Here is a 144179-nt window from a genome sequence, read left to right on the forward strand (position 1 = left end):
TTTCCTTTGATGGCAGCCTGTACTGGGTCTGATTGACAAAACATGATCGTTATGTTTCCCAAAAATTTCTTATGTGATTAGTGACCTAATAGTGCATGCATTTATTTGTTTAATTATTTACATATTTATTTGTTTATGGACATGTTTTAAAATCCTTCAACTTTATGTCAAACTTTAAATGGAGGAGGAAATTTTTTTTTTTAGTTCTGTGGCCTCAGAAGTTTCAACCTTTAATTTAGTTTTGAGTATGTGCATGCATGTATTTGTTTATGTCAGCTTGGTTATACTAATTTAAAAAAAAATGCTTTATTTCCTTATATTTGTTGGAATTATTAGAACACTAGTATTTAAAAATGGTTTTAAGTCAGTTATTATTTCTATCTTTTGCTGTAGTGTGTTAGAAGGAAATATCAGTTTACATTTTCAAACATTAATTTTGCCATTAATTGTAATAATCCAGTGAGATTATTAATAAGAGATCATTTTTGTCTGACAGCAGCCAGTGCTCCACACAGAGATGTGATCTGATCATCATCAGTCTGTCTGGAATGACATGAAGAAACAGAACAAACTGAGACAGACTCAATCCAGAAGAACTGTGGCAAATAAAATAGCAAAAAATGAACATTAAAGTGTGATGATTAAGTCTCACAACATTCTAGTATGCTTTAGCATTTAACATTTGCAGTAATGTGGCATTTGATAATTAATGTGTGTTGCTAAATTCTATCTGCAGGAGTTAAAATATAGCCAACTTCTGCTCATTTTCATGACATAAAATGTGTCAGGGATCATTGGTTTCCTGCAGCACAATGACATTAGTTTGTAGGGGGGATGTTGTTCCCTGCATCAGCTGCCATCTGGACTCTCTGTTAATGCAACGCGACAACTCAGTATGAATAATATTTCCTCAAATAGAGTAAGAGATGCACATTAAAAAATGGATGTGTTTAAAAAAATCAGGCCAGGACGCACGTAAACAGATACACAAGTACAATAACTTTAACCCAGTTTTATTTTTGGCCTTGTTACTATTTTTGCAGACACAGTGAAGGCAGGAGAAGAAAGGAACATATAGTGTGTCAGATGCTGAACTCAAACTCTTATCCCTCACATTGTCCTAACGGCTGGGTCACAGCTCTGTCAACCTTCTACTATTAAATGAAAATGAACACAATTTATCTTAGACAGGATCCTGAAATGATGATGGTTGAGATTTTGAAGTTTTTTTCTCTCTCTAAATGTAATATATTTCTTAACACATATCAGTATCATTTACATTTATGCATTTTGGAGATGCTTTTATCCAAAAGCATCTTACGTTACAGGAGTGTAAGCAGTTCGTCACAGATCCAACAGTGTTCACAGTATGCCGTGTTTATTAGAAAGATTAGGAGACAAGCTAGAGAAAAGTTTGTGGCATGGTTAAGTGCTGGTTAAGGCAGAAAAGGTGTGCTTTCTTTCTGAAGTTGTGATGGTTACAGCAGTTCGGGTGGCAACACATTCTCACTCCCAACTGATGCTTGCTCAGGACCCTTTGGTGTCACTATTTCACTCACAGTGTTCACAGCATCATTTTTCAACATGCAGGGTCCTCCATTGCTTTAAATAAGAAACCTTTGGCATCAATATGCAGACACGAAAGGCATTGGGAATATTACAGTCATGATTAAATCATTTTAGCAAAATATTGCATTGATTCTTGCACACTTCATGACACGTTCAAATGAAAATGTCCAGTGAGTGGCACTAAAATGCAGTTTCCCAAGTTTTATATGAAGATGATGAACATGAACCTGGAAACGTTTTATTACATTGGTTTTTGTATAGCGGTAGTTCAGAAATGAAATGCCAAGTGAGTGGTGCATTTAAAAATAATGTACCACCTACAGTGAAACCACCTACACAAACCTAACCGTTAGTGTTAGCCAAAGCAAATGTGAGATAAAAACACATTTGCTGAAGCAACCATGCCATTTTACCTTTGCTTCTAAAAGTCTTTGAGCTCTTTTATTGTGACTCATGATTTAGGACAGTGCAGTGCTGTACCAGGTGCGCTACCAAGCAAGTTTACTATGTCAGAAAAGCCATACATATGGAGGTGGTTATGTGATGCAAATATCAAGATGTATTATCTTACAAATCATGAAGAATAAAGAACCTAAATGAGCTAAAAAATATTCACCATTCTTTATGAATTACTATGTACCATGCCAAGAAAAGCCTTTGATTTCTAGAAGCTCAAAAGGACAGTAATTGTGAACTTTGACATAATGACATAATAGATTAAACAATTTAAAGCACACTCCACACACAAGCATGTTTGCACACACACACACACACACACACACACACACACACACACACACACACACACACACACACACACACACACACACACACACACACACACACACACACACACACACACAATGCAGCGCTAGCATGTCCCTATCAGCTCCAGCACAGATGTGTGAATCCACTGCCAGCCTTGGCATTCCAACCGAAGCCACTTGTGAACACCAAAACACGTCTGTTGTCCAAATATGGAAATGTTGAATTGTGTGTTTTGTCAAGGACAAAGGGCAAGTCGACAGAAACCCAGCAATGAACACAAATCAAAAGATACTTGCATGCACAAACAGAAAGTGCACTTAACTTCTGTCGGTTGCCTGTAATATTTCTGTTTTGTTCAGTCGTGATATAAGCAAGCTCCACACAGATATGTTTTAGTCACAAAAGAGAACTACTTTGGCATGCCTGGCACATTAAGGGGTAAAATGCCATGCTCTCCGTATGGGAGGGTGGAGAGGGAAGATTCAGGTTTCTTTCCAGCATTGATCCCTCCTGCATTTGAAAGATCATATTTTCTTTCTTTTTCCAAGTGTGTCTGTCATTTTGTCTCATGCATACTCATGGCGATTAAAATAAATTGTCCCACAATATTTAAAAATGTTGTCTTACAATGGATAATTTTTTTTTTTAATCTGTATTGAAAAATTTACCTTTTATAAATTGTAAAATTTTATATAACTAATATATTAATTATATAATATTATATAAAATATATTAAAATATAATTTAAAATGTGTACAGGTTTAAAATTTGATTATTATTATTATTATTATTATTATTATTATTATTATTATTATTATTATTATTGCAGTAGTGGGACAAGTATTATTAATAATAATTTTTAAAGCATCAAAATATGTATTAATAAACAACAACAACAATTTAATTTACATGTTTTTTTTATTTAAGGTATTAATATTATACATAATATATTATAGGCCTACTATAAAACTGAAAAAAAAATGTTTTATTAGTTTTATTATTTATGTTGTTTAATTTAAACCTCTCACATGTAAAAACAAATTAAATAATTTTATTTTAATATATACCATACTGTAACAGCCTTTTCCCCTGCTTGACCTACTGGAGCACATTATTACATTTTGGTGAAAAAAATATGAGTTTTTTAATGTATATTTGTGCCCAATAAATTGGGTAAATTTACACTGCATTTTGATTTTAACCACACAGTTTACTAAGTTTGTCATATTTATATAACAGTTTAAGCTCACATATTTTCAAACATCTGTCAATTAACATGTGTCAGTACAGATTGAGAGACAGACATCGAGCAATCAGATTTCAATTACATGCCCCGTTATTTGTGCCAACATATTACACAACATATTTTGAATATGAACGGCCAGTGATTCCGCATCTGTTCTAGTTTATAGATGCTGCTCATCCACCATGTCTTTTCAAGCATCTTACTCATGTTGTTTTTGTTTGTTTGTGTGGTGACTGGAAAGCTCTGCCAGTCCATCATGTCAGAGAGGAGATCTGTGGGTTGCCAGATCCTTGTGTTTACTCTTTCAGTGTGTGACAGCACTCAGGCTGGCTCACAGCTGGACCGTGGAGGCCAGACAGATGGAGATCATACATGGCAACCAGAGAGACGCTCAGAGACTGTGCACCGCTGGCTCATGACCACAGCTGAGGGAGAAGAAAACAAGAGACTGAAAGAAAGACTGGCAAACAAAGAGAGAAAGGGACATAGAAATGAAGGCTGGAAAAACACAGAAAAGGGGAAGAGATTCTGAACTAAAATGGGTTTTCTTTGAACTTTTAGAAATGTTTTATTACTTGTAATTATGTCTTTGTTTGAAAGAGAATTTAAATTATGTACACTGGAGGTCAAATGTTTCAAATTAAAATGTGTCATGTTTTTTTGGGGGGAAAAATCTCATGCTTACCAAGACTGCATTTATTTGTAAAAAAAATAACATAAAATAATAATGTTGTGAAATAATATTATTACAGCAGGTTTTCTTTTACTTTTTCTAGGAAATTAATCAATTTATTCAGGAAGGACATTTTACAAGTATCAAAATCCACAGTAAATACATTCAGAATATTACAAATATTTCTTTTTCAGATAAATGTTTTTAAACAACAAAAATAAGAAGCAACATAATTTTCAGCATTGATAAGAAATGTTTCTTGAGCACCAACTCAACATATTAGAATGAAATAAATGAACAGAAATAAAATAGAAAACAGTGATTACTGCATGCACACTGTATACAGTGATGACTGTATTACTGTTTTAGTGTATTTTTTAAAATACTTTATTTATTAGATTTTTTTTCTTAAACATATCAAAACCATACAACACATATTCACTCACATCTAACATATAACTATCCAACATATAATTACAGAACAGTAAAAAAATAAAATAAAAATACATGGAGAAAACAACAGTAGACAATATGTATAAAACAAAAGTGGGGGTATTAGTCCAATAAACACCTCGAGTATGAATTCATTCCTCTTCTTAGCTCAGTTAACTATTAATCTAAATTGCATCGATTCAACCACTTCCTGTAGAATCAATATCACCAAAGTAATTTATAAAAGGTTGCCATATCTCAGAAAACTTTTCCTCTTTATTTTTTAAGGAGAATTTGATTTTCTCTAGCTGCAAATGTTTCATTATATCCCTCATCAGAGTTATATATGTGGGGCAGCTTTCTGTTTCCAGTTTAACAATATTATTTTTCATGCTAGTAGACAAACAAATGAAATCATATTTTGTTCAGCCCTGTTTTTAGCTATCTCAGATTCAACAATACCTAAAACCGCCATCAGGGGATCTAGATCAATAGGCCTTTGGAATATTCTTGACAATGTCAGAAAAATACTTCTCTAGTAGGATGATAATTTTGGGCAGCTCTAAAACATATGGGCCAGTGATGTCGGTGCACGCCCACAATGAGCTTTTGTGTGTAAACGATTTATTACTTTAAACTGTATGAGTCCATGTCTTGCACAAACTGATGAGCCATGAATCTGTTTAAGTGCTGCCTCCCATTGCTCCTCTGTAACTCCCAAGTCTTCCTATTACAGCAAGATTTCTATTTTAATATATTTGAAAATGTAATTTATTTCTGTGATGCAAAGCTGAATTTTCAGCAACTTTAATCCAGGCTTTAGTGTCACATGATCTTTCAAAAATCTTCCTGATATTCTGATTTGCTGCTCAAGAAGTATACATTATTATTATCAATGTTGAACAGTTGAAGAATCCAATTGTAACTGAAGACTGCTTAATATTTTTGTGTAAAGTGGAAGGCTTGTGGCAAGTCGTCACATATATTTTATATGCTGGAATTCTACAATTCCATCTGCTGGCTACATGGCTACAGCATTGATTTAATATATATTTACATTAACATTTAGTCATTTTGCAGACGCTTTTATCCAAAGCGACTTACAACTGGGGAATACATGAAGAGATTCTTCTTAAAGAGGCAAACAGACACAGGAAGTGCTCGTAAAACCAAGTTTTAGGCATTTGTTCAAATAAGTACAAGCTAGAAAGGGAAGGAATAAATTAAGAGAAAGAAAGGCTCAGAACTTCTTTCTGAAAATACATTAAACATGGTAAAAAATAAAACATTAGTATATATTGTGGAAAACACAATTTACTGGATTTAGGTAGTATTTCATTTTTCAGCAAAAAGGATTCATTTTTGGAAGGAGTCAGTGTATACTGACCTTGTTACAAAAGGCCAATGTATGTTAAATAAAACTGTATTTGACCCCCCACCCTCGGTCACAACAGTGAAAATGTTCAGTAGCTTTTTTTAGTGAAGACTTGTCTCTATAACAAAATTGTCTTTCAGACATAACTATGGCCAGAATTTTCACTATATTTAAATATCAACTAATCCTGCTCTCCCTTAAATCTTGTACATTATTATAAATGTCAATATCCCTTTTGAGACTTAATTCCTCTGTCTTTTTTCCTTTCTCGCTCTCTCTTTTTTTTCTTAAGTAGAGGTGTCTAAACTGTAGACCAGTGTCTTCCTTCTGCAGATTCACACATCCCCGATGACAGCAGCGAGGGCTGCCTGTGGCATCAGGATGAGAGATTTGGCATTTCGAATCCTGAGCTGTCATAAATCAGTTTCTCACATGCCAAAAAAAAAAAAAAAATAAAAAAAAATAAAATAACACTCATCACCTCACCTGCCACCTCATAGGCCTTCATATGGCCAAAACTAATTTTGGAAACTGCAGATATTCAAAATGATATTCAGAATAAAATATTCCATAAACTAAAATGTTCCATTGCTCTCAGAGACCCAAAATATTAGATGCAAATGCAATGAATTTATACATTCTCCAAGAAGTCTATATATGTATATATAGTATGCATCAAGTATAGCCTTCAGTGCATCGTTGACTCTTTGCATTGCATTGCTTGATTCAGTATCTAGGCTACTGCAGTATGCTTTATATTGAATGCCAGCAAATGATTTTCTTTGGTTTCCACCTGTGTTCATTTCAAGAGTCTTGTGCATAGTAATGCTTCCTGGTCATTCAGAGAATGAGCCACTTTTACATTTCAAGAGGGCAGCGGCAGTGAACATAGACTCAAGAGAACCCAAGAAAAGAAACGAGAGTGAAAGAGAGGAAGAATAGAGTGTGCACATGTCCCAGAAAATAAAGAGAGGGAGAGAAAGAAAAAGCAAGGGAACGAGAGTAAATTGGTCATCTGAGGAAAGCGAAAAAGAACGAGACGACGTGAGAACGAGAAAGAAATTGATTATCTACTCTCTGTGTGTAACAACACTTGCAGAAGCCCGACTAAATCAAATGCCATCATTTGAGAGCAGAGTAAACTGCTTGGCACTGTACAGAGCGGGGGACACTCGATCTGTCATCCAGCATTCTTTTTCACATTCATCAACCATCTCCATTCTCTGCTTTTCATTTAGAGCAAACAGATGTAGAGGGATCAATACAGCGGCGGAGAGCGGACGGAGGAGCCGCTCCAAATACAGTCGCTGGTGGAGGACACAATGAGCTGAGCAAAGACAGTTAACACACACACACACACACACACACGCACACGCACACGCACACGCACACACACACACACACACACACACACACACACACACACACACACACATACACTAGAATCTAGAATCAGAGCTACAACATCATGAGAAAACGAGTTCCTGGTTATGATGCCTAATTCCATTCAGTGAATTCAATAGTGAGTTAATGAATGTAGGCTTAAATCTGTCTGTCTGTCCATCCGTCATTCTGTATATCATTCATTTTTTGTGTTCTATAACTGAAGAGTTCAAATGCATTTGCTTCTAAGTGCCATCTGAAATTTACATCTACAATGAGCAATTTATTTTTCTTTTTTTCAGGCTCCTATGTCTAGGTTCAGTAATTTTACTCTAATGGCAATGTATAGGTTCTTTTGCAATTAAAGTAAAAACACTAAACATAAATATAGCTCATTTTAGAAGAACATTTCAAACAGCACTAAGAGGCTTTTGCATCTGAACTCTTCAATTCTATCTCTCTTTATATATCACGATGTCTGTCTGTCTTTCATTCACTCTGTGTTCTATCTGTCTGTCTGTATATCTGGCTGTTGTTTTCGTTCATTCGTTCTGTTCCATCATTCTATCTGTCTATTTATATATGGTGCTATCTATCATTCTGTCTGAAATTCTATCATTCATTCTGTGTTCTATAATTCTGTCTATATACAGTATATATCATTCTATCTGTCTGTCCTTCATTCTGTCTGTCTGTAAATTCATTCTATCATTTGTTGTTATTGTTCTATGTAATAATCTTTCATTTTGTCTATCTATATATCCTTCTGACTATCTTTCTCTCTGTCATTCTTTCTCTCATTCATTCTATCACCCATTCTATTGCTTGTTTTTTGTTCTATCGTTTCTGTTTATCATCTGTTTGTCATCAGTCTATGCTTCATTCATTTTTTGTTCTATCATTTGTTCTTTCATTCTATCTGTCATTAATTCTGACTTCTTTTGTTTTATCTATCTATTGTTCATTCTGTCTTTCACTCAGCCTGTCTATCATTCTGTTCTTTCTGTCCATCTGTAGTGTAGAAATGTGCTTTTTCAAAGCTGTTTTTAGCTCAAAACAGCATCTTACAATGTAATTAATTGAATTAAAGCCTGTAGACAGCTCTTATCTATCTATCTAGTGAGCTTGCTGTTGGTTCTTATGTGAGTCAGTGCTTCCATTCATGTGCATGTGTTTCATGTTGCTTCATAATGGATTAAAATATGCAAGGAATTGAAACACTTGTACGACAGGTATCCTCGAAGCACAGGTACCGCAAACGAACCATTTCAAACCATATAAGCGTTAATGGCACAACAGCTGGATCTTTTCAGTATTCCTCTGCACTTTAGATGTAATTGAAAGTAGATGAAGCATTGTTTTAAATGGGTAGTTCTGAGGCTCTCTGGGTTATTTCCCCCATTAATGAATCTGCAGATTATTTTCGGGGCAAATGAACCGAGAACAGCACAAATGTATTTATACATGGTTCGCTAATTAATCTGTTTAAGTTATAATTTCAGCATAATGAAACCAGTATGGGGTTTACCTCCTGCTTCCATTAAACACTTATATAAAAGTGCATAACGGCACTTTATTTTGCTTGCACGTGACTACTTACTAATCACCTTATGTTCAGTAATGAACGTGCCTTGTTCTTGAAAATATAGTTTTTTTTTTCGTTTTGCAAATTAAAAAAGGTGCTGTTAAATTAAACATTCATCAGTGTGTTGCTTTTTTTTTTTTTAAGTGCCAGTACATGAATGGTTTTTCAAAGAACTTTAGAATGTTCTTTGTGATTCTTAAAGTCAACATAAAAATCTAAATTGGCCTTATTCACTTATAAAATCTACAGTTTTATTCTTTAAATACTGCATCTTTCTCAAAAATCCTTCAGAAAATAAAAGTAAAATGGGTTGCAAATGCTGTTAATGTTGAAAAAGCTATTATTAGGCTACTGATAAAACTCGAGTCTTCATCTCATTAACTTAAAAATGCAATAAATTATATATTATGCAATAAAAATGATATATTATATCAAATGGACTGTATATTTCTTTAGGAGTTAAAAACGTATAAAAAAATAATAAAACGAAATTAATGAATAAAATCAGTGTAATCGTAACCTTTTGAGAGGGTAAAGTGGATTGCCTTTTAAGTAGACAGATTTCCTCATGATGGGAAGCACTATATCAGGTTGAATTTTTAGTAAGGTCAAATCGGGCAAATCTGCATGCAAAAAAAGTCATCTTTGACAGGCAGCTTTCACAGCAAGACACCAGCCCACAACGGTGGAGTACTTTTACAGCTAACGACACACACACACACACACACACACACGCACACACACACACACACACACACACACACACACACACACACACACACACACACACACACACACACACACACACACACACACACCACGGTAATCCATAGCACCCCAACCTCTTCCCTTCAAGGGTCACCTGGGTTAGGATGAGTGACAGCTCTCCGGATCACAAGGGCCTACAGTGGAGAGAGTGAATTTAGTGGAAAGATCATCTCCTCCCTCGGGGTGGTCAAGGCCTCACTCTGAGAGAAGACTGATAAGAACACAGAGTGACGAGGGACATATGTCTGAGACAGATAAAAATAAAATAAAAAAACACGCGCATCAGAGAGGAACGCTGGAGGAACTTCAGCACAAAGCAGCTCTGTCCCAGCAGACTGAAGGTTACATGCAACACCCAGCGCAGAGGAGGGATGTGTCGCTAAAACACCATCAGCTGGAGAGCTGGATTTGTCTTTGGTTTTCACACCCTGCCTGTTTTCTCCTACGGTCTTGTGCCTGGGTCATTGTTCTTCTAAATGTTTGACTTTCTGCCGGTCTTGTTTGATATATGTGACCTGCTCAGTCATTTTGTGTTGTTTCCAGAAACACATTTGGAGTTTTATGTGATCAATTTTGTGTTAAAAAAGTCTCAGCTTTCTGCTTATTATATGTCATAAAAACCTATTTTTGAAAGAATGGTCTCAGATTTCAAATGATTTTTGACAGATTTATTATATAAATATTTATTATATTTATATTATTATATTACATTACATTTAGTCATTCAGCAGACACTTTTATCCAAAGCGAGTTACAAATGAGGACAGTGGAAGCAATCTAAATCAACTAAAGAGCAATGATATGCAAGTGCTATAACAAGTCTCAGTTAGCTTAATTTTTGTATTATATAATAAATTAAAAGTAAACAGAATAGAAAAAGAATAGAGAAAGCTAGTGTTAGAGGCATTTTTTGCTTTTTGTTAATTGTATATTAAATAAAAATTAAACAGATAGATTACAAAAAGAATGGAGAAGCTAGTGTTAGTTTTTTTAATGCAAAGTTAATGGAGAGGAAGTCTTAAAGGGGCATTTTTTTAAAGAATAGAATTAGATTAGAGAGTGCCATTAGTCATTGAGGTTTGACTGAACCAAGGGTTTTGATTAATGCCATTCTGAATTTGATCTTTGAAGTGAGAAAAGGAGTTTGTCAGAGCAGAGTTTTTAATTATTTTGAAAAATCCACAGCTAAAATACAGAGTGTAACACTGTAACACTCAAGTTATTTAATGATGCTCGGGGACGTGAAACCGAAAACTTGCAGGCAAGGAGGAAATATGGGGATATGTGTTGTATTTCCAAAGCAGCCACCCAGTAAGCAATTTCTCACAGATTTCCCATCAACACATCATCACCAGCATTTGCTGTAAAGTGGATTCATTGTTTCCTGCAACAGTCCTCAATGCACACCGATTCATTTGATCGCTACGCAGTAATCAGGGGTTATAAAGCGTGACCAACCGATGGAATCGAAAGGCGACGCTTTGGCCTCTGATGTTATGACTGCAGCAATCATGATCTATATGAATCAGTAAGCTAGAAACACATTTCTGCCATAACTCCAGAACAGACTCCGATAAACTCAAATACCAAAACCATTAACAAGACTGAGCGCTGCTGTCTGCTTGAGAGGAAATATGACTGGGGAGGAAAATCAATCGCTTTGTTTGTTCACGCCACGCTGATACAAAAGTGGCTTTACGTATTAAGGGAAATGGTGCAGAGGAAGGGTGCTTCTGTGTTTATGCAGGTTTTGTGATGACTTGGTTTTCATTTCAGTCATAAAAGTGACTGAATGAAACACTACTGAAAGGTTTCTCTCCCAGGTGCAGCTTTATGCATATCAAATGGTAGTGAGGGATTCATAGCTGTGCTGTAGTTGGACAACAGATATTTTATTCACAACCAAATAGCAAAAAAAAAAAAAAAAAAAAGAATCCAAATGTATGAATGTACTAAGTTACTTTTTTTTTTGCTGCAATCAGATCAGCCTTTCTTTCTTATATAATAAATTAAAAAGTGGGTTCCAAATATCTGAGAGCATGCTGACAATATGTGAAGATTTTGAATATATGAATTTATCATGAAATGATTAAAGAAATATTTAATATTCTGCACCATTAATTTTATATACACTATGGTCAAACGTTTCGAATAGTTTTTTTTTTTTTTAATGCTGCTTTGCTGTACAGTTATCATCAGGTATTACTGGCACACAATTCTTTATAATGGTTATTATTATCAATGTTGAACTGTTTTTTGCTACTTAATTTTTTTTTTTTTTTTTTTTGTGGAAATTTGATGCATTTTTGTCACGATTCTTTGAACAGAACATTATTTCTGTAAGACCGTGTGACACTGAAGACTAGAGTAATTATCCTGAAAATTTAACATCTAAATAGAAATCAGTTTTAAATAGTATTTCACAATATTACTTTGTATAGTACAGCTAGTAATATTACTGGCTTTTACTGTAGTTTTGGTAAAATAAATGCAAGCTTGGGCATAAAAGACTTCTTTCAGAAACATCTTAATTATTATTTTTCTTTCATAATCACGAGTGTACATCTGTACTGCTACTTATTTTAATTTTCTCTTTTCTATTTATTTTTCAAACTGATTTAATATAAAAATATGTAATGATTATATGAGACCACACAATCTCATATATACAGTAGATAAAAGCTGTCACATTATTCCCTCAGAATTAGCTACTTAAACCCTGAAAGTAAACCACACTGAGATTATGGGCTGCCTATTAAATGTCTGAATGGTGTTTTTTTTATCAGCAGCAGTCCTGGTTGAGTTGTTGTCTCCTGGAGGATTATACAGGGAGGGGAATATAATTTCATACTGCAGTATTGATTGATTTTTATCTTTGCCAGCTCTGTTTTCAGTGTCCTTCTCCAGAATGTCCTCTAGAGAAAAGAGGAGTGTTGTGGTCTTATTCCTTCTGAAAACCATAAAACGTCATTCATCATAAATCATCCTGGAAATCAAATTATAGGTTGGGTCTGTAAAAATAAAGCATTTTTCAGGATCTAAAATTGCTCTATTGTAAAAGCAGACATTTGGGTGGAACTCATCGTTTTAACCTCCTTGGGTTCCCACGCTTACAATAAATGTGTGATATATTAATAAAAGACAGAAACATTTAATTAAATTGCTGCACAGATACCTCCAAGACTTTTCACTTCAAATGACCAGTTTCCACTGTGCGAAGATGCTCACAATGATAGAACTGTTAATTAAGATGCACAGATAAGTGTGCTGCCCTCACTGTGAAGTTCCAGCACATTGAATTTAGGTTTTAATTCGCTTTCCACAGGTCTTTGCGCATATATTCGGCTTATTCGCCTGCTTTGAAGCGCCAACTGTTTTATTGCATTCATAAATATAAAGCAAATGCCTAGTTGAGGTGTGTTTTGCACTCATTATCGTCCTCATCAGTAATCTCTCAGAGCCAAAACAAGCAGTTAATACCTTTTCAGTTATCTGGCAACCCATAATGCATGTGACAGATTATTGCTTTCCAATTAATTGAAAATCATTGAGAATGTATCATTAAAGAAATAGTTCAGCCAAAATTGAAAATTCAATATTTACCCCTTGTTGTTTTCCTAACTAGTATTAATTTGAGAACCGTTGTAACTGGTTTGTTAGAGAAGTAGCTCACCCAAAAATGTACTTACCCTCAGGCCATCCAAGATGAGTTTACTTCGTCATCGCACGTCCGTCACTTGTTCACCAATGGGTCCTCTGCAGTAAATGGGTGCCGTCAGAATGAGAGTCCAAACAGCTGATAATAAAAACCCACAATGATTCACAAGTAATTCATATGACTCCAGTCCATCAATTAACCTCTTTTGAAGCAAAGAAGCAAATTCTGACGGCACCCATTCACCGCAGAGGGCCCATTGGTGAACAAGTGACGGACGTGCGATGACGAAGTAAACTCATCTTGGATGTAATGCTTAATTTCTGATGAAGAAACAAACTCATCTACACCATGGGATGGCTTGAGTAAAGTTAAATCATGATGATTCATCATGAAGGATATGGAATCGCTTAGTTCGATTTGAGAGCTGAAGCAATTGGTTCATCCAGAAGAGCCAGACAAAATAATTATTTATTTTATTTATTTATTGTACCCCGCTGGTAAACTTGGTGACTTCAGAGATCTCTCACTGCAACATTAGGGTGAATAAATATTAATCAAATTTTCATTTTGGAGTCAATTGTTCTTTTAAATGAAATGATCTCACAAGCAAAACATCAAACTGATTTTTAATTCCCACCCCATTTAGATAGCAAAAACAAAGGCTTTTGTCTGGCTCCTTTATTCTGACTTAAGATTGTGCTTTCCTCTTGCTGTTTGCGTTGAAGGAAAATAAAAAGCCATTTCTGTCTCTCTTTGAAATAATGAAGAGAGGGATAGAAAACACAATGAGTTCTCAGTTTCCGTTTGCTTTTGAATAGGATAAAATTGACGCAGTGACAAAAAAAACAAACAAAAAACAGATTGTTTGCTTTATTTCTGTTGCTTTGAGTCACGTTTTCTCCAAGACAAACAGAAATGCAGTTTTCTTTGTGTAACAAGCACAAGTCGGGTGAGGTTTATCCCCTGGAGACGGCCAAAGTTGTGTACTTGTCACTGAGGCAGCAGGAAGACTGATGGGAAAAGAGTGAAAGAAAGAGAAAGTTGGACTGGGAAGAAATGAGAGAGAGGGAGACACAGAACATAACAGTCAATATTTATTGAGTGAACTGTGCTTGCACCCTATGAGCCCTGTGTCAGATCTGCTGCTTTAATTGGGCAAGGATGGTCACTTACCTGGGTAAGACACATCTCCTCTATTCGATCGCTGTTCACTTTAATGTAAGCAGCCGAGACTCTTTCAGAGTCGTGTTGCCTTTGTGTATGGAAAAATAACTAGTCTCCCGTCCCAGCCCTCGAAATCAATCACACTTTAATTCAGTGAAGCTGCTGTGAATCTACGGCAGGCTGGAGAGTATTTGCTGTTTGTTTGTGAAGGGTTTTGTAGAGCAGGAGGGATAAATGTCATATTGTACTGCTTTAAAATGATACTCTCACTGAAAAAAAAAAGTTTGAAGTGCAAATGTAACGGAGGCCAGCGAGTAGGTGCTGTGCAGGTAAACCTCACTCCCCTGATCTCAAGAGACGCACTAGCGACTGACGCTTGTGGCTGCAGTCATTTAGCCTCCTTGTTAGTGTGTCCGCCTCCCATGCCGGAGACCCGGGTTCGAGGCCCGCTCGGAGCGAGGATGATTTTTGGTGTTTAGGACACGGGTGAGGGGGGTTAGGGTTCGAGCCCCGCTCGGAGCGAAGTGAGGTTTTAGGGGGGTGAGTGTAACTGAGGCCAGCGAGTAAGTGCTGTGCAGGTAAACCTCACTCCCCTGATCTCAAGAGACGCACCAACGACTGACGCTAGTGGCTGCAGTCATTTAGCCTCCTTGTTAGTGCGTCTGTCTCCCATGCCAGAGACCTGGGTTTGGGGCCCACTCGGAGCATGTATGAGGTGTGGCGGTGAGGACCCCGGGAGAGAGGGGTTAGTGCGTCCACCTCCCATGCTGGAGACCCAGGTTTAGGGGGGTGAGTGTAACTGAGGCCAGCGAGTAAGTGCTGTGCAGGTAAACCTCACTCCCCTGATCTCAAGAGACGCACCAACGACTGACGCTTGTGGCTGCAGTCATTTAGACTCCTTGTTAGTGCGTCCACCTCCCATGCCGGAGACCCGGGTTCGAGGCCCACTCGGAGCGAGGACTAGGTGTGGCGGTGAGAACCCGGGTGAGAGGGGTTACATTGGTGCCGTGACCCGGATGGGGGTGAGGTTTAGGGGGGTGAGTGTTACGGAGGCCAGCAAGTAGGTGCTGTGTAGGTAAACCTCACTCCCCTGATCTCAAGAGACGCACTAGCGACAGATGCTAGTGGCTGCAGTCCTTTAGCCTCCTTGTTAGTGCGTCTGCCTCCCATGCCGGAGACCCGGGTTCGAGGCCCACTCGGAGCGAGGACGAGGTGTGGCGGTGAGGACCCGGGAGAGAGGGGTTACACAAAGAATAAGAATCATGGAATGGTTGTGAATGGTATACTCAAAGTTGTCTAAATTAAACTACTGGCAGGAAAGGTTAGGAATGCTTTCACAAAAATGAAAAAAAGAATAAAAATGTGAAGATGCTCTGCAGTCTGATGTGAAATGAAGCTTTGTTGTAGCAGGTGTCACTGAGGCCAAAAAACAAAACACACACACACATACAAAAGGATGAGATACACGCCATTATACTACTTTAATACTGGTAAAGGAATTGTGTGTGGACAGAACAACAGGTGTCCATTTACACAACACTGTAGCAGTGAGTCATGGAATTATGGTTTGTGTGTAGAAATATGACTTATTAAAGATAAAACACATAGCCGTGGCTGGTGGAATTTGTTTAAACGTATGTTCTTCTGAAAGTATTGTTTCTGAAAGCATTCTTTCAGAAAATTGTACTCCGTTACAACACTTATGTTTCAGAATGGCCTTCAGGAAAAGCCTGATTTTTTTTCTTTTTTCTGCAGACATCTAGCAGACATGCTACCCAGCCAAACCTTGACCTCCAACAAGCTCTCTGCTCTTTTCAATGAAAGCATGCACTGTTTTCAGAAGTCTGCAGTCTGCAAGCTTTTTCAGTGTTTTTGAAAGAAGCCTCCGATGTTCACCAAGGCTGCATTTATTTGATCAAATACTTAAAATATTGCAATACTGTAAAAAGAATACTACCATTCAGAATGAATTTTCTGTTTTTGCGTATTTCTAAATGTAATTTATTCCTGTGATGCAAATCTGAATTACTCCAGTCTTCAGTGTCACATGATCCTTCAGGAATGATTCTGATTTGCTGATTTGGTATCAAAGAAACTTTTCCTTTTATTATCAGCAATATGTTTATTTTCAGTATTCTTTTATGAATTGAAAGTGCAAAAGATCAGCATTTATTAGATTTTTTTTTAACAATGTGAGCATCTTTATTTAAATTTGATGCATCCTTGATGAAAAAAAAAAGTATAAATGTATTTTTATGAAGTGCATTTAAACACCATACTGATCTAAAACATTTGAATGAAGTGTATAAACACACAAATGATTAAAAAGTACCATATAAGTACCACAAACATTGTTATTCACTGAGATTTTAGATTTTTTCCTTTAATTTAAAGGGTCAGTGGAGAATCTTTACCCACTAGGTTAAACTTGTTTTCAACACCAAAAAGAAAACAACACAATCAGAACCAAATGCTACTTATACACTTGTACATGTAGATACTCAGATTTCTGTCAAGTTTTATTTTGCTCTGGAAAGACTCCAAACTGAGCTGGGTACTAAATGTATAATTGTAACAATGGCTGTTTTGTCTGGTGTTGTAATACTTCCCAAACAATTTCAAGAAAGGTTCTATTATTTTTGTCCATTTTGTCCCATTTCACAATGCAGTTAAAAATAATCTGTGCTGCTGTCCAAACAGCTCTCTTTCAGAAAAAAACATTTTGGATACAGATGGCAAACAACTAAAACACTGTTGTCTTGGATGGAAGAGCACTGAGATAAATGACGGCCTGTTAAATTTATATTAAAAGTCTTCTGTGTCCTTCTGTAGGAGTGTAAGTGTTTGGTGAGTGACGTGACATTCAGCCAAGTATGGTGACCCATACTCAGAATTAGTGCTCTGCATTTAACCCATCCGAAGTGCACACACACAGAGCAGTGAACACACACACACACTGTGAACACACACCCGGAGCAGTGGGCAGCCATTTTATGCTGCGGCGCCCGGGGAGCAGTTGGGGGTTCGATGCCTTGCTCAAGGGCACCTAAGTCGTGGTATTGAAGGTGGTGAGAGCAACTTGAGGCCACGGTCAGCTTTGTTTCAGTATTAGATACAGCATGGGCACCAGTTCTGACTCAACTATTTTGTTTTGTTGTAATTTGTTCCACTGTTAACCATAATCCTCGTGTGGACAGAGAGTGAGTCTGTGTGAGCTGCTGCTTCTCTGTCAGTGAGTTACTAATCAAAGACTGCTCACATCTCACACACCAGTGCTGTTGAGTAGGATTTATATAATGCTCTAAGATTTATTTATACTTGTATTAATACTATTAATACCTTTTATTTTTATATTTCAGTTTTCTTTTTAATGTTTTTTTTTCTTTATATATATTTATATGGCTTTACTTGATTTTTATTTCAGTTTATTTTAGTAAATTTTGTACTTAAGCCTATTTCATTTAGTTTTTTTTTTTTTTTTTTTTTTTTTTTTTTTTTTTTTTTATAAAAATGTTTTTTTATTTATTTATTTTTTTTGGCTGTCATTGGAGAAAGAAACTTTTTGCATTCAGGTGGTTTAGTTTCAGGACCATGCTAACCAGCCAAACCTTCATCACTTGTATGGACAGGTAACAACAATTCCTTTCTCTTGCTCTTGAGTAATTTATGTAAGACTTTGTTTATGTATAATTTATGTAAGACTTTTTTTGTTTTGTTTTTAAGGATTTGATATTATTTTGTCTGGCATTTTTTGCCACTTTCATTGTTCTCAAATTGCTCTTTTTTTCTCCCTTTTTGTGTTCCCACCTCCACTCAAACATTTGCTTTATTGCTGCACAATACCCCTGTTTTCTGCTCTTTCTTGTAGCCGAGAGAGGTTGACAGACCTAACATTAGTGATTGACAGCAACAGTACAACCTGCACTTATGTTGCTTTGCTGCATTTATGTCCATTGACGTTCTATTCATTTTGCACACATCAACCAAACTCACTTCTAAAATTCAGTTATGACATGGTTTATGATTTATAGTTTCTTCAGTTATAGAATGTAGTTGTCTCTCTTTCATTGCCAGACTGCATATGATCATTAGCATATTTGGCACTCTTAAATGCTGCTGTATGAACGAAACCAAACAGTGTCCTGGACAGAATCAGTGTTTATTCTGTTTTTCTCACGTAAATAAATATAAATGCATATTGTTGTTTAATAGATATCTTTTGTGTCAACAGAGATTTTTTTTGAAGTTTTGTACTTTTTTGTAGATTTATTTTCAATGTACATCATTAAAAAAAAATAAAAAAAAATAAAAATAAATAAATAAAATAAATAAATAAATATCTTATATATATATATATATTATATATATATATATATATATATATTGAACGGTTGTAATTTGGGGTGTATTCATTGAAGAAAAAAAAATTACAAAACTGAATGATACTTTAATGTTAATAACATCCATTCCATATGTATTGCTAAAGTACACAAACATTGATTAGCTGGTAAAGACTGTAATTTGCAATAATCTGTAGATTTCCACTGCTACGCTGCACATTGAGTTTTATATAAAACAATCTGTCCTCTGTGTGAGGACCAGATAATGCTGTTAATTGTCAATTCTAGGAGCAATATGATAGTTTTCCATTTGTCTGTCACTTGGCAAAGCGACTGCGCAAAACAGCTTAGCCACTGCAGTACTTCTGTGATCTATGCATAATACATAAATGCAGCTTGCAGCCTGTAGATAGAGAAAACTGTGACTGAAAGAGGTGCCACACCATCCAATAAACAGCAAACCGGTTAATGCATAAATAAACAGATGGAAGCAACAGTGTTTAGTCACAGAATTTTGCTGAACTCAACCTAATTTGCTGGAAGAAACAAACAAGAATAATACGTAAACAATAGCACACATTGCTACAAGCATAGCGGCAGCCACAATGATGACTTTAAGCACTCTCAAGCGCTCGCTCGGCAAGGGAGTGACTAAGAGACAGAACAACATCCCAAAATAGCACCCTAACCCTGCCATGGAGGAGAAGCTGTCTCTTTAGTTACCATTTACTGCTTCCATTAACCTAACTAGGAATGGCGACTATCATTATTGATAAACATTATGCCCTGGCCTTAGGCTATGTCTCATCAGCTCTGTTTCGAAAGGTCTCCTCTTTCTAGCCTGAGGCGAGATAAGAATGACAGCGAGTTAATGCGAGGGGATGGACGTGTCCCTCGTACCCTTGCCATGTTTGACTGCTCACTTAGATGCCGTTGCAGAGATAATGGTAGCAGAACTACTTCATCTACTCATCAAGGACCTTTCTAAATGTATACACGTATGCAGAACGTCGACGATACCAAAAAGTTGTGGCAGTAATTTCATTCTAAAGGAAATAACCAGCACTGAGCTAGGTTTTGTTATGCTTGTGACAAAAAATATGAAACGGTTGAGTGGTTATAGATCTTGACTTGCTAAGCTAAAGGTTGTAATTTCAGGTCTCAGATGGCGTCATCCATGCGCTAAAACCATTTGTGCCCTTGAACAAGGCACTTAACCTCTAGTTTTTTTCCTAGAGGCTTGTCCCTGTAGTGAAAATGTACTGCAAGATGCTTCAGATGAGAATGCATCTACTAAAGGGCGAATAGTTCACCAAAACATGAAAATGTACTCACCCTCAGGCTATCCGAGATGTAGATGAGTTTGTTTCTTCATCCGATTTGGAGAAATGTAGCATTCCATCGCTTGCTCAGCAATGGATGCTCTGCAGTGAATGGGTGCCGTCAGAATGAGAGTACAAAACAGCTGATAAAAACATCACAATAATCCACAAGACTCCAGTCCATCAGTTAACAGAAGAAACTTTCACTGCCTTGATGTATTTGTTTCACTTCACAAAACCTTAATTGATGGACTGGATTACTTGTGGATTATTGTGATGTTTTTATCAGCTGTTTGGACTCTCATTCTGACGGCACCCATTCACTGCAGAGCATTCTTTGCTAAGCAAGTGATGTACATTTATCCAAATCTGGTGAAAAAGCAAACTCATCTAAATTTTTTTTTTTTTTTTTTTGGTGAACATTTCCTCTAAAATGAATCAGCTGTTATTAAAATGCAAAGTGAAAACTGTAGAGCATTATTTAACTTGAAGTTAACCTTTAAAAACATGAACTGTAGGGTTCATTAAATGCTAATTTGTGATATGCGGGAATCAGCTGCAGCCTGAGTGGAAAGACATGACTTGATCATCAACAAAAAATGACTGGCATTTATATTTCCCAACAAAAACCTAATGATCCTTATCGGAACTTCTTCTTTTTTTGCCTCCCCAGAACTTTAGTTATCATCATATGCTCTATACAGTACAATCCATTAGGAAAACTATTATCTAACATCACAATCAGCACTTAGCTAATTGAATCTTTCACTTTTCTACAGACACAGGCTATACGAATACCAACTGTTTGTAATTGGATAAATGCAAAAACGGCAGCAAATGCTGTTTCTAATGGCAAAACCTAGATGTCTGCAAATATGGCCAGAAGCTGACACTGCCTGCTTGTGCTGAACCGTACTGGGTAAGTTTTGCTTCATTGCCTCCTCTTATGATTTGATAACTTTTTTGGGTGGCTATAATGCTGGCTTTGCACTTAATGAGAGAACTGTGACCCTCTATGGAACTGGACAATTGGGTAAAAGAACTGCTGCAACAAGCATTTATGCAAGGCCACAATTTAAGTAACAGTTGATTCTTGCATTTAGGGAGAAGAAATCAGCAAATTAGTTGAGAATTTTGGTGTTAATTGAATCAAAAGAAATTTACGGTAGATGAGCAATCAGTGTTGTATTGAGTGTTGTATCAACAAATGCAATCTTCATATGAAAACGTGGGGTATATACGGTGCATATATAATGGTGTCTTAAATTCTGAGACCTCTAGATAATATATTAGAATATAGTGAAAATATTAGCCTGACAGTCAGAGTGGAAAGCTGAACTGAAACTATTTATATAGTATTTATGCACTATCATAGTTTTTTTTTTTTTAAAGAAATTCATATTTTTATTCAGAAGGATGCATTAAATTGATTGCAAGCGACAGTACAGATTTCAACTTCACTGTTTTCAACTGTAATATTAAGATATATTTCATGACCAACAAAGCAGCTTAATAAAAGATTTCTAAAGGATTGTGCGACACTGATTGCGAAGCTGAATTTTCAGCATTACTCCAGTTTTCAAAGGAATACATTAATTTTAAAGTGTAATAATATTTCATAATATTGCAGATTTTGTGTGCTTTGATCAAATAAATACAGCATGCAGCTTTAATGAACGTACAGTATAAGAGACTTTCAAAAGCATAAAAACATCTGACCCCAATCTTCTGAATGGGATATTATTTGATATATTTTGCTTTATTGAAAGCATGACGTTAAGATGATGTACAGACTGTTGATTCATGTTATCAGCGTGATTTGCAAGTGATTTGCAATGAAATGAAGAATGTTTGATCTACCACGTCACAAACTGGCTCATCTGAGTAGAGAAAGTATTTACTTCAGAATATAAAATATGTGACCCTGGACCACAAAACCAGTCTTAAGTCGCTGGAGTATAGCAATAGCCAAAAATACATTGTATCTGTCAAAATTATTGATTTTTCTTTTATGCCTAAAATCATTAGGATATTAAGTAAAGGTCATGTTCCATGAAGATATTTTGTAATTTTCCTACTGTAAATATATCAAAACTTAATTTTTGATTAGTAAAATGCATTGCTAAGAACTTCATTTGGACAACTTTAAAGGTGATTTTCTCAATATTTAGATTTTTTTGCTCCCTCAGATTCCAGATTTTCAAATAGTTGTACCTCGGACAAATATTGTCCTCCTAACAAACCATACATCAATGGAAAGCTTATTTATTCAGCTTTCAGTTGATGCATAAATCTCAATTTCGAAAAATGGACCCTTATGACTGGTTTTGTGGTGCAGGGTCACATATTTCCTATTCATTTTATATCATAACATTCATTTGATTTATAAATAAATAAATAAATAAATGCAAAAAATAAAATAAATAAATAAAATCTATTTACTTCCAGATTTGAAAAAAAAAAAAAAATTATCCCTGATAAAATATCCCACTGTGTGTATTTCCAGAATAATGCTCTTCCAGAATAATCCAATCAGAGTTTCAGTGCAAAGTCATCCAGTGGCATTCAGACAGACAAAGATACGGAATGAGCTTCAAGACTGCTGGTTCATTAACTGATTGCCTTTAGCTACAATTTAATTTGTTCACTATGATAGAGATCACTGGTAGGCGGGAGATAAGGGCTATTGATTCCAGATGATTTGTCCTTATAGAGCAGACTGGGGTACGTATGTGTGTGAATCACAGTGAAATGTGCTAATTGAAGAATGCTCAGGACATCGCAGCTGGTTTGGCTATTTTTGCCACTTTGATTTAATTATGTTTGTAATTCGCACCATCAAGTCTGTTTCACGGTAAACTAGTTATGCTATTTTTGAGTATATGATATTTTGCATTTGCATGTTGAAATGTAAATGTGAAGGCAAGAATTAGTGAGATATTTTCTTTCCATTTTATGCACTTGTGCAGAGGGAAGGCACACGACGATGAAGGTAATGCACGTAAGAGTTTAATTAGAATCCAAGCAGATGATAATTCATAGATGCAAAGGGAACACGCAGCAAAACAACTACAATACCGTACAAAGAAACAGTAAACTGACTACAATTTAAATATGAGGGCACATGAGGATAATTGACAAGACACCCCTGTACATAATGATAGCATCAAACACAAGGGAAAACTAGGTCACAGAACACTAGGAATGAAAACACAACAAAAGTCCATTAAACTAAGAAGAATTGAACATAAGTGTGACACCTACAGTACATTTTAAAATTGCCAATACAACTTACTAACAGAAATCAAATGAATATGCCTTTTTACAACATGCAATTAGTAATAAGTAACAAAAGTTATTATTTTTTTTCCCCAGAGATGAAATCACATGATGTCAGTCAATTCTCTCAGTCATCAATATAAAGTTATCAAAATGAATTTGCATTTCGACGGCTTTTCATGCAGGAATGCACTCAAAGGAAATTAAATATAAATCAACATCTTGCCCTGGCAGTTTGTATCTAGAATGATGTTTCATGCTAGTTTATTTCTGTCAGTGATTTATGTAGCCTTTTCCCCCATCCTTATGCTGTGTACGGAGCATCCCATCTCTTGACATGTTGACTACTGGAATTAAACAAAAGCTGACAGGATTGAGCAGTTACCCACAATTCTGTTTCATGTGGTGACAGGAATAGAGCCAGGCTTCTGTGGTAATGGACAGGAAGGAAAAAAAGACGCTATGACAGCCAGAACTCAATGCCTTTTAATACGAGAATGCAAAATATGAGGAGATGTCATGAGTAATTTCATAAAAACAAAACAGCATTTTTTTTTTCAAGATGGCTTACAATGGACAATGACTGGGGCCTCAGTTGTACTTTTCTATTTTTGAAATTACGTTTTATTTTTTAATTTTCACTTTTATTGTAAATATATATATATATATATATTGTCTCTTACAGGGAAGGGGCTCATAAGATGTTAAATGCATGTTTAAAGAGTAGGGAAATAATTATTAAAAAATATATATAAATACATTTTTTTTCATAATTTAGTCAGAAATGAGCTAGTGCAAAGAACAAAAAACTTGCAAAGTGATACACAGACAAAAAAAAAAGTTTTTTATATCTGCACTGTCATGTTAAAGAAAAGCTGTATAAACATAACATATGGGATATTAAGATGAACTAATCTTTGAATTTAGTTCAACTGAAGCGTGCCAAGACTTAATCCTCATTAATATCACTACAGTGCTCCTTTATAATCGAGTGGATGGTGGCATTGCACATGGAGTTTCATGTTAGCTGTTAAAATAAGCAGAACTAATGAATGGCAGCTATCATATCAGCCCATGTCTTCACACTTATTATGTGTGCTTATGATGAAAGCAGAGCTGCTTCACTTATGTGGCAAATATTTCAATTCATCATATTCCTTTTAGCATACTACTTTTTCATTCTTCTATACCTTCTTTAACACCTTCATGTCAGCTATTATCACATTTTGATAATTTTGTCAAATGTGTCAAACTGATACTTTTGTAACACTTTATGTTTGCTGTCATCAAGTCATATCTGTTTTATATATAAAAAACAGATACATTTTAACAGATAAATTCAAAGACAGTAAGACTTCATCCTAACCATTTGCAATTTTATTAAATCTACAGTTTGTATCTCCTATGAAAATAACAACAATTCATCATTTTCCATGAGCCTTCTCACAGCATGCAACCATGTTACTTTTGGATCAAAATGGTAAGTTTAATCCAGATTTTTATACTAAAGTCCCTAAAGTAGTTGCTTTACAATGTAAATTTGATCAAAAGTCTGTATGTTCCCCAGGGTACCACCAGGATTTAAGGGTTAAGTCATGGATGTTTTGTTATTAATGAAGGATATCATAAAATGTTAGTGTTTTATAAGTTGATTATGTCACAGTACCTTTAGCAGTCACATGATTGTATGGTTCTCAGGATCTTAATTATTTAATGGAAATGCCTAGGAGCTTTTAAAAGGCTAAAACAAAGGCGAACACTTTACAAAGGTGTTATTTGTTAACATTAGTTAATGCATTAACTGACATGAACGAACAATGAATAATACATTTATAACACTATTTATTCATTTTTGTTTATGTAAGTTTAAAAGAAAACAGAACACAGTGCATTAACTAATGTAAACAAACACAACTTGTGATTTTAATCATGCATTATGCTGAAACTAACATTAATTAAGACTAATAAATGCGGTAGAAGTATTGTTCATTTGTGGTTCATGGTAACTAATGTAGTTAACTAGTGTCAGCTAATGAACCTTAATGCAAAGTGTTGCCAAACTAAGATTTGGTAATACTTGACCAATACAAAGTTTTAACATTATATCGCTTTAATGACAATTATTGTAAAATGTGAACAATAGTAATTCTAAAGAATGAATGTATGTGCATATTTTTGACTCAGTGATGCCTTTCAAACTGAAAGAATGACTTGCATGAAGAGTGTACATATATACAAAGGCACTAAATGAGGAGGCGTGTTGCTTTTGTTTGTAGTGCTACCTCTGCAGGTGCAGGTGGGGTTTCAGTGACAGGTGGTGTTTGGAAGGGGGAGGGTGGTTTACTGTGGGGCCTCGAGGGCTGATGGGGGAAATGCTTTGCCTCGGAAGTATTGTGCCTGACACATGCTCCGTCTGCTGCCTCTGCGCCGACCCCTGCCTCTTTTGTTATGCTGATTAAGGCAACAGGCACCGTCTTTTGTTCAAGTCAGAGGACGTGAGAGAGAAAGAGAACAAGCACGGAGGGATGGTCACGCTCCCTGTGACCTATACTCTTCTCTTCTTTAACGTCACAAGGCGCGCGCAACAAAAACGAGCCAACATCGGCTGAGTTTCTCACATCGCGACGCGAGCGAGCTGAGGTTGACACAACTCTTCCGTTCACATGCACTGGACTTATGCACGCTCGTTTATGTAATTTCTAACTGAAGGGAGTTCAATGCATATTGCGAAAAAGCGATTCAGCTGGTGGCTCTTAAACTGACTTGAAGGCGGGATGCGCGAAAAGGGACGCAGAAGCAATAAATAGAAGCTGGCCGTCGTCGTCATCATGAAACTGATGGGGGAAACGTAAAAACGGACTCTAAAGAGAACTTAAAACGGACTCTTCACGTAAGACAAGCACAAACACCGGGAAAAGGAGCTTCGCTGCCTCCAACACTCGCTGGTTTCAGAACTTGGACAGCTCCCTCGTTCAGCCGCCTACACAAATCGACCGTGTGAGGATTCATCGAAACTACGGCACAGAACCGACTCGGTATTCACCCCTAAAACATCGCGACGCCATGGCAGGTGCACTTCAGGGAGAGAAGCAGCTTTTTGAGAAGTTCTGGCAGGGCACGTTCAAAGCCGTGGCGATGCCGAGACCCGAGAGCATCATCGTCGCCAGCATCACCGCGCGGAGAGCCGTGACAAAGTGAGTTTTGTAGCCTGGGGCTTCTTATGCCCTTTCTCCGTTTAAATCTTGAGAAGTAAAATAATGTTTAGCAGTCGTTTTGTTTCAGAATGCCATTTCATAGCTTAAAAAGTGCTTCACATTTGAAGAATTAGACTTATTTCTCCTTTTTAGAGTGCCAGATATAAAACACATGGTAACACATTATTTTAAGGTGTCCTTGTTACATGTGCTTGCTATTATAATAACTCTAAATTATGCATAATTACATGCAAGTAACCCTAATCCTAACCCTAAGTAATATTACTCTCATGTATAATTACACTGTACCAAGGACACCTTAAAATAAAACACAATAACACATACACGTTTCTTTAATTGCTGATAATTTATTCCTGACATATACAAATACTCTTTGTATTTGTTTTGTCTACCATGTGTTTTGTATTGGGATCTCAATACACTCTTAAAAATAAAGATGCTTAAAAGGTGCTTCACAGCGATGCCATAGAAGAAAGAACCACAAAGAACCATTCAGTCAACGTTTCTTTAAAGAACCATCACTTTCTTACTTTTTTATAATCTGAAGGACATTCTTTTTCCCACAAAAACAGAAAGGTTCTTCAGATGTTAAAGGTTCTTTATGGAACCATTTAGACAAAAAGGTTATTCTATGGCATCGTCAAGCACCTTTATTTTTAAGAGCTAGCTCTCTCAGATCTTCTCATTTGGTTCATGCAACTTTTTCTCCCATTTTCATATCACACAAACACTGAGTGCGAATTCCTCCTGTGCTCTACATTCATCATTGGCCGTCCTTCACCGGAGGCCAGTCAGTTTCACTTGTGCACACATAAGTGCACAGCAGAGCGAGAGGCTACATAGAGTCCTAATGAATCAAGTCAGAGTAGAGCCCTTCATCATGCCCTTAGGTTAGTACAAGAAGATGATCTCAGCGCCTTCTCCTTCACCCATGAATTAGGAGGCATGGCAACGTGTCGAACAGAGAGAAAAGGCAAAATAGCAATAGAGAAACCAGGTCTTTGCTTCCCTTTACTTCATTTCCTGTTAATCAGGATCTAGCCTTACTCCTCGCTCATTATGCTGGTAAGGAGTGCGTAACTGATTTGTGATTCACTCTTATGCATGTATCTTTCCATGCACTGTGTCCCCATCTTGCAGTCTCGGTGAGACTGGAGTTACGGTGCAGAAGCACAAAGGTTTTATCAGAGTCTATAAGTGCATAACTGCTCGAACAATAGTTGAAATCTAACACAAACCTGCAGCTTTCTGGTTCTCAGTACTCTGTAAATACAGGAAATGTAACATTTGTTGCTTTAAGGAAATGTTGTACCTGACTTGAAAGAGGAAGTGGCTTAAATAATATTATTGACCTTAAGAGTAAAACTAGTTGTTTATAATTTAGGTTTCTTGACAAAAAATTTTTAAACGCTCGCACAAAAATGAAAACTCTGAAATCATTTACTTGCTCTCATGTTGCTCCAAACACAAAAAGAACGTTTTTTTTTTTTTTAAACTGTCTTGTGAAAAGTCAAATGGTCTGCGTAAATTATGACAGGATTTTCATTTTTAGATGAAAGATCCCTTTAGAGTGTACAGTCTCTTTTAAAGATATGCCCCCCCCCCCCCCCCCCCCAAAAAAAAAAAACAAATTGTAAAAATATTTTGAACTCTCAAAAATGGCTTTTTTATGTTGTCGTTGTTATCATCAGAGAGAAAGATCACATTGTTAATTTTGCTTTCAGTAGCCTCTTCTCGCTCTGTCATAGGTCCCTTCCTCTGTTTATCTCACTGTGAATATTTACATATTCATAAGGCTGCTCACCCTTCAGGATGCACCTGACGTTGATGTTGATGTGTACAGGGATGGTAATGACAGCAACATTTACAACCAAACCAATGTCACTGATTTAACCAGTGCCATCTGCAAATTCAGCATTCGGGTTTGTCTTGGTTGTTTTTACCACAGGCACAGAGCAGACAAGGCATTTTAAGATGTTAAAATGGCTGAGAAATAAAATGATTTCTTTCTATTTGCAGTAATAAATCACAGAGCATAAGGCCCATTAGCTTGTAGTATCAGCTGCATGACTGGAGAAACATCATTATTGGTTATATCAGCTGAAAAATGCTGGTCACCTATGCATGCATTTTTTTTCTCTACTTAATCGACCGTATTTCATTTTCTTATTCCTCCTCCTCCTTTCTTGTGGTGTCACTGAGCTTTAAAGAGGCCCACAGTGCGGGGCGATTACAAAGGGTGTTGCTGATCCTCGTCTGTAGACCTAGTGTTTTCTGGCAAGACTAGAGAGATGAGTTCACTCCCGTGCAGCCAGAGGGTCCTGCCCCCGGTCACTGTAGCCCCACAAGCTGTTCTTCTCAGTGGCAAACCTCATTAAAAATGCAGAGGGTTTTAGCTGAACTGAGTCTAAGTGTGTTTGTGTGGGTTAGGAAGCAGATGGCCAGTGGGAGAAAGGGCAAGGGGGAGAACCCCGTCCCCTAGCAGATGCTAGTTTAACTAGGAGAATAAAAAGATTAGGGTAACCAACCTGGGAAATGTAAAAGAAGAGAAATCACTATAGTATGTACTGTATATATATAATTCCATTGCACACACACACACACACACACACACACACACACACACACACACACACACACACACACACACACACACACACGGCAGATTTGCACTGAATGACAACAATGTATGAGCCCAGATTTAATTGTGTAGTGCATTCCCAATTTGTTCAACTTTAGTGTCTGTAATAGATGTTGTTTATAAAAAAAATGCCGCTATAAATAATTTGTTTTATACTTTTATTTTGCAATCCTGTTTTGCTCTGAATACCATATGATTTGTTTTGGACTACGGGAAACTAAAATACATATTTATAGTGTTTAAATAAATGTTTTATTCAGTTTACTGCTGAATATAATAGTAAAATGTGACTTGTACACTTTTTTTTTCTCTCAACAATGCAATTTTGACCCTGTGCGAATAATTGTCTGATAAATATGTTACTTGCTTAGAGGAAAGTGAAAACAAGCATGTCATTTTGCTTTAAAATTGCTTTTAAAATCAACCTGCTATCATTCAAGCTTATTTTCTCGGCCTTTTCTTTTTACAAGTATCTCCTGGGAAGTTTTATTTTTCTTGAAGACAAAAGGTTTGCACATGTTTGCTTTGAGAAGGAATTGGGTTTACAGAGCTGCTTGTTTTCAACGATTGATTGTTCCTCTGCTATTGATTTGACTGGGTGAAACTAAATGAATTGAAGACCGCGGTTACCCTTTCGTTCATTATCATAACCCAATCAAGCTTGTGTAAGATGTTCCACAGCCATTTCCTGGAGCAAAAGCAAAATTCTGATGTATTAAACTACTATTGACCTGTAAATCATTATATAAAATACAGTGTTTATGTAACATCTATAAAGCTTGGTGCAAGCCTCTATTTTTTGTTTTTTAATTGAGTAGTCACCACAAACCCAGGCTACTGCTAGAGTTATAAAATGAATAGAAGGACAATGATTTCAGTGCTCTTCATCGGCGAGGTCTAGTACACACACTCCTTCTTTTGTTTTTGCTCTGAAAGCAGAAGGAAGCGGCATTGTTCAAAGGTTGTGTGTGTCAGGGCCTTATGTAGAACCCAGTCAGAAATCTCAGTTCCGTTTAGTTCCAAATCATTCGATTTAAATCAGTTGAAGCAGTGGTCGCAAATAGAATTGTGACATTGCAAGGAATCTAATTTCGACACTTATTTCATTTTTTGGAAGGCCATTTTGCACATTTTTTCTTGTTCTTCTTCTGTTCTTTTGGGTGGGTGGGGTCTCTGAAGGGACTGTAGCTGGCTCACAGACAGCTGCAGAGCTGTAGAAATGCTGATACGGTTGCCAGGCCTGCAGGGTTCAGCTATAATTCCTTTTAAATGTAGCCACTGCTACATTCCAGCAGAGGTAGGAGAGACACATTTTTATTTAGCCGGAAGTGAGTCCAACATTCAGTGAGTAACAAGATGAAAGGCACAGCTGTGAAACACCAGGGAGATGTTGAAATGCAGTATATGGTCTTGATATGGATGACTTATGTTGGCGATCTGATGCTCGAGTGATTGAATATTTCATATCTTTGTCTTAATCATCAATATATAGTGCATTTAACACCATTCATGCAAAAGTATGAACTGTGTGTGCATGAAAATATGTGCTGCCATCCACTTTAGAAATTTGTGAAAGCTCTCTGGGCTTTTTCAAGGTTATTCTGCGCAGTGCTGAATCTAGTTCAGAACGGTGTATTTCCTTTTGTAGATTTGATTATAATCACAGTGAACTCCACATTAAATCACATTTCTCTGGGAGGAATGTTACACTAAATTTATGCTTCACCCTCATCTAACCTTTCTCTTGTGGAGTCCACAAACCTTTACTATGTTCAGAGGCACTGTAAAACATCACTGAATCACTGAAAAGCTGGTGAGATTAAGGAAAATGAGAACGAGGCAGAACCTGGGGTTATTCTGGAGTAATATTACCAGGATGAATAATCCATAAAGTGTTGGTACAGTACTGCATACATTTAGGGAAGTAATACTGATTCCATTAAATATTAAGAGCCATATTTAATGAGTATAAATCCACTTATGCACTTTTTCCCATGCCTTGATAATTTACGGATTAATACATTTATGTTTGTGATGATTATTGTTTTAACAGTAGCTCTTTTTCAGCAAATTGAGAGGTTCAGGAGAATTTCAGCTGTAATGCATGCAAAACTCTTAATAGACAATAAAATTTATAGGTTTGAGCATGTGCAGAGCATGTGCATTTTCCAGGAGAGGTGCGGTCATATTACAAATTTTTGATAAGGATTGTGAAAATGTTGTCTCATCCTGTTTATATTTTGCCACAGCATTTAGAATGTGTGGGCTTGTTTGCTGGGTTGAACTTTTGAGAGGTTACATCTGCTATTATTTTATTACTTTTCTTGCAATATGTATTGTGCACAGGATTTACAGCAATGCATACCTGAATAAGCAAGTTATATTTGACTTCTTCTATCACAATGTCTGTATGCAAATAGAATCAAAACAGGCTGTTAGGAAGTATCGCAGGGAAGATGTTTTCAAGCATCTTGTCAGCGTGAATGTTTACTAAAGGACACAACTGAACCAGTTTTTTTCCACTGGCTGTGTGTGCACAATGTGTAGGCAGCAGCAAGCTGATTATTTGCTGATTATTGTTGCAGGCCTATTGTCTTCTTTTAGTGAAAAGCCAAACTAACATTAATGTCAAAAAAAAAAAAATTGCATAGCCAAAAGGCATGTTAAACACTTCAAAACTATAGCAAACTATAACAAGTGACTACATATAGTACAAATATATATTGCTTTCACACCCCTAGTGAAAAATAAATATACTTAGATGTATTTGAAATGCATTTATTTCATGCTAAGTATAATACATTTAATTTTTTATATACTTAATAAAATGCCTTGCAGTTTTACTTATAGTATACTAAACTGGTATACTGCAAGTCTGCTAACTAATTTTGTACTTAATGCTCTTTAATTGTGCGGAAGTATTCCTGAAGTCCAATTAAAGACTTGAGGTATTTGTCAGTAAATATGTTCATAAATTTGAACTACACTTAGTATGAAATAAATGTATTTTAAATATAGTACTTTTTACTAGGGAGTAAATATGCAGTCAACAATTTCTGTATATTTTCATGTAGATCACATTTTATGCAGTCATTCTAGGCCTGATATGTGTTTGTCTGTGCAGCTTTGCAGCAGTACTAACAGCTTTGTATGACTCCACATTCAAGACAGGCTGCATGTGTCTTATTTTGAAGCCGGCACCTTCCAGAGAATGCATTTGGCAGCCACATGATGTCATCTAATTTCAGAAAGCAACCATTAGAATGCTGACTCTAATTCCTGTGTGGCGTAAATGACTGTAATTTCTTTCTTACTTGGGAATATAATGGTTACTTTTCTGAAATATGACAGCCTGGATGACGTATATGGCCAACAAATGCAACCTTCAGAGGGTGCAGCCTTCAAAATGAGACACAGTCGCTGTCAGTTTGTGTAGAAGATTACTTCTAATACAGTTTCTATAGAGTATATAAAAGCTAAACTTAGGCTATAAATGATCGCTCGCCTCTAGCTTCACCACCACCATGCTCCCGACAACTTTATTAAACTTATTTCTAACACGTTCAGTCAAAAGGATTTAACCTGTATATGAATTTTAATCCACGCTACATGAACCTTTTCATATAAACTGGAATAAATACAAAACTAGAGCCAAACTAAAACTGAAATGAGACATTAGTAATAAATAGTATAGTGAATAAATGAAATAATCATAGCTAAAGGACATATGAAAGTACGCATTTCTGTACATCTCGAAATAAGGTGCATTAAAAGTCAATAAATCCTTGATTAATATGAATATTTATGAATAATTAAAAACTTGTCTCCACGTACTTTTCGATAAAATTCTAGTGCATTTAATCTATTAAATAACAGCAGAGTGAGTGAGTTTTTGGATATGGTAAGATTAAACTTATTTTAGTGAATAAAGTACCACATTTTAGCTATCATTTTGTTATGGTGGGTACACAAAATGTTATTTTATCCTTTCTTCTAGAAAATCCTCAATCTATATGCTTCGTAACAGCTTCATGTGGCCGTAAACATTTAATATTACCGTGGCTTTAAGCACTATGCATCATTAAAGTTTAACTTTTAATGTGACTAAGCCGGTAAATGTGGTGTTTACATGGAATAATCGTAATATGATTTTACCTTATGATCTGAACCCAGAGCCATATCAGAAGGAAAGCAATAAAACGAGCATCTTCCATCTGAAGACTAGTGTTGCATTTCAGGGCAAAGCAGAAAAAACATCGTCCAACAAAAATATAGAATGTGGGAAACTATTAATTGGTTATTCTGCAATTGTACTATAAATTATAAAACTAATGGAAAATGCTAAAAATTTATAAACTGTTCAGTGTGATGACGTTTAAGGTCCCATTTAGCAACTTGTTAGCAACCGTCTTTTTAAAGAAACATTACTGTTTAAAAAATCACAAGTGGGGTGTCACTTTTTATGTCGTAGAATAAAAGGTGAAAGTATCTTGAGCTTGTGTAAATCACGGACTTATTTTAGGGATTTAACCAAAATCCCATTCAAAAAACCCATTGACTCTGGTACGATGGAACCGGAAGTTGACTCTGGGAAATGGAACCGCCATAGTTCCATTACTCTATTATATCTGTTTATCTCAGAAGAAGAAGTACGAGTAGAATGCTATACCAAGAAGTCTGTATGAACTGATTTGTTGGAAAATATTTCCATAGATGCAGCAATAATACACAATAAGTAACTGGATATATATTTTCCAGTTTGTTTGTTTCTTCATGTAAGTTAGTCAAAATTTGTAAAAAAGCATTTTTATTACTTGAAGTGAAATAAACTTTAACTGAAATAAAATAAAATGTGAAAATAGCTAGTTGCCAAGGCAACATTTCTCATTTTCATTTTAAGTTAAAGAAATAAAAAAATGGCAAAACACAACAAAATAACTAAAAACGAAAATGAATACAGAAAATATAAAAAATATATATAAAAACTTTAATATATCAAATAATTTTCAATAATCAAATATTACACTAGTGTGATTGCATATTACGGGCTCTGAGTATCAGGACTCTCCAAGATGAAGAGGACTGACAGAATTCATACTGTGCTGATATTTAGAAAAGCAGCACTTATGCTTCTGTGATATTGTTTACATGATACATAGTTAAAAAAAAATAGCATTTTTAGTACTACACTGCACGGTATGAAAAATATGTTTGCCAACAATGATGTGGTCTCCAATGTATATTCATATATTCATCACGAGAAAAAAAAAAAAGTTTGGCACATAGCAGTGCCTGTTGATGTTTGCGACGTTCAGAAAGTGGTATTAAGCGTAAATCTACATGACTTTGAGGAATTTGATGATATACTCCAGCTAATTAATATGCCATATGTCCAACTTACATGCTTCTTGTAATTAGTTTGTACCTTATTTACTCGTGCTGCTGCACCGGTGATGCTGAACATCACTCGCTCAATATACACACAATCTTCAGAGACTCAATCAAGCAGGTTGTGTCAAACCCAACATGAGACGAGTAGCAGACACATCTTACTACAAGCTGTGGCTCACGTATATCTATCAGCTTGCCGACTCCTGATGCGCACGTGCTTTAGTGCTATTTTCCTCACCACTGGACTCCTGGAGTGATCAAAGGCCATTATTAAAATGCAAACTTATCAAAGTCAAACCTTCATCGCTTAAATTAAATCATTTCAAGCTTGGCTGGCTCTCCTCTTCTCTGCCTCCCCTTCATTTTTCATTTTCATCCCTTGCCCATCCTCATTTCAGGAAGACGATCTGCCACTCACACAAAATTGCTTCCATTTGCATAACTGATGCTTCATTTGGGCTGGGACTGTTTCCGTGACGATGTCACTGCCTCGCTATTGTGCAATAACGAGCGAATGGAACTCTCCCACCTCTCAATTTAGGGATCAATCTTGCAGTCAAGGACAAGTGTTCCTTAAGTTGACATTTCCTTTCCTTCACCCTCTGGCTGAGCAGATGTTCAGGCTTCAACTGTCTGCAGTGCTCTGATAGTAAGTCACGGAATGATTTATTCAACATCCAGGATGGGCTTTTTAAGATGTTGGCATCCGTATGTTCTCTTTATTGTTTTAGGCTCTTCTTTTAACTGTGTATGTTTCTATTGAGGCCGAACAGTGACGTTTAATGAAGTAGAATTATAACGATGCTTCTCTGTATTGTGTATTACTGGATATTGCATGGGAGGTTCACAGTCATTTACGCAAATCTTCCCTCTGATCGTTTTTATAACAATCGCTATACATTTTAAAGGGAAGAACTCACAAGTGACATCGACCGCCTGAACCCAAAAGATTTAGCGTTTGAGGAGGTGCTTCATAAATGGCGATGGTCTCTTATAATGAGCAATATTGCCACTGACATTTCAGTAGCCGACAGATTCAGCTGAGCAGTTATTACAAAAACCAAAGCTGACAGGTTTGCTGTCGTTCTCTAGATGCTGTGGCGCATTGTGAAGTGCGTTAGAAAGATTTCTTCCTACAGCGAGGATTTTTTTTAAGTGTTCTCCTCTAACTCATTAACCACTCTCTGCTAACCTCCCTGTGCACTCCACAAACTCTGGAAAAAATTATGTTAGTGGAATTCTTTTAATTTCCACAAACAATTTAATTCTTCCCAAGTAGAGATTAAGCTATTAAAAGATTGTATCTTCACAGGTTTTGAAGAAAGTTTTTCAGAGGGTAACTTCAAACATACTGTTATCAGAAAGTAATACTTTCACATATCTCAAATTATTCATGTGCAGAACATGAAAGGCATGTAGATAGGTGAGCAATGAAGTAGTTATTTCAAGTTTTAAATTAAAAAGGCTTTGTAGAATTTAGAAAAACACCTTAATGTGTTTTCATTCTCCAGCTAGGATTTTGTAAAAGAAGTGCACTACAGTGAATCAGTCTTTTATACACATTCTCTGATCAAGGCGTAGTGTGGCGCTCATGTTCCCATCCCCATCATAATGGGACTTTTGAATCAGATGCTATTTAATTATTTAAACGCCCTCAATATACAGTATTGCACTTTTTGCCTTTTAATTCGGTGGCAATGCTTTTCTGATCGCAGTTTACAAAGTAATATGGAAAACAGTGGCTGTGAATTTATTCTTAAGAGACCCGTTCTCTTGATCTACAGTATATGCTAAAAGTTCTTTTGCTTTGATATGAAATTTTCTCTTTGTGTCAAAATCTGTAGGGAAATTGTATGACTAATCAGTTATTATTCTTTCATCCTCTCTCCCTTTCTACTTTAAAGTATCAGGGTCATAAGAAAAAAGGTATATGAGTGGGGCACAAATTTGACTGACACCTCTGAATATAGAAGCTGTCAAGAACAGGGCAAAGTAATGTCACAAACTTGGAGTTGAGTGTAGTTTTTAAGGCCTCTTTTAAGGCATTTTAAACTGATGCTACCTTCAATGTTTTATTGTTAATATGATTTTCTGGACAGGAAGTTAAACATACAGAATGCATTTTGTCTAGATTGTAATTTTTCCATAATTTCTTTCCTGACGTGATAATGACGTTCTCTCCTCTTCTGCTGTGATTTTAATACCTTTTTAAATCTGCCTACACTTGCACAAAAAAACTACATAAAATATGTTAATTTAGGCAATTACTCATTAGCTTCTTAGAATTTGCAATTAAATCCTAATATTAATGCCATCATTTTTCTCATTAGCTTCCACTTAATGTAATGAAAGCATAGAGAAGCATGTGTTGCAATATTTGGTCATTTCTTTGAGCTGCCTGCAAATTGAATGGACAGAGTTTAATTAAGCTCATGCAAGTTTATGATATTTACTTCATTTGATTGCCACACCAGGGGTTTAAGCTTACAAACCGGATAATAACGCCAACAAAATGAATCAATTAGACATTAGTAGATCAACAGAATTATTGCACGACTGAATTGAAAATGCATTCTTTTTGGTGGCAATTCCAGAATGCATTATTAGCAAGTCCCTGTTTGACTTGTGCATAATGAAATTCAATCTCAACAGGCAATGAATGTAGTTTTTGTTTTTCTGTGTAGCATATTATAAATAACCTCTTTTTTTTAGGACATGAGCCATCAAACATACAGAATGTCACTGTGTTTTGTAAATTGTGGGTCCTTGAGGGCACTTCATGTGACGCATTATGGATAACAGAATGATCCACTTGCCCTTGAAAGGGAGCATTCTTGAGGAGACTAAGCGAACCTCCCTTGCATAAAATGGAAATAGCCTCTTTGTGATGGGGTAGTAAATAATATAGAAGGTTAGTGGAAATGATGGGAGCATTTTTATTGGGCATCCACATAATGGCCTTCCTACACCTGCTTGTTAGGAGGGAGTTCACAGTCTCTTTAATGAGGACTCACAGATTACGAACATTTACAGCGGGCAGTTCCCACCAAGTGAAGGATTTTGCTTGCTTTTTTTTTTTTTTAACTCCCCGTCAAAGTTTAGAAGCATGCATTTGCTTTCCCAAATGGAACATTTGTATTCAATTACAATTAAAAAAAATATATATTTTTTGTTCACCAAATCTGCAAAACCATACACTAATTCTTGGCCTTTGACTAAGTTTTCAATTTCATAAAACACTTTTTGCAAAACACAACACACAATTCTCTATTTAGCACACAAAAAATCTAACAGGAAGTATCTTGATTTTCTTTTTCAAACACAACCAATTAAAATGCCACACTAATTCATCAGTGCCTCACACTAAGAGCTAAGAGTTAAGGTTTTAAATAACTGTGTGCATGTGATATATCCAAAAATATAATATTATGGCAAAGGTATTTGAAACACAACACAAATGTTTGCAATATGTGAAATTTTGAATGCAGTGCATTGCAATGCATTTTGCATTTTGTGTGTGCAATTCTTAGATTTGTGTGTAAAGTTCTGAAAATAAAAAAAGAGAAAGTTTTGAAAATGTGTGTAAGCAGTTGAAAAACAAAAGTGTAAATCAATAATTACAAAATTGATAAAAGACTAAAGGACTTGGTTGGTGGTCTGTCTCCGTGTGTACGCTTTCTGTGCATGTCCCAGCAGCCTCCCATCCTTTCAAGCGGAACAGTGTCAGCAGGCAACCATTACACAGGCCACTGTCAGTAGCATCCAACTCCAAAATAGCTCCTCTTGCAGTGTTTGCCCGGTTGGTTTCAGTGTCTGGCAGAGCAGAGAGGGGCTGGGTACTGTAACACAAAGTAGACAGATGAGTCCTGCACAGAGTGGAGCCCTCTCTCCATCTGCCCATGTAACAGAGCACAGGTGGGGAGGACAGATCTGATCCTTTGTGCATCGAATTAATGAGCAGGTCCAAGGAGTGCAAGTGTGTGTGTGTGTGTGTGTGTGTGTGTGTGTGTGTGTTTGGAGCAGACTTATTTTAGTATATAGTTTTTGTTAATATTTTTAGTTAATTTAAATGTTAGAATTTTTTTTTTTTTTTATTAATTTTGCGGTGTGTGCATTTTTTAAAATTTAACTTACAAATTTTTTTATAAATTCAATTAATCATTTCTTTTTATTTTTTCAATGTATAGGTGAATTTTACAGGTCTCATTTGTGGAGCATATAGCTACCAATCAAAAAGCTGTACATAAAATCTCATGAGTTTGAGAGACATTTGTGACCCTGGACCACAAAACCATTCTTAGTGTCATTTTTTTTTTCGAAATTGAGATTTATACATCATCTGAAAGCTGAATAAATAAGCTTTCCATTGATGTATGGTACAACTATTTGAAAATCTGGAATCTGAGGGTGCAACAAATTCTAAATACTGAGAAAATCACCTTTCAATTTGTCAAAATGAATTCTTAGCAATGCATATTACTAATCAACAATTAAGTTTTGATATATTTATGGTAGGAAATTTACAAAATATCTTCATGGAACATGATCTTAACTTAATATCCTAATGATTTTTTGGCATTAAAGAAAAATCGATAATTTTGGCCTATACAATGTAATTTTTTTTTTGGCTATTGCTACAAATATACCCCAGTGACTTAAGACTGGTTTTGTGCTCCAGGGTCACATTTATAGATGATACTGCATCCCTAGGTATTCAGTAATGAGAATACTATGTATTCATTAAACTGGAAAAACACTCTAGGGTGCCCAAATTTCATAGAATATTAACAAAGAGCGCTGATTTACTCTTCAGTCTTAGAGTGGTTTAGGTGAAATTCCTCCAAGAAGGGTAATGAAGCTCTTATGAGGAACTGTAAATTTGCTACAGAAGTTCTGTCTCTCCTCTCCACACAAAAACAATCTATATTTTATTCAGTTTCATTATTTCGTAAAGAGTGCTGTGTGAAGTATGTCGGATGCTCATAAAAAGTGCGCTTTGTGAATTATTCAGTGAGCTGTTTTGCATAGCAAAGGCCGGCAGAGAGGAGGAGGTTGTGGAGTCGGGTGACTCTCGAGTTGAGGAATGACACAGTGTTGCTTCCTCCTCTCAGCTTCTCATCACGTTAATTACCGTATCTGGCTCTCGTCGGGGGCCGCGGTTCCTCTCGAGTCACAGCCGCATGCGGACAATTTGTCAGTGGAAAGAAAAGGATATTTATCTTTGTTTTTCAGTAAGGGATTGATGCGATTAAAGCCGCGAATTATTATGGCATTCAGAAAAGAACTTTTAGGAGAACATTTATCTGTTTTAGTCACATAACATTACCACTCATCTGTCATATTAACGACCATCAGATCATTGGATTTGATCCGTATTGATGCGACTGGAATGAATGAAAAGTGGGACACATGTTTTAAGTCTGAGAGACCCAAGGTTAACTGTGAGGAGTTTTGGGAATGCTATTGTAAATGATACCAATTGAGATTTAGCATAAATTTGAATCACTTTATGTAAATATCACACACCTGTAGCTGTGCAGGATGGACTCTCACTCTCAAGTCGGACACATCTGTCTGTTTTTCTCTTAATTATTCATGCCAACATAATCAGGAGGAGTCTTACATAAACACCATGGTTGCTGTAGGCTTTGCTCTATGTTTATTTCTGCTACTGTACTCCCAGGGCTATAACAAAATGAACCTCCCCACTCACGAATGGTGTATTGTTGATAGCCTGGAATAATTAGGGCCGCTCTGGTGGGGTTTAGTTTAACGACACAGGCTCTATCCTCCACAAATGACACCCTCCTCAGAGAGAGGGACTCAGTCAGGACTGAAATAATCAATGATTTGTGGTTTCCATTTTGAGTCTCAGTGTGAAGCTGCTTAGTCTTGCTCCACTGCACAGTGCGTTAGCTGTTCGGTTCGTCGCTGGTACAGCCATCCTTCCTCTCGGTCTATGAGACACTGCCACACACGCACTTTGCATACTTATAGGTTATCTATACAAGAAGTAAATAGATAACTTTAACAATACAGAAAAAAGTCGTGACATTTGTCAAGTATGGTAACCCATACTTGGAATTGGTGCTCTGCGTTTAACCCATCCATGTGCACACACACAGCATTGAGTAGGGAACACACACACACACGAGCAGTGGGCAGCTATTTGCTCCAGCGCCAGGGGAGCAATTGGGGGTTCAGTGCCTTGCTCAAGGGCACTTCAGTCATGGATATTGAGGGAGAAAGAGCACTGTTCATTCACTCCCCACCCACCTACAACTCCTGCCGGCACTGAGACTCGAACCTGCAACCTTCGGGTTACAAGTCCGACGCTCTAACCATTAGGCCACAGCTGCCCCCAGACTGGTGCACAGTCTGAAGCACAGCAAAACCTCACAGCAAAACTTCTTTAATAATAAGAAAAAAAACTTCATGCGCACGATTTACTAATTCATTCCCTCGATGTACTAAAACGTGCACACGATTACTATTTCGTTCCCTCAATTTGCCAAATCGTGCGCTCAATTTATAAATCGAAGGAACGAAATAGTAAATCGTGTGCATGATTTAGCCTACTATTTTTTTCCTGCATGCCATGTGCGGGGCTCTGTACTTTTATAATTTGGCTATAACGGTTTTGTTTTTGTTGTCTTCATCCCTCATGTGTTCTGTGACCCAGTTTTCCCTCATGTTTGATTGTGTCATTTATTTCAGGTGTGTCTGGTTAATTATCCTCATTTGCTCCTCTATATTAGGCAGAGTTGGAAAGAGTACAAAAATATTCTACTCAAGTAAAAGTACCATTACATGAATGAAATTTTAACTTAAGTACAAGTAAAAGTACCGGTCAAAAAATCTACTCAAGTAAAAAGTAGCTCATTTAAAATTTACTAAGAGTAAAAATTACTTATTTACATTTTAACAGTGGGAGGCAAAAATGGGACAGGGCAGGCCTATTAATCTCAATCAGTTATTTAGAATAATAAGACATTTGGGCTGTTACCAGGCAAATCAGTATCAACAAACTCATCTTTTCAATGCAGAGGAAATGCAGAAGCTTCATCAGAAGTGGCATTTAGATGTATTTACACACTGTTTAGTGCAGGACAAGAATGCATTTAACCTGCAGTTACAAATGCATGAATAATGTTTTTAAATGTGAAATTAAAATGGCCAGTATGTGTCAGCAAGTCCCTGTTAATAAGTGAGTCATTGTGATTGAACCGAATTTTAATAATTCCTGTGTTGGAATTATTTTTTGTTGTAGAAATAGAGCAAAAACAGGCAATATGGTGTCTAAAACGCAAGTCTCTTGCAAGTCACTGACCTGTTGTAAAAAAAAAATAAATATATACTATAAACAATATTTTTTTTATTATCGCCATTTATTTATGAATTTTTGTAGTAAATGATGAATTTTTTTGTGTGATTTTGATTTTGTTTGTGTGATTTTGTTTTTATGTATGTTTTTTTATTATTTTTCTTAATTTTTTTGATCTTCTAAATGCATTTTAGCAGACTGATCACACAGTGAAAGAACGCACTATAAATGCGCGCGCAAATCATTAAAACAACAATTATGATATTATCGCAGACGATATATATCAAGCACACTCCGCACCACTGTCTTTTTGGCTAATTTTGTGCATGAAACCTCTTGTTAAAATGTCAAAGCTTCATTTTAACCACCAGTGCAACGATGCAGTTATTTAGCTTACCTCTACATGCTTGCGAAGGGTTGATTTCTTGTCGAGATTTTATAAGCTGCTAGTTTGGTCTCCCTAGGCAAGCACAGCTTACACTGCATAATAGAGCATAAAATATGGCCAGTGGGTTCACTTCATTTCCTTTCAACTTCAGAAATATGATGGGGTTTCGTTTTCAGCGGGAGTCTGCACCACTAACGCCTGTTTTTTGTCCGTGCTGCATCTTTCTTGTGATTTTAGCACCAGTTTGCCTCTCCTGCCCATTATTTACGACGTAGTTTCCAGGGAGCGAATTTTTTTTTTTTTTTTTTTTTTTAGTAATTAAAAAAAGTAATTAATGTGTTTTAAAATGTAGCCAAGAACAATACTTCAAACAAAATATACTTAAGTAAAAGTAAAATTACAGATTTTAAAAATTACTTTAAAATGTAGAAGTACACAAAAAAAGCTACTCAATTACAGTAACGCGAGTAAATGTATTTCTTTACTTTCCACCTCTGATATTAGGCTATGTCCACACGAAGCCAGAGCTTTCCCTATCCAATCTTTTTTTTCCCCTTGTCTCAAAAAATATTTTCTTCCGTACGAAAGAAACAAAAAGATTTTTTTGTATATATAAGAGAAGAGTGTGTGGCTGTTGTTTTTTTGCAGAGGTGATCTAGATAGAAACGGAGAAGAAGACTTGGACTATGTGCAGAAACCTTGTGAAAAATTTCTGCGTATTTATGGGTATAAGTGTGAGTGTGGTCTGGGTGTTTAGTTGTGTTCTGTTCTCTGTTTGTCGTCTGGTCTATGACATCCCTACGTGTGTCTCCTGCCTGTTCTGTCCTGGATTTACCCTTGTGTGTATTTATTAAAAACTATTTGCATTTATCTTCATTTTCTTTGTGTGTTGATCTCACCGTAGCGTGACAGGTTTATACAGAATTCGACTGGGGAAGGGTTTTTCTTCATTACTACAGTACAGCTAAAGCAGATTGCGCCGGAGTTGAGTTGAGTTTCAGTATATTGGCACAGCACTGGCATCAGCAGAGTAGTTCTTCCAGACAATCCCAAATATAGAAACATCTTCTGTTGAGAAACTCTACAGGTTTTGCCCCTGAACCAACTTTTTAAATGGCCCTTTTGAATAATAGCAAATTATAAATTTCAGTACTCATTTTCTGAATTCGTGATCTGTGTCTGGAATTTCTGCCAGTGCCACATAAGAAGGGAGCTTGCAGGGTCCATTGCTTGTGAATCTATTTTTAGCCATGTGTAATTTAAAGATAATAAGCTCTATTTGCATTTGCCAGCCCTATCAGACAGCACAGACTGTACGGCTTTCTCTGTTTGCCTCCTTACTCACCTCAGCTAACTCACTCACTCAAGTTGGACTCTTCTTTCAGTGATTTTTGAAAATGATTTAATTTAATATTTTTTGTCTTCTTTTAAAGGTGCACTTAGCAATCCTTAATAAAAATTAATAGGATTTAATCCTTAACATATTTAATTAAATAATTAAATTTTTCAGGTTTGTGGCGTTTGAACACCACAAACGTTATTTTCAACTTTTCTAGTACACGAAAACTACCACACTTGAGTTCCTTGAATGTAACACAGTCTCAGTGGAAAAGCAATTAGCTTGAATTTGTATTTGGTCTTTTTGCTCATCTCCTCATCCATCTTGAATCAGCACGCTTGAAATTAATTGGCCTCCTTCGTACAGACTTCCTGCTAAGTTCCTGTCCTTCTCCTTAACGTGGAAAAAAGCTTCCCAAATCAAAAGAAGTACACATTTAGAAGTTTCTCATCTCAAGCCGAGCCATCTGTCTTCCTTTGTGTATAAAATCGAGCCCATGGATTTGGACCAGCCCGCTCATCTTTTCAATCAAATTCTCCGGCCCGCTGCTTCTGAGTGGCAACTGGCCCACATCTAAGCCTTGGTGCTCAATGGAGTTTCTCTGTGGTAAGAAGCTAAATCTGTTGCAGTGAACCATGCCTGATGTGTTAATGGTGGATCCTTTGCTCTCTCTGAAATGCCACACTCCAATCAACAACCCCAGCTGACACTTGTTCTTACGTCCTCCGCGCATCCCTTTCACTGTAATTAGCTACAGTGTGCCCACTGATTGGACCCCTTATTCTCTTTGTCTATTAGCTGTGTACTGAGAGGCGTCTTTTCTTTCCCCGGGAGGCAGACGGGAAGACTGTCACAGAGATTGGGCTTATCACGAAATTCTAAATACAGAAATATTTCGCCTCTATCATTGCACAACAAAGACTGCCTCATTTTCTTGAATTTCATTTAGCAGAGTAATTTGCTGACTAGCTGATGGGCTTTGAGAGTTATTGTGATCTAATATGCATTCTTTGGTTGTTAAAAAATGAAAACATATCTGTTCTTGATGAGGGTGAGATTAGCATTGTTAATTATGACCTTGGAGAGGCATTACATTTCTCTCAGTCAGTGCACTACAGCTCTGCAAGATCAAAGGGGTAAATCTCTTAAATATTCTATTTCTAAATACTACTACTACTACTAATAATAATAATAATAATAATTATGTAAATATGTGTATGTGTCTGTGTGTGTGTATTACTTGATATTTTAGCAGGTTTCATGAGATTCATTCTTAGGCAAAAATATTTAAGAAAAAGAAAAAAAATGAATAAATAGCTTTGCTATTGCTAAGGCAAAAATAAATAAATAAATAAAAATAAACTTTTTTTTTTACTATTGCACAGTAGATTTTTGTTTTGTTTAAATTACAATAGATCAATTTATAATACATCTTTATGTATGTGTGTGTGTGTATATATATATATATATATATATATATATATATATATATTATATATATATATAATATATATATATATATATATATATATATATATATATATATATATATATAGATAAGAAATAAAGGTGATTGTTTTATTTATTTATTTTTTTTTTTAAAATAAAGAAATTGACCTTACATAATATATGTATGTGTACAGGGGTATATTTATGTATATATAAATACACACACATAAATTATATATTTAGAAAAAATTTACATGTATATACATTTATATATTTATATTCTTATATTTTATATTATATATAAATATATTTAATATATAAATATAACATATTCTTCCTAAATATATACATGCATGTGTGTGTATTTATATATACATAATAAATATACACAGTATACACACATATATTATGTAAACAAAACTTTTATTTTGGATGTGATTAATCGTGATTAATCATTTGACAGCCCTAATTTTATTTTGTTGTTGTTGTTGTTTTTGGGGTTTTGGATTAAAATATCATCCAGATGATTTCTCTTTTTTTTTTGTGAGATTCACTCTTAGTCATATTGCCAATAATACTTCAAATCAAACCTTCAACACCACATTGCTTTGCTTAAGGCAATAAGAAAAAAAAATACCTTTGATTAGTGTCTTTATTTTCATCTCAGAGATGAACTCTATGTCCTACAATGCATTCTCCTCTTTCTGTCTCCCAGCAATCATGACAGCTTTTTGATAGAAGTTAATGAAATGAAATAAATTGGCTTGTAATGCATGGGAGTCTGTAAAGGTAATGGAATCCGAAGAGTGTCAGTGGGAATGTGGAAATGTGCTGGAGATTGGAGGAGGTTTGTGTCCCGAGGGCTGTGAAACATGGCAGCAGTGATAAAGAGCAAGAGCCAAAGGTGTCCAGACAGTAAGGTGCTCATTTATATGACCTTCCTCAGACCTTTCATCAATTAAAAATATGAATATATCACTGCTGTAGGTAAAAAAAAAAACTGCAGTATGTTTGACATAAAGGTGAACTCAGTATTGTTTCACTCTCTCTAGGCTTTTCCTAACACCATTTCTATTCTGAGAGTGTTGTAATATTTTCTATTACAGAGATATCAAATGCAGAATGTGTGCCTTCTCAGCTGCCAGGATGAGATCGAGAGGTTGCTCAGAGACATTCATAAATATAACTTATGATAAATACACCTAACTTTAATTGACACAGTAAGAAACTCCTCACAGTTCAAAGAAAACCCCACTGGTAATTATGAGAGAACACTGGCTGTACCCTCTTCTCATAAATATGATCATGCTGACATGACTTGAAGGCAGCATTTTAAAACTAATTGCATGGTGGAGATGTAAATGAGAACAAAAATCACAGGACTCTCATTTCGCCCCGATCATATTTGATGACCTCAGATAAGCCTCTCAGTTAAGGACATATATGGATAAATGAGTCTGAGAATATGAAAAACTATGAAGGCACGCTCCGTATGCACCCGTTAAGTCATTAACATATGCTTCTGCATGTTTTACCCACCATTGCACTGGGTGAAGTTGGAGTGGCAAGCTGTTGATTGCTCATTGTGAACAGTGCTCTTTTCTCACACTGCGTCGCCGCAGAATAATTGTTAGGCTGTTGTATAGAGACTTTGGCCTGTGTGTGTGTGTGTGTGTGTGTGAACATCTAGAGTTAGCCTGGCATTATTTCCACGCCCCGGGGCGAAAGTCTTCCAAAGCGTGAATGTGCGACCGAGAGAGAGAGAGAGAAAGAGAGGGGTAATTTGTTTTGTTTGAGCAGAGGGGACGGTAGGGAGTGAAGAGTGCTTAAATTGATTGATTGGTGGCTCATAGAGTAGTGGACCGGGCCATAATTACTCTTTGTGCCTGGTGTGATAAGGAAATTAATCAAACCATTATGTTGCTCCGTTTTATCATCAGGTAGCAATAATTGAATAAACTAACTTCACTTGTCTTCAGAATGACTTTCCTTGCTACGTGTGCCGGCTGTACTGTATTTTGCACAGAAGGTTAGAAATATTACATTAAATCTGTTTGGTTAGGGAAGGGTTTTCCTGTTGCTTATTATATAAACAAGAAAAATAATCCTGAAATCATTCCTTTTTATCATTCCATCTGCCTACCCTTCTGTTCGCCGTCATACCTGTCTATAACTCTGCATCTGTTCTACAGAAGCATCATGTCAGACTCCACTGTGTGATTAAATACCCTCCGGTTGAAGTAAGAAATCCAGCGAGATGCACAGCGAGGTTGTAACTTTCTGTTGTTATGTCGTTTCGTGAGTACCTCCCGCTGAGCAGAACAAATGTGGGAGAGATGGGAGGGCTGGAATAAGCTGCTAAATCAGTCTGATTGTTCTTAAATCCTTCATGTCCACTTGTATCGCTCAGCGGAGCCTTCATGCAGAGTTGGAAATAGGGCAGCCAATTCTCCATTCGCTTCAGCTGTTTGTGGATTTTCTTCTCGCTGACTGCCCCCCCCCCACTTCCCCCCACTTCCCCCACTTGCCTCACTCGCTTTCCTTTTCCCCTTCACTCTAAAAGTGTCTCTACAAATCAATTACCTTCCCTGGCTCGTTTGGGATTTAGCGAGGACATTGTCTGTGGCAGATAATGAGGTCTGGTGCTGTGATTGTCTTTCTCCCATGATGCCACACAGGTTATTTTCTCAGTGGAGGCAGCGGGCCTCATGTTGCAGAAATTTAAGCTGGTGTTATTGTCTTCCCGTTTTATCAAATAAGAAGCGACAGCTCAGCCTTACACTGAGTAGATGTTAAGTACCCGAGGGTGGGGTTTAAAATTAATCTTTACCTACTTTACGTATTATTCATTCAGTCATTTTTCACCATGTCATGTATCACCGCAACCTCTAGAAGTAATCTATAACGATTTCAGCTAAAATGAATGTTTCATCCTGTTTCATGTATTTCACAATTAGAAGTGTCAGGGGCATCATGCACTCATTATTTTTGAAGGGGCACAAGTGTGTGTGTGTGTGTGGGGGGGGGGTCTCATGCGTGTCATGTGACACACAGCAGCCACAATACCACTGTATACCTGATATAGGCGTATGTCCCTACTGAAAAACCATCACAGAACATTTTAATGGTTTCCAACACAAATAACCATTACAAACCATCAACTTTTAACCATTAAACCCATCAGAGAATGGTTTTCTGTAGTGTGTTTTGAGACGTTGGTTTTAACAAGCCAGCAATAGAAGGCGACCAATTACCAGTAGAGACCAACAGGGTCCATTACAGTTTCCAGTAAGACCAATACAAGTCCCATTATAACCAGTAAAACCATTACAGATTTTATAATGGTGTCTATTGTTTTTTTTTCAACAGTGGTTTTATAAATTTTGTATTTTTTATTCAAAATATACCCAAAATATATCATGAAATATCACGATTCTCAAATATGTGTAAATATTTGCACCTTTATAGATGTGTTAGTTGGTCTATAATAGGCGATGGGCAAAGTAGCCTAATAGTGTAATCTATTAATTTTGCATAAAAATCTGTCTTTTTACTTAAGTACCAGATATGGGTGTCATACCATAAAATATTTTTAATACGGCTGACTTTGTATTTAATGTGAAGTTAATACGAATATTGTAAGTTACTAATTAGCATGTAACACTTTCATTGTCAAAACATTATCAAAGAACATTTTCACTTCAGTCCAGCCACTCAAAAACTCCCATAATAATCTCTAAAGATGTTTACACCGTGAAATGAATATCTTACTTACATTTGTAGCTCTTTACTTTGTTGTTTCTGATGAGAGAATTAGCCAGAAATTCAGCATGCAGTTACGAAGCAGCGTGTTCCAGCGATGACTCATCTGAACGTCTCTGATTGGTCCTTTGCATTCATAAACTCAACAGAATCGTATGTGATTTGTTATAATGTGCAGTGCATTAAAAACGCATGTGTCTCTGGCTCTGTGCCAGCCATTGCATGCAAATTTGAATTTAGCAGCTGGTGATGTTTTTCTTTTTTTATATATAGTTTCACAAGTTCGTGTGCCCATGTAATCTTAGCGTAAGTGGTAAACAGATTTGACTTGCTGTCTGCTATAGAGGAGCTTGTTAAACCTCACATCTTAAAAATGTACAACATACAGTAAAGTGTGCTTAGCTATCTGGTCATTGATCGGATTACATTTCATGCAGAGGATCTTCTAATTTCTGTGAATTTAAAATGATTAATACCAAGTCTTGATTCTGATAGACATGTCCATTTGCCTAAACAAGTTTAATTGCCATGTCTTGCCTAAGCATACCCATCATTAGTATCAATATCACGATGAAAAGAGGTTGCCTTTTACCCCGAATGTTACACAAACAATATAATCACTTTCCATGATAGATGGAGCTCTGGAGTCAGTTAATCTGTATCCACCCTTAATTAACATGCTCAGTCATGTCTCTCTCTCAAAATGATCTGCCGCCCGCCTTTTTCATGATAGCGATTATCAGTTGTTTGGCTGTGGATATGACAGACCTAATAGAACTGGATAGCCTCAGTGAACTGCAGGATGGACCGGGGACTCATATATCAGATGTGTCCGCAGCGGGAGGATGGTGTCTTGTTTTATTATGGTTGTTGTTTTTTTGAAGAAGAGTAGTGGGGGTAGTATTTTGTGAGTTTTTTTGTTGCTAAAACATAGCTCTGATTTTAGAGAGGAGCTCTTTATTTATTTATTTATGTTTTTTTTAATCATTTCTGCAGCAGGGAAACACAAAGCTAAAATAATATTTATGTCAAAATGATCTAAAAACGAAACCTCCATCTGTATACATTTCTATTGCAGTCTCTGACAGGTCTTCTTGTTGAGTGTTAATGGCACTAATTAAGTGTTAAAGCATATAATCATGGGTCATAAGTTAGCTTGCATTCATATTTGGCTGCCATGGTAACTAGCAGCATTTTCAAATAACACTTCTTCCCCGATGAATCAGAGTGTTCTTAGGATTTAAGAGCGATATATTGAAAAGTGAAACAATAAGCAATTCGTTCAGAACTAGAGAGATAATTTGAATTACATTCTTTCACATACATGAACTGTGTGTGCATCCAGGCAAGCTAGATTATGACAAGATGGGTAAGGGCTATGTTTAATAAAATGTGTTTATTATTCTCTGTTTTGCTGTCATCTCAGGATGCTTTTCTAAATTTCATTGCATAAACATTCTAATTGGAGCTATGTACTGAAGGACAGCAGTGTATTTCCTGAGTGGTAATTAAAGATGAAGTTTCTGTCCTGCTGCTGTCACCTGACAGAGTTTCAAAAATAATGACTGTTTTCCCAGCAGCTTTCTATTGGGTGAACGCACAGATCCCGTCCTAATCTCACAACACTGGTTGCTGTATTGGGCCACTCAAACAAAATTAAAACAGTGTAGCTTTCCCAGTAGCTAGCTACTTTTTTTCCAGCAAGTAGTGACGTAGTGGGACCAAAAGCTACATTTCGTTTTGCTTTCTGACGAGTCACGAGCCTGTAATGCATTGAAGCAGCACAGTGTTTTATTCTGACTAGATCACAAACTGAATTTGTTCATTACCTCCATCGGTTGTGATACAGTATCATGCATCTCGCGACTTTACAGTCTGTCACACAACAAGAGATCGTCAGATGATTTTGCAAAGGATGCACAGGAGTGGATATTTCAACTGCACTTTATGCAAAACAAAGATTAAAATGCGGTCTACTGGAGGTGAATAATAGCCTTTTAAAACTGATTAACTTTCCTGCTTTATTGCACTCTATATCAAATGTCTATTTTACAATGATGAACTGTCATTATGTAATCTGTCCCCCCACAGTTTTGTAATGAACACTAATCGAAAATAAAATAAAATTGTGATATAGTAGTATCATTTGGCAAAGGATGGTTGTGTGGGATTGCACACAAAGCGCAGTGTTCACATGCACAGCTGATGATTGACGTCCTGAAGCTGCTCCATACACAGTCAGTAAATACCGCATGTGCTGTGAGTTTAACCTGCTCATTTTACGACTCCTCTGTATCTAGGTTAAGTTGCATACATTTTGTTTTTGCATTGATGTTAAATCAAAGTATTGAGAAAATCGCCTTTAAAGCTGTTCAAATGAAGTTCTTAGCTTTGCATATTACTAATCAAAAATGAAAGTTTGATATATTTACAAAATATCTTCATGGAACATGATTTTACTTAATATTCTAATTATTTATAGCATAAAAGGAGAATCTATAATTTTGACCCATACAATGTATTTTTGGCTTTTGCTACAAATATACCTGTGCTACTTAAGAAGGTTTTGTGGTCGAGGGTCACATATTTTATTATTGTGTGCATTGGCTAGTTTACAAAACAAACGATTGGGAAAAAGTGTCCCAATCAATGAGAATTCACCCTACTCTTGATTGCATTACAATATGTTATTCTAAACCCCAAATATTATACTTATAACTTCATTATATTTCTGCATTAACAATTATTCAGCTATTTGTAATATTAATTGAAAATAATAATAAAAATAATAGGCCTAATAATTATAATAATAATAAAAATAAAAATTAAAAGTAGTTTGAATGTAGCTAGCTACTTTTTGATAGTAACTTGTAGGATAGCTAGCAACTTTTTCAGAAGGGTAGCTTGACTGTAGCTTAACTACTTTAATTTACGAGTAGCTTGTAGCTGGTCAAGCTGCAGTTTCAGAGTAGCTTCCCCAACACTGAGTGTTTATGCTTTTCAGGAAATTTCCCAAAGGGCTGCATTAGAGTCTATTATAGAAACATAAAGACATTTTTGAGTCAGTTTAGAAAATAGTCGGATTAAAGTGTTTACATGCTTGATGTTTCCCATTGATCTGATTATTTCAGGTCAACACTACCTCTTTCAGCTCATTTGGATCATCACTTGGTTCAATTGAGGTTTTTACTTGAAGGCTTTTCAGTCCAATTGATCCAGCAGTCTGATTATAAACTGATTCCTCTAAGTGTAACGTGTGTGTGTGTGTGTGTGTGTGTTTTTGTGACGTATCAGGACACGACTTTGTATAATGTCATGGGTATGACACAGGTATTACAAGGAGAGGGTGACTTATGAGGACATAACCCATGTCCCCATTTTTCAAAACGCTTATAAACCATACAGAATGAGTTTTTTTTTTTTTTTTTGAGAAAGTAAAAATGCACAAAGTTTCCTGTAAGGGGTAGGGTTAGGTGTAGGGTTGGTGTAGGGCGATAGAATATACAGTTTGTACAGTATAAAAACCATTACGCCTATGGGATATCCCCACTTTTCACAAAAACAAACGTGTGTGTGTGTGTGTTTGTGTGTGTGTGAAAGTAGCTGTTGTTAAGTCTGACTGAGGCATTGATTACTATCCTTGTGACTGCTGACTTTGAATCACCAAAGAAGAGTGTGTGTTTGCGTATGTTTTTGACGAAATGGGTTTGTCTCAATGGCTCTGTTTACACCTGATCTTAAGAATAATATGAAGAGTGATCACGTATAAAAAGATAAGTGAACAGTACTTGGTGCTTCATCTCAAAATTGGATGTGGCCAGAGTTTACCTCTGGATGTGGTTTCAATGATCTGGTCACAAAACCCTGTTTCCACCTGTATTTATTGCTGACCACAAAAAAAGAAAACAAACAAAAAAAACCCTCATCTTAACAGCAGGTGGAAACAGACTCTATGTGTTTGTTTGGGTGCCTGTGTGTGTGTGTGTGTGTGTGTGTTCATGTCTTCAAACTTCTGAAGCAGCCCTGTGTTCTGTCATCTTTGCAAAGAAGTGACATTTCTCCTGCCCACCTTTTTGTGTGTTTGTGTGCGTCCTGAGCCATCTGCCTTCTCCTTCTGGATCACGCTCCTTTCTCTTCCTTTCCACCCCCTGCTTTTCTCTCCCATCACACCGGTATCAGTGTCATATGACAGTGGCAGTGAGGAGACCCAAGCTAGGAGCCGTGACTCATTCACAACAACAGAAACACATCAACACAACCTGGAGAGCTGCCATTAGCCTGCCACCGAGACACACATAACAGCACACCATGGACAGGACATGGCCCTACGTTTTCAACACTTTATAGTCCCTGCTTGCCAGTTAATATAGTCTTGTGCCTTACCTGTTTATTAATGAACAATGTTTTTTTATAGGTCCAAAGTTATAGTTGTCATACACATTTTTTTTAATCAAAATTATTTATTATTGGTGATTTCTAAGTTACATTTTTAATACTTAGGGTTAGGGATTCGAGCATTTGGTTAATCTGCAGTTTTAGTGTTAGAAAAATGAAAACTGCTAAAATGGAATAGTTGAAAACAGTGAATTAATAAAAAAAAAAAACGTGATATGATATTTCACATGGCCATCTGTCCTTGAAAGTGCTATGCAGCAGTGAACAGTTTCTGCTTGATGTCCAAAGTGTGCAAAGTTAGTTTAGAAGTCTATACTCTAGTTTTTTTTCTACTTTAGTTCTCTATACTATATTTCTTCTTTTTTGTTTCGACATGTAATTCATCCCACACTGTTTGTGCTACAAAGATGATTGATACCTCAAATTGCCCGGATTGTCAAAGAGTGTTTGAATCAATAATATACAGCAAACGTTATAAATTATCAATATCAGTTAATATATATGCTTGGTGGGCTCTTTTCACTTCAACCAGAAATCAACATTGTAACCTGCACAGCAACACATTTAACATGAAAATGTATGTATGAAAATATATTTCCTCATGATTGCCAATGTTAGTTATTTTTGCAATCAAGCTAAACCAAAGAAGTCTCCATTCCATAACTGCTAACAAACAGAAAGGCTGAAGTGTCTGAACAGTTCTAAAGTAAATGTTCTGCAGCTAATATCTGCAGCTTATTATTTGCTAGAAAGCTTTTCCCTGCTGTGAACTTTGAATAGTTCCATTTAGACCCTTCAAATGGTCTGTACTTTCCAGAGTAATGGATTACAAGCACTCAAGACAGCTTTGAAAGTTAGCAAGCCCAAACCGAAGCAAGTGCGCGTGTGTATGCGCATGTTTGAGACAGATATAAACAGCGCGCCATAAATCTGACTCCCTGTGGAGAAGTTCTTCCATAAATTCTGAAGCCGATCAGAGAAAAGTCATTCAGTGATGGGGAAATCAATTTCATTTAAAGCTCTCATCTCTAGCTGACGGCCAGTAAGAAAGAGTCTGGGTTTAAAGAAGTCTGTGGAAAATGACGAGAAATATTCTATTACAGCGGAAGGATGTATGGAATAGTTACTGCCTCCTGTGCTAGAGTTGGTTGTTGTTGCAGGTTTCTTATTTTTGGTCACCAGGTGCCAGATTCACAAAACATCCTTAAAAATAAAATTAAGAATGTTTTGTTTTCCCATGCATTTTCAATGAATATTCCTTGCTTGTTTCTTAAGATTCCTTTAAAGACAAAACTTTGCTTTTTTTTTTCTCAAGAATTCCATTTAGGAATGTTTTTATCAACATCTTATAAATTATTTTAACATAATGGTTCGCCCCAGAAATGAAAATTTGCTTAAGATTTACTCACGCTCAGTACATCTAAGATGTAGACAAGTTTATTTCTTCATTAGAAAAGATTTGGAGAAATGTAGCTTTGCATCACTTGCTCACCACAATGGACCCTATGCAGTGAATGGGTGCCGTCAGAATGAGAGTCCAAACTAATTCACAAGCAGTCCATGCATCTCTACTCCATCATTTAACATCTTGTCAAGCGAAAAGCTGCATATTCATTCAAAACAAGTCCATCATTAGGGCGTTATATCTATAAACCATTGCTTCTGACCATAATCCATAAAAATGAAAAAATAAATTAAATAAAATATTAATTTGAAATCACCGATTTTTCCTTGAACTTTGATGTTTGGGTCATTCAGCTGCCCTCACACCAACATGTTTTCAGTGTTTCACCGTCTGTAATCCTCTCCGCTATTGTATTTTCCAATCACGTACTGGCGCACTGGAGGGCCGTGTAGGGCTGCGGAGCCGGAAGGTTGACATTAATAATGTGATTGTGCTTTGCCCTCTCTTATCCAGAGGTGGCAGAGGGCAGGCCTCCTCCTGCTGCTGAGAGAGAGACGCAATCAGCATTTAATCTGCAAGACTGATTAACTTCTCATTACAATCAGACACACACACACCATGCAGGCACTCAGACACACACACTCATGTGCGAACGCACAGGGCCGCACGCAACACACACTACTCTCACACTCCAGAGGTGGATCTGTAATTATGCCACGGAGATCAAGTCAGATCTACTTACACAGCTCTTGCAATCAGTTTTATTTATGCATTTATTTTCAAACTATTTTTTAGGAACCTGGCTATTACAGGAAAAGAATGGCTCAAGTGTCATGTCACTGTCTTTGCTGAATCACCCGGGTCTGAGTGCAAGTTTCAATCAGACACACTTCGATTGAGAACAGAGCAGAGCGTTAAACAGAAGTCTTGTACATTTCACAGGTGATCAAAAATATGTACACTTCACATAAAATACCTATTAATACAAACGAGATCTCCCTGAAAATTAACTTTTTAGTAAGTACTATGTCATATAGCTAACACAGACCGAATGACAACCAATTATTAAATTTTACAGCCTGGCTGGGTGCAATCAGCGAATTATTAGACCGCATGAAAAATATATTTTGCAATGACTTCAGTGTGGAATTTTCAGTTTTAATATCAGATCATGAGGGATACACATATCACTCTTTTACTTTCCTGCATGGACAAAAAGACGAGCACAAACCATGTGCCTTACAATCTTGGGATACGCACAAATAATTTCAGAAATGTCAGTTCAACTGAGGCGTGTAAATAAAGGCCTCTCTGTTGACACCTCATTTGAATGCTGAGCAGATGACCTCTGCATTTATGAAGGTCTAGGAGAGAAACATGAAAATGCTAAATGTCTCTCAGCAGAGAACTGCTTCCTCAAACATGAGTGCATTTATCCACATTTTTTCTTGGGCGCGGCCATTTGTGAATTCTATGGGTCTAGCTTCCGGTCTCATCTGCGTTCAGGTATTTTAACTGTGCAAAAATTAGTGTGTCTTACCATATTGTTTTAATGTATTGTCTTGTACTGGTTTGTAGTGCAAACAGTTTTACCGTTTACTGCACGTTGTTGTTCTTACACATCCGTTATTTACCTAAAGCGGTTAATTATCTGGAAGTCTCGCCCTTAGGCTTACTTCCATGTTGAAGAAAAAGGTGGTTAAGCTGAATAACAAAATAATGGGCTTTTTTCTCATGCCTTCAGAACATTGCATTTCAATTTCATTATTGAGCTACATGTAAAGTTATTTAAGATCATTGCATAACTTCCCAAACTTTACAAAAGGGAAACACAAAAAAAACGTCATATGTGACCTTGGACCACAAAACCAGTCACAAAAACTTTATTTTTTTAAAAATTGAGATTTATAAATAATCTGAAAGCTGAATAAATAAACTTTCCATTGATGTATGGTTTGTTAGGATAGAAGGGCAATATTTGGCCGAGATATGACTATTTGAAAATCTGGAATCTGAGGGTGACAAAAAATAAATAAATAAATTGCCTTTAAAGTTGTCCAAATGAAGTTCGGACAACTTTATACTATTTTTAATGTTTTTGAAAGAAGTTTCTTCTGCTCATCAAGCCTGCATTTATTTGATCAAAAATACAGAAAAAAAATGTAATATTGTGATATATTATTACAATTTAAAATAATTGTTTTTACATTTATTATACTTTAAATTATAATTTATTTCTGTGATGCAAAGCTGAATTTTTAGGATCATTATCACATGATCCTTTAGAAATCATTCTAATATGATGATTCATTATCAAAGTTGGAAACAGTTCTGCTGCTTAATATTTTTTCAGAAAATGTGATACTTTTTTTAGGATACTTTGATGAATAAAAAGTAAAAAAAAGAAAAAAAAAGAAAAGAAGCTATGTTTTTAAAATATAAATATTTTGTAATAATATACACTACTGGTCAGTAATTTGGGGTCAGTAATTTTTTTTTTCTTTCTTTTTTTTTAAAATAAAATCAATACTTTTATTCAGCAAGGATGTGTTAAATTGATAAAAAGTGATAGTAAAGAAAATAGATTATTAGAATATATATTATTATTTTTTATTTTGAATAAATGCAGTTCTTTTTAACCTTTTCTTCATCAAATATATTAGACAGCAGAACTGTTTCCAACACTCATAATAAATCAGAATATTAGAATGATTTCTAAATGATCATGTGATAGACTGGATGTTACATGTGACACTGAAGGCTGTAGTAATGATGCTGAAAATTCAGCTTTGCATCACAGGAATAAATTATGTTTTTTTTAAAGTATATTCAAATAGTAAACTATTATTTTAAGTTGTAATAATATTTCACAATATTACTGTTTTTTACTGTATTTTTTGATCAAATAAATGCAGGCTTGATGAGCAGAAGAAACTTCTTTCAAAAACATTAAAAATAGTAATGTTTCCAAACTTTTGACCTGTACTGTGTGTCTGTGTGTGTATGTATATGTATATGTATATGTGTATGTATATGACTTCTTTCAAAAACATATATATATATATATATATATATATATATATATATATATATATGTATATATAATAATTATAATATATATTATATATAATTATATATATATATATATATATATATATATATATATATATATATTTTATGGTATTTTCAAGTTTTGATATATTTATGGAAGGAAATTCACAGAATATCTTCATGGAACATGATCTTTACTTAATATCCTAATGTTTTTTGGCATAAAAGAAAAATGTATAATTTTGACCCATACAATGTATTGTTGTCTATTGCTACAAATATACCTGTGCTACTTATAACTGCTTTTGTGCTCCAGGGACACATATTATTTAACAACCTGTTGATTGTAAAATATTTGATGCTAAAGAATTTTTGTTGTTCTGTTCTTCCAGATTGGAGACAGCAGTTAGCCTTGCACCTAAAGACGATGAGGAGAAAGTCAAAACGAAAGATGCAGTTGCAAAAACTCATGAGAAAAATGGACACGTGAGGCGCAGAGGACGTAAACGCCACAGCCACCGTCGAGCTCGCAGGTCTGTATCTTCTAAAGCTGTGCCTCATACACACATCTTCATCAAAGATGTTTCGGTGCCTAGGAGAAAACGCTTCAATGTAAAGTATGCATTTGCTGTTCTAGAAAAGAACCTATTTGTAGAGTCTCTGAAGGTGAAATAGCTGTTTTCCACTGCGCTTGAAAACAGCATGTGCTGTTGAAAATGTACAATTCAACCACAGAACCTTTGTATAGATAAATCTATTCAAATGTGAATTTTATTTTTACTTTTGACCCCAGAGAAGATCAAACAAATGAAAATATGCAATCCACTTCTAAGCCACATCCTCACTCTTTAAGCATGAATTAGAAACCCCAAACTTTAAAGCGAGGCAGGCACAAACACTCTTATCTCCTCGCCACAGTGTAAACATTCAGGTGTTGCTGGAATTTTTAACACGGGTCTCTTTTATGGGGTCCTCTTACTTCCCATCCACCAAAATTCAAACTCCACCTGGTGAATGAAATTGATTCAGCATTGGATTCTTAACGCTGTAATTCCACTGATACCTTCAAAGTGTTGGCGATAACACAGGGCACAAGCAATGCATCAGTATGTAAAACAGGGAGGACACCAGCTCAAGTGTTATCTTGAACACGCTAATCTCTAGGTGAGTTCATGCTGTGTTTCCTGCCAGAGAACGGCAGATGCAAAGGCATTTTATTTTTATTGAGATGTTATAATCAAGCATACAACAATGCAAAATCAAAGAGCGATTAAGTCAGATCAATCTAAAGCTCAGAAATCCACAAACAGCTTTCTTTCCTTCATCACAACGACTGAAGAATCATAAATTGTGTACATATGCAGTTGTTTTCTTATCCAAATAAAAGAAACATCTCAAATGTGTCAATTTCAGTGTCAGTAAAGTGACATTTAAATAGAAGCCCTCTATCCTTCTGGGAAGACCCTTCTATTTAAAGTATTTTATTAGACCTGACAGTGCTTTGGCATTGCAGGTTTGATATCCTTTCAGAGTGTGTCAGTAGTCAAAAGCTCTCTGTGCCGTCTTATGCTTGCACACCTTTCCTTTCATAACTAGCAACAAGCTTAAGCCTCTCTATTTTGGTTTTGAGAATCATGGTGCAGTTTTTTTTTTTTTTCAAAGCAGAAAGGTACGTACTACAGCAGTGCAGGCAATGTAAACAGCTCTGAAGCCCTCAGTGAAATGTCAGTTATCAATGTTGACAGCCCCTTTTAACTCTCTAACCTTGTCTATTCTCCTGAGTGTGTCGGTGTTCGGTCTAACTCACAAGACGGCCCTCTCCGAGCTGTTCCTTCTGACAGCTGAAGTGATGGTGGCCATTAGGGGTGTGTTCGTTACCTGTGCGCATTCAAGGTCGACTGAAACTGACGGAAAGGCTTTAAAAGCTGGAGAGCGAACCAACAAGCTGAATAAAATGCATAGCATTAAAAGCATATGTCAGTGGATCAAACTGATTGAAACTAGGGCTATCATGATACTAGATTTTCACTACAAGATTAACATGACAAAAAGAATTAACAAAAACGATTTTAGCCCAATATCTATAAAAAAAAAAAAACAATTGGGGAAAAGTAGAAGATCATTCGAATTGATCTTTAACTTAGTTTTGTGTTATTTCTTTTTTGACCAATAAATCAGTCACACAGTGACAAATTTACTTTTTTCAAGAGTTTCTTGCTTGGTGCTGGATTATTTAGGATTATTTACACTGGATTATTTACACTATAATATGTGTAGTATTTACATAGTATCAGTGTTTCATTCTTTGTATTGATAGGTTATTATCAATACTGGTATTTTGAGATCCCCTGATTATATCTGATCTAAAATGCACCGTAAGCTAACTACAGTTCTTAAAAAGAGCATTTTGTCATAACTGTTTTTTTTTTATTTTTTATGATAGTTTATTTATATGTGTATTCTTTTCGTTTTTTATGTTTGTATGTATTTTTTTTTGTATTTGTTGAATTGCAGCTGTTTGCAGAATTATCTTCCTTGCATGGGTTGTGCACCGGTGTTGTGCCCATTTTCAACCCCTTGCCAAATTATTACCCCTTTGCTTGAAATCTGATTGCCCACCCCCTAACATATAATAACAATAAAGTATGCATAATTACATGCAAGTAAACCTAAGACAAAGCCCAGTCCTAACCCTAACCATATAGTAAGCACATGCAAGTAATATTGCTCAGTACATAAATGTATAATTACACTGTAGCAAGGACACCTTAAAATAAAGTGTATCCATATTGCAATAAAATATGAACACAATAAGTACAATGTATTTTTTTATATGTAAAGTGGGACCGAAAACAATGACTAAAAAATGAAAAGTGTATCTCAATGATGTGATCTACTGTGATACTTGTGGTGTAGATTAAGTGACTTCTCTATATTTTGCTTAAAGCTGCACCAACCAAATCTAATTTACTCTGCCAGAAAAAGGGAAGGACCAAAAATAACCGTACAAATCCTGGACTATTGTAGTGCTTATGTGTGTTTGTGAGTGTATGTGTGTGTGTGTGTCTTTGTGTCGATGGTGTAATGTGAGACAAAGTTTCCTAATTAAGCAGAAATGGCACTTGCTTTTATGCTAATCAGCTTCTAATGCGTTTCAGACTTGTTTATGCAACAATAGCTGGATTAACTTTTCCTATATCAGACCAAACCGCCTTTTCCACCCTCGGAGAGCGAGTAAGCGGCCCGATCCCCCGCGAGTGCATCCGCGCAGCCAGCCTGGCTCTCCGTCTGTGTTTTGATCCATCTAAATGGTTTCCTCTCAGTGCTCATATTGAATCACTGACTGGCTGGGCAAAGCCAAAGCTACAACAGTCTGACTGTAATTCATCGACTGTCACAGACAGCACTCCCCTGTGTCTATGAAATATTATTATCCTGCTGCAGCGATGTGCCGCAAGAAGGAAATCTCATTGCTGCTGCCACCGTTCCTTTAACCTGCAGCAGTCATGTGTATTTGTCATGGATATCCTGTATACCTTCTCCCACGCTTTATATTTTCATTTCTGCCTGTCAGATGCATGTCATTGTGATGTTTTGATGTGTATGCGTACAGTATAAAGAGCTATTTAGTGTACACATACCTCCATAGAGGAAAAAGCATTACATTTTCAATGTTCAAACCCTTCTACCTCCACACTGCTAATTCTTACGAGACAAGCTCTTTCGGTCAAGCTTTATATAGTGAGCTGAAATGAGTCTCTTTGATATAAATAGGGTCAGTATCAGAAAATCTGCCTTTGAAAATATTATAGAGGTCAGCTGTTCCGTTCCATGGGCCTTATCAGTGTTTGAATGGTACAGATTGGGGATTTTGAAGCATCTAATGGATTTTTTTTTTTTTTGGAGAGGGGGAGTTTAAAGGATTAAAAGTGATGGAAGGACATTATTTGATGTGGCTAAATAAGATAAGGGCAGCGGGAATAGTGTTTGCTCATTCCAGAATTCCAGACTTTGTATTTGATAAATCCCCTTTGTTATTGGAGTCGGAAATATAACCTTTGCAATTAGCTTGAAAAATGCCTGTAACTCGTTCAGCTCGCCTCTTCCCTTCGGTTTGATTCTGCATTATTAGTGGTTTGGGTAAAGCGTTTCACGCCCACCTTTGATTGAATCTTCTGCCGTTCTTGATGGAATGAGAGTGGTGTGCCATCGCTGCAATCAAAATAATAACAGTTGCGCCCCGTGCTTTAGTAAACATTGAAAACGTGTGATATAAATGTCTGCTGTCTGTGAATAGTCTCTCTGTTGATGATTGCACTTGAATTGCTTTCCCGAGGAATCAACACTCTCAGTAGTAGATGCAGTGTGGCAGCTCTCTGTTAAGCTTCAAATCCTTCCTTGCACTTCCCTCGATGGTATTGCCTTTAAAAGACGCTTTTGAGGTGACACCTCGGTGCTTTTGAAACGGCACACATGTCTCGCTCAATCAGGACACGCCGTCCATTCTCTCTGATCTTCTGCTTTGTTGTTGCCGAAGTGTTGCTGCCAAAAGTAAATTGATTTTAAAAGCTACCTGTCCAAGCATGCAGCTTTCTATTTCTTTCTGTCTTTGATGCGTCCTTCCTATTTAACCTCTATTTTTCCAAGTGTTCTTAAGAATTTAGATGTTTTGGGTGACGGATTGCCAGTATATAGGTTCAATGAAAGAATGTGCCGCTACCTACATTTTTGTAAAACTCCCAAAACTATGCATTTAATTCACTGCAGTTAGGGGCTGAAATGAACACTAGTGGCAATAAAACACTAATTATTGATTAATAAAGATGCATTTTCTTATGACAGTAGAACACTTTTACCATAGTGCATGATTTGTAGACAAATGCATTTTGAGGTTTGCATTTGCTTTAATTAGCATTGGTATTAGGTTAAGCGGATGACTCAATTTATGTAGTACATTATTTTCAAACATTATAGAACACGGGATGTTAGATTTCGGAACAGCCATGAAACAACCAACGTAATAAAATATTGCTAGACTCAAATTAATCAGTTTCGGGTTAAACAGAACACACTTTAAGTGCCACTCATTGGACATTTCACTAGAAGTGTGCAAGAAGCAATGCAATGCCATTTTGCTGAAATGCATCCACAGGCATGTTTGTTTTTATAAGCTTGTTTTGCTAGAACAGTGGATTCAGTACATCCAAAAATATTAGTCCGGTGCCTCTAGAAATAATTATATGTACAGCTGTCTACTTCTTCCATTTCAGAAACTTTCTGTCTTTTTTACGATTAGAAATGAATCAGCGTTTGGTAAACTTAACCCCGAACTTTTCTTACAGTGATTGACTGGTCATTCATCAAGCTCTAACTACTGAATAATTGTCTTTGCATGACCTATAAAATGAAATAAGAGAAACAGATTCTGAAAAATGTGTTCTATCTTGTGTTTGCCTTTCCAGTGTCTCTTTTGATGCTGATCTTTCCCCTCGGCCGGTGCCTAAAGCAAAGAAAAAGAAGAAGAAGTCACAGAGAAAGAGGAGGAGACACAGGTCAGCCAAAAAAAAAAAAAAAAAAAAAAAAAGAAAATAAAAAAGAAATCACGTGACAACTATAATCTTTTATATAGCAGTCAACAAAACTGACAATGTCATACAGTTCAGATAGATAGAACATTTCATGCTGTATTTAATCAATATTCAACAACAGCTTTTAATTTTCACACAGTTCACAAAGTACACGAGTGAACAATAAACTCTATTTGTGTCATAAAGTATCTAGGCACATGATGAATGTAGTGACAATAATTGTTCTCAGCTTGTTACGCTTTAAGGAAAGGCTTTTACATTTCTTTCAATTTTAGACATTCTGTTTTCTTGCTGCCTTTGGGTTTTGTGTGCCAGCAGATTCTCACTCACTGAATCTCATTCACTTCAATCTGCAAAACATACTGTGTGTCTTCAATGCATATGTCTTCAATTCCTTATTATTTACTTCCTTATCACATACTACTGTTACTGTATCATATCATATCATATCATAGTGCATCATACTGTACATTACTGTTAAGAAGTCTAGGTCTATTATTCTCACCAAAGATTATTTAATTGATCAAAAATACAGTGAAAACAGTAATATTGTTAAATAGTCTAGCAATTTGAAATAGCTTTCTATTTTAATGCATTTTAAAATGTAATTTATATTCCTATGGTGGCAAAGTTGAAATTTTGGCAGCCTTTACTCCAGTCTTTATCCACACGATCCTTTAGAAATGTTGATTTACTATATTGCTCAAATATTTTTATACATGTTGAAAATACTTATCCTGCTTAATATTTTGTGTAAAAGTTGTGTACATTGTTTCTATTTGAAAATAATTTACTTGAAAAAAAAAATTGCACACATCTTTTGAATTATATTCTAAATTATTTGAAAGTATATTCAATTATATAAAAGCCTTTGGAACACATTCCAAGATTTTCATACATGGGCTAAATATTCCCTTAAGCGTTCCTATAAAAAACAGAATGCTGTACGTGTTTTTGCTACATGTGACCATATCTGATCTTCCAGATCTCCCTCCTGCAGTCCATCACCTGTGAGGAAGAAGAAGAAAAAGAAGAGCTCAAAGAAAAGGAAGCGACATAGGTAGTGATTGATTTTCACATCAGATCATGTTTAGAGTTTTGCTTTGAGTGCACTTTGCTGGTGTGGTGTGTGTGTGTGTGTGTGTGTGTGTGTGTGTGTGTGTGTGTGTGTGTGTGTGTGTGTGTGTGTGTGTGTGTGTGTGTGTGTGTGTGTGTGTGTGTGTGTGTTGTCACAACTACCTTTAAAGTCAGCTCCTCTCTGCCTCCAGGTCTGTCTCAAGGAAGGGACGACACAGGTACATTTTAAATTTATTTAATGTTTTTAGTGCTCTTTCCTAGAATAAAGGGCACAGTGCTTTTCACAAAGTACAGATAATACCTGATGATTATTGTAAAGTGCCCTTAAGTAGTTTATGGCTCCCCAGAGGAAGATTTTATAGCTCAGAGTTCCTCTTTCATAGCTCAGGAGATTGATGTTATGTATCATTTAAGTATCCACCCTGTCCCAGATGTTTCTCCTAAAAATCTTTAAGAGATAAAAAAGGCACAGTGTACATTCAGAATCCATTTAATCTTATTGTTTTCTAGCAGAAACAGCAAAGAGATCTCATTTGTTCATTTTCTTACCTGTGGGATCTTTAATTTAAAACATAATCAATAGTTTTTCTCCCATTTTACAGCGGCTCGAATCCCAGACGTAAAAGAAAGAAGGATAAAAAGCATAAAAAGAGGTTGGTGAATTTAAAATTAATAATTTAAAATCCATTAGCTCACACTTCAGTTGAAAGTATTCAAGCACTGACAGTTTATTGAGTTATATTCAAGTTCCTCTGTGGTTTATCATTTAGTGTCAAAAGCTTAATGCATTCCGCAGTATAAGGCACCTGCATGACCTCTCATGCACGAGAGTCACATACTCTAGATTAGATTACAGTGTATTGACAGCCGCACTGTAGTGCACCTCAGCTCCTCTCAGAAAGTGCTGTTATTGGCTGCTTTTGTCGTGTGGTCTCTCAAACTGAAGGAGGCCAGTGCAGTCTGAGAGCAAGCAGCCAGAGAGACAGAAACATGAACCAATTTCACGGCGCTAGTCTGCTGCACACTCAGCCAGAGAAGAAGTGCCTTGCTGGGCTTCTGATCCTCGAAACGTTCAGGTTTTGTGAGCGTGTTAAATCAGTGGATCTCAAGTGGTTTTGCTTCACGACCCAGGACTCTAAATTCTTTGTTCTTTGCAACTGAATTGCACATGTACTGCATTTCTGTATTTTCTTGATTTATATGACATTTTATTGTATACTGATGCTGAGGATGATTTAGGAAATAGGCAGGAAATGAGAATCTTTTCTGCACAAATGGATTTATTACATCTGATATTGTTATTTCTGAAGTGGTATATGATATGTTGATAAAGTGCTCAAGAAACATTTGTTTCTTCTATCAGTGTTTCTAAATATTTTTTTGGAAATCTTTTTTTTTTTTTTCAGGATTCTTTGTCAATAGAGCAGAAATGTAACTGTTGTCACTTTTGATGAATTTAATGCATATTTGTGGAACGTCTTTAGAAAAACAAATCATACTGCCCCCAAACTTTAAATGATAGTGTACATTATTCCACAAAAGTGTTTTATTTAATCTTGTAAATATTCATATTCCACCCCAGAAATGACTTTAACTTTCATGGGACAGGAAACAATGTATGTTAATTAATGTTTTTCTTATAAAGTATTCTTATACACTAAGAAATCAGGGCTCGCAAAATTTCTAAATCTCTGGTAGCCCTTCAGCCAGGCACTCTTCAGGTAGCACTCTTCACTCTTCCTTTGGTAGCCAATTTAACTAGCCTGAACATAAATGGCAGACAGGCTTACTGAAAATGTAAATCACTGATCTGTATAATAATCGGAGATGCACATTCATTCTCTGCCAGCAGGTGGCGCTTTTGGAACGACAGAAATATAGTGGTTTCTCGGTAATGGCAGCACACAAAGCAGTTCTGTGCTCATAAATGCTGCTTTATCAGGCATTATAGGAAAGATTAAATAAATGCCGGAAATAAATGCCATCAAAACTCTTCTGAAGACAGTCGGTTCCCTTCAGAGATATATTCATATAAAAACACCCGCGCCGTATTTTGAATTTTTGAAGTTTATTCATCTCCACAATTAAGCTTGCAATTCTTGTCTTTCAGTCCCCAAATGTAAGACCTCTTGAAATTATAATTAAGAAATTTCTTATAACATTTAATGTATCGAAGACTTTTATGGCCTTAATTTAATTCCACTAAATTTAAGACTTTTTAAGGACTCGTGGGAACCCTGTATTTAAGATATAGGGTGGTGATACATTTTGGTAGCCCGACTGGAAGAAGCAATAGCCCTGGACATTGGGCTAGTGATTTTGCAAGCCCTGGGAATATAGTTTTGGTAGCTGTTTCTAGTTGACTTTAATGGAAAACAAGAGATGTCCCAGAAAGTTGTGAAAACTGCCAATTAAGATCCTTATCACTGTCCTCAAAACATAGACTCAGTAATGGTGTTAATTCATGCAGCCTATATAAACATATATTTTAAAAAGAGTACTCTATTAAACACGGTCTGCTCTTTCATAATGTATAGTTTGTTTGGCAGCTGAATTCAATTTTAAACTTTAATTGAAATCACTCAGCAATCTCATGTAATTCTGCACCCAACTACTGAACATGCGACTAAACTGTCTCCATTTCAGACTCAATTAACACTGTTTTACACGTGCCACATAAAATTATAACACTTCAGAGACATTCACACAAAAAGCTCTGACACTTTCTGGGGTGTTGTGTCATGTTTTTTGTTGTCTTATGGCATTGTAATTATTCTTTCACTCACTGCTTGCTCTCTCTTTCTCTCTCTATCACTGCAATGATAAGATAAGAGGTGTAATGGGAATGTAATGTAAATTTGAGTCTTGATGTTGCTCTCCCAGCACAAAATAGCAGAATATGCAGGTTAATTCCCTGCATGCATGTCTCTGTTGGTTACCCTTCAGGGCAAGGAGCCACTCTCATCGCAGACACCGGCGCCGGAAAGCAGAAATTAGGAATTCTTCCTGCATGGAAAACAGGTACAGTGGTGACCTTACGACAGAATAATTGGGAGGAGGCCAAATTTAAATGAACACCATGGCTAAAAACCGAAGGCAGCTGCTATGTTGTCCAGTCTATCAGTGGCATTATAACATCACATTTAATGATCTAAAACAAATTGAAGTAAGAATAGAATAGAATAGAATAGAATAGAATAGAATAGAATAGAATAGAATAGAATAGAATAGAGAGTCTAAAACTGAAGGTAGCTGCTATGTAGTCCAGTCTATCAGTGTCATTATAACATCACGTTTAATGATCTAAAACAAATTTGAATGGAATATAATTGAATATAATTGAATTGAATTGAATAGAGAGTCTAAAACCAAAGGCAGCTGCAATGTTGTCCAGTCTATCAGTGGCATTAAAGCATCACATTTAATGATCTAAAACAAATTCAAGTAAGAATAGAATAGAACAGAATAGATTTGAATAGAATAGAGAGTCTAAAACTGAGGAGAGCTTCTATGTTGTCCTGTCTATCAGTAACATTATAACATCAGATTTAATGATCTAAAACAAATTCAAGTAATAATAGAATAGAACAGAATAGAATAGAATAGAATAGAATAGAATAGAATAGAGAGTCTAAAACTGAAGGCAGCTGCTATGTTGTCAAGTATATCAATGGCATTATGACATCACATTTAATGATCTAAAACAAATTTGAATAGAATAGAATTGAATTGAACAGAATAGAGAGTCTAAAACCGAAGGCAGCTGCTATGTTTTCCAGTCTATCAGTGACATTGTAACATCACATTTAATGATCTAAAACAAATTTGAATAGAATAGAATAGAATAGAATAGAATAGAATAGAATAGAATAGAATAGAATAGAATAGAATAGAATAGGGAGTCTAAAACCAAGGACAGCTGCTATACTGTCCTGTCTATCAGTGGCATTATAACATCACATTTAATGATGTAAAACAAATTCAAGTTAGAATAAAATAGAATAGAATAGAGTCTAAAACCAAATTTAGCTGTTTTGTTTTCCAGTCTATTAGTGGCATTATAACATCACATTTAATGTTCTGTCAAATTCAAGTAAGAATAGAATAGAATAGAATAGAATAGAATAGAATAGAATAGAATAGAATAGAAGTTTGTAAGCACACACATTCACCTGCACATTCCCACATTCATATGGATTAGAACGTTCGTATTCAGAACATTTTAAATGACCGTTCCAAACATTTTAAAACATTTTCAGGGTTTTTTGGGAGTATGGTGAGTGGCCAGAGATATTTATGGCTTCGTGCTGGCCAGTCAGGTTTTTATCTTATCAGTGAGCGTCCGGTGGCACTGTGGTGATGACTGATAAAGGTAGAGGTGACACAGAGGAAACTCTTTTATCTGCCTCTCACAGCTGATGTCCAACATTTGGCGTGTAGATCAATGGAAATGGGAAAGGGAATGAAATTTGAGATCTCGCCCCTGTGGACGGTTGCGCCTCTTTGGAGTAAGTTGTGGGGTGATGGGGTTCAGGTACTGTAGAGATGAAGCACTACAGGGAATAGTGTTGAAATAAAGTTTCAGGTTTAAATTTGTTTCCTTTGATAGTAGGTGTCAGTGAAGATTGCCTGTAAAGCATATTAAAGTCAATCCTGCAGATTGCCCATGTACACAGATTATGACAAATGTTCAAAAAGGTTAGGACGTTGAAGTACACGCTTCATTATTGCAAAAATTAGTGTAGTTTATGAGATGTAAAATAAGACCATTCTGTACTGGGTCAAAGACATATTTTTTAAAATACATTTTGAATTATATGAACGCATCAGAGTAATCACAGACACAGTTTTTCATGCATTAAATTGGCCTCAAACGCTCTCCCAGTTGTCACCGCTCTGATTACTTCATCAGACCTTCATACAAAAGCCACTCTCATTCATTCATCACAGATTTTCTGCCATTTTCAAGACCGGAGAAAAACGCGCTCAGGTTTCAAATTGAAATAATCTTGAGCTGGAGATGATTGCTTTTAAATCCCTAACTGATCTCTCCATTATTTGGAATTTCTTAGGGATATTCAAAGGACGAAATCATTATAGAAAGCGAGCACAGTGAAGCTTTACATGGTTTCAGGAGTTGAAAAGGCACAGAGAGCCCACTCACGCCACACAACAGGAACAATGACCGTCAGTTCCCATTCCGGTGAATCCTTATTCACTTCACAAAGACCTATTATAGATCATCTATGTCCTGAGCTGGTATAATTGGCACGTCCTTTCATAGGAAACCGTTTTATTCCACCTTAAGTGTGTGCAGATCAGAGGAACTAGCCGATCATGGAAGACAATGAAACAGAAGTCTGAATGTCGCCAATTGTTTAAGTAAATGGACATTAACTGGATCTCTCTTCAATTGCTATTTCAGCAGAAATATAATATTGGTTTGCTTAATGGATTCCTTTGACAAAGTGCTTCCTTTTTTACACTTTTTGACATTTTCTTTGATGCTTCTCCCTGCAGTGACATTTTCCGTATGTTAACCTGTGGAGGATTCACCTTTCCACCTCACTGCCCAGATACTGTAGAAACTGACGAATGACTGTTATACCTTCGCTTTCCCACATTATGATTTTATTGTTACTGTTGTAAAGGTGCTGTGAGTGTTATCTTGATAAGCTGAAATGGTTCTACTTACAGTATTATATATATTTAATGTGAATATGAATATTTTAATTCCTCCTTGAGGTCAAGGGGCCGTTAACAATGATTTCAATTGCTTTGTGTATGTAGATATGAAGATTGTGGAAAATCTGGTTTGCAAGACGGTGGCCATTCATCAGCTGTCCATGGAGGCAACGCATGCAGGTCGGCAATCAAGCTGACCAGTAAAATCTCCTCTAAGTGCTGCTGCCACTTTTCTGAAAGCACCGTAAGTGTTTCTGATGGCTACCTGATGCGATTTCAGCGCCAAATTCTTGCTCAGTTTAAAGCACTCGTGAAACCATTGATTCTTTTTGCTTAATAGGTGTCAAGACGACAAAAGCTATGTTGTTTTACAAGTATATGTTAAACTAATGGATTTTAAAGTCAGCAAGTGCACATTTTTCCTCCATGGAAAAATATTTATTGTGATTTTTGCATGTTTTTTAGTTCTTTTATAATAACAGTGGGTAGGATTTGGATCGAAGCTAGCCATAGTTAAGCTTAAAGGTATAGCATTTTTAATTCTCACAGATTAAGTTTTTCTACAGTCCTTTTTGTTTTGAAAATTAGCTAATATTGCATTGCCATTTCCTTTTTTAATGGGAACAATAATCGCCATTGTAGCAATGCTTTTGAGTGAGGTTATTTTTGTGGCTGTAATTTTTAACCAACATGAGATTTGCATATTGCACACATGCTTAACACACAATTTAAATTTAAGTTAATTCACTTTTTAATGAGAGTGCTTTTCGAGTGTTTTCCGCTCTCAGTAATTACACTTTTCAAAAGCGACATGCAACCTACTGCTACACTCTAACTGAATGCACTCCAAGCAGAAATATAAAACATTTTTCAATAAATAAAAGTTCACCATCACTAAAGAACATGGTCCAGGGGGAGAAGTCATATAATGTCCTAAATTAATGTTAATAATTAACATAAACCTATACTGCATCATGGATTTTCTAACATTACTTTCAGTAAGCTTTTGAATAAACTTTTGTATCATAGCTTCGAAGACTTTGGTGATGGTTTGTATGAGCAAAAGATAAATCACTTTTCCTGACATAATCATTATAGTTACACTAATTGCATTCCCTAATTTTTAATCACTGCTAATATTTTTGTCTTGATACATTTTATTGCACGGTTGGTTAGCAGTGGCCTTTTTCTGTTTGAATAAAGCATGCTTTGCTCTGGTGCGGTTTGTTTCATATACTGAAGCTTGTAAAAAGCTGATGATCTATACATAACCTGCACATAATTGTTTCAGTCTCGCTTCACAGCTAGATCATTACAAACAACCACCGGGCTCTGTCAGAGTCGTGCAAATTCTACCACAAACCAGAGTTTGATTGCTTTTTGCGCCACTGTAGCAAACTAGAACTTGACTGAAGTTTAGCAGCTTCTTTCCATTTTCCACGAAGGATGCAGAGTCTGTTTGAATTTGTTCCATCAGTCCCACAACAGAAAATGAGAAGTCATGTAAGACCTCCATGTGCATAACAAAGGTAAAGAAAAAGGCTCATGCCCCGGTATGTGGCAGAGCGGAGTTGGATTTAAAGAAGAGAGGGTTATTGTCTTTTTCTTGCACTTTACCACTCTAATGATGCACTTATGTCACCCGCTCTTCCCTTTTTCTTACACCTTACCTACTTAAGGAGGAAGTCTTGATTGGTAAGTCGATGCTATCCGCAGATTTAGGGACTTATTGTAGGCCGCTGGTGGACTGTAAAATCTCTTCCGACAGGGGACTAAAGCAGAACCATGTTCTTTTTGTTTTTCTCAAGGATTTTACCTAGTTAGCGTGATGGAGATATTTATTTTGTCTGCAACCCTTTCCATATAATTATATTATTTTTTACTTAAGCCCATTCTGTGATGTCTGTTCAATGTTCTTTAAAGGAAAAGTGCTTTCAAATTGGGGCTTTCTGTTTTTTCCTTTTACTCTCTCTTTCTTCTAACATAGAAGTAGCTGGAAGTTTATTCATGTAGGTTCTTTTCTCTCTTTTCTGATCTGTCTCTTTCATTAGCATTGGTTCATTGTTTATTTTCTCTCTTCAGTCTCTATTTCATTAGTTTCTTTTGTAAGAGTTCTTGCTTTGTTCTTCTCCTTTCTTTTCAAATTTCTCGCATGTGACAGATCTGCATGGCGTTTTTAATCTTTTCGTTTCTGTCCCAAAAAAAAAAACTTGATTCATTTCCTCTCTGTGCTCTGTAGGGACGTATGTGCCTTTTAAAGAGTACTCAAACTGCATCATGCAGGTAGCAGATTATTGATGCGGCCTTGATTTTCTTTGGAAAAATAACAACAACTTTGCTTTGTCTGCTCGCAGGTCTCACCATCACGTCCTGGGGTTGAGGGTTTAAACAAAATGGTGATCGTCCAGGACTCGATGTCCAATAAGGGCAAAGGAAATGCAGATTACGATTCGGGAAATGACACGTCCTCTCCACCGTCAAGTAAAACGGGCATCACAAAGTCAAAGGTGTCCGGAAACGGAAAGTTCTCATGTCAGGATCTGACATCTCCTGAGAAGCTTAGGCTAGGCGACGGGGACAATGCCTCAGATTCAGGCAACTCTTTAACCAGCTATGACTCTCTGGGTAAACCAGTGCTCAAAGAAAACACCCTTCACAGCTCTGTCTTCAACAAGCTCAGAGGGTGAGGCTGTCTTGAATGCATTTTACATCAACTTTACATCTGTCTGAATTCATTGTATTACAGTTTTAGTAAGAGTAAGTAAAAAGAATATATGTGACCCTGGAACACAAAACCAGTCATAAGGTAAATTTTTCGAAATTGAGATTTATACATCATCTTAAATCTGAATAAATCATCTTTCCATTGATGTGTGGTTTGTTAGGAGAACAATATTTGGCCGAGATACAACTATTTGAAAATCTGGAATCTGAGGGTGCAAAATAAATATTGAGAAAATCACCTTTAAAGTTGTCCAGATTAAGTCCTTAGCAATGCATATTACGAATCAAAAATTAAGTTTTGATATATTTACAGTAGAAAATTTACTAAATATCTTCATGGAACATGATCTTTACTTCATATCCTAATGATTTTTGGCATAAAAGAAAAATCTATAATCTTGACCCATACAATGTATTGTTGTCTGTTGCTACAAATATACCCCAGTGACTTAAGACTGCTTTTGTGCTCCAGGGTCACATACTGTATGTATCACTGTCTAAAATACCATTAAACTATGACATAAACATTAACAATATCTTTCCAGTGTAAGTGTAGAATTTTGGATGTAGGTTTCACTCTTTACATATGGCCACTGATGAGTGACTTTTCAAGCTGAAATAATATAAAATATAAAATAAAAAATCAGACCAAACATGGCTAAAAATAAATAAAAAAAACCTACTGTACAAAGCAGTGTTTTATTAGTATTATTAAAATGATAATTTTCATATTTTCCATTTTTTAGTACACTCAAAAAAAAAAGTTTTGGTCTAAATTGAAACTTAAAATTTTTAGCACTTTAGTTTTTTAGTTTAGTTTTAGGTTTTACTTCAAATAACTTGTATAATGTATAATTAATAATACAATCATAATAATTTATTAAAAAAATGATGTCCCTCTTATAACTGCAGTGAAGAAGCGGGCAGGTGCTCTGATTTGGAGAAGACACAGCCCCTGGGTGTCGTCTCTGATAGGAATCGGAGTCCGTCTTATGATAGATATCAGGATCGAGCGAGGTCCCGCAGCAGAAGCATATCATCCCAAAGCAGATACTCAGGGCGCTATTCCAGAAGCCGATCCCTGTCCTCGGGGAGGAGGTGGGTCACACAGCTGCTATTCATTATAGAAAACACAACTTGGTTTCAAACTGGTATTTTTGTATCTGACTGTATCATCTCCCTCGGCTCATTTACAGATCATATTCCCGTTCATCCAGCTATTCACTGGATTCTCGGAGAGACAGTCTGTCTAGTGCGAGCAGTCACCGCAGTTTAAATCACTCACGGAGCACACTAGAGAGGTGAATTTCAGCTAAAAGTAGAAGTGTTTTATCTAAAATGATGGTTTGGCGATGACTGCGACATTAATTAACACATACATGCTCACTTCTCTTTCATGTGTGGATGAAAAGGTTTCGAGAGCGGAAAAGAGACTGCAGTTCCTGCAAGAGTAGAAAGCACAGCAGGAGAAGACCTTGCTCTCCAATGAGGAAGAGAAGAAGAGATTCCCCCAGTCACCTGGAAGCCCGTAGAATTACAAGGTCTGTTCTTACAGAGCTACTGGTGTTACAACAAGCTAACAAGCTACTGTATGAATCGCAAATGGAAACTGCTCCGCTGATCTTTCTTTGGAGATCCGGGTTTACTGATTGTGCGGGCAAATCTTTGGAAAACTGCAGAATGGGTTTAAACTCTGCAAAATGTTTAAACTGAGCTGATAATATATTAGTAGAATTCTAACTGGAAGCTGAAAGCATCATCAAATTAGGAAACATTTTTAACAAATTAAAATGCAAGTGCAGGAATATCAGCATTCCAATTCTTTCTGCTTGCATCCTCAATAGAAACAAATTAATTATTCAAATTAATGCATATATATATATATATTATATATTATATATATATATATATATATATATATATATATATATATATATATATATATATATATATATATATATATATATATATATAAAATATATAATATATATATAAAATATATAATATATATATAGTAGTGTTTTTGGTTTAAATTTATTCCTGTGACGCAAAGCTGAATTTCATCAGTCATTGCTCCAGTCTTTAATGTCACATGATCCTTCAGAAATCATTCTGATGTGCTGATTTGCTGCTCAAGAAACTTTTCTCTTTTTTGTGATGAACATTTTGTATTTGCCAAAAAAAAAAAAAAAAAAACACTAACATGAATGGGAAAGGAATAAAAACATGACAACTTATAAAGATATACAACTATACAGCAAAGTCATGAAAAATTAGGAAAAATAACAGAAATAGAAAACTTAGAAATCTTTTTTAACTTTCATAAAAAAAGTCTTTTCTTTCACTTTTGATTAATTTTATGCATCTTTTTTTAACATATGTATTCATTTCTTCAAAAAAAAAAAAATCTAACATCTAGTTTACATACTAATTATTATTTTCCTAAAGGAGAATAATATTAGTTATTTAGACAAATCTGTTGAAGGCAGGATTTTATATCTATGTAAATTCTGAATTATTATTATTATTAACTGTGTGCACTCAAAAAAAAAAAAAAAATACCAAAAAGAATTGTCAGGTGCGTAAACAAAAATTTATTTTAGTCAGCCAGGTATAAGTTGAGAATCACACTGAGAAAATATGATCAGACCAAATAAGGTATATAAAAAAATATGTTTTATTTTCCAAATTCAAAAGTGAAAAAGTGACAAAAGTGCAAAGTGTCTTAAAACTGAACAAAGAGCAGACATTTCAGCCCATGCTTTCTTCAGTGCTCAAGAAATATGTGTCCCTGGAGCACAAAAGCAGTCATAAGTAGCACAGATATATTTGTAGCAATAGACAACAATACATTGTATGGGTCAAAATTATTGATTTTTCTTTTATGCCAATAATCATTGGGATATTAAGTAAATATCATGTCCCATGAATATATTTTTTAAACTCCCTACCGTAAATATATCAAAACTTAATTTTTGATTAGTAATATGCATTGCTAAGAACTTCATTTGAACAACTTTAAAGGTGATTTTCTCAATATTTTGATTTTTTTTTGCACCCTCAGATTCCAGATTTTCAAATAGTTGTATCTCTGCCAAATATTGTCCTCCTAACAAACCATACATCAATTAAAAAGCTTATTTATTCAGCTTTCAGATGACGTACTGTAAAACTTGACATTTTCACTTTTGCACATAGTAAATAAAATATATTTTTGATTAAAAAAAGTTTATTTTTGGTCTGATTATATATTATTAGTGTGCGGACTACTTCAGCTGCTTTGTGATTTTTATTCCCCATTCAGAATGATGTATGAACATTGTTTGTATTCTCATTCCTGCACAGTGCCAGAAAGAGGCCGATCCCCTACTACCGTCCCAGTCCCTCCGTCAGCAGCCGCTCCTCCAGCCTCTTGTCCTGGCGTCTGTTTACTCTCAGTCGCAGCCGCTCACGGAGTCGCAGGAGTAGTAGCAGTCAGTCGCAGTTTAATTTTCTTGTAGTAGATGAGGTAGAGTCTCGTCTTGTAGTTGTGTTTTGTGTAGAGGAGGTGGAGTTGGGGTCGGAGGATATGATTTAGTAGTGAGCTACAGCAGAGCCCGGCGCTAATTCACAGAAGAACCAGATGCCAGAATGCTGAGCTACAGCACAATCCCAGGACCACATCTCACTGTAACTGGAAGTGAAATGGAGCGGCGCTGAGAACATGCTGTGCTTAGACGTGGAACACCAGGCAGTGACAGGATCATCTGTTCAGTGTCAGATAAGACTGAAGCTTTCCATATTGTTGTGTACTAAACTGTGTGCTTTCATCCATCCCGCTCAAAAGGAAAACTTGTCTATCAATCACAAAGCCTGCTGTTGTAGGAAAGACCGGACCGGGAAATTCAATCTGTGAGTTCTGCTATACCTTGTTTTGCTCATAGGTGTGAGGATATTGTTAGTCGTTTATCAAAGGAAGTGCAGGGTCACTCACCAGACGCTCATAGCCTTGACCGTAAAAGCCCATGTATGAATCTATTGTATTTGTTTTATAGGAGATGTCAGAAGCGCTTGAGGAGACAGATTTATTGCTTCCATAACAGCTGCTTCTGTGTTGCCCACACCTTCGCTTTGAAAAATGTGCCATCCGAATCGGCCCCACTGGCAAACGCACACCCCATCAGCCCAAATGCCAGCTTTATTTATCTTCTGTTGAACTGGAAAACAGTTCAAATGTCATTGGCTGTGATGGAGATGGTGGACAATCAAAATGCAGCGGATGTGCTCCACTGGTGGGAACCGTTTTGTGGGTTTTTACCAAATACATAAACGTACATATTAATCTTGCAGACCTCAAGATATTTTTATCTGTAGGATTCGAGTGAACAAAAGAAAGGTACATTTTCCATGTCCTGTTGTTTCTGAGATTCAAAGCACTGCTATAATTAATTATTAGGATTATTATTATGTAAATTTCGAAATGCACAGCCCTTGAGCCGTGTTAAATTGTAAATTATTTTTAAATTATTATTTGTATTTTGTGATCATTTCTGAGTGCGAATATTTATTATTTAGATCTCTTGAATTATTTATAAGGTGAGACCTTTGATATTCACATAGAAAAACATTTTTGCTCGTATCATTTATTTTGCAACACTTATTTATGTTAGTTTTTTCTCAAAACCCCAGTTTAAACGTCCAGTCCTGCACTAATTAAATCACACACGATGATGTTTATAAATATGAATGTTTTATGAAGCATATTTATTGATTGCACATCAGTGCAACAGCAGAGAAACTATTACAGACCGGGAGAAAAATGAAGATGGCTGTCATAAGAAATCAGTCAGAGTGACTAGACCAAGGACTTTTTTCAAAGGATCAAAGATATATATTTGGTGTGCCATAACGCTTGATGAAACGGCGTGTAAAAATCATCACCTTTATCATGACAGATGATGGCAGCTTCTTTGTTTCTGTGTCATTGGAGTGCTTGTTAAATGAAGGCATGGTGATCTCTATGCACTGTACATTATTAGCTGTCTGACTGTTGTGAATTCTGACACTTGTACAGATAATAAGTTGTAGACGAAAGATGAAAAACGTGAAAGTGTATCACAAATGTTTTATGTTCCTGAATTCATCTTGTTCTCAAACCGTAAATGAGTTTAGTAAATGATTATGTAAATCCGTTGTGTAAATATGCCAACGTTTAGTGCGGCAATATTAGGCATGGGCTTTATTTATTGAGATGGAGTAGTGGTGCTGACTGTTTACAAGGCTGGCTTTCTAATTTACATAATTTGCATTCCCTCAAAAAAAAAAAAACATGCTGAAATGTTGCCATGAATCCAACCTATTTCACTGAATCTGGCTTCTGTGATTGCAAAAATTATTGCAAACACCTGTAATATGAGTTATTCATTTATTTTTGCATAGAATAAGCGGTGAATATTCAAAACAAGCAAGTCTGTGTTTTATCTCAAAGTTAAAATTCTCAATGCAGGACGCCAGGCTGGAAGATTACGTCGAGAACATTCCCCAATTTCCCCTATTCTCCAATGTATATACACTGTTGTCTATGTGCACAAGAATATCAATGTCTCCCTTGCTAAAGTAAATTAATGACTAGTTCTCTGTGGTCTGATTATGTAATGATATTCAAAGATTTCTAAATAAATTATTCATCTAATAATTTCACCCAGTGTTTTGCTTCTTTAAAACTGCACTCTCTGTATTCACACTGAAGTTGTATTCATGATTTGTTTAGAGAAAAAAGGGAGAGTGGGGTAAGATGAGTCACCCAGAGTGGATAAAATAATTGTGATATTTATGATTCGAGATTTAGAGCATTTATTGTCACGTGCACAGTGAGGAAAAACAAGTTTAGCTGTACAATTGAATTCTTTCTTTGCTGTCCACAGTGAATGCCAAGACAAGTGCAAACTATGTAAAAACACACAAAGATAATAAAAGTACAACTATGTTGCAGAAGTAGAAATATAGTCTATGTAAATATATGTAGACTATGTGTGTGCGAATGTGCAATATTAACTTATGTGCAAAACAATAGTACAGTAACCTTTAACTACATAATAATAGCAGCAGTAACATAAACAAATGTGGAAGTTGAAATTTTATGCAGTTTATATATATATATTTGTATTATTATTATTTTTTCTGTCAGAAAAGTGCTATATTTTGATCAAACAATTATCATTTGGTTTGATATTTGAAGTTACATTTAAAATGAGGCTTTTGGGTCAATGCATACTGGAAGACATCCTGAAATATAACTTGTTGCATGTTTTTCTTGCTCATCTTTCAGCTTTACTCTTCATGACATATGCAATGACTCATCTGAAGAAGGAGAAGCAGATACCGCATGCCTCTGTTGCATTTCGTCACATTTCGTGTTTAGAACATTATTAGTGTTCTTCATATGAGTGTGTGACTCCTCTCTGGCCTTGAGGAGTGAGCAGTTTTCTATAATGAAGTGCATGAGTCATTTGGGGGAGGGTGAGATTGGACCAGTCGCTGTCCGGTGGAGCCAGTCACAGCCTGGGGTCTAAACTTGGAAAGGGAGGGTCTTCAGTCAGCTGTCGTGTGCCGCCGAGCACTTTCTGGACTTTGTTGACCGGTAAATCACATATAAACCAGTGGAAAGAGCTTACATCGTCAGTAAACTTCTAGAACTCGTACATGAGCGCAGTATTACGGTAAACTTTGGTGCGTAATTACGCGCCTGGAGACTTTTTCAAACTACGCTCTTTTTGATAATTGATTAATTTCGGACTTCTGACAGGAACGCGAGGTTTTGAACAAGAAAAGTTCTCTAAAGTCACTTTTTTCCCAGTTTCACCATGGCAGAAGGGGATTACTACACTATGGGCACACGGCAGAGGATTCCAAGGGATCCGTTTGGTGAACAGTCGCTCGCATCTCGATTTATGGACGATGACTTTGGATTGCCACCTTTTCATGACGAGTTATCTATGGACTGGCCCGGCTGGGCACGACCTCGACTGAGCACCCGCCTTGACGCGCCGTGGACGGGCCAGTTGCGCACAGGCTTCCCGCGGGGCTTCAGCGCCAGATACAGCGAGGGTCCGCGCCGATCCAGCGCTCCCCTGACCAACCCAGACGAGCCGTGGAAAGTGTGCGTGAACGTGCACAGCTTCAGACCTGAGGAGCTTAATGTCAAAACTAAAGACGGTTTTGTAGAGGTGTCAGGTGAGAAAACACATCTGAACTTTGAGAAGGATGGGTAATTGCTAACATATGTGACCCTGGACCACAAAAGCAGTCTTAAGTCACTGGTGTATATTTGAAGCAATAGCCAAAATTACATTGTATGGGTCAAAATTATTCATTTTTCTCTTATGCCAAAAATCATTACGGTGTATTGTAAAGATCATGTTCCATGAAGATATTTTGTAAATTTCCTACTGTAAACCCTCAGATTCCAGATTTTCAAATAGATGTATCTTGGCCAAATATTGTCCTGTCCTAACAAACCATACATCAGTGAAAAGCCATTTAATGGAAATGGAAAGGATAAGATGTGTCAGTTTGACCCTTGTGACTATTTTGTGGTCCAGGGTCACATATTTTACATCCTATAATAATAAATAATGGAATAACATGGAATGTTATATACAATACAACCAAAAAACTGATTATGACATGATATGAAATGTTTATTGCCACGTTTATTTATAAACAAAAAAAAAAAATTGCCCACAAGTATTTATTTATTTATTTGCATTAAGCATAAAAACTCCTTTAGTATGTTTTTTTATTTTTCTATGTTCTCTTTGTTTTTTTTTTTTTTTTTTTTTGTTTTTTTGTTTTTTATTTATTTATTTGCAAAGTACACAACTCTTTTAGTATGGGTTTTATTTTTGTAATTTAGAAAAGTATTCACTTATTTATTTGTTTGTTTGTTTGCACAGAGCACACAACTCCTTCAGTATGAGTTTTACTTTTCTGATTAGTTTTTCTAATTTAATACAAATTATCACTTTAAATGATATCATCAACACAACAATTAAAATAAAAAATGAAATTTTATTTTACTTTATTTTATATGCAACTTTTCTTTCACTTCCCCCAAACATTAATTAAATATAAAAAGTAAAAGAAAATCCCACCAGGTTTTCAAAAATGCTTCATATTCTTATTCCATACATCACTGTAGCTGTGTCTCTGGGCTGTGGTTTGAGAATGGAAGGCCTTTGGCATGACTTGCACATTACCAGCAAATCTCTTGTAATCAGCCACCTGCTGAGATCCCTTGAGGATCGCTCACATAAACACACTGAATTAGACCTTAAATAGAGAGTCCCACACTGCACGCCTTCCCTTGCTTTCTTCTCTTTAATGACTAAAGTTCTTTAGTAAAACTTATAAAGCGGAAAGAGCAAAGGGCAGTTGCTGTCTGCTCCAGAAATACTTTATATTAGTTGACTGTGACGGCAGGACAGAAGTTCAGAGTTCAGGAGAGAGCAAAGGCCTGGTGCGCTGGGATTTTTAGAAACACTGTGCTTGTATGCCAGCTGGGTCACTCAGTCACAGTGTGAGGAGGACTCAACGTCACACAACCTCTTTCTAAAAGTGTCACACACAGATATCAAAGTGAACTACCCTACGCTCTGTTTTACAGACGGCCTTTTCACAGACCTCAGATTCTGGTGACCAGTTTTGGAACACCTTGAAAATCGGCAAAACATTAAGTTTAACTTTGTCCTGAAGAAAAGCATTGTCAAACATATGCCACAGACATGTCTAAATATGTTTTTACCTCACAACTGAGTTTTACTCTCACAGCTGGGAGTTTACATCCCATAATTCAGACTTTTTTTTTCAAAATTGTGATTGCAAATTATAAACCAGCAATTCTGAGTTTTTTTTTTTTCCTAATTGATACATAGTTTACATCTTGCAATTCTGACTTTTTTCTTCCAAATTCTGAGGTTACTTCTCACAACTGTGAAAAAAGTCACAACTGTTAGATGTCAAAACAGAATTCGGAGGGGGGAAAAAACTCAGAATTGCGACAAATCACAATTACAAGTTTCTAACTTGCAGTTCTAAAATATAAACTAGCAATTATGAGGAAAAAAGTCGGAATTGTGAGATATACTCTAAAATTCAGAGAAAGAAGCCAGAATTGTAAAATGTAAGCTAGTATTCCAAAACAAAGTCACAATTGTGAGATGTACCTGTATATAAGAATTGTGAGTAAAAAAGTCAGAATTGCAAGATATAAACTCAAAATGTTGTGAAAGAATTAAAAATTGTGAGATGTAAACATTTATGAGGAAAAAAGTCAGAATTGTGACATATAAACTCGCAATGACGAGTTTATAACTTGCAATTGTGAGATGTAAACTTGCAATTATGAGAAAAAAATCAAAACTGCGAGATATAGAAATCCAAGAAAAAGTCACAACTGTGAAATGTAAACTCAGAATTATGAGGAAAAAAGTCTGAAAGTGATCAAAAGTCTTGTGACTTGTGATAACATGCAATTCTAAGATATAAAAAAAAATGTGGCAGAAAAAAGCTTCCATATATATATACAGTGTATATATATATATATATATATATAATATATATTATATATATATATATATATATATATATATATATATATATATATATATATATATATATATATATATATATATATTCATTTATTTACATTGAGAAATGTTGCTCTCAAAATGTCCTTTCATTCATACGCATGTTAAACTGTCAGCTAAAATTATATTAGCTGCAGAGTATGAGCATATTGACAGGAGGGCAATCAATCAAATGTGTTTGTGCTCATAGTGTTCTCTAAAGAGCCAGTTACTGTAGATAAGTAGGCCGCGGCGAGACACAGTGTGGCATGACTGGCATTTAGTGACCAACAGCTGCAGAGAATGAAGCCAAGAGGCTTTTAAACAGGCCGTCTCGATTTGAAGTAGCACAAAGTATACTGTTGCCTTCAAAATGACTGTAAAACGGGAAGGGACTTCAACAATAATAAAGCTTTATATGGACAGAAAGTCTTAGTTCGAGTCTAATTTAATGTCAGTGTGGTAAAGGTTACACTTCTGTGCCGAACATTATAGCTTTTCATGAGCAACCAGTGCTGGGATCGACTTCAAGATACCTGTCTGTATTGATGTAATTTAAAGCAAAATTTAAAAAAAGCAATCCTCTAAACCTCTTATTTAAAAGCTGATAACTGCAGAATGTCAGAAGTGTTGTATGGTCATATTGATTAACATCTGCCTTCATGTCTTTTCACCAGGGAAGCATGAGGAAATGCAAGACGAGGGCGGAATCGTTACCAAAAACTTCACAAAGAAAATTCAGTAAGTATCATGATTGTATCAAAAGTTTCCGGAGGCTTCCGATTCGGAACCTTCTAGAATGATGAAGCAACTTCCCGAGGAACGTCACTCGGAGTTATTAAAGCTACACAAAGCATCCCCACTCCTCCAGCCTCCCCACTCCTTCTGCCTTCCTCCTCTCTTCTTTTTTCTTGTTTTTATGGAAAAGAATCAAAGTTAGGAGATAATATAGGTTAGGGGATAATATTGTTAGGGTAAGACTATCATATCATGTGGCTCTGATGTCTGCAGTAATTAAGCGACATAGCGATTTGATTTTTTTTTCTTTTTTCTTTTTTTGTCACCATGCTGTTTCTCTGTCAGAGACCAAGAAAGAGATTCTAAGATAGAAAAAGAATTCAATTAACGAACAAATGCAGCACTATTTCAGTATTCTAACACAAGAGATATACACTATCATTCAAAAGTTTGGGGTACAGAAAGTTTTTTTTTTTTATTATTATTATTTAAGAGTAACGTGGATGCATTAAATTGATCAAAAGTTACAGTAAAGATATTTCTTTAAAAATGTTTATCTCTGTATTTCTGTTTACAAAGAATCTTAAATATATCACGGTTTCACAAAAATATTAAGCAGCATTGATAATAATAACAAAAGGGAGCAGCATAATATAATATGATATATTATAATATTGGTGATAATAAGAATCTTGAGCAGCAAATCAGCATATTAGAATGATTTCTGAAGATCATGTGACACTGAAGACTGGAGTAATGATGCTGAAATACTGCTTTGCATCACAGAAATAAATTATATTTTAAAACATATTTGAACTTACTGAACCCAAACTTACTAATGTAGGTCCTTCTTCTACTTTCAGTCTAAACTGCGTATTTGATCTGATGTTTACAGAACATGTTAGAGACTTTCCGACAGTGTTGAACATTAGCATTCTGCTGAGCTAAGAACACAGGACTCTCATTGAAGATATAGTTACGCATAAGTATTGGGTAGAATAATACATTTCTTAATTAAATTGATCGTTTTTACTGATAGCTTTCAGTACTGAATGAAATCACAGTCTTTGTGTCGGAGTCACAGCGCAGGACGGCTGCAGCATTGCTGTGCTGAATGGCCACTGAAGCTACATGATAAGGTTTATATAAACTCCACAGAAGCTTGGCAACAAGCATGGAACCTTCCAGCCTTATTTGGTGTTGATGACAGACAAAGCTCAGAGTCTCTCTGTCTCTCTCTCTTTGTCTCTGTATCTCTGTAACTCTCTCTCTAAAGGCAGAGATTAAAAAACAACAATGAAACATGACAGTGGCTCTGTTCTAAACCCTAGTGAGCTCTAACTAGGCACCATAGGTGTAAAACCCTGATCCAAACAGCATAAGACCAAAATTACTGTAAGTAGTATTTAATGTAGTTTTGCATGAAGTACCATTTAAAATATTTTGGAGTAGTACGATTTAAAAAAAAAATAATAATAATACTTTTATTCAGTAAGGGCACATTAAATTGATCAAAAGTTTCAGTAAAGGCATAGTTTTACAAAAGATTTCTATTTCAAATAAGTGCTGTTTTTCTAAACTTTCTATTTATCAAAAAATTCTGAGGAAAAATGTATCGTGGTTTGCTCAAAAATATTAAGCAGCACATGGAGTAATGATGCTGAAAAATGAGCTTTACCATCACTGGAATAAATGACATTAAAAAAATAAATAAATACAAATAAAATTTATTGTATATAATAAATAATAATTTGTAATAACATTTCACAATATTACTGTTTACTGTATTTTTGATTAAATCAATTCATCCTTGTTGCACATAAAAGACTTTTCACTTACATTAAAAAATCTTACAGACTCCAAACTTTTGAACGGCGGTATTCAGTGAACACTTTTTTTCCAGCCCCCCAATTTTTTGACAATGATAATATATTAAACATGCTTAATTATTCATGTGAGGAAAAAAATTAAAAAGGATCAGGTTTTGTGTGTTTTGTATATTTTTATGCTTGTTAGAGTAAAGCATCTCATCATTAGTTAAAGTCAAACTCTATAAATAATTGCGAGTGAGGGTTTCTTTTTTCTCTATGTGTGGAGTTTCTGACTATGAAAAGCATTGCAAGGAAGGTTTAGATGTTGACTTTTGCAGTGCATTTAGTAATGTATTGCTGACCATGGAAATGCATTTATTTCCATACACTGCATTAAGAACAATTATTTTATCTAGCATTACCCAAACACAGCATTCGCCTCTCAAATCTCTAAAGCGGACCTAAAAGTTCCCCCACTTCTAGACTTTTGCAGCAGAAGATCAGCAGGAAGTGACTTTGTATGATATCACCATCCATTCATGTTCAAAACAAGTTCCACCCTTTCTCTGTAGAGCAGATATGAATTTATGGCAATCCAGGCTTAAAGGCATCACAATTCAAGCAGACAGTAAGAACTCCTCTCATTAAAAACGCTGCAGTCAGTCTGCCTGCCGGATGATTAGACAAGTGTGTAGATGGAAATTTCTGGTGATAAACTTTGCATCAGGAGGCGATTTGTAATAATTGGCAGCAGACTCTATTTCTGAGCCCAGCACCTGGAGGGAGCAGGACTCGCTCACTTTCTCTCTCTCTTTCTCTCATTGCAAGTGATGGCAGGCAGAACATTTAAATGAAAACCACGAAATGCATTGGGAATTATCTTCTAGCCACAAGCTGCCACACAGAAAATGAAGTTTGTTGGAAATTAAACCAAAATGAGAATATACTGAGAACACATTGGGGATAGTTTGAGCAATTTGCACAATTCTGGGTTAATATCAACTCTTGACTTGAGTTAAAACTCAAATAGTCTTGGTTATGTTTTGTTATGTTCAGGCAATACTGTGTAGTTGTTAATATTTAACTAAGCTTTGTCAGATTGTAATTTTTAAAGCTTCATCTGCAGAGTACAATCCAAAAGAGCTTTTTAATGTGAAACATTATGGTATGCATTTACAGTAGATATGTGACCATGGAACACAAAACCAGTCATAATGGTCATTTTTTTGAGATTGAGATTCATACATCATCTAAAAGCTGAATAAGCTTTCCATTGATGTATGGTGTGTTAGGAGGACAATATTTGGTTGAGAGACAACTATTTGAAAATCTGGAATCTGAGGGTGCAAAAAAATCAAAATATTGAGAAAATTGCCTTTAAAGTTGTCCAAATTAAGTTCTTAGCCATGCATATTACTAATCAAAAATTACGTTTTAATATATTTACGGTAGGAAATTTACAAAATATATTCATGGAATATCTATATCCTAATGATTTTTGGCATAAAAGAAAAATAAATATAATTTTGACCCATACAATGTATTTGTTGGCTATTGCTACAAATATACCCCAGCGACTTAAGACTGCTTTTGTGGTCATATTAGCTTTCAGTACAGTGCCAATTTATAATGGCCTAAACCAGAATCTGGTTCAGTCTGTATCAAAGAGATGTATCTTCATTGCACAAAGGTTCTTTAGAATATTTAAGGTTCTTCACCCTAAGTAAAAAAGGGTTCTTTTAAGAACTGCTTACTGAAAGGTTCTCTGAGGAACCCAAAATTGTTCTTTTATGGCATTGCTGTGAAAAACCCCTTCTGGAATCGTTCTACTCTTTCTTCTTTCACAGAATCCCATCCGATGTGGACCCTCTCACTGTGTTCGCCTCTCTGTCTCCAGAAGGGGTTCTCATCATTGAAGCCCGGCAAACCCCTCCGTACTACCTCTACAGCAACGAAATGCCCGCAGAACCCATGGAAGAACCCGAGGCCAGACCTCAGGAGCCCAGCATGGCTTCAGCCGAAGTCTATGCAGCCAGGGAGTGAACGCGAGCTTACATGCCCTTGGTATTTGTTCCAAGCCAGTGCCAAAATCTAGTTTTATCAGTTTCATAAATTTACTTAAATCAAAAGTCCTTAATCTGCTAGTGAGTAGTCCATAAATCAAATGTTACTCTACATGGTACATGGTTGGATCAAATACCAGAAGCTTTCAGTTACTACGTCAGTGAAGAAAAATGAACGTGATAGAGCTACCAGTCGAGTAATAAGAGAAAGGTTCGAAATGAGATGAGGCCAGACGAATTTCTGTAATAAAGAGTGTACGGCCATAAACGCAAGTACATAAATGCAAATGCATGGTTAAACAATATAATGGCAAGTCTTGCCCCTCAAGGGGGCGATAAAGCTTCCTTCAAATGTCAGTAATTTAAAGGGATAGTTCACCCAAAAATTAACTCATCATTTACTCGTCCACGTTGTTCCAAACATGAATGACTTTATTTCCTCTATGGAACACAAAAAATGTTTTGTCCATACTATAAGTGTCAACATGATCCAATGTTATTTTAAACCTCTTTGAGTTTCACTGTATGAACAACAAAAAAAGCGTCCTTCAAACATTTTAAAATATATTCTTGTGTTCCGTAGAAGAAGCTCATACAGGTTTGCAACAACAAGAGATTTAAATAACATTTGACTCATTTTCTAGCTTGAGTTCTAAGTTAAGATTCTCCTTAAACTGTTGCTTTGTCATTTTTTAATCAAATAGAGGACAACACTGGGAATGCAATGCATGCTTGTATTGCAGCATAAATTACTTTGAGAGAAGCTTGCGTAGCTACAGTTTGTGTTCACATACTTGTGCAGAGTATGTTTTGGACTTTCTGTCCCTCATGTAAACCCAAACTTGTTTTGGCCTCTTGAGTTCATATGGAAGTGCTCATCTGAGTATTTGTCATGTTGGGTTATTTATACGGTGTTCTCAGAGAACTGGGAGTTAGTGCTGGAGCTCTTTCTCAAAGGCTGTATTGTCTCTTCTTCTTTTCTTATGTTTGTGTGTTTTTTTTCTTCTTCTTCCTTTTGTGTAGAGATGTATGCTATGCATTTTTATAATAAATTACATTTATGAAAGCAAGCCTTTTATTTATTACTCCTCTCTGCAAATCTGTAAAGTTAATAAATGAGCTGCATTACGGATGTTATTTCTCCTACAGCTTTACACCTGTTTGCTTATCCCACGTATATAACCTCCTTATGCTGTCGAGTAATAAATCAAGCATCACGCTTTCCCTGGTTTCTCTCTGTCTCACAATCCTCTGTCCTCTATCACATCTGGGTGTTCGCTTGGCAGATTGGCTGTGTGCTTATGGAAGCGACTCCATGGGAGTTGTCTTTGCACGGTGGCTGTAATTGGGTGACAGATTAGTGTGGAGATTATTCTGAACGCTTTGGCTCGCTTTCAATCTCCTCGACGAGGATGTGGAGAGAAAATATTGAAGAAGACGGTACTCCACTGCTGATTAACTGATGTTTTTGCCCATTGGATTTTTCTCCTCAAATCGATCTGTGCTCACGCGTTGTATAATTTTCAGGGTTTGAGGTTAATGAATCACAAATATAACCAGCCGAGTTAGATGAGAATTACACAATATTTACTAGAACTCGAGGGATGTAATGTGCAACCATATTCACTGCATTAAAAAAAAATCATATAAAATGATCTGCAAGCACAAGAAGTCAACTAGGTGCCACAATGACAATCTACGTCTGTCACCTTTAGTTAGAAACATTTCTCAGCTTCTGCTGATTAATCACTCGTGTTATTGAAAGCACAACAAGAAGCTTCACACAATCTTGCTCAGGTCTTTATTAGTGCTAAGATGCATGTTACAGTAAATTCGAAGGCTAAGGAAAGAGCTGGGATGTTGATGTAGCCTACATTTTGTCTACATCCATCTCCTTTTGGAGCACCTGCTGAGGGGTGAACACCTCTTGGGTTTGCCCGAAGGTTGATTGCTCATCTTCTGTCACAGCAGGGTCTGTATATCCCTCTTCACCCTCCAGTTCTCGAGGCTGCGTGACCTCTGCCTGCTCTTCTTGCTCGGAGGTGATGGTGTCTGGAGTCTCTGGAGCCTGAGGCTTGTCTGCGGACTCCTCTCCATCTCGCTCGGTGCCCTCAGTTGCCTCTTGAAAAGCAGCTTCTTTGTCCTCCTCTCTGGGATCACCGACCCCCTCTCTTCCAGACTCAGTGGTAACCGCCGCAGCTTCTGAGTTTGACTGGGGTTTTGGGTCTCTAGATGGATCTACATCAGATACAGTCTGCTGGTCTGGTTCGGTAACCTGTCCACCTTCAGGATGCTCAGTTGAGACAGAGGGTTCAGGAGTTTCTCCTTCAAATGATTCTGCTTTGGCCTTGGCTTCAACGCCGGTTTGAGGCTCATCTTGTTGTTTTCCTCCAACGGTTTCCTCCACCTGTGACAAACGCAAAACAGTCTTTAAATGAAGTCAAGAGCTTAAATGCCACATCAAGATCCTAAAATGCCAGGGTCAGTGTACACAAAAATGATTAATTTTCTGGGTTGTGAAGAAAGGCCATATGTCCCCTGCGGGGAAATAAGCTTGCATTTAATCTCTTTGTTGGTTATTAGAACAATGATGAGCCTGGTAATTGGAATTGCTGGGTGATTAATTTATGAACTCACTTTAAATTTGGCATTTGACGTTTACGGGGCATTGTAGAATCGTATACCTCTAATTATTTATTGAAATCCTTTTTGCTTTAATTAAAAAAAAACATCTTGTTTTGAATGCCTTAATAAATTGGCTGAAAAATGCATGCAACGGGTAAACAATATCTGGCATTTCTAAAGCAAGAGAAGTTCATTCGAGTGGCCACATCCTATGCAATAATATAACACAACAAAATAATTGAAATAATAGGTTTTGAGAAGTCATTTTCTTCCATGCCTGTATTGCACTCTAGTTTCCCCTGCAAACTTAAATTGCTGTCAGCCTTTTGCCAATAGACTGGCTAATATTTCAGCTTCTGGGAGACAGTTACTCTACCTGCGGTGTCTAGCTTTTATACAAAACCAATTATGCACCTGTGGAAGGATGGGTAGTGTTTACCCGTTGGATTTACTAAGAAAAGTTTTCAATAATGATAATAATGGTGCCATTTCACAATGAATGACAGAAAGCACCACTTAAATATAATGGTGATATATTATAAACAAGTGCAATGCATGCCACCCAGAACACTCAGTGCCTAATTTTGAGCTTCAGTGAGTGAAAATGTTCAGACTGTATGATTACAGATTAAACAGCTGTCAGAACTAATCAATACCTGGATGGGGATATTGACATCAGCGGGGAGGGGGATGCTGGGTGATGTTGCTTCCACTGTAAGAGTCCCATCAGCGGACAGAAAGGACTGGAGACTTTCAGCTTCAACACCACCTGGAAGTCTTAGGCAGCGGTGAGAAAAAAAAAATCTGTTAATTTGTTTTTATTGATCAGCAGCTTTGTGAAAATTTCACACACTGTGCTAAAACAGAATAAAATAGACCTTTAGTCCACCATTCAAAGGATTAAAAAAAAAAAAAAAGATTACTTTTATTCAGTAAGAACACATTAAATTAATCAAATTTCAAATAACTTCTGCTTTTTAACATCATTTTTATGCATCAAAGAATTCTGAATTGTTTTTTTCCGAAAATATCAAGCAGCACAACTGTTTTAATTATTTTACAACATTGATAATAATAACATATTTTTCTTGAGCCGCAAATCAGCATATTAGAATGATTTCTGAAGATCATGTGACACTGAAGACTGGAGTCATGATGCTGAAAATTCAGCTTTCCCATCACATCCATGAATTACATTTGAACAGTTATTTAACAACGTAATAATATTTCACAATATCACTGTTTTTACTGTATTTTTGACGTACGTTTGAATGTGCTTGTTAACACTTACATGTATTTTCTTGTGAAACATCTAGCAATGTAGCCATGCTCATCTTCTCTTTCCTCATGCTTTCCTACAGATCAAAGTTGTAAACACAAAACTGAGAGATTAATAACTTTAGCTCAAAGAAGAGCATTTGTGATTTTTTTTAAAATATTAAAAATGGAACTTTCAAAAAATAAATAAATAGTGTCATTTGGTAGCTGACATTAAATACAAAAATATATATGAAGAGTTCAGATGCAAAAGCTTCTAAGTGCCATTTGAAATTTTCTTCTAAAATGAGCATTTTTATCAGGCTCCTATATTTATGTTCAGTTCTTTGACTTTAATTGCACAGAAAAGGACCTGTACATTGCCATTAGAGTAAAATCACTGAAACTAAACATAGGAGCCTGATAAAAAGTGCTCAATTTAGATTAAAATTTCAGACGGCACTTAGAGCCTTTTGCATCTGTATATATATGTATATATATATATATATTTGACCCTGTGACACAAAATCAGTCTTAAGTAGCACAGGTATATTTTTAGCATTGTATGGGTCAAAATTATAGATTTTTCTTTTATGCCAAAAATCATTACAATATTAAGTAAAGATTATGTACTTTGTATTTTTCTAAAAATTTTATTTTCTTTTATGTTTTAAATCTTAATTTTAGATTATTAACATGCAATGCTAAGAACTTCATCTGGACAACTTTAAAGGGGATTTCCTCAATATTAGAATTTGTTTTTGTTCCCTCAGATTCCAGATTTTCAAATAGTTATATCTCAGCCAAATACTGTCCTAATGATAAGAAATTCATCTATGGAAAGCTTATTTATTCAGCTACCAGATGATGTATAAATCTCAGTTTCGAAAAATGACCCTTATGACTGGTTTTGTGGTCCAGGGTCTCATTTATTAAGATACATGATTGTGTATAAATCTCAGTTTCGAAAAATGACCCTTATGACTGGTTTTGTGTATATATATATATATATATATATATATATATATATACACACAGTATATATCTTTATAGTAGTCTTTGTCACCCATACCTGCAACTACTAAAAGTCCATCCTGTATTTTGACAGTGATCTCCGAGGGAGCGAAGTGATTGACATCCAAGCTAATTTTCCACTTGCACATCTCACCAACCACTTCTGACACCCCTCCACTCATCTCCCTCCGCAGCTTAGACATGCGCAGTCCTGGGGCTGGAGCAAAGGGAGTGAACATGGATGTGCGCAGGTACCCAGGCCAAGACGACGTCCCCAGCCTTCTGAAGATGCCTTCCATCCAGCTGAGGTCTTGAGGGTCCAATAACGGAGGCAGGCCGTAATGTTGGTTAAAGATTACGCTGGGCCATCTGTAGCTCAGGGGATTCCAAGATACATCATGACAATATTGAGGCTTGGATTGCGACTTGATAGCATCCGCCATAGTGAGAAAATCGAAGCGTGAAAGGAAGAAAAAGATTTGGAAGGGCCAGCCACAGTACAACTAAAGAAGCACTAGCTGTACGGGAAACGAGACAACTGCGCAATAAAAGCAACCCCAAATGTGAGCGGCAGACATCGTAGACGCTGTTTATAAAGCGTCCTTGTGTTTTAACACTTACTAAGCACTAACCATGACGTTTCCAGAGGAGAATGTAGGAACAAAGTGATGGCTAGGTTCAATCTGCTGCTGGAAGGGTGGAGGGACTCTATGGGAGATGCTAATTAAGTATATTTATAGATCTAAAAGGAAAGCAACAAATAGCTATTTGATGAGAACGAACAGCCTGAGTGAAGTCCTGCATAGCCTTTGACAGGCAAAGAGCTTTTTATTGAACTGATCGTTAATGGTGATGTAGAAAGTGTTGAGGTGTCTATATAGAGGTTGTGAAGGCGTCTAAGTGCTTGTTAACTTTATTTCCTGGAATCTGAATGAAAGAGTGCACAGGGGACTTTCTTTAATGGGCCCAGTGCAGCCAACTCACCGTTATTAATTTCAGCTGCTGCACAATTATGTTTGCTCAACACTTTATTGTTGTGTTCAGGTTCTATTAAATATGCTGTATTTCGGGAGTCTGTACCTGGTGTGCAATATGATTAAAAATGTATATCATCGAATATTATTTCACTAAGTGTTACTATAAAGATGCTTGTTATTTTAAACGTACAATATCTGATGCACAACTGTGCTATCCAGCATGGCTTCAAATACCGTGGGCTGGACAGGTTCAGGCTGGTTTTTTAATCATCTTGTAACCTCTGGAGACCAAGCGGCCAACATTAGGCTGAGTTTGCACTGCGAGACTTTATGTTGAAGACTGCTGCTGCTTTTATATGCCTGAATATATCTGAACTGCTGTTAAAATGTTTGAGGTTGGTAAGATTTTATTAATATTAAAGGCTGCATATATTTGATTAAATACAGTAAAAACTGTTATATTGTGAAATATTATTACAATTTAAAATAACAATTTTCTATTGCAATATATTTTAAAATGTCATTTGTTCTTGTGATGATGAAGTTGAATTTTTTCAGCATCATTACCATCATTACCATCACCAGTCTTCAGTGTTACATGATCCTTCAGAAAATATATATATTTATTTATTTAATGTGGTTGATGGTTGAATATAATATTTGAGTTCATATTCAAGGAGGAAAAAAAAACAAAGGTTTTATTCAGAGGCCCAAACTAAGCAAAAATATGCAATTTGGTGCAGTTGCTGATCTTGATATGGCCATTTAAAGTAAGATGAAATTCTGATATTTTGTAATATAAATCAATAAGATCTTTATTACAGAATAGCAGACTACTTACAGAAATGCATATAAATATCAGTTGTTACTCTATATACAATATTTAATATTTAAATGCTTAGCCTTATGATCAAATATCTGTAGTAGTTTTGTGTGTGTGTGTGTGTGTGTGGAGGGCAAAACATATAATACATTGTAATACAATGATGATTAAAACATCAAAAGCCTGATGCATAATGTTTGATGTTCACATTTTAACATGATTTTTCTAAATTCTGAATGTTCTCAGAATGTTCAAAAAAATATTTTTAATTTTTTATTGCGTATGTGAACATTAGAGAAAAAAATTAAGAGAACATTTAATTTTATCATTTGGAGAATGTTTTCTAAAGCAACGTCCAACAAAAATGTTTCACAAAAAAACATGTATAAATGAAGTCTTTGAGCTAACATTCTGAGAATGTTATTAAATACCAGTTGACTTTATAACAGAATAAATGTTCTACTAACATTTCTGAAATAATGTGTGTTTATAAGTTCAGAGAACATTCCCTGTTAGCTGAGCCTTTGTTTAAACTTAACTACTGTACTGTCCTTTTTGACTCTGATGTGATTAGTGTGGACTTTTTCGCCCATGGCACACTGTCCAAGCTCTCTTCACCTCCGCAGGCCATACACACGTCTTGATCCTTGAACTAAAGTATCACTCTTAATGGACATGGACACAGAGCAAATTAATGACACTGACAGCATCACCTGTGATAAGGGCATCACCTTTTCCCACTTTGCACTTCTTTTCTCTTGTGCTGAGACAGCCTGTTCCAAAGAGGCTTGTAGGCTTTAACACTGAAGGATACTCTCCAGTCTTTCTGAGGAGTTCAGCACGGCTCTGTGTTCCTCCCAGTGGCTTTACATAACCCACACTGATGTAAAGAATGAGACGCAGAGGCTGTCGTTTGAAACACAATTACTCCTGTGAAGTGGGCCTCAGCAATGTCATCATTTCCTATAACCACATGCCTTCAACAGCTATAGATCTGCACAGAGCCTAACGCATTATGGGAATTTACAATATCAAATGAATGCCAGAGCTATGAGCTTTCCATTTATTATCATTATATGTTTAGGCATGCACGGGCAGGTTGCTTTTGTGTGTTCTCAGTATTTAAAGTGACAGGGAGAGAATTGTTATTAGGTAGCATGGCAACAGTAACATAAGGAATGCTGTTATGCAATTGTAAGTACTATTTAATATTTCCACCAAGTTTTTTGAAACTGTTTCAGTGCTCTTAAAACTATTCTCCCAGATGGTCTGTTTAATATTCTAGTCGCATAATCGCATAACACATTCCTTTTGCGTCGAAACAGGGTAGCGTGAGGCTTCTCCAAGGATAGACTAAACAAATGTCCTTTGTGCTCCTGTGGTGTGCTTTTATTTGCCACCTGTGTGCTCATTTCTCAGAAGCAATGAAGCGAACATATGCACGTTTGTATTTGCCTAAAGGGGATTTCGATGTATTATAGAGGGAGTATCGTAAGATACTGTTTTTTTTTTGTTTTTTTGTTTTTTTAAAGCATGAACTTTTTCAAGTATTACTTAAATAGTGTAGTGTGAGGTAAGCTGCTTTAGTTAGGCGGGATACTCATAATTAAAAGTAATTCAGTAAAGTTGCCCTCTTGAAAGTAGTTTGCATAAATAATTCTATCAATCCAAAGCTATGCACTTACTTATTTTGCAAATTAAAAACAAATGTTTTTATTTATTTTAACCTTTTTATGGGTATTTTTCTATTCTTTAAATTTATGTCATCTTTTATGAAAAATCTTACATGAAAAAAAAAAAGTAAAATAAGACAATAAGTTCAAATTCAAATGAAATCAGTATCAACAAAATCCATCTTTGCACTGCAGAGGTGGCAAAAAAACAAATGCATAAAGGTTATGAGATTAATGTTTTAATTATAAGATCTTGAATACAGAAATATGAAATGTGAAAAACTGAAAAGATTCTAGTTAGTGATTAAATGATTAAATGTAGAGTGAATCGATTCATTTGAACAAATAATTGATTCAGTAATGAACTACAGTAAGTGACTATCCATGAATGGGGGGTTGAATCACTGACTCGATTCATATATTAATAAAGAAGCACTTGAACACCAGTGCTACATTTATAGGATGCGCATCAGTTCTCCTCTGAGAACTATTTTCATTGACAAAATACAGCCAAAACAGACCACATTGTGCCTAAAATGTAAGTCACTTGACTGGTTTAATAAACTGTTGCATAAAGCCAATATCACATTTGCACATTTGCGAAACAAAATTATGGAAAATGTGGAAAAAATGCAAAATTGTTATGCGATGTACAGTAGGTGCATTTTAGGATTTTTAGTTTTTACTTTGATTGTTGTGTTATACAACTATTTGTGAGCTTTCAAATATATTTTAAAGTCTGTCCATTTTTTTTCTTTTCACAGTCACACTGCAGAGTCTCATATATTTTATCAATGAATCATTTATTTATAAAAACATACTGATTCAACAATAGAGAATGAACATGATCATATACTCTCTAAAAGAAATCAATGTTGCTGCAATGGAGTGTCTCATTTGGAGTCCCCGGGGCTCTGGTCTTGTGGTCCATAATCTTTCCTTGATCCATCCTCTCTTTTAGAAGTTAAGCCCATAATACCTGCAACCCACATCTGTTGTATATTAAATATAAAATATGTTCAAATTTGACAGCTCCTTGGCTTTCATTGTGGAAGGACAAATTACGTGTTGTTGGAAACGTTCAACTTCTAAATATAAAATGGTAAATAAAACCATAAAAAGCTTTTTCTACATTATTTTGATCACGTCTATAGCACTGCTCAGTTCAGTCTCACTGGTTCAAAATCCTGCTCCACTAAGCTATGCATTAAAAATCAAATGCATTCTGAATGGCTGTAATCGTGTCAACATAATCCATAAACCTCACTGATTATGGTCCTGTTGAACATAATATGCCATTTTTAGTAACCAAGCATGGTCAATGTGAAGTCGATTCACTCTTTAAGGTAACGGTTCTTTAAACTGTGTTTAAATGCGGCTCATATGTTGTGGCTTTAGGCCCAGCAGGGGTAGAGCAGTGGAGGCAGAGCTTTCTGGCATGTCTGGCTCAGACTCAAGCAGATTTACTGCAAATGAGATCATCTATCAGCAGGGGAGAGGAAGGATGTGGACAAGGGCATGGAGGACATGAGTGAGGGAGCGGCCGGAGCAGAGACCTCTGCCCAAGAAAGGACACATTCTTTCAGCCTCTGTCTCTTTTTCTACCTCTTTTAAAGAATTATGAGATGGAACTGGCCTGTGGTATTTCATAGTGGAGGGAGCTGGCATTCAGAGATGCATGCACTTTTACATTGAAGTGAAGCTTGTGACGACGGTTTTTTATTTTATTTCGGGCATTTGCCTTTATTTGAAAGAATAATAGAAACTGAAAATAATGCATAATGCAAATTTCTGCTTTTAATAAAAGACCACTCTCGCTGCTGCTGCTGCATTACAATAGTCCAGTCTGGAGAGAACAAGAGCTTGGACAAGGAGCTGTGCAGCTTGCTCTGATAGGAAGGGTGTAATCTTCCTAATGTTGTATAAGGCAAATCTGCAGGACCAGGCCGTTGTAACAATATGGTCTGTGAAGCTTAACTGATTGAAGCATAACTGTTTGTCTGTCATGGATGGAGTTTTTGTTGATGTACTAGTTTGTATAGGGTGGTTGTGGTGGTTTTGTGGGTTGGCTGAGACCACAGGCAGCTCTGTCTTAGCAAGGTTGAGTTGAAGGTGATGGTCCTTCATCCAGCTAGAAATGTCTAGGACAGGCTGCAATGCGAACAGCTACTGTCGGATCATCTGGTTGGAATGAGAAGTAGAGTTATATGTCTTCAGCATAGCAGTGATAAGAAAAGCCATGCTTCTGAATGACAGATCCTAATGACGTCATGTAGATGGAGAAGAGAAGTGGTCCAAGTACTGAGCCTTGAGGAACCCCAAAAGCAAGAAGTTGTGACTTAGAAACCTCACCCCACCAAGACAGAGGATCAGGGGGTTAACTGTGCCAAAAGCAGCAGACAGATCCAGCAAGATGAGTACTGAGAATTTGGAAGCTGCTCTTGCCAGTCTCAGGGCTTCAGTAACCGAGAGCAGGACAGTCTCAGTTGAGTGGCCGCTTTTGAAGCTAGATTGGTTGTTGTCTGGGAGGTTGTTCTGTGCAAGGAACATAGAGAGTTGGTTGAACACAACTCACTCAAGTGTCTTTGCAATGAACGGAAGAAGGGATACCGGTCTGTAGTTTTCTAAAAGTACTGGATTTAGAAAGAGGTTCTTAAGCAGTGGGGTTACCCGAGCCTGCTTATATGCTGTGGAAAATGAACCAGTGTAAAGAGAGGTGTTGATCATGTGAGTAAACGCAGGTATGACTGAAGAAGAAATGGCCTGAAGTATGTGAGTGGGGATTCAGGTTGGGTATTGATTGGGTTTTTTTACGATACCGGTGCCATTTGGATACTTTTAAAACGGTACCGGTGCCTAAATGGTGCCTGAACAGATACTTCAAAAAAAAAAATAAAAAATGGAGCCACAAAAAACTATGGATAACATATAGATAAAATTTTCTGTTCTCATGTCAGATGTGTATGTATGCATATAAGTATATTTATGTACGAGGAGCACCTTAAAAAAAAAAAAAGAAAAAAAAAAAAAAACCCGCAACAAATTCCTTGTGTATTTGCGCACATCTGGCAAATAAAGCTAATTCTGATTCTGAGAAGTTATCAGAGAAGTTCTGATAAGTTATCAGACGGCGTTACAGCAGGACTGAGGTCGTGAGCCATGTTTCAGACAAACAAAGGATGTTACAGTCCCTTATGTCCCGTCGGAAACTTATCTTGTCTCTAAGATCGTCCATCTTATTCTCCAGAGACTGGACACTGTAGAGGAGGACTGTGAGCTCTTTTCCTCAGTCTGTTGTGAATCCCATCGTGTTTCCCACATTGTTTTTTTGATCCGTCACCTCGGATGGTTATTTAAGTGGCCATTGTTCATCACTGCGTTCTGGAGAATCTCATATGGCCACGATGGGTTGAAGGATAAAGTGCCCTGAAACAGGTCAGTGAAGCGGTGTCCAATGTCCAAAAGTGTTTCTTTGTCGTAAATGATCAGTGCAGACTTTATGTGTGTTAAAAGAAAAAGCAAAAGTAAGTTAAAAAGTAAATAAAAACACAATCTAAGCAGAGCGAACCGGACGGTGTCCGAACTCAGTGGCGCCATCTTTGTTTTTTGTGTGATGTTAGAAGTGATGAGGAAGTGGTCTGAGGTGTGTAATGTCATAACTAAAGTGTTGTCAGTGGAGCAATAGTGTGTGTAGATAAGGTCCAGTTGGTTACCTGATTTGTGAGTAGCTGTAGTAGACACTCGCTTGAGATCAAATGAGGTGAGGAGAGTAGAAAAACACAAGTCTTGAAGTGTTGAAGTCAGCAGCCTGGGGTTTTTCTAGGTGCATGTTGAATTGTCCGAGCAGTACCAGATGAGTACTGTCCTCAGAAAAGTTTGATAGTAGCACATCCAACTCCTCCAAGAAGTTACCCAGGTGACCTGGGGGACGATAAACAACTACAAAGTGGATTATAACAGGGTGGGTAATAGTAATGGCATGTAATTCAAATAAACTGTTGCCTGTAAGAGATGGTAGAGGATCAAATTTCCATTCATTTGAGATAAGAAGACCAGTACCTCCATCCCTCCCAATCACGTGAGGTGTGTGGGAAAAAGTGAAATTAGTGGAGAGGGCTTCAGAAGTGGTAGTGTCCTCGGGTACGATCCAAGTCTCAGTTAGGGCCATGAGGTTGAGAACGGAATGAGTAGCAATAGAAATAAATTCCGCTTTGTTTACTTTGCTTTTTTTTATTAAATGAGAAAATATATGAGAAAATAAAACAGTATATGTAATCAGCTAACTGCTGTGCAACATCTTTGACAAAGCCTGAAAAAAAAAAAAACTTTCATTACCACTAAGTGGGGAAAAAACTTTAAGCACTTTGCCTGTAATGAACCTCTGTTACGTTGTAATGTCACATCTTCTCTGGATTCTGTGGGCTGTACTTTAATTCTCATTTCTATGCAACTGTGCTGCCGATAAAATCTTCCTGAGATGACTTGTGTTTTTCTACTAGGCGCAAAATGAGAAGATCTCTGAAGTTGATGACGATCTCGTTCACAAAACCCCTCCACATTCTTCACAGGAATACGAGGTGTGAGGCTTTATCTGCAATGCTCTAACACATGCCCAATGACTATAACTCTACACACTGTTCCTGTTTCTGCAGCGGAGTGAAAAGTATGAGACGCACATGGCATAGGAGCAAACAAAAGTGTTAATTAAAGTCAACCGATTCACTGTGCAAACAGATGCAGGTCCTATGTGGAATGTCACATTCGGAGAATTGTGCCCATTTCTAGCCTTTCAGATTATAAATTCAAGGGGTCATTCTAGAGTCCTTGCCCTCATTTTTGTGTTTATGAGTTACTGTTTAAAAATGTGAAATTTTAAAGAGCTAAACAATTAAGATGGCCAGTGCTGTGTTGTCAGTACAAATTATTTGATGATCATTTACATGCGTTTATACGCACAGAACATTATAAGATTATGAATTTTAAAAATTAGAAAATAATTGATGCCAATTTTGCACTTTTGCTGATTGAATATGTCACTATATAAGTAGTATTTACAAAGTGGCATTATTATCCATATCTTGAGCCCTGTTTATGGATATTTCCAAGACCTTCTGATGAATTAATGCTCTTTGGTTCATTTTTATTGTTTTATCCCCCCATAAAAATTGGCACCAACGTGGAAGAGAGAGGACACGGTTCTTCAAAAACACTAAGGATAGGATTCCTACTGTGCACTAATTATTGTTTATGTCTGCATCAATATGCTGTTACAGTTTAGCTCCAGTGAGTGGCATTCCACAGATGCTGTAGTGAAGCATTGCTAAATCACTGGATTGCCTACTGCATATAATATGAATATGTATGTTTGCATAAAATATGATTATGCTTTTTAGATCTGTTTGACTTAGTAAATATTAAAACGGCATACATACAGTGTTTCTTGAATAACCCAAAAATGGAAAATCTCTTATTGTTTACTCACCCTCATGTCAATTCCAAACCTGTATGATTTTCTTTTTTCTGCAGAACACAAAACAAGCTGGTTGGAAGCATGTTGGTAACCAAACAGTTTTGCTTATCTATTTTCCACTGTATGGACAAAAGACACTGAGACATTTCTCAAAGTATCTTTTTATATTGTTTCACAGAATAAAGAAAGTCATACAGATTTAAAATAACATTACATATTAGGCTGTCATGCCGGGGCTAGTTGTCACACCTCTATTGCATTGACCAGTTAATCAAATCATTATGAGGGAAGAGTTTAATTAAAGACATGCACAAGAGAACACAAAAGACTTTAAATTCTTAAATCATAATGAGAAGTACTGACATTTTAGTATAACGTTTTCTGGCGGTGCCCTCAGTAGACACCAGCACAGCTCTGATTAAGTTTAAAGCACAATAAGAAATTCATATGTAGCCAGTAATTTAAATGATAAACTGTGTGTTCTTGCAACAAGACCTATTATTATCTGTTCTTCCTCTCCACCCCACTCTCGCCGCCTGCGTTTTGCCCAGCGGCTATGCTTTCAACCTGGCAGGCATCACCGATGGCATTTGGTTTGTGAGGGAATTTAACACAGTCTCACGACAGGCAAGAGTGCTGTGTCCCTCTCTAACCATCTACCTCTCCTTCTTTTTCTGTGCATCATAAAATGGTTGACATTTATGACAGACACGACCGTAGCCAAGCGTGCTGAAATATTCATACTCATTCTCATGAAGACTGGCATTTTTGAAAGGAAAAATGCAACTGTTGTGGCCGCTTTCAATGAAAGTTGCGAGAGGATAAGGTCTCCGTTCTTGTGCCTATAAAGAGCTTTTTGTTCAGTATTGCTTCAGTTATTTTGTTAACTTTACTTTTGGCCTTGATGAAATATGTAGCTGATGTACTACTTAAAAATGCCATAGTTAATAGAGTGCCAACCCGGAAGTTAGAATAATACTGGTTCCCTCGAAAAAAAAAAAAACCCCACAAAGATTATTATTGCAGAAAATGAGCTCTGTGACCAACAAATGCTTAGGATTCTTGCATGTTTTGTTCAACATAATCTTCACAATTTAACTAAATGTTTATACATTTTGATGCCTAAATACAATCAGTAGAAGTAAAAAGCTAAACATTTAAACAAACTACACCATGGTTGCATAACTTTAGTGTCACCACCAAGCTTTTCAGTCTTTCTTAAAATAAATTTTACCTTTTTGTTAGAATAGTTTTTAAGAGCATTATTAAAATAAATCCTGTGGAAACACATGCAAGATGACTAGGGTATTTTTCTCAAGAGTCAAGAGGCATGTCCATTGGCTCTCAATTTAATCTCATTACTAGAAAACATGAGATATTAAAGACATCTCATTTGTGATTTGTTGTGATTTGTTTTTTTTTCATACAGATTATTAAAGAAATAGTTGAAAATTATGTTATAATTTATTTGCCTTCAAGTTGTTCCAATACGGTATTAATTCTTTTCTTTTGCTAAACACAAAATTATATATTTTGACGGCCCCCATTGACTTCCATAGTATTTATTTATATATATATATATATATATATATATATATATATATATATATATATATATATATATATATATATATATATATTATGTTTGGTCACCCATATTCTTCAAAATATATTTTTTTATGTTCAACAAAAGAAAACAACTCATACAGGTTTGGAGCAAGTTGAGGCTTCAGGAAAGTGGAAAAAAAATTGGTTTAAAATTTACATTTACGCATTTGGCGGACACTTTTATACAAAGCAATTTACATTGCATTCAAGTTATATATGTTTAGATTTTATCAGTCCTTGCTTTTTCTGGAAATCGAACTCAACTAGTGCCATGCTCTGTCAGAATCATTGATTAAATCTCTGGGCATCATGTACTTGAAATTTATACTATTTTTATTCAATTTGATCTGGTATAGTTATATTTCCTTCACAACAATTAAATAAATGCAAATAGGAAAATGTGCAGCTTCTGATAACATGCATTTGCTAGGGTTTCTGCTGATTTTTAAAAAAAAAGTATTAAAAAGGTCTTAATTTGTCATTCCACACATTAAGGCCTTAAAATCGTTTATAAAGCCATCGCATTAAATGCTGCATGCACTGAGAAAATGAATATCCTCCTCAGTCCTCGTCTTGTTTTTCAATACAAATATATTATAAACATCCTTGAATCAAGATGCATTTACTTAAGATGCAAAACTGAGATACAGTATTTGAAGTCTTGTTTTCTGGTCAATTAAAAATTAAGTGAGTTTATATTTAAAACGAGAACAAATCTGTCAGTGAGGTACAGTATATAAATTTGTTTTCCCTTTGAATTCACTTCAGTTTTCTAAGTCATTGGTTGATATATGTTTTGGTTTTAAACATAAACTCACTTAATTTTTACACATTTCACAGGACTTATGTCATTTTGCTTCTGTTGATTTAGGAACCTTTATTTGCAATGTAACACTAAAATACTGAGGAGGAATATCACTTTATTGCTGTGTGATCAGTAGCTAGAGTAAATGTTATTTTCATGTTCTCGTGGAAGGGAGTGCCTCCTAAACATTGACGTGTTTGACTTAAATACATCTACCATTTTCCATTCACACCATACACAGCTGTTTTTTCAGGTGGTGTGATGATGTGTCTATAGACTGGAAACCCAGCAGGTTGAAAATGCGGGCCACACGTCCGTTTACTCCCATCCACAGATCATTGAGCTCAACACCTCCTCATCTGAGATTATTGTGAAATTTTAGATGACTGTTTCTCTAGATGTTGCATAAGAACAAACCAAACTGTGAGTGGTCACTGTGTTCTTCCTGGTGGTTCCTGGTCAGAATATGTATCAGATTTCTGCCATAATTCAGCGATCTGTGCATGGGTTTAAAGAGTTCCCGAGTGTCACATTTTCACACGGATGGTTAGGATACTGACAAATCACATCAGATAAACTCTCAAGTTTTTCCTGACATTAACATTTAGTTCACACAGACATAAAAATGCATTAAACCAAATGGAAAAAACGAGAAAATAATGCCTTTCTCTGCTGGAATGAGACACGGCAATCTGTGCGAGTTTTCACCGTGAGGGTCTCAGCTTCCAGAAAAACAAAATTCATTCAACCATCATTCTCGCCCAGCAGGATTGAGCGATTACCCTCTGACTAGAAGGATCTAATGCAGCAAAATGAAAAGAAAAAATAAACATGGCTCATTTACAGTGTCTCATGATGGAATGGAATGCCATGCTGGAGTCAAAGTACATCTTCGATGCATCATTACTCCTTTGATAACCTATTTGCATTTTCTGTCTGCACTTGAAAAACATTTTTGGCTTTGATGGGGATTATACTGTAGTTACCTTTTGTGGCCTGTAGGAGATGTGTAGGCTTATAGGTTTGATATTTTGTTATCTAATGCACTTGCTTTGATATATTCTTTACATGTATTTAAAAGTGCACAGATACATTTTGCAGGGCACTGTCCTACATATACACACTCCTGGTCTGTATCTACAGCGATGCATTGCATATGGAAGTATTTCTCAGGCAGGTTATTTTGAAACAAATACACTACCATTAAAAAGTTAAGGGAAACTCTTTTTTTTAATTCAGTTTTTTCAATTCAAGTTTATTTGTATAGCGTTTTTTACGATACAGATCATTGCAAAGCAACTTTACAGAAAATTAAGTGTCTACAATATTTAGTAGTAGCTTATCAGTGATGACTGTCAGTTTATGTGCATACGGCAGAAATGTTCAGAAAAATCAATAAAAGACGTAAACAAACAGACGATTAACACTATCAACACAAAATGTGGTAGTTCTGTATGTTGTCTCTTAAGGAAGAAAGTATTGCATTGAATGTGCATTAGTATGCATTAAAGACATTTATACTGCTAAATGACATTTATAAACAAAACATTTCAAATAAATGCTTTTCTGAACTTTCTATTCATTTGGAATCCAAATAAACAAATAAAAAAAATCAAGCTTTCCACAAAAATATTAAAAACATTTCTGAAGGATCATGTGACACTGAAGACTAGAGTATTGGAGAAAATTCAGCAGCATTTAAATTTGTAATAATATTAATGTTTCTACTATATTCTATAGTAGATTTTAGCCTTAGAAAGAATTAGAAACTTCTTATAGAAACATTAAAAATCGTAATCACCCCAAAATTTTGAATGGTAGTCTTTTTAAACCTCCTTATAATTCAACTAATTTATTAATTACAAGTTACAATATGACTAGATCTTTTAAATATATTCAAAATAAAATTTACAAAAACATATTCTAAATGGGGCAAGTTGTCTCAGTAGAAAACTTTCAAGAAATAAAAATAATTTTTGCTGAAAAAAAACACATACTGTGTATATGCATCTCTTATTTAGCCAACTGCTATGATAGTAAAATTACCATTTAGGGTCTTTTTTAATGAAGATCTTATTGTTGACAGCTTCTCTAAGTGTCTGGTCGCCTCTGCTTGAACGTAGCATTTATTAGAATCCTGTTCTATCACCTTTGTGTCTTTTGAGCCAGACATTTAACCCACGTATCACACTGTGGCTAACTATCCTGTGTATGCGGCGTGATGTCAAGAAGCTTGTTGTCTGCAAACAGCGAGTAGGTGGATGTCTTTGATTGAAGGCCTGATTAAGCATCTTAACCTTGATGTTTGAACAGAAAGCAGAGAGCAAAGCGATGACTCTACTTCATGCTGAAAAGAAAGTGAGAGGAATTAATTTAGACACGGAGATGGCCTTGAGATGTAAGCTTGTAACAAATGAGCCAAAGCACAGTCAGGGTAACTTTCTCTCTCTCTCCTTCTCACTCTGTTCCTTTTTTCCATTAGAGTTTTCTTTCATCTTTAAACAGGAGATTAAACACTAAATCTATTAACATTGGATTTGATTCTCGTAGTTTTTGCAGACAATGCCCCCAAAGTGTGACTATAGTTGTGTTAACACACAGGAGACAAATAAAGTAAGAGAAAACTCTATCAAAACGGTAAAAAGGGCTCACAAAAGCAACTGACTCTTACGGAAGCACAACCTTTTTTTTTCTTTCTATATTGTGGCTTTATATAAATAATTGCTGGATGAAAGATTTGCTAGACAGCCTCAATAGCAAAGTTCTGCTGCTGTTGTGCTGTCAAGAGGGCTTTCAAGCTATACAAAGCTTTTGATTCTGCATCTGATGTGATTCGTACATCGTGTTTTTTTTGTTTTGTTTTTAATTATGAAAAGAAAGCTGTCAGGCTCTCTGTTGAATAGCAAGTTTTAGGCCTTCTGTTGTACATCGACTAAGCAATTACACAGCATTTCAAAGCTGAGCATTATTGTTGACTCAAAGTTGCATGTTGCACCCTGCAGGAAAATTGCATTTGGCATATTTGGGGTGTTTTTTTTGTTTCTTTGTTTGTTTGTTTGTTTGTTTGTTTGCTTTTACTTTATAATATGATTTTGCAAGTTGTATATGTTATCATCTTTTCTTCTTTTCTTAGTGAGTGTGTATTTCATCAGTTGTGCTGTCTGAAGTGGCTGCTGGAGGCACTGACTCTAGAACGTTCTGGAAGAGTTGGACATGTAACGTCTTGTTGGGATGCCAGGTGAGTGAAAAACAAAACAGATTTTGTGTCTAGGACAAAGACATTCTTCAAGCTCACCTCCTTCCCCATCATTGCAGACCATTCCAAACACTGGACACTTTAAGGTCAAAAAATGGAGCAAAACAGTAATACTGTGAAATACTATCACAATTTAAAATAACTGATTGCATTTTAATTTATTTATAATATATTGTATTTCTGTGATAACAAAGCTGAATTTTCAGAAGCCTCAAGTGTCACATGATCCCTGATGAATATGCTGATTTGGTGCTGAAGAATAATGTCTTATTATTGTTCTGCTTAATATCCATCCATCCTTCCTTCCTAATGTGAAACATTTTGAAAAGCAGCTTGTGGATACAAAATGTTTTGTTTCAGTCGCCATAAAATATCAAAATTATTTTTTTGTTTCAGGTGCAGTTGTTCTGTTCAGTCAATCTGCTTTTAGTGGCTTGGTTTGTCACTTAGTAGCCACATTTTATCCAGAGCATCTTCCAGAATCCTTTCTGCATTGACCATCCCCATTGGAATAACCTAAAGTTAACTGCCTTGCTCAAGGGCACAACTGTGTTCTAGTACTTGAACTGTTTGAACCTGTAATCTTAAAATTACTAGCCCAGAGCATTGCTTACTTGGCCACCAGTGGTTTCAGAGGATTTTTGTGTGTTGAGACATTCCCTTATATATATATATATATATATATATATATATATATATATATATATATATATATATATATATATATATATATTATAGACCATGTCACTTAGGATCTACAGCATTGCAGAATCTTTTTATGTTGGTCAGTGGTCTTCAAGAGCATAATTTAACTATTTGTTTTCCTTTTTAAAGTTAAAACAGACATTTAGAAACAGATGCATCGTAATTCAATGATTAAAAGTGACAGCAAATACATTTATAATGCTACAAAAGATTCGAAATTCATATAAATTTGTTTTTTTAATGTTCTGTTCGTTAAAGAAAAAAAGTATTGTATTTACCATGAAAATATGAAACAGCACAATTGTTTTCAACATTGATAATAATCAGAAATGTTTTTTGAGCAGCAAATCAGCATATTAGAATAATTTCTGAAGGATCACGTGACACTGAAGACTGGAGTAATGATGCTGAAAATTCAGCTTTGATCACAGGAATAAATTCCATTATACTGTACATTATACTGTATTCAAATAGAAAACTGTTATTTTAAATAGTGAATAATCATTCACATTATGAAGCTTTTTTGGTAACACTTTACTTAAAGCCTTTATGTATAATGCATTATAAAGGGCTATTAAATGGCATGATGCATTGTAATTATTCATAATGTGCATTGTAACACATAATAGCTTGTTGTAAATAATCTTAACCGAATTTAAAATGCATTGTGTAACAATGAATTGCTAAGTGTTATGCATTAACTGTGGTTACAGTTATTCATGAGATTGTACAATGCATTATAAGGTGCGTTGCAAGGCATAATTAAATAATGCATTAAAGCTACTTTTATAATGCATTATACATAAAGGCTTTAAGTAAAGTGTTACTGTTTTTTTAACTGGATTTTTTATACAATAAATGCATATTTGATTAAATTGGTGAGCATTTGCATTCTTTCAAAAATATTTAAAAAACCTTACAGACCCCAAACTTTTGGACGGTAGTATTTTGTGCAGAATAGCAGTGCAAGTATACAGTGGTACAGTTTTGAACAGGTTTTTACTCTTTGTGTGTTTTGCTTATTAGCACTCTTTTTCTGTATTTAAGGAAAGTGTAACGTATTTCACAAGTGCCTGCTGGTTCAGTTTAATTGGTTTCATGTGCATGTGGTGATTGCGAACACATCTTTTCATGCATAAAATTGAGTTTACCTAAAAATGTAACATGAAATGTGCATCTTTGTTAAACACAGATTAAAGCTGAAAGTTTGTGTGGAAGGTCTCTATATAACACTAATACAGACTGTGTCCCCTCAAGTCATGACCTAATAAGTTTTTTTTTTTAATTTATTTTTTTAACCTTGATATTTTAGGATACAAGCACTTGTGACCTAATCTGATATTGTATAAGGGTTCACAGATTCATATAGACATTTCAGAGTCTGGCAGCTGCAATATACACTGCTACATGTGCATTAATATCATCAAAAGTGACAATTAAGAATTTTACAAAATGTCTATTTCGAATAAATGCTGTTATCTGATCACAGGACTAAATTACATTTAAAAAAAATATTTAAATTTAAAACAATTATTTTAATTTGTAATAATATGAAACAATGTGTTTTTTATCAAATAAATGCAGCCATGTTGAGCCTGAAATATAATTTGTTAAAAAAAATGAAAAATAAATAAAAAATACAATTCTTATAGACCCCTTGAATGGTAGTGTACATTAAAATAAACAGCTTCCTTTATACTTTAGAAGATGTATTTTAGGGTATTTATTTATTAGTATTTATTTTTTGTGCATGAAAATCCTCCTCCTTTTCTCCTCGACAAACCTGTAGTCAAGGTATTATTCATCTCTAGACAAATATTGCACCAAAGTTTAATACTTGGGTTCACTGGTTTGTTCAGCTCACTAACAGTGATGCTTGCCTTAGCCATCACCACTAATGAGGTCCTACAGGAACAACAGCGAATTGGAACAACAAGGATCAGAGTTAATGGAGAAATGATGAAACCGTAGAATTTAGGTGGTGTTAAATAGAGAGATACAGAGGAAAAAACGAGCGAGGAGAGAATTTAATCCTTCATCTCCTGGAGCTACAGGTAGGTGCTAGTGACGGACGGAGAGAGCGAGGCCAAAACAAATGGAAAAAGAGGGGGAGAGATTGTAAGAAGCGTCTTCCAGAAGAGCCTGGAGGGGCTTCTGCCATCCCAGAATCCAATTTCCAATAAAGTGAAGCTTTATGGGAAAACGGTACAGCACGGCAGAGAGCAGATATTACAAAAAATAATGAAACTTTATCAGCCGCCGTCAAGACCCAAGCCAGGAGGAGAGAGAGCTCGAGATGTGCGCACTTGTTTTCCTCCTTCCGTCTATTTCTTTCTGTCCTCTCAAGGTGACTTATACAACTTTGATAAAATTCCAGCGCATTATGGAGAGATCACGCGAATAATTAATATGTCAAGAAAGTTCGTATGTCTCTTTATCTGTCTGTGTCTGTCCTTCTCTCTCTCTCTCTGTATCTCTCAGGGTCCCTGGAACGAGCAGAACCACGATAAAGAGGCTGAATAAGAAAAAGGCAATAGAGGCCAAGTGGGAGCAGTTTATCGCCCCGCCGAAGGTTTTCTCCTCCAAATCGGCTCTTTCACGCTGTAATGTTTGTGTTGCTGTGGCTCCGCTGGAGCTCTGTGAAGCGATGTGTTCTCTTTAAGCACACCACTGGGTTTAGACAAGAGTGCAACATTAGCTGCTTTCTGGAAGATGCAGTTATTAAGCAAAGAGCTAATTACACCGTCTGTGGGAAGAAACTTGTTCAAACACCCATTTTGCACAACTGTTATGTGGGGTGGCTTAATGGCGAAACATTTGAGCTGGTAACCGAGTGATCATCGCCACTGTGGCCTCGATCAATACATTTTGGGTGTTTGCAATGCTATACTAGAGTGCTGCATGCTAGATACTCATATAGTGCAGAAATAGCGTGTGAAAGCATTCAAACATTCAGTATATTCTCGTCAGATTAACTCATTTTTATCACTATAAAAAAGTCAAAGTACGCACATCCGAAGCGTCTTGGCCAGGTGCAAGATCAAAAAATGCATCAAATAATACAAAAAGGATCTGCACACTGTTATTGTCCCTTTATTTAGGAAAAGATCAAAGTGGTGCATTATTATCTGTGAGATAAAAAATAGTTATTTTTTCCTTTGTAATCTAATTGTAATTGTGTAAATTTGTCCCATCTTGTGGAAGTCTAATTAAATGAATGAATTTGGAGAAATGTCGCTTTGCATAAATGTATCTGATAAATGACTAATAAGCATGTACAATACACATATAGAGTGTAATTTATTTTTCTTGCTTATTTTTCATAATTTCATTTTTTTTTTTTTGTAAGAATCTATTGAAATATCCAGGTCATTTTCCACTTTAAAATCAAAAGAAAGGACTAAAAAATTAAATGTGTATTTTTTGACACACATTCGCACACACATACTGTATACAGTATATATATATATATATATATATATGTGTGTGTGTGTGTGTGTGTGTGTGTGTGTGTGTGTGTGTGGTCTGTGGTGTGTGTGTGTGTGTGTGCGTGTGTGTGTGTGTATGTGTGTGTGTGTGTGTGTGTGTGTGTGTGTGTGTGTGTGTGTGTTTAATATTTAATATGTATAATAATATATAGTATTATTTACAGTTCTAAATATATTATTTAGAAAGAGGATCTGTAGAGGGATTTTAATTGCCTTAAAAAATAATGTCATAATCCAAAAATAATTAGAATGATCCTGAAATGGCTTCACTTTCTTCAAGAAAAATGTAAAAATTTTTCTTTATTTTGGGTTGAAATATAACCTCAACACTTTTCTTCCTCTCCAGCAGACATGGCATCTCACATCCAGGCCATCACGTGTTTTTTTCAGGGAGACATCAGAGCTGGAAGACCCCCGCTCCCAGTGTGCTTTGCTCCTCAGTAACGGGGTCATCAGCAGGCAGCTTGTTGTCTTTGGCTCCGGCTCCAGATCACACCTGTCTGTTTACACCGACGGCACGGAGACTCTGAGCGTGCGAGAATCTCATTCTGAATGTAGGTCACACTGGTTAACCTTCGACTTCAGTCGTGAATCTGTATGATTTCCATCGGCTCTTTAGAGCTCCCTGATTTTTTAAGTGGTTTAGACATGTGAGAAGATGACACAGTTTGACTGTTTAATAATATCTGAGATGTTTTCGAAATGATCTCTAGAACTGCAGTCTATGGTATGCTGTGGATTGCCACTGACAACTTCGACTCGTCCATCAGTTTGGAAGCTTATAATGAAAATTCAAGTGTGGACATGAATCACAAATCACACGATGTATTCAGAACAGTTCATTTAATACATTAAACTGTCATATAGTCCATTTATAATGACTTCATCTTATAAAATGGATCATTCCGGCTTTTAATTCTAATCAGGCTTTTTATAAAATACACATATTCAATAGACCCATTAGACTCTACTTTAACATTCAAAGGTTCGTTTATATTTTTATTCAGCGAGAACTCATGAAATAGTGACACAGTAAAGACATTTATAATGTTACAAAGAATTTCTATTTCAGTGCTGTAAATGAACTTTATATTTACCAAAGGGTCCTGAAAAAACAAAGTGTCACGGTTCACACAAAAATATTAAGCAGAGTTGTTTTCAACACTGAAAATAATCAGAAATGCTCCTTGAGCAGCAAATCAGCATATTAGAATGATTTCTGAAGATCATGTGACACTGAAGACTGGAGTAATGATGCTGAAAATACAGCTGCACATCACAGAAATAAATTAGATTTCAAAATATATTACAGTAGAAAACAGATGTTTTAAATTATAATAATATTTCACAATGCAACAATATTTTTGATCAAACGACACATTTACACACTTTTTTTTTTTTTTTGCTTTGTTTTTCACGAACTGAGCGACAAGTCGAAAATATTTTCTGTGGAAATTTACAACACAACACAGCTGCGGTGAAACTGATACAGATAAACTGGTGTCTGGTTTTTGATGGATGGAGCACAAAACGAGTGTTATCTGTTTCCCATCTCGCTGCCTTGCTCACGCAATCACATGTAGCACATTGTCATGGCAACAGTGCATCCCATCATCATCATCATCATCATCATGCACTTCAGCGCTGTGCTGTTTGGCTCTCAGGACAAAGAAATACTAAAATAAGAATCCATGGGATTTGGATTTGAGGTTTGATAAGACACTTTCAGGAAAGCTTTTTGGTCAGCATGATGGTTTCTATTCTATCCCCCGTGAAATCTTATTTTGGAAAAATCTAGTTTGTGAGTGCAAATCTTTCCTCTCTGTGAATCTTTGAAGAATCCTTCCCTGGGTTTTAAATGCACGGATGCTCTGTGCTGTTTTCAGGGGCCTAATGCACACTATAGGTGTCCTGCATTTGTGCCTGAAGATAATTAGCTCTAGACCCCGCAGAGCAGATCAGAGAGAAGTATGAGTCCTGGTGGATGATTGATTGGTTGGTTGTTATTGCCTTTTTTTTTTTTGATTAGTTTTTACCGTTTATTTCATTTCCTATAAAAGAAATCAAAAGGCCTAATAAAGCCTGTGCCAATTAATCGAGCGAGGGACTAATCCAAACGATTTAAGGGTGAAATCCAAGAGCTGGACTCTGAAGATATCCCTCTTTACTAAAGTTTTATTGTTGCTGGTTTAATTAGGTTTGGGATAAAACCTGCTGCATGAGAATGTGTTTGAGAATAATCACTGATGGGAAGAATCAGCGTGAACATTCATTATTTATTATGTAAGCTTATAGACATGATTAATCTCCCAGTTTATTAACTCTATATATTATTAATAGATAATAAATCTGAAAATGACATCCTTATAGTTTGTATTTATGAGGCATGAAGCCAACCAATTTATTCAAGAGTTATGTCTTCCTTTTTTGCAGCTGTGTCCTACAGCATCCCAGTTTATTTTATTTAATGAAAACTTCATTTTTCACTCAAGATGCATGTGTTTTGTCTCAGTTAATGAAGTGTTGTATTTGAGGGAGATGGTATTTTCATGGTGATAAATCTGTTTGAATAGTTATTGGATGTATATATGGGCTGAATGTTAATTTCTGTGTGTAGAAATATTGGTCATCCAGCAGAGGGCGCGCTCGGATCATTTATTTGGAGTACTACTTTAGTACAACGCACGTTTCTTATTATTAAGCCTAAAATTAGTTTTAATGTCAGTAATGATGAGGATTTAAATACAAGATAGTTAAAGTGTACCTGAAGTGTACTTGCAATATATTCCACTTTGGCACAATCAAACATACAGCACTACTTCTCCACAATTAAATTGCATTAAGTACAAAATTAATTGTTCCGATTGAGCAGACTTTAAGTATACCAGGTTGGTATATTTCAGGGTATTTATGTTAAGTACATATATAAATGTATTTTGAAATTAATGCATTTCAAATACATTTTAGTATATTTATTTTTCACTGGAGTAAACACACATGCCACAGTTCATTTGTTCACTGATGTCTGTAGTTTATTATCATTGGATTGTCATGTGAGAACGTGATGACCCCTGATTGCTGTGATGCATTTATTGTGGGATTTCATTATGATACAGCAATATGTCAGTCAAAGTCCATTCTGAGAGCGAGACACAGCCGGAGAGAAGATCTCGAGAGAAATCCCATGATATGAATCACTAAAATTACCATTTTAGGCCATTTGTTAAAGTCTTTTGTGCTCATTTATTTGATCAGAAATAAAGTAAAAGTGTGGTACTGTAAAACTGGTTTCTATTTTAATATATTTTAAAGTTTTAGTTATTCCTGTGATGGCAAAGCTGAATGTTCAGCAGTTTTCAGTGTCACATGATCGATCAGAAATCATACTAATATTCTGATTTGGAGCCACATTGGAAATAAATGTATGTCTCTACTGTCACTTTTGATCAATTTAATGCAATCTTGCTGAAGGAAGGTATTCATTTTACTGATATGGTAATTAGTAATTAAATACAGAAAAAAACATTACACTGCAAGAAGTTGAACTAGTTTTACCTGTTAATTATTTTCACATTCACATGTCATGCACTAGTACAGTTGTAGGCCTTCTGCATTGACCTTTACTTTCATAAACTCCACCTCCATAGTAAGCTATAGATTACAGACAGCTTGTGGGACGTAAACAGCATGGATCGGTGTGCAACGGCCTTCCTCCCTCATCTCTCGTCTAAGCTGTTGTGCAAAAGCGTGCAGACAGGGTGGAGTCCCATCGAGATTCACTGTTCTGTCCCTATGTGTGCTTGTGCTCTGATGCATGCTGTACGTCCCTCACAATTCTTCTTCTCATGTAAAGGCAGCTTTGTTGTGTATTAGTCAAGAAATGACTAATGCATTTATTTTTATTGCTCTCTTGTGTTTTATTAGTTCCCTGCCAGAACCTCTGACACTGCCCAGCTCATCCACAAGAAGGAAGTGGTGTTGGGTGGGAAGAAGGCATCTTTTGTGGACAAAGCAGAAGAGTTAAAAATTTTATTTATCCGCTGTGCAAAGTGAGATTTTTTTCCAGCACAAAAATTTATCATATTTGTTACACACAGGGTTAAAATAGTTAATTAAAACTTTTAAAATGTTGCCAGAAATAAGCATTAGCTGAAAATAAAATATTGGAAGTTGTAAAGCAACATTTCTCATTTTCAGTTAGTTTAATTTGATGCACTAAAATAACAATCGGAAATAAAAAAAAAAAAGTCTAGACATTTAAAAGATATATAACTAATAGAAATACCACTACTGAAATTAGATTAATTAAAATAAAAATGGAAAATGCTAATACTAATAAAAACGAATTTGGTATGTATGTGTGTGTGTACTGATACGTAATTTTCACACAATTTTTTTTTTTTTTGAAATATTTAGATTTTAAAGTGTAATAATTCATATTTTTTCTAATTTTTTGATGGAATTTTATATTTTAAGAAGGTTTGGGATACAGATAAATCTTCAAAATCTGTATATACTGTAAAAAGTAGTTTGAAAAGTAGCAAAATATTGAAATCAATTTTTTTAAAAATTGAAAACAATTGTTTTACGTTTCACAGTAAGTAGAGAGTGATAGAATAAAAAAATCTCAACAAAACGAGGAATCTCTTACAGTGTCTCAGCAAAAGTAACATGACACATATGAATGCATTTCCTTTTAATTATTTATTTCTTTCCTCTTACAGTTTCTCTTTCTAGGAAGAGATGGGATTTTGGGGTCTAGAGGTACTGCTCTCTCTCTGTAATATGCTGTCCTGCGGATGAATCCGTTCTGCTGTGACCTCTGTGGTCTCCAAGAGCACCAGACTCAAACATCCCTGACAGCACTGAGGATCCATACAGCACTCAGTGGTGTGTGTGTGTGTGTGTGTGTGTGTGTGTGTGTGTGTTCAGTGAATGTTTAATGGTCTGCGTCACTTCCAATCCTCCAGAGAACACGGATGCATAACCACTTAATGTGTTGTGTGTGTGTTTGTGCCAAATATTCCTGTTAATGACTCTACAGGATGCTTGCAGGTGCAGGAGCATGTGTGTGTGTATATGCATTAAACATTGCTGTTTACAGTAACATTACACTAACAGTCCTTGTGTGTGTGTGTGTGTGTGTGTGTGTGTGTGTGTGTGTGTGTGTGTGTGTGTGTGTGTGTTGTGTGTGTGTGTGTGTGTGTGTGTGTCTGTCTGTGTGTGTGTGTGTGTGTGTGTGTGTGTGTGTGTGTGTGTGTGTGTGTGTGTGTGTGTGTGTGTGTGTGTGTGTGTGTCTGCTGAAGGCTCTCAGCGTTGCTCAGTAATTTGGCCCCCATCAAACACACAGACAGGAGGGTTGCACATTTGTTGGAGAAGCGGAGTTGATTTACAGAAGGCCATAGAGGTACAAGACAACACTTTTATAAATGTGGTTATGTTGCATTCTTCTGTCACTCATTAATGTTTTACTTCAGAGAAACGATTCAGTGGCTGCATCATATCTGGGACATCTGAATCCTGCAGTGGGCCAAAAAATATTTGTAGACGAAAGACACAAATTTAAAAATGCATAAATGTCATAGCATTTCATGACAAAGTAACAAAATAAGTGGAGTTTTTTCAAATAAATTAATCATTTTATTCTGCAACTGGAAAAACCCATAAAAAAATGTTTTATGGTTTTCACAAAAATAGTAAGCAGCACAACTGTTCACAACATTGTTTTTATACACTACAGTTTTCACAGAAATCAATACTTTTATTCAGTAAGGATGCAGTCAATTCACTAAAAGTGACGTGTTTTATACAATTTCTGTGTCAAATAAATGCTGTTATGTTGAGTTCTTTTTAATCTGTCGATTACCACAAACAAATATTAAGCACTTTTCAACATCGAAAATAATCAGAAATGTTGCATAAGCTGCATATTAGAATGATTTCCGAAGGATCATGTGACACCGAAGACTGGCGTAATGATGCAAAACATTATAATAATATTTCACAATATGACATTTTTTGCTGAATTCTTTCAAAAACATTAAAAAGAAATCCTACCGACCTCAAATGCAGGTAGAAATATAATTCATAAACACTCATATAATGTTATAATTTAATGTAATTTTTCTTAATATATCAATGTAGGCTGGTATGCATTTCTAAGAAAGTCCTGTTTGCAAATTCTTGACACACATGGAAGCTGTGTTTAATGTTAAATGACTAGTATGACTACTAGAAGGAACTAATTAACTGTTAGCTGCCGTTTTCTACTCTTGCTGGTCTGATTAACTGCAATTTCATTGGCAAGACTTCCTTCTGGATCAGCATGTCACTTCATTTTGTCCTTCATTTTATCAGTGTGATAATGATCTTGTCAAGGATAAATACATCAAATTATTTTGATGATGTGTTATTATCATCAGCTTGCTTCAGAAGTATTAAGCTGTCTTTAGGACCCTAACAAACACATCTTAGTTACTGCGTTGCTGATTTTGCCATGCTGTTTTAATTGTCTTACTTGATACTTCACCCAAAAATCTTGTCATTACCGCTAATAAAAAAGTCAAATATTTCAAATACATTTACTTCATCCCAAATACAGTTCTAAATCTATCATATTTTCTGACCTATCACTCAAGACTAATTATAATTAAACTTTATTTGGAGTATTACTTGTGCACAATGCATATTTCTTCTTATTAAGCCTTAAATGCATTTTATGCCACTATTGATGAGGATTATATGCTCTTTGAATAATATCGGTCTTTAAAGTACATTTGCAATAATTCCACTTCAGCACAATCAAATATACTTCAGTATGTCTTTAGTTGCACAAAGTGCATTAAGCACATTAAGCACAAAATTAATTGTTCAAATCTAGTAGACTTTAAACACTTTAAGACTTTAAGTATACCAAAAGTACAATTAGGGGGTATTTTTTTTTTTATCATGTACATAAATATGTCAATGCATTTGTAGCATACATAGCATGAAATAAATGTATTTTAAAATACATTTTAGTATATTTATTTCTCAGTGTCATAATTTCATTTTTAATATGGACAACGTCTCGGTTACGTACGTAACCCTCGTTCCCTGATGGAGGGAACGGAGACGTTATGTCGAACGACATATGGGGTCTCACTTGGGAGGCCAATCATCTCTGAGTTTAAGAGAAAACGCCAATGAAAATTGGTTAGTGGATTTAATATACCTGAGCCACTCCCCGTGCCTACGGGTATAAATAGGCGACAGGTGCATCCACTCATTCAGGTTTTACGCTGAGGAGCCGAGAACGTGTCCCGGCAACAGCGAATGGTTCAAGGTTGTGGCATGGGGACATAACGTCTCCGTTCCCTCCATCAGGGAACGAGGGTTACGTACGTAACCGAGACGTTCCCTATCTGTCGGTCACTACGAGTTATGTCGAACGACATATGGGGTCCTATGGAAAACGCCACAACCTGAACACCGTCACAACCCTGTGGCGCTGCAATTGTCGACAAGCCGCAGCGTGTCACAAAAGCTACGCTTAAGGTCGTGACCTTCCCAAAGCCCCAGAGCAAATTCACTGACCTTGGTACCGAAGGGGACCAAAAGGGTGAGTACATCGCTGCTGGAGAAGGCCATGATGCTGTTCCGTCCACAAAAAGTTTTTGGAAGGGATTTCAACCTTCAGTGAAAGATTGCTTCAAATCTTCCCTATTTGTTCTTTCAGCTTGGCAGAACGATGGGGAAGCGAGCCTTAGGGAAAAGGTCGCTACGGAGACCACATCCTACCCGTAGGGAGGTGACATGTGGAGATACTGATATGGACTGACCCAGGGGGCAGTACTACATATGGAATGGGTCTCTGAGGCAGGTCCTACCTTGGAGTAGGGATGGAACAGCTGCCAGAAGAGACTGACAGAGCGGGTCTGTCAAGGGAAGACACGGGTTTACCAAGAGGGAAACCTTACCGTGGAAGAATACACATATGGGATTACCCGTAGGGAATCAAGCCATATGGACACCTAGCCCAGTACAGGGGCTGACCGGAACTCCGGGCATGCTAACACCAGTACTGGGCCTGGCGCCAGACTGCTCCGCCAAGTCTGACCGCCGAGGGTGCTGGAGGATGCTCGACCAGGGTACACCAACCGGGGAACTCTACTGGGAGAAGAAAGGCGCTCGCATCCCCGTGTTAGGGGGAATGGCGCAGCAAGCGTGACACCGAGCCAGTCCTTCCCGCCAATTACCTGTTACCCAACACACGGGAAGAAACTGGGTCTACACGAAGGTTGTAAAACCTCACAAAGGTGTTAGGTGTCGCCCAGCCCGCAGCTCGACAGATGTCTGCCAGAGAGGCGCCGTGCGCCAGCGCATAGGAGGAGGCCACACTCCGTGTGGAGTGGGCCCTCACCCCCAGGGGGCACGGCTCGCCTTGGGAATGGTACGCCAAGGCGATGGCATCCACTATCCAGTGGGCCAGCCTCTGCTTGGAGACAGCCTTCCCCTTCTGCTGACCTCCAAAGCAGACCAGGAGCTGCTCAGAGCTTCTGAAGCTCTGGGTGCGGTCCACGTATATGCGAAGCGCTCTTACGGGGACACAGCAACGCCAAGGCTGGATCTGCCTCCTCCAGGGGCAGCGCTTGCAGGTTCACCACCTGGTCTTGGAAGGGAGTGGTGGGAACCTTGGGCACGTATCCAGGCCGGGGTCTCAGGACAACGTGAGAGTAGGCCGGCCCGAAAACAAGGCACTCTTCACTTACCGAAAATGCTTGGAGGTCCCCGACCCTCTTGATGGAAGTGAGCGCGACCAGGAGCGCTGTCTTGAGAGACAGGAACTTAAGCTCGACTGAATCCAGCGGCTCAAAGGGACCCCCCTGAAGTCCAGCCAGAACAATAGAGAGGTCCCAGGAGGGAATCAGGGGTGTCCTAGGAGGATTTAACCTTCTGGCACCCCTCAGGAACCTAACGATCAGGTCATGCCTCCCCAGGGACCGGCCGTCCACTGCATCGTGATGGGCTGCAATGGCAGCCACATACACTTTCAAGGTGGAGGGTGACAGCCTACGCTCCAACCTTCCTTGCAGGAAAGAAAGCACGACTCTGACCGAGCATCTCTGGGGGTCTTCTCGGTGAGAAGAACACCAATTCGTGAACAGACTCCACTTCAGAGCATAGGCCTGCCTCGTAGAGGGGGCTCTAGCCTGAGTGATAGTGTCTACCACCGCCGGTGGCAGATCACTTAGGTCTGCCGCGTCCCATCCAGAAGCCACACGTGGAGGTTCCAGAGATCTGGACGCGGGTGCCAAATGGTGCCCAGCCCCTGAGAGAGGAGGTCCCTCCTCAGGGGGATGCGCCAGGGAGGGGCTGTCACGAGGAGCATGAGTTCCGAAAACCAGGTCCGGGTGGGCCAGTAAGGCGCAACCAACAGGACCTGTTCCTCGTCCTCCCTGACCTTGCACAGTGTCTGTGCGAGCAGGCTCACTGGGGGAAACGCATACTTGCGTAGAGCCCGAGGCCAGCTGTGTGCCAGTGCATCCGTGCCCAGGGGGGCCTGGAACAGGGAATAGTACAGCTGGCAGTGGGAGGACTCGTGGGAAGCAAACAGATCTACCTGGGCTTCCCCGAATCGACTCCAGATCAGCTGGACCGTCTGGGGATGGAGTCGCCATTCCCCAGGGAAAGTGAGCTGTCGTGAGAGCGCATCGGCTGCACGATTGAGCTCCCCTGGGATGTGGATAGCGCGAAGCGACTTGAGCCGCGTCTGACTCCAGAGGAGGAGATGGCGGGCGAGTTGAGACATGCGACGTGATCGTAGACCGCCCTGTCGGTTGATGTACGAAACAGCCGCAGTGTTGTCCGTGCGGACCAACACGTGCTTGTCCAGCAACAGCGGCCGAAACCGCCGTAAAGCTAGATGCACTGCCAGCAACTCCAGACAGTTGATGTGCCAAAGCAGTCGAGGTCCTGTCCAGGACCCTGAAGCTGCCTGCCCGTTGCATGTCGCGCCCCAGCCCGTTTTGGAGGCATCTGTTGTGACAACAACATGCCGGGACACTTGTTCTAAGGGCACGCCGGCCCGTAGAAAGGCAAGGTCTGACCAGGGGCTGAATTGGCGGCGACACATCGGTGTGATGGTGACACGATGTGTACCGCGGCGCCATGCCCATCTCGGGACTCGGGAGTGCAACCAGTGCTGAAGTGGCCTCATATGAAGCAACCCGAGCGGCGTGACTGCGGCTGCGGATGCCATATGCCCCAGGAGCCTCTGAAAGTGTTTCAGTGGTACCACTGTCCTGCCTCTGAAGGAACTCAGGCAGTTCAGCACTGACTGGGCACGCTCGCTGGTGAGACGTGCCGTCATACTCACCGAGTCTAACTCCATACCGAGATAAGAGATTCTCTGCGCAGGGGAGAGCTTGCTCTTCTCTCGGTTGACCTGAAGCCCCAACTGACTGAGGTGCCGGAGCACGAAGTCCCTGTGATCGCACAACTCCTCTCGGGACCGGCCAATAATGAGCCAGTCGTCGAGATAGTTGAGGATCCTGATGCCCACTTGGGGCAAGGGCGCCCTCCGCGACCTTCGTAAAGACACGGGGAGACAGGGAGAGCCCGAAGGGGAGGACCTTGTACTGCCATGCCTGACCCTCGAATGCAAACCGCAGAAACGGTCTGTGACGAGGGAGGATCGAGACATGAAAGTACGCGTCTTTCAGGTCGATCGCTGCAAACCAGTCCTGGGGCTGAACGCATTTGATAATGCGTTTCTGCGTCAACATCTTGAACGGGAGCTTGTGCAGGGCCCGATTCAAGACTCGCAGATCCAGGATAGGTCGAAGGCCACCGCTTTTCTTGGGTACGATGAAGTAAGGGCTGTAAAACCCCGTCCTCATCTCGGCTGGAGGGACCGGCTCGATTGCATCCTTCGCCAGGAGGACAGCAATCTCCTCGCGCAAGACAGAGGCGTCCCGGACTGCCACCGAAGTCTCGAGCACGCCATTGAACTTGGGAGGTCGCCGGGCGAACTGAATCGCGTAACCGAGTCGGACCGTCCGAATGAGCCAGCGTGACGGGTTGGGCAGCGCAAGCCACGCTCCCAAACTCCGTACAAGTGGCACCAAAGGGACAGTCGACATACCCGCAGTGGTGGTGCAGCGATGGGGAGCTGTGTCGGATGGCCCAGAAAGCATCGCGTTCCGAATCATCACAGCCACACTCCCCGTGTTCCCGGAGGAACTGGCCAGAGACGCGTGGAGAGGCGTTGCGTCTCCGAACCGCGACCTCTTGACCGCTGGCGAAGGGGGGCGTCGTGGGTGAGAATGAGGAGGCAGTGCGTCGCTCATCGTCAACCCACGAGCCTTGCAACTCGGAGGAAAGGGAAATTGCTCTTTTATTGAAAAAAGTGGGTGCCGCCGGCCGTTGGACCAGCGGCGGAACAGAAAGAAACGTAAACTGAAGATTCTCCACCCGGCCCTCCTCCGGGGGAAGGAGTGGCGCTGTTTCCGCCAACTCCTGAAGAGCAGTCTCCCACATCTCCGAGTTGCCCGTGTCAGGGCCGCTTAGTCGTCTTCCTCGAGGACTTCGCAGCCGGGAGTGACACGGGGGGGCGCCGCTCTCCTGCGCGGGGCTCGACGCGCCGGCCTCGAAGAACTCTCAGCACGGGGCGGAGCTGGTGTGGAGGACGCAGGGGGGCGCCCACGGCGACGAGCAGGCTGAGGCGCTGCCCGCGACGGAATGGTGGCAAACGGAGGATCACGTCGGGGCAAGATGTGTTGGATGGCCTCAGTCTGCTTTTGCACTGCTGAGAACTGCTGGGCAAAGTCCTCGACAGTGTCGCCGAACAGGCCTGCCTGGGAGATGGGAGCATCAAGAAAGCGAGCTTTGTCGACGTCTCTCATCTCGGCCAGGTTTAGCCAGAGATGGCGCTCCTGGACCACTAACGTGGACATCGCCTTCCCGAGGGACCGCGCCGTGACTTTCGTCGCCCGTAAGGCGAAGTCAGTCGCCGTGCGCAGCTCCTGCATCAACCTCGGGTCGGTACCACCCTCGTGCATTGCTTTTTAGCGCCTTGGCTTGATGTACCTGCAGGATAGCCATGGCATGCAGGGCAGAGGCAGCCTGGCCCGCAGCACTGTAAGCCTTGGCAGCCAGAGCCGCCGACAGCTTACAGGCCTTGGACGGGAGACGCGGACGATTCCTCCAAGTGGCGGCGTTTTGTGGGCACAGGTGCACCGCAACCGCTCTCTCCACCTGGGGAATGTCCACGTACCCCCTGGCTGCCCCGCCATCGAGGGTGGTGGTGAGGATGGATGGAAGAGGGAGACGAGCGGCTTCTGGCCGTAAAAGGGGCCGTCCACGACTTCGTCACCTCTTCATGCACCTCCGGGAAGAAAGGAACCGGAGCAGAACGCGGTTGTGAGCCGCGCTCCGCGCCGAGAAACCAATCATCCAGCCGCGAGCGCTCAGGGTTGGGCGGTGTAGTCACCTCCAGCCCGATGCTCACGGCTGCCCGGGCAAGCATGGCTGACAACTCTAAGTCAGATTCGGCAGTGGCGACAACACCCGAGGGGGGCAGCCCCGCCGAATCCTCATCCTCAGAAGCCGATAGCCCATCCCCCGATGCTGCAATCGACATCTGATCCTCGGGCGGTGCACCGAAAGACACGCTGGGGCCGCCGTGAGACGGCTCAGCAGAATCAATCGGCAGCCGCACGGGACATGCGCTGCGGGAGGAGTGAGAGGTCCGTGGGGCGTGGCCCGGCGGAGAAGCTCTCACTGTCACCCTCAGATCTCCCAGAGCGCCAGCCGGCGGTCCTCTGCTCGAGCCAGAGAAACCGGGACGGGTGGCGACAGAGGGGTCTGCTGCACTCCCCTTGAGGAGTGAGAGACGCGATCGCAGCGATGCCATGCTCATACGCCCACAATAGACGCATGAGTCATCCACGAGCGCTGCCTCAGCGTGTTGGACGCCCAGGCACTGCAGACAACGCTCGTGACCGTCAACCGCGGACAGGAAACGACCGCATCCAGAAGGACACGGACGAAACGGCATCTTGAAAAAGACGCGAATCGTCCGTGATTTGCTCTTTTAGGAACTGCTCTCTTAGCCGAAGCGCCCAGGGGAATCACTGCTGCAGGGACACCGCTGTAGTGCGCCGTCACGCCGACCAGGAACAGCTCTCCACAACACAAAGATGAAACGGCTTTGTAGTGATATCCCATCAACTACTCGGCTCCGAAGCAAAAATCTGAATGAGTGGATGCACCTGTCGCCTATTTATACCCGTAGGCACGGGGAGTGGCTCAGGTATGTTAAATCCACTAGCCAATTTTCATTGGCGTTTTCTCTTAAACTCAGAGATGATTGGCCTCCCAAGTGAGACCCCATATGTCGTTCGACATAACTCGTAGTGACCGACAGATAGGGAACTTTTGTTTTCCAAAAATAAAAACATACATGTTTAAAACAGAATTTTTGTTATGTTTATGTATCCGCACTTTTAAAATGTAACTAACACACTGAGGATAGTCGGCTGAGTTATATTTAATTTATATCATAATGTGTTGATAATTATTTGAGTTTTAGATTTATGGCGTCTCAGCTTCCCCGGCTTTTCTTCTCCTTTAATTGTAACTGCCAAAATATTCCAGACCCTCAAATCTTGTCCAGACAGGACGCTGTGGGCCGTATAATAACAGATTATTCAGTGTGTAATAACCTATTTTCGTGGAACTGGGAGGTTAGGGTACTAGCGGCTGGTAATTATGAGAAGTATTTTTCTCCCTGTCATCTGCAGATAGTGAGGCTGAATGCGGTAAAGATGCCCAAAGCAGAGTCAACCAATCACAGACGACCAAGAGTGCTCCACATAACCCATAATCCACTCTCTACATTTTTTTTAAGTAGTCAGGTGATCTTAGTAATATGTTACTCTGAAATCAAGAGTAAAACAGTATTATAATATAGAAATATAATATATGTAAACCATAGTATAATATAGTAAAATTTTTCAAAGAAAATGAAAATTATTTTGTACTTTTTGCATTGACGTTATTTTTAAAATTAATCACCCTCTTCGGTTTTTCAACAGATCATTAAATTATTATTAATTTCCTTTTCCCTTTACAATTTTAAAGTGTCCTTTTACATACTTGTAAAAGAGCTCACAATAATTTAATTTGTTAATAATTTTATGTTTTTATTAATTATTTATTTATTATAATTTAATTTGTGAATACACATTTTTATTAATTAAATTATTTTAATTTAATAAGTATATTCTCATTACTGTAATTTACAGTTGGGGATTTTTTGGCATTACAGTAAAGAGAATCTAGAGTTAAATTGTCTTGAAAATAGTGTCACAATGCAAATATCGATGGTATAAAAATAGAATTCATTATCATTATGCAATTTATTTATTTTTATTTCATTTATTTTTTTATGGGTAAAATATGATGATTCTTAACAGGATGTGAACTTTTATATGTTTAATCCATTTTTCTATCAACGTCTTCTTTCACTTTATTTTAAGGTGTCCTTGTTACACGTTACATGTACGTATTGTCATAATAATAATACATTATGCAGAATTACATGCAAGTAACACTAAGCCAAACCCTAACCATATAGTAAGTACATTAAGTAATATTACTCAGTACTTAAATGTATAAGTACACTGTAACAAAGACACCTTAAAATAAAGTGTAACCGTTCTTTTTAACAAAATATTAGGCATCTCATTTCACATTATTTCAGTGTTGTTTTGCTCAGTTTTCATGTTCTGTCCCTTCTCTGGTTTTGTTTTTTTCATGTTTTTTTTTTTCAAGCACATTAGTATTATATCTCAAGGGGAAGCTCCTAAATTTTCTGAGTCATTCCAGTAAGAGTTATTTTTACCGCCGCTCCTGAACTAAAAGTCCCAGTCACCCAAGGCAGACATCCATGTGTCTCTTCTATCAGTTAAATCTTTTGGCCAACGCAAACAACACAAATCCATCTCTATTGTTTCTTTAAAGACAAATGCATTAGTGCATTAAAGACAAATACATTTGACAAATAAACCACTTCTGATAAACTCGTCACTCTTATCGTCTCATGACCCGTGCGTGATTTAAGTATAAAGCAGACTTTCTAATCCACCGTGATAAGCTTGTCCTGTTTTTCCCCTTAGCTGGAGAAGCCCTGGGGTCAAAGTTCACCCAGGAGCATGATGGGTAACGGGAGGGGAGCCGTGTTGTTTTCAGCGTCTGTGTCCGGGACACATCTTCACCTCTTACAGGATTGTGGGTTTTCTGCAAATTGCATTATGCATTTCCTCCTCACAAACACGTTGCACTATGTTTGTTGTTCTGAAGGGATGCAGCAATTTAGCCGCATTAGTACAAGTTTCTGCCAGACACTTAAAAAGAAACGTTACATTTGATAGGCATGAGAGGAGACAGAAGGTTGTGTATTTGGAAGATGACTTATTTAATGTGTTTTCATATTAACCAGGCAGAGCAACAAACAGAGAGTGTGTGTGTGTGTGTGTGTGTGTGTGTGTGTGTGTGTGTGTGTGTGTGTGTGTGTGTGTGTGTGTGTGTGTGTGTGTGTTTTTGTGTGTTTGTGTGGGTTTGTGTTGTGTTTGTTTGTTTGTGTGGGTGTGTGTGCGGTGGGTTGTTTGTTTTCATTGGTGTTCAGAGAACTTTCGTTTCTTTTGAAGGAAAATTCAATATTTACTCTTCAATTACCAGCAGCCAGATATACGCCGGATGGAAAGTTGACCTGACATTATCTTCAGTCACATGACATAATGAACTTTAGAGCTTGAACTTCTTTAAAGAAACATGGTCTCATTATATATCATTTCGAAACTATTTCAAATAAATGCTTTTGTATTTTCTATTCATCAGAGAATTCTAATAGTAAGAAATGTTTCTTGAGCACCAAATCAAATACAAATTCAGCTTTGTCATCACAGGAGTAAATTACATTTTAGAATATATTAAAATAGAAAATGGCTATTTTACATTTTTTTTTAAATATTACTGTTTTTACTGTATTTTGATCAAATAAATGCAGTCTTTGTGAGTACAAGAGACTTAGAAAAAAAACATTCCAAAAAAGCTTACCTTATTAGTGTTTATGTATCTTTTTACTTTAAATATATCTATATAGTATTTTATTTATATATATATATATATGTGTGTGTGTGTGTGTGTGTGTGTGTGTGTGTGTGTGTGTGTGATTTTTATTCATTAGTTTCAGTTTTAGTGTTAGTTAATTTAGTATTTTAACTTAAAGCTAAGCAAAAATGAGAAATGACTTGGCTATCATCTAAAATTAAACAAGTTTACATTTTTTTATTTACTTTTATTTCAGGTAATGTTTATTTTTTTAAATATTTTTTTTTTTAAATATTTTAAATTTAGTTAATGATATGGGTGTGTGTGTGTGTGTGTGTGCATATATATATATATATATATATATATATATATATATAAACTTAAAAGTACTTTTAGTATAGTACCATTTATTGTTTATTTATTTTACAGAGTCATTTTCACTTAAATGTTGTACATTTTCCATGTGGCCCATTTCAAATAGAAAACCCATATTTATAAATAATAATAATAATAATAATAATAATAATAATAATAATAATAATAATAATAATAAAAAAAAAGGTTTTAGGAATCCATATACGTTATTGGAAAAGCCTGTCAGGCAACATTCCTGCAAAAGTCGTTATTACACTGTGAGTGTGTTCTGTTTACATTGTGATGGTCTTATTAAATTTAATAAGTGAGTGCATATATAGCCTACAGTAACAAATTATATCACATTTTTAATTGCCTTTTTATGGCCATCAGAATGGTGTTAGGTGTTAGAATGTGATTTCAAAGTCCATTTCGTCTCAGACAAGTCCACGCAAGATATAATGTGTTTTGTTCTAGTATGAACAACACCAGAATTCGTCTCTCTGTGAAAAGCATAAAAAAGACATGCCTTTGTTTCAGTCTCAACATTTGAGTTTTCGTGGTTCCTGTTTGATTTTACATTTCAAACAGAGTTCATTTCAAACAGTTGTTCCTGGCAGTTTAGGAAAGTTCATTCACTCATGACCCAACTAGAAAACCTGGTTTTTAATCTTTACAGGAAATGTTGTGTAATAATTCTCCCTGCTTCCTTCAGTTCTCTAGTGCTGCAGTCTACAGTAACCAACCTTAACTAAAGGTTCAACAACTGGAGCCAGTAAAAAAGAAAGCAAAATAAATCTGATTTCAGTGTCGTGTCCAAGGTTGCCAGGTCATAAAAAAAAATTCAAACAAGGCCAGTGACCAATAAAACATTTACAGTCTCTTTCACGAATAGCAGTATTAAACTTTTCCTTTAAATGTAATGACACCATTTTTCAATAAGGCATATTTTTATGTTTTTGAAAGAAGTCTCTGACACATTAATGAATAGAAATTTCAAAAGAACAGCATTTACTTGAAATATACTTTTTTGTAAACAATGTAAAAGTCTTTACTGTCACTTTAGATCTAGATGGATAGATCTAAAATGACAGATAATTCAATACAGCAGAATTCAATACGTGTATCACATGCAATTTCACTGTATTGTTATCATAACCACAGTTGGCATGTTTGTTTACATAAACATGTCAAACGTTGCCCTCAAGTTCAAATATGAAACAAAAATCAACTTGCAGCAGTTTAAAAGCAGCCTAATTCAGGAGGGAAATCCATGGACTTGGCAACCCTGGTCTTGTCTTATCTTGCTCAGTGGCTAGTGAGCACTACAACTTGTTGATGTGTGAACTTTGACCTCCTCTCAAGGGTTTTAAGGGTGAATCAATATACATGGTTAAGTTTAAATTGAATTAACACATTAGTAATTCTATCTGATTAATATATCTTAATTATATCTTGCTATTGTCGTCTCAGCATGATGCAATCTCATGTACTTTCTACAGGGGTGTAGTGGTTGATTGTTTCGATGAATGTGTGATTTGATGATATCAGATGATGTCGCATGTTCAGGAAATGAAACCATGGCAACAGCAGAATGTGGTTTAATCATTCTTTCTTCCTCTCTCAGTGAATACTGACTAAACAGCATGCTGCCTCAACCATGGAATGGAAGGTCTACTTGTTAAATTAGCAGCTAAAAGTGACCAATTCAATCCCAAAAGAGATCAGGCCGTGAGGAATACCCTTATCCAAGGGTTAAGAGAGACTCCAGAGAGGCTATGTCATTTATACACTTTATTGGGAGGCCCAAATGGATTCTAAACAGCATTTTGTGTTGATCATAGGGCAACGTTTTGTAGAATTCATTAAAGAGCTCTACTCTTAGCAAACAAATATGTGAAACTCAGGGACTGTGTTGAGATTTGTACAGAAATGACATGAACTTTTTTTTTCTGGAGTGCTTTTACCTTTGAAATAGACTCTAAATACTGTAGAAAGACCAGACACGTGACATGTATTGCTCGGGTAACTGGCACAAAAATGTTTCCAGAACTAAATACACTTGAAGACGAGATGGCAGACAAAGGTTTTGTGTGCCGCCCTTACGAAAAAGAAGTTTATTCAAGTGTGCTATTAGTATACTTCTTTTAAACTAAAAATAGGAAAGTATGCTTTTAGTTTACTTTTTATGCACTTCTCAGAAATGGGCTTTATGTACTCCTCAGAAATATACTTAAAATGACATGTAAGTGTACTTGACTTATACTTACAAAAAGTCTAAATATATTTGAGCTATACTTGTGCTCCTAGAATCTATGTTTTCATTATTATGCGGTAGAAGGCACTAGTACACATCTTCTGTACAGAATTTCCAAAAACACAAGTGAAGAAGAAAAAAGAAACAACAGATACTAACACATGTAATCTAACACGATCATCTGACATGAAACAGGATCAAAACTGTGTAACGTTATGGAATAAAATGTCGACCGATGAAGAGGTAATAATGACTGTCAAGCTTTGGGGTGTTGAGTGACTCTATCTACGTTTTGATTATCATTCTGAATCCAATTCATAGTCTTTATTCAGCTTTTTGTTCAAAATGTAATTTCTTTATTTTTTATGAAACTTACCCACATTAAAGTTTTAAAAAAAGAATGCATGAAGCTAGAATAAAATGTTATTGTTTACAAGCAGATACCCCATTCTTTCTTTTGATGTTTTGTATGTTCAGATATTCATGTAACAAAATATATACAAATTAAAACCTAAATAGGGACATAGTAGTATACTTAAAGTATGATGTAAAGTTCACTTTAAAAAACTTATGAGTATACTTGCAGTATAAAACTACTAAACTAGTAGTTTACTGAGACTATACTTCAAAGTGTAAACTATCAGTACACCTATAAGTTCACTTTTAGTATAATTGCAGTACAAACTACAAACATAGAGTTAAACTAGTTGTGTACTCAAAGTTTGCTACTGTTATACTTAAAGTATACTTAAAAGTATACTTTTATATACTAGAAAGTAGGCCAATTTAGTCTCAAGGAGTACTGAAACAGCACACTTACAAGTATACTACTAGAACACTGATATTTGTATAGTTGCTACATAAAGTATACTTAAAAATATACTTGAACTTTACTTAAGTATACTTAATAAAATAAACTTGAAGTATACTACTTTTTGGTAAGGGCGGTCAAGCAGCTGCCGTTGAGATGAATGCAGATGTTAACGAATAGTTTTTATATCTCTGTGGACCTAACCATAGGCTGTCTTGGCTGTCTCCTAAATAAGTAATCACCAGTTAGCTAAATAGCAGTGTAGGTATGTTTGCTGTTCGTTTTGCATTGTTTCAAAACTTTACTAAGACAGTCTGAAAATATATTTCTATTATGATCTTTGTTTCTGAGCACATAAAGCATGAGTTAAGAAATATAGGAAATGAGTGTAGATTTCCAGTGAATGGAGAGCGAGACAAAGCTCACTTGTCTCGGTTATGCTTCCCGTTTTGGTCATCTTGTTGGTCGTGCTGACGTGGACAGTGTTAACACCCTCCCCCTCCCCCTCACTCACACTTACTCATACACACACACACACACACACACACATACTAATTTTACACCAGGACTGTTTAAGAGATGGATGGGCACATGTGGACATTGTAGAAGAGCAGTTTCCCAAGTAAGGCTGGAAACATGAAAATAGTGAAAACATGAAACTTCTTGACAATGAAGTTAACACTCTAGGCTTCATGATTCTTTAGGATAAGGAAAACCAAACCTTTTTTTTTTTTAATGTCATTGTAAGCTTGTATTTCTAGTTATGTTGGCACACAGTCAGTTTGAAACCAGGCGCTATTCACACACCTGTTCAGGAAAGACAGGTGCTTATTCTCTTCAACTGCTTCTATGTTTCGTTTGGCATGAACTAATATCTCATGTGATTTGAGTTTAGGATTAGGATTAAGAAAATGATGTTATTTAATACAAATCGTGCATTGGTTAAACTAAACAAATCCTAGTGTGAGGTAAGGTATCAAGTTAATACTTGCAATGCTGTTGATCGATACTTTTAGTTCCAAATGCTTTTAAGAAGTTTTGTGTGTGTTTCGCTAAATATAACTGCATTTTTAAGTAGAACCGTGAAAACACTCACAAACCCAGAAAGAGAAGTTAATGCCTGTGAAAGCTGTTGCCCTACTTGACCTTCAGCATCACATGTCTTTTCTCATCCTTCTCTGAGCTGAAAAACTGAAAAGCCCAAATGATTTCCACAGTTGACTTTGATCTCGGCATGGCTTCTCCTTCTGATCTGACGCATGTTTCAGTGCTGAGAAATAAAATGCTGAGCTTTTCCAAGATATGCTTCAGTTTTCATTTCCTGGACAATAGAAGGGATGCATATCAATGAGCTAAAAACACCTCTCAACATCCACCGTGGTGGTGTGTTTTCCCAATACACGCATAAAGAAAAAGAGAAATATAATGTGGTAGTCTGTTATTTTTCCATTTTCTTTATCCAAGTTTAAAGTCAGATGGCGGATAGTCCCTAATACTGAGACTAGTGGGTCATTTGTGGGTATTTCCCGCGTCCATCAGCTGCTGGTCTCTATATAACTGCTGTAACCTTTACTGTAAGATGAGAGTTACTGTAGGATTTATCTCAATCACCCAACGTGAGGATAGTGTCATTTAAAGACCTTCTAATTTGAGCCTGTGTTTCAGCACGTAGGAAAATATACAGTCCTATACATTATTATTATTATTATTTTTATTACAGATGACATCATGTGTATGACCAATCCATAATGCCAGTATATACAGTATAAGCCTATTCTGTGTTTATAGTGTTTCTAAAATATTTATGTTAGATGAAAAAAAAAACCACAATCTACGCCAGCAGGAACTTCACCCGATGTGTTGAGACCAAATGTACCACAGCGTTGTTTTACAAAAATGCCAAGTGCATGATGGGAGATTTCCTCTCATAAAAAGGAAGACTGGTGAAATGTTGTATTTGTAAGACAAAACCATCACATAGCTGACTTACTGGGTTTAGTAAGATGGGCTTTTTACAGAAAGCAATGCTTTTTCTTCAGCAAGGATGCATTACATTTATTAAAAGTGGCATTTATAAAGATACAAGAGGTTTCTGTTTCGAACTCATCACAGAATCGAAGAATGATCATATTTACTGAGCACCAGAATAATTTTCAAATGGTCATGTGACACTGAGACTTGAGTAATGATGCTGAAAAAAAAAAAATTTGCATCAACATGAATAAATTACATTTGAAAACATATTCAAATAGAAAAGATATTTAAAATACATTTTTATAATTTTGCTGTTTTTATTGTATTTTTAATCAAGCCTTGGTGAGCATAAGTGACTTTTAACAAATCTTACCAACCCCAAACTTTTGAATGGAAGTGTAAGTAAATATTGTGATGGAGGAACAAATGCTCTACATCAGTCGAAATGCTGGTCTCGCAAAAGAGGAAAATCAAGCAGTCAAAGTAGTTTTAAAGAGGCGTCGTCTGGAATTTAAGCCCCCTGAGGGGTTTTGGAGAATCGCCCTCCTCCCGTAAACCACACTGATTGAATTAGCCTGAGGTTAAAAAGGTGTAAACCATCCTACACCATCCTGTAGTCATAATACACCACATTAAACCCCGGTTGGCCCACATTCTTGACTGAAACTCGGGTAACGTATCAACAGGTTTATTTAGACTCTTTGCAAAAAGAACGGAAACTCTATTGCCAGCTTACGCATTGATATTCCTCTGAGTCAGCAGATAAAAAAGTGGTTTTGACACCATGGCAGTTGTGTAATCATTTACTCTAAAAGCCTATCTTATCACCTCGTTTCAGAAAAGTACAGAAAGCAGATGGCAAAGTCCCAAGGGCAGTTTGACATGGTACTGGAACTAAAAATACTATAGACTGTGGTTCCCGCCGTATGTACAAGCGTTTTACATGCAAAGCATGTGGTATGTTCAAGTTAATGGTTCTGTTATCCAGTTTAGATAACACACACTTTCCACTACAACTTTAAATTATGGTCTTGATGGTGGTTACGTCATCCAAAAATTTGCCACACAATCCTACCGAAGCTATTAAATGTGCAAAAATATATATATATTTTCTGTTCATTCTGTTGAAATTTATTCTGTTGTTCCAAACATGTTTGGCTTTCTTCTGTGGGACAGAAAAGATATTTTGGAAACACATTGAAAGTCAATGAGATGTGAGATTAAATGAGATGCGTGTGTGTTCTGCAGAAGACAAAACTGGTTTGCAACAATGTTAAGGAAAGTAAATGACAATCTAAAAAAAACAAGCTAAAAAAAAAAAAATTGTGCAACAAAGCAGATAAGAGCTTTGGCACATGTTCAAATTCACACCAAGAGTCAAACTTCAACGCATGTGATGCAATGCAGATTTTTTTTAATGCAGTATGATTAAGGAGAGCATTTACAATAAAATTAAGTTCGTTAAGCAGACGGATTACGTTACAGAAAACTCTGGAAAAGAGAGATATACAAATAAATAGATCTAGTTTTAAAACAATTATCCCCCCCAACCCCTTCCCCGACAAAAATACTGAGTTGCACTTCAACTGTACAGAGTCTCGGCAAGTCCTGTGCGTTATTATTACTACAACAGAAGCCTTAAAGCAATGCCTTTGGTCTAAACTGCAAGAGGAGTTACATGCTACTGATGTACTATCACTATGAAGCGCACGGCAATCAATCACTTACAATAAAAGAGCAAAGGCAGGCATATTTTCAATTGGGTTTTGTATGCAACCTTCAGACACTGATCAGTTGGGGGAAGAGTTCAGTCGCAAACATGTCCTCCCAAGAGCCCTCAGAGCAGAGGGGGGATGAAATATTACTGAAGGGGGAAGGAGATCTCTCGTATCCAGAGTCACTGTACGCATCCGTCAGATTCGAAGCCTTCTCGTAGCCGCTGAAGGAAGAGGCGTCGGAGAGGAAATCATCAACCGCGTCCGGACTCCGATCTTCTGCAGGGATGACCACTTCCTCTGGCTCATCTTTAACCGACACCGTTTGGATTTCCACCTCGATTTCTTCATCGAGCTCGGAGAAGGCGACGGAATCCTCGCTTTTGACTTCGCAAATGCTCTCCTCGCTCACCACCTCGGCGGGTTTGGTGTAGATGTGGTCAAAGTGGATCAGTTCATTAAGGGCCTCCAGCTTAACTGGTGCGGGCCCCAAAGCCGCAGGTGGGGAGGCAGGTACTTGCTCTCCTGCACATCCATCCAGCACAAGCTCTGGCTGGGGTTCCTGTGCTTCTGGGAGCTCCGTCTTGAGGAACAGCTCTGGGTCAAGGATGTCCAGAATACCAAGCAAGAGATCAGACTGCGAAAAGACACAAACGATTGAAAGTGAGATTTTCTCGGTGCTGCAAAAAATGTGACGTGTGACCCTGGAGCGCAAAACCATTTGCAAGCGGCACTGGTATATTTGTAGCAATAGACAACAATACATTGCATGGGTCAAAATTATAAATTCTTCTTTTATGTTAAAAATCATTAGGATATTAAGTTAAGATCATGTTCCTTTATGATATTTCAAAACTTAATTTGTGATTAGTAATATGCATTGCTAAGAACACCATTTGGACAACTTTTTAATATTAAGATTTTTTTGCACCCTCAGATTTCACATTTTCAAATAGTTGCATCTCAGCCAAATGTTGTCCTCCTATCCTAAAAACCATGCATCAATAGAAAGCTTTGTATAAATCGCAATTTCAAAATATTGACTCTTATGATTGCTTTTGTGGTGCAGGGTCACATGTGTTTTTTTTAGCATAACGATGCATAACTCCGAAACCCAAAAACTGCAGGATCTTCACCTCAGAGTCTGAAGGGCCAGGGCTGTGAGTATCCATGGAGAAGTCTTGGGATTCGGGGACTGCTGGGCCTGCACCTGCTGCGGAGACACGTAGCCTGAGTGCTGCGGACTCAGAAGACCCGGTCACCAAACCCAAATCGCTCACCACGGACTCCAGTACCTGGACCTAAGAGAGAACGAGAGGCGTTAGAAAACAAATACCCTGCAGCCATCCGTTTAACCAACATGAGCACGGGTTACTACTAATGCTTTTACCTTTTCTTTCTCTTCCAGAGTATCCAACCCCAGTCTCTGTCTTAGTTCCTCATTCTCACTGAGCAGATCGCCCGTCTTGTCTCGCAACAGCCTGTTCTCGAAGTGAAGCTTCTGATTCTGTGGAAAACATGTGCAAATTAAATCTTTCCTCTAAACAGAGAGAAAAGAAAAACGAAGAGAAACAGAGTCTAAGTACCTCGAGCTCCAACTCCAAGACTTGCTGCTCCAACTCGCCCATTTTGGCCTTTTTTCTGTCTCTTGCTGTCTGTGCAGCAACTCTGTTCTTCAGTTTCCTATAAAAAAAAAAAATTAAAAAAAACATAGCTATTTAACATGCATGTTTTGGCTAAACAATAAATATAGGATTTATGCTTAAATCCAATATTTTTATTTTGTGTTTAAAATTTTATAAACATGTGGAACATGATACAATGGGAAACATTTTTTTGTGTTTATAAAATAACTTCCTTATATAATCTTATGTGTGTGTGTATGCAGTTGGGTTATCAAAATAACCCAACTGCAGTTTGATTGAGATTCATTTGAATGCATAATGATTTTTTTTTAATTGCTAAAAACCTAGTTATCTGCTTTTGCAAATGAACTTATAAGTAATTTCCATTATAAGGCAAACCCATGTTGGCAGGTCAGACGGTTTTGAGGAAACTGCGCATGCGCAGTCGAGTTCCTGCCACGAAGGCAGATGTGGGTAAGTTATATTGATTCAGAGAGGGAGGGACTGACCGGCAAAACCCACTGAACCTGGCTGACACTCAAACTCTTACATTTTCCACATTTACATACTATAACGTCGACATATGACACGTCTAAAACCCAAATACTGCGCCCCTCGTTAATTATTTCGGTTTAAACCGACCAAACGGTTTAAAAACCTGACGAAATTAACCTTAAATCACGAATTGTCTCACCTTCTCAGCGCTTTTTCCTCTGGACTCAGATGTGTGAGTCTCTGCCGCTTGCGCAGCGGTGCTCCGGAGACGGTGGAGTCGGAGTCTGAAGACGCTTGGCTCGGTATCATGACAGAAATAGAGCGGTTCTGTTTCCCCGATATCAGGAGGACTTTATGGGCTCCTCCGGTCCCTGCTGTGACTACGACCATGTTTTCTGGTTTAGGATCTGAGTGAAGACCCCTTTCGGTATTTGTTTAGGGGTGGGAAAACGTCCGAAAAATCGTCTTAATTCCCGGTAACGTTATCTCTTCCCCCTTCGGTGTCTGAGAATTGAAGGCGGGGAGACGCTCGCGTTCTTTTTCTAGCTTCGTGGTGCGCTGTGATTGGCTGCCGGGGTCGGTGACGTCACATGTCAGTCTTTCAGTGGGTTTAAATAGCTGATGTAATTTTCGTGTTTACGCTTATTCCTTCACACTCATGATATTATTGATATGGAAACTTTTTCAGAAAATTTTCAAATGAGGATCTAATTATGAGTAAATTCCACAAGAGATTTGGGGATAATGACGCTATTATTTTTATGAAGAAATAAAGCATTATGTGGGGTTTTTTTCTCTATATGAAACTTGAATTACTCATTAAATCTCATGCCTTTGATTTTTGTTTTTCCATTTCCTTCTTTTCCCATCTACACTTTGTGAATTGTGAATGTATTTTGCTCATTGACACAAAAAGCTTATTCAACTAATGAAATTTACTGTTCTGAAACGTATCTTAAACTACATGTGCATCATGTCAATATTGATCGAGGATTGCATTTTTAACCCTTTGCATTAATTGAGAAATGACCTCAAATGATCAGGGACCCATTGCACTTTGTTTTAAAAGAATCAGTTCAGTGTTACAGCTTTTATTGTACATTATGAAAAACAGTAAAAGCTGCATTTAATGATTGCATGGGATTGCATCAGAAAAATCTTTTCTGAAATCCTCTCATTTCATTAGAAAACAAGATCAAGTGGTTAAGACCCATTCAAATGCATGAGCATTTTGATCACTACCATTTGGAGGAGTTCACATTAGCTGCAATTGTAACCGGCTCATTACAAACACTGACTTAAGTGAAGATGTAGGTCTATAGTCAAAGGAACAGCTGAGCAAAGGAGAAACTTCTGAGGGGACTTTCATGTCCTAAAAAATCCCTCCTGAGAGTAAAAGAGTAGGCAAAGTGCGGTTTCCCTGTTTGGACAGCATAAATTTGCATGGAGTCTATGTTTGGAGAATACTTTTGCATAAAATCTGCATGTGTTTCTGAAATTGGGAACCCTTGTAGTAAATATTTAGTGTTGTATTGATTGTATGTTTTTGTTTTGTTTCGTTTTTTTACTACAGATTATTGGGTATTTTAAAATAAATTTGGAAAAGGACTAATTATTGTATGATCTACGGGAGGTCCCCTGTAAGCATCCTGTAACAGTGCAGGGATTGTATATAAAAGGTGTTGCTGTGAGCTGAATGAGAAGTCTATCACCTTAACTTCTGTGTGTGGAGAACAAACAGCGGCTGTTTGCTTTACACTCTATAGCCGTTCAATCAACATCGTAGACGTAGACGTAGAATATACACACCGCACTGGAACATGGAGAGTATAGCAGAAGCCACTCGGTGTGTGTCCAAGTGTCCAAAAACATCCAAATAAAATTTACATTTCTGTAGAAACACAGTAGGTACATCCCCTGTCTTGTGTTATAGTATTTAATTTATGATGTAACACAAAAGGGAACTGAAAGCTCAACTTTTGGACATTAGTTACTTGTAATTTTAGCAGATGTTCCTCCCCTTAAGCTGTTACTAATTGGAGGGACAGTCCCCACTAGAAGAAACTGGGGTCAAGGACACTGATACTAATACACTAACACTCTTTACTATACTAGCTTGTTTAGGATTCAGTTTTGTATGAGAGAAACATTTCTCTGTTCCTCTTGCTGCTCTTTTGTAGGGACTTCTTCCTTGTTTCTTCAAAAATTACCAAGAGAACAAATCTGTCTCATTAAGTCACTGTGCATTTCTCCTAAAAAACCTCAACCTAAATTGCACCTGGTTTTCTTTCTCACTGCACTAACGTGTTAGTATTAGTTTTGGTCTACTTCCTGTGAAACAGGAACTATGTTTGAACAGAGCATGTTTCTGAATGATGCAAAAATATGTGTGTTGGCAAACTGACTAGAGGATGATGAAACTTACCAGCAATTCCTGTTATTAGTGACTCTTGACAAAGTTGTTGTGACATTGTGTTACAAGGTTTGCCAATGCATTGTAGGTTAAACTGACTGTTCAAATATACTGGGGGTGAAACTGACCGTTAAAAAAGTGCAATGTAGAATCGTTGGTGCTAACGTAATTTTTTTTTTTTTTTTTTTTTTTTTACTTCATTTATTCCAGGCAATGGCACAAAAAGTACAAGGCAGACAAATATAGTTAAAGAAAAAGGGAAAAAAAGAGAAAAAAACAGAATATACAGTATACAGTATTCAATATGACGATCGAATTCTGCCTGAAAGGGAGTGGGAAGAAGACAACTTATTTAATCCCACCCCATTTAGTAATTAATAACTAAGCTTCATCGTTATTTTGCTCACGGATTATTTACAAATGTTATATCATGGTGGCGTTACCACAAGTAACAAATAATATTTATAACAACAGTTATACCAACAGTGTAATGGAATAAACAATGCCAACAATGGTAATGGACAATATACCAACGATGGTAATGGACAATATACCAACGATAGTAATGGACAATATACCAACGATAGTAATGGACAATATACCAACGATGGTAATGGACAATATACCAACGATGGTAATGGACAATATACCAACGATGGTAATGGACAATATACCAACGATAGTAATGGACAATATACCAACGATAGTAATGGACAATATACCAACGATGGTAATGGACAATATACCAACGATGGTAATGGACAATATACCAACGATAGTAATGGACAATATACCAACGATAGTAATGGACAATATACCAACGATAGTAATGGACAATATACCAACGATAGTAATGGACAATATACCAACGATAGTAATGGACAATATACCAACGATGGTAATGGACAATATACCAACGATGGTAATGGACAATATACCAACGATAGTAATGGACAATATACCAACGATGGTAATGGACAATATACCAACGATGGTAATGGACAATATACCAACGATGGTAATGGACAATATACCAGCGATGGTAAGAAAACACTGAGCACATATTAACACTATGAGCCAGAGTACAACATCAATTTAACTACAATGTAACAGAAATAAACAATGCCAACAATTGTAATGGACAATATACCAACGATGGTAAGGAAACACTGAGCACATGTTCACACTATGAGACAGAATACAAGAGCAATTTAAATTAAATACCCTCATCTCTGTATTTTAACCAGACCCAATGTTTATATAACAATTTAAATTGATGAATAGTTTGGCATTGCTTTTGTTGCAAGTCCAGTTTGTTCCAGAGTTTCACTCCACATACAGACACACAATAATATTTACGAGTGGTTTGGGCCCTCGGTAATGAAAAATGTCCAAAGCCTCTCAAGTTATGAGCTCGCACTGAAGTTTTAAAAAAACGCTGTAAGTTAGGCGGTAATAATTTGTTAAATGCTTTATATAAGACTATTGATGTATTATATTTTACAAGATCATCAAATTTTAGCAACTTTGACTGCGTAAACAGATTATGAGTATGTTCTAGAAAACCAACCTTGTGAATGATCCTCAGAGCTCTTTTCTGCAATATAATTCAAGGGATTTATTGTGTTCTGGTAAGTATTTCACCACACTTCAACACAAAAAGTAAGGTATGGTAGTACCAGGGTGCAGTATAAAGTACGGAGTGCATTTTCATCAAGGTATAGTTTTGCTTTATTTATAATTGAGAGGCTTTTTGAGATTTTTGTTTTTATGTATCTGACATGGGGTTTCCATGACAATTTACTGTCAATTATAACTCCCAAAAATTTGCATTAATTAGCATCCCAGTTTATTCAGAGAGGCATGCAGTTGAAAGTCTAAAAATACGACAACACTCAGACGCCAGATCTAATGAGAAAACGTGACTATTTCAATATAATGCATTATATGTATTTATGCATTTTAGAAAAAGTATGAAGCTCCATCCCTAAACTTAACAGCCATGAAAACGTACAAATGAAAACGTTTTATTTTAGCTAACATTTTTCATTTCAGTTTAGAAGATTAAGCTGACGTACCAAAATAAATGAATAAGATAATAATAATAATTAAATGAAATTCACTAAAGCTAAGAATTAGAACATAACAATTTATAGAAAAATCGAGAATATACAAATCTAATTTAATAAAAAAATTTAACAAAAAAACAGTTTATCAGTGATACTGAAATAGCACTAATCTGTGTCAGTCATCTGTTTATAGAGCTATTCACCACTAGAACAATGGGTCCCATTGCAACATGACAGAGACTGCTTTATTTGTCAAGCTTTCATGGAACAAATAGTAAAGCAATTCAACATGAATTGAAATGGTTTCTGAAATGCTGTTAAATTGCACAGGATTTTAGGTAGCACATACTGAATCAAGTCTAAATGCTAAAGGGTCAGATTGTTATGATCGTATGCATGATTTACAGTGTTTTTTGGCTGATGTGTTGCATGATCACTTGTTGACTTTTGCAGAATCCACAGTGACACTCCAGCTATAGGGTGGGAACGTCTGTGGCATTTTACCTTTTGTTGTGTGTGTTGTAGGGATAGTGGGGCGTTGAAGGGTCACACCCGTTCACACACACACACACACACACACACACACACACACACACACACACAGCTGGTTTACTCTCAAGGTTTGTACGATGTTTACCCAATCCCAGATCACTATCCCCTGTGTGTATGCAAACCGCCTGCTGCTTTCCCACCCATTTCAGGAAGAGAATACTGTCAAACCTGAATTAATGCTTTCGATAAAGATTTCTTGGGCATTTGTCCCATTAAAGTTTGTGACTATGCTGTTTAGACACACCTTATTTAAAGTCTTACATTTTCCCTACTGTTTAAAAGTTTAGGGACGGTCAAAATACAGAAAAAAAACAGTAATATTGTAAAATATTATTGCACTTTAAAATATTTTTTTGTATTTTAATGTGTTTTAAAATGTAATTTATTCCTGTGATGCAAAGCTGTATTTTCAGCATCATTACTCCAGTCTTCAGTGTCACATGATCTTCAGAAATCATTTTAATATGCTGATTTGCTGCTCATTTCTGATTTTTATCAATGTTGAAAACAGTTGGAAACCGTAATGCATTTTTCAGTATTCTTTGATAATTATAAAGTTCAAAAGAACAGCATTTATCTAAAATAGAATGCTTTTGTAATATTATAAATGTCTTTACTGTATTTTTTAAAATTAATTCAATGCATTTAATTTAATGCTGAACAAAAGTATTAATTAAAAAACTGTTAATGAACGGTGGTGTGTATCATAACACATCCTTGTACACTTGCACATTTCATCTCTAATTTGAAGCAACGATTGTGTAACCAGTTGCGAAACTTCAAAAGTAACACAGCCATGAAATTATCTCTGATCAAACGGTCTTGGGTAGTGGATGAAGTTCTTATGTTTTATCTGGGCATGAGATTATTAGCATTTGCATGTGCTTTAAATACTGGAAATAGATTCATCTCTTAGAAGAACACTTTTTTTGAAGAGCACTAAACTGTGTTTGAAAAGAGAAATAAATAAGAAATAAATCTGTAAAAGAACTGAAAAACTACTAGTTTTACAGACATTTACATTAACTCTAAAACACAACACAATGCAGTATAAAAGTCAAAATACAGGTAAAACACCTGTAAAAACTAAATATGGAAAATTTACATTTACATTATGCCCTATTATACCGCTTTTTATTTTTTACAACAATGGACTATTCACCTTTGTCAAAAACAGTTGTAAAGCAATTGTAAATTCACTAATAATTAATTATTCTTACAAGGAAAATGCATATCATATTGTCTGTGAATGCAAAGGGCTTAAAGGGACAGTCACCCAAAAATAAATTTATTATGTTTGCATTTATTTAATTTTTTCATCTGTGGAACACAACAGAAGATATTTTTAAGAATGTTGAATGTTTTGGGTCCCACTGACTTCCATAGTATTTTTTTTTTTTTTTTTTCAGTGGGGCCTGAAAACAATTTGGTCATCAAGATTATTCAAAATATTTTTTTTTAGGAGTAAAATATCTACACTAGCATATCAATATCCTCCAAGCTGGACTGCATCCATCACAGGACTCAGCATTTTCATGAGGGAATGAGCAATGTGAATGAAAAATAAATAAATCCATCATATAGAAAGTAAATGATTTTTGGTGCAGTAGTTGTGATGGTGTCTCTGTTTTTAGCAGGATGAGCTGGGCTTTGTTTGAGGAATAGCTGACAGTGCAGGGTCTTTGTTTCTCAGCCGTTGGCTCCGTCGTCCTGTAAAAAAAAACAACAACAACTACATGACCCCAAACAGGCCTCGCGAGAAACAGGGATGTGAACGCACATGGAAGTGTGTCCACATCTCCTGAATAATGTACAGTTAACTGTAAGAAACTGAGAGAGAAGCTAACATCTGGTAACTAATTGTATTCCGGCTATGATGCATCATCACTGTAATGGAAATCCTGTGGGCTACGCACGCTGTGAAAGTCACCATGGTTGCATGTTCTTGAATATGGATTTCTTTCAAGGGGCATTTGTGAGGTTTGCCTGGTTTCGTGTTTGTGCTCTTCTGTTCATTAACTGACGCTGAAGTGTTTGTTCACTCTGATTCACTGAAGCCTCACAGTCAACAGGTTGAAGGTGTTTTTTCTCTGAAGCACCTCCTGGTGGAAAATAGCAGATCACAGACCCGGAGGTAACAGTATCGCCACCTGAGCTTGTAATTATCACATTTGAAGACCTTTGCTGAATTCATAACTGCATGCTAGTGTACTACTCTGACTCTTTTTAATGGCAGAAACAGTGCAGGCAGCCTGGAAAGCATCTTACAGGAATGTTTCACCCAAAATGAAAAAATCATTCATTCATGTATTTGTTGAACGTAACCTGATTGTTACAAATGTTTCATGTTGTGGGTTAATGGTACAAATTTAACAAAGCAGCAAAAACATTTTAAAGCTCTAAAAGAAAAAAAAAAAACTAGCAGAAGTTATACAGACACTAAACTAAAATTGAATCTAAATAAATAAGATTAATATATATATATATGAAAACTTTTTTTGTTTGTTTTGTTTTTTGTAATTCTGACTTTATTTCCTTTATCACATAAATTATGACATTAAAATAATTTTTTTAATCCATAATCATGATTTTGAGTTTTATGTTGTAGTTATACCATATATATATATATACTGGTGTTACTCTAACTTTTTGCTGTTTCATTTGTTTCAGTTTGTGCCAGTTGAGCTCCACCTGTAAGATTAACAGTGTAAGATTTGTCTGTTTCCATCAATTATAGATATGATAATCATAATGTAGGTCTATAATCCCCAGTAATAATTATGCTCGCTGGTTTCCTGTGTTCGGAATGGAATACTTGTGTACTGCTTACTGTATAGTGTGCACTATTTAGACTAGATGCTGCCTACTGGTTTCCTAAGAGAGTGTGTAAATGTTTCAATGCAAC

At 36.8% G+C, this 144179-nt stretch overlaps 4 protein-coding genes, 1 long non-coding RNA gene and 1 pseudogene across 5 annotated transcripts; 3 read left to right on the forward strand and 3 right to left on the reverse strand.

Annotated features, from left to right (window-relative positions):
* Positions 1-25938: 25938 nt before the first annotated feature.
* On the forward strand, positions 25939-76538 carry LOC109090758 (serine/arginine repetitive matrix protein 4). Its single transcript, XM_042723377.1, has 14 exons — positions 25939-26756; positions 58315-58455; positions 63385-63474; positions 64496-64570; positions 64779-64805; positions 65190-65240; positions 67534-67608; positions 70378-70516; positions 72627-72955; positions 73909-74094; positions 74193-74297; positions 74409-74537; positions 76342-76492; positions 76524-76538. Exons 1-14 carry the CDS (start codon positions 26626-26628, stop codon positions 76536-76538), a joined length of 1644 nt encoding a protein of 547 aa, XP_042579311.1. The 5' UTR covers positions 25939-26625.
* Positions 76539-76564: 26 nt separating this feature from the next.
* Positions 76565-78675, forward strand: LOC122137412. The gene is made up of 2 exons (XR_006154813.1): positions 76565-76887; positions 77031-78675. It is a non-coding gene; the product is annotated as an uncharacterized LOC122137412 (long non-coding RNA).
* Positions 78676-79557: 882 nt separating this feature from the next.
* On the forward strand, positions 79558-88283 carry LOC109090760 (heat shock protein b8). The gene is made up of 3 exons (XM_019104600.2): positions 79558-80208; positions 83279-83342; positions 86998-88283. Exons 1-3 carry the CDS (start codon positions 79839-79841, stop codon positions 87191-87193), a joined length of 630 nt encoding a protein of 209 aa, XP_018960145.1. The 5' UTR covers positions 79558-79838; the 3' UTR covers positions 87194-88283.
* A 714-nt stretch (positions 88284-88997) lies between these two features.
* Positions 88998-92944, reverse strand: LOC109090761 (heat shock protein 67B1-like). Its single transcript, XM_042723523.1, has 4 exons — positions 92168-92944; positions 91130-91193; positions 90495-90615; positions 88998-89620 (listed from the first exon to the last, which is right to left on the reverse strand). The coding sequence occupies exons 1-4, from the start codon at positions 92550-92552 to the stop codon at positions 89084-89086; spliced, it is 1107 nt and encodes a 368-aa protein (XP_042579457.1). The 5' UTR covers positions 92553-92944; the 3' UTR covers positions 88998-89083.
* Positions 92945-97235: 4291 nt separating this feature from the next.
* On the reverse strand, positions 97236-101708 carry LOC109090185 (annotated as a pseudogene).
* A 32094-nt stretch (positions 101709-133802) lies between these two features.
* Positions 133803-136761, reverse strand: LOC109088620. The gene is made up of 5 exons (XM_042723524.1): positions 136440-136761; positions 135707-135803; positions 135511-135627; positions 135257-135421; positions 133803-134757 (listed from the first exon to the last, which is right to left on the reverse strand). Exons 1-5 carry the CDS (start codon positions 136628-136630, stop codon positions 134185-134187), a joined length of 1143 nt encoding a protein of 380 aa, XP_042579458.1. The 5' UTR covers positions 136631-136761; the 3' UTR covers positions 133803-134184.
* Positions 136762-144179: the final 7418 nt, after the last annotated feature.

This window comes from Cyprinus carpio, chromosome B5 (genome assembly GCF_018340385.1).
Source record: "Cyprinus carpio isolate SPL01 chromosome B5, ASM1834038v1, whole genome shotgun sequence".
In the NCBI taxonomy this organism is placed as follows: Eukaryota; Metazoa; Chordata; class Actinopteri; order Cypriniformes; family Cyprinidae; genus Cyprinus; species Cyprinus carpio.

Coding starts and splice junctions, on each gene's coding strand:
- LOC109090758 (XM_042723377.1), top strand. CDS start 26,626: ATGGCAGGTGCACTTCAGGGAGAGAAGCAGCTTTTTGAGAAGTTCTGG. Junction 65,241..67,533: donor GATAAAAAGCATAAAAAGAG/GTTGGTGAATTT, acceptor GTTACCCTTCAG/GGCAAGGAGCCACTCTCATC. Junction 67,609..70,377: donor TCTTCCTGCATGGAAAACAG/GTACAGTGGTGA, acceptor TTGTGTATGTAG/ATATGAAGATTGTGGAAAAT.
- LOC109090760 (XM_019104600.2), top strand. CDS start 79,839: ATGGCAGAAGGGGATTACTACACTATGGGCACACGGCAGAGGATTCCA. Junction 80,209..83,278: donor CGGTTTTGTAGAGGTGTCAG/GTGAGAAAACAC, acceptor TCTTTTCACCAG/GGAAGCATGAGGAAATGCAA. Junction 83,343..86,997: donor AACTTCACAAAGAAAATTCA/GTAAGTATCATG, acceptor CTTCTTTCACAG/AATCCCATCCGATGTGGACC.
- LOC109090761 (XM_042723523.1), bottom strand. CDS start 92,552: ATGGCGGATGCTATCAAGTCGCAATCCAAGCCTCAATATTGTCATGAT. Junction 90,616..91,129: donor TGTTTCACAAGAAAATACAT/GTAAGTGTTAAC, acceptor CCGCTGCCTAAG/ACTTCCAGGTGGTGTTGAAG. Junction 89,621..90,494: donor ATGTCAATATCCCCATCCAG/GTATTGATTAGT, acceptor CGTTTGTCACAG/GTGGAGGAAACCGTTGGAGG.
- LOC109088620 (XM_042723524.1), bottom strand. CDS start 136,630: ATGGTCGTAGTCACAGCAGGGACCGGAGGAGCCCATAAAGTCCTCCTG. Junction 135,628..135,706: donor TCTTGGAGTTGGAGCTCGAG/GTACTTAGACTC, acceptor TGTTTTCCACAG/AATCAGAAGCTTCACTTCGA. Junction 134,758..135,256: donor CTGGCCCTTCAGACTCTGAG/GTGAAGATCCTG, acceptor GTCTTTTCGCAG/TCTGATCTCTTGCTTGGTAT.